This window comes from Carcharodon carcharias, chromosome 13 (genome assembly GCF_017639515.1).
Source record: "Carcharodon carcharias isolate sCarCar2 chromosome 13, sCarCar2.pri, whole genome shotgun sequence".
Lineage (NCBI taxonomy): Eukaryota > Metazoa > Chordata > Chondrichthyes > Lamniformes > Lamnidae > Carcharodon > Carcharodon carcharias.
In genome coordinates, this window is record NC_054479.1 from 140941914 (window position 1) to 141086092 (window position 144179).

General features: G+C 42.5%; 3 protein-coding genes across 8 annotated transcripts in view; 1 reads left to right on the forward strand and 2 right to left on the reverse strand.

The window, feature by feature from the left end:
• Nucleotides 1–15642: 15642 nt before the first annotated feature.
• bend7 (BEN domain containing 7) lies at nt 15643–66519 on the reverse strand. 3 transcript variants are annotated; one of them, XM_041202334.1, is made up of 10 exons: nt 66279–66519; nt 60001–60073; nt 58210–58284; nt 45105–45446; nt 41758–41874; nt 39865–40154; nt 27694–27919; nt 24742–24861; nt 20848–20904; nt 15643–17099 (listed from the first exon to the last, which is right to left on the reverse strand). In XM_041202334.1, exons 2-10 carry the CDS (start codon nt 60059–60061, stop codon nt 17026–17028), a joined length of 1362 nt encoding a protein of 453 aa, XP_041058268.1. In that variant the 5' UTR covers nt 60062–60073; nt 66279–66519; the 3' UTR covers nt 15643–17025. The 3 variants fall into 3 exon arrangements, with proteins under 3 accessions (XP_041058268.1, XP_041058270.1, XP_041058269.1); XM_041202336.1 differs by lacking the exons at nt 60001–60073; nt 66279–66519 and adding an exon at nt 45718–45830 and having other exon boundaries at nt 58210–58283; XM_041202335.1 differs by lacking the exons at nt 58210–58284; nt 66279–66519 and having other exon boundaries at nt 60001–60313.
• Nucleotides 66520–66523: 4 nt separating this feature from the next.
• On the forward strand, nt 66524–94120 carry prpf18 (PRP18 pre-mRNA processing factor 18 homolog (yeast)). 2 transcript variants are annotated; one of them, XM_041202341.1, is made up of 10 exons: nt 66524–66657; nt 70616–70693; nt 74102–74203; nt 76133–76246; nt 77397–77543; nt 80935–81003; nt 84945–85085; nt 86723–86794; nt 91784–91939; nt 93069–94120. In XM_041202341.1, the coding sequence occupies exons 1-10, from the start codon at nt 66577–66579 to the stop codon at nt 93147–93149; spliced, it is 1041 nt and encodes a 346-aa protein (XP_041058275.1). In that variant the 5' UTR covers nt 66524–66576; the 3' UTR covers nt 93150–94120. The 2 variants fall into 2 exon arrangements, with proteins under 2 accessions (XP_041058275.1, XP_041058274.1); XM_041202340.1 differs by lacking the exon at nt 66524–66657 and adding an exon at nt 68982–69070.
• A 19320-nt stretch (nt 94121–113440) lies between these two features.
• frmd4a (FERM domain containing 4A) overlaps nt 113441–144179 on the reverse strand; it is a 559644-nt gene continuing 528905 nt past the window's right edge. For all 3 annotated transcript variants that reach the window (XM_041203005.1, XM_041203004.1, XM_041203006.1), the window contains 5 exons: nt 142672–142909; nt 139471–139647; nt 135785–136647; nt 119707–119806; nt 113441–114616 (listed from right to left, as the gene is read on the reverse strand). In XM_041203005.1, the coding sequence (XP_041058939.1) occupies nt 114514–114616; nt 119707–119806; nt 135785–136647; nt 139471–139647; nt 142672–142909 (1481 nt within the window). In that variant the 3' untranslated portion in view covers nt 113441–114513. The remainder of the gene's footprint in view (nt 114617–119706; nt 119807–135784; nt 136648–139470; nt 139648–142671; nt 142910–144179) is intronic.

A 144179-nucleotide genomic window follows, 5' to 3' on the forward strand; every position in this document is an offset into this window, starting at 1 on the left:
TGGGAGTCGGTAGGCTTGTAATGAATATTGGTGGACAGTCTATCACCAGAAATTGAGACAGAGAGGTCAAGGAAGGGAAGGGAAGTGTCAGAGATGGACCATGTGAAAATGATGGATGGGTGGAAATTGGAAGCAAAATTAATAAATTTTTCCAGGTCCAGACGAGAGCATGAAGCAGCACCGAAGCAATCATTGATGTACCGGAGAAAGAGTTGTAGAAGGGGGCCAGAGTAGGACTAGAACAAGGAATGTTCCACATACCCCATAAAGAGACAGGCATAACTGGGGCCCATGCAGGTACCCATAGCCACACCTTTTATTTGGAGGAAGTGAGAGGAAATAAAGCAGAAATTGTTCATTGTGAGAACAAGTTCAGCCACACGGAGGAGAGTCATGGTGGATGGGGATTGTTCGGGCCTCTGTTGGAGGAAGAAGCGGAGAGCAATCAGACCATCCCGGTGGGGGATGGAGGTGTAGAGGGATTGGACGTCCATGGTGAAGAGGAGGCCGTTGGGGCCAGGGAACTGGAAATTGTTGATTTGTGTCAGAGGAATCACGGATGTAGTTGGGAAGGGACTGGACAAGGGGAGAGAGAATGGAGTTAAGATAGCAAGAAATGAGTTCTGTGGGGCACGAACAGGCTGACATGATCAGTCTGCCAGGAGAGTCCTGTTTGTGGATTTTGGGTAGAAGGTAGAAGCGAGGTTGGGAGACTGAGGTTGGAAGCTGTAGGATGAAGATCTCCAGAGGAGATGAGGTCAGTAACAGTCCTGGAAACAATGGCTTGATGTTCAGTGGTGGGGTCATGGTCCGGGGAGATAGGAGGAAGTGTCTGCGAGTTGACGTTCAGCCTCTGCGAGGTAGAGGTCAGTGCGCCAGACAGCAACAGCACCACCCTTGTCAGCAGGTTTGATGACAGTGTCAGGGTTGGACCTGAGAGAACTATGATTCTTTCTTGATTGAAAGATTTTGTGTGGGTTGGGGTGTGGTTGGTGGGGTGGGATTTCCTCTCATTGTGACATGGTCAGTGACACCACACAGTGGAAAGATTTTGTCCGATTATTTCTCCCACTAGAAACTTCATGCCCCACACACTAATTCTAACTCCCTCTCCCGCTGGTCACAAACTTAACCTGACGTTTGCAAATCTCAGGTGTTGTTAGCTCTGTTTTCACCAAGACCAAATCATCCAGAACTCTGCAGCCTGTATTTAACTCTCAAGGTTTAGCACACCCATCATCTCTGTCCTTGTTAATCTCCACCAACCCCCTGTCCCCCAAAACATCAATTTAAAACTTATTGTCCTCACCTTTCTGCCCATTGCCTTGATGGTGGATGTGGTATGCAAATTGCCATATTTCCCTTCATGGTGATTAAAATCTTTGAAGCGCTTTGTAATTTCCTGACCTTAGAAAGGTGTACATTTGTTCTTCTAAATGATTTTGCAGTGCTAGCTGGGAACGAGGGTAGTTGGAACCTTGCCTGTCAATGCTTACAAGTATCCTTGGAGAGGATGTCAATGTTGCTTACCCAGAGAAATAAGTTGTCTTGGAAGGTAGGTGTGCCTAAGTTGAAAGGGGTGGTTGGACAATTGTAATTATTTTGGCTTGTGAATTTCAAATCTGCAAGGCTGCTCATTGCAATTAATGTTCACGATCACTGGTCATCTTAAAGCCATTTACAGCCAATGAAGTACTTTTTTGACGTGTTGTAATGATGGAAACACTGCACCCAATTTGCACACAGCAAACTCCTATATTCAATGGTGCCATTAAAACCAACAAGCCTGTCCTTAGGAGGTCAATATAGTTTAGGAAATCCAGTGCCATGTTATTGATCTTCTGCAAAAATCACTCCATTTCAACACGTAGCATTCAAAACAGAACACATGAACTGATAACGCAAATAGAAATAAATAAGTACGATCTGATAGACATTACAGAGACATAGCTACAGGATGACATTGATTGGGACCTGAATATTGACAGGTATGTGACATTTAGGAAAAGGTGGAGGGGTGGCTCTGTTAATTAATGATGGTGTTAGCACATTACAGAGGGATGACCTAAGTTCAGGAAAGCAGAAGTTGTTTGGGTTGAGATGAGGAATGATAAAGGCAAGAAGTCACTTGTGGGAGTGGTGTACAAGCCCCCTAATTGTAATTACATGATCAGACAGAGTATAAATGAGATAATGGGAGCTTGCGAGGAAGGTACTGCAATAATCATGGGGGATTTTAACCTACATATAGATTGGAAGAATCAGATGGGCAAAGGTAGTGTAGATGAGTTCATAGAAGTTTTCAGGATAGTTTCTTAGAACAGCACATTCTGGAGCCAATCAGAGAGCAGGCTACACTAGACCTCTAATTAAGCAACGAGATTGGATTAATTGATAACTTCCTGGTGAAGGCACACTAGGTAGCAGTGATGGTAATATGATTGAATTTTACATTCATTTTGAGAGAGAAAAGAATGTGTCCAAGACTAGTATTTTAAACTTATATAAGGGCAATTATGAGGGCATGAAAACAAAGCTAGCTAAAATGAACTGGCAAATGAGGTTAAAGTATATGTCAATATATCACTGTCGCTGGGTCAAAATCCTGGAACTCCCTTCCTAACAGCACTGTGGGTGTACCTACACCACATGGACTGCAAGAAGTCAGCTCACCACCACCTTCTCATGGGCAACTAGGGATAAGCAACAAATGCTGGCCCAGCCAAGGAAGCCCACATTCCATGAATGAATAAAAAAAAAGTTCAGTGGGAGACATTTAAAGGTATATTTCAGAATATACAGAATAGATACATTCCAATGAGAAAAATCCCAGGGGCAGGGCCCATCATCTGGTTAACTAAAAAATTTAAAGACAATATCAACCCTAAAGAAAAAGCATATAATTACGCAAAGATGGGTGGCAGGTCAGAAGATTGGAAAGAATATAAAGAACAGCAAAGAATGACAAAAAGATTAATGAGGAAAAATTAGACTATGGGAGAAAGCTAGATTGTAATATAAAGACAGATAATAAGAGTTGCTATAGATATTTAAATAAAAGAGTTAACAAAGTGAGTGTTGATCCTATAGAAAGTGCACCTGGGGAATTGGTAATGGAAAGGTAGGGAGACGGCAGATGAATTAAACAGGTATTTTGCTTTGGTCTTCACTATAGAGGACACAAGTAACCTCCAGGATATAGCTGTATATCAGGAAATGGAAGGGAGGGAGGAACTTGGGAAAATTACAATCACCAAGGAAGTGGTATTGAGCAAATTGTTGGGGCTGTGGGCTGACAAATCAGATGGAATTCACCCTAAGGTCTTGAAAGAAGTGGTTAGTGAGATGGTTGATACGCTGGTTTTAATTTTCCAAAATTCCCTAGATTCAGGGAAGCTTCCATTAGATTGGAAAATAGAAAACATAACTCCTTTATTCAAAAAGGGAGGGAGACAGAAAGCAGGAAACTATAGGCCAGTTAGCCTAACATCTATCATAGGGAAAATATTAGAAGATATTATTAAAGTTGTTATAGCAGGGCACTTAGAAAAATTCAAGGCAATCAGACAGAATCAACATGGTTTTGTAAAAGGGAAATCATGTTTAACCAATTTATTGAAGTTCTTTGAAGGAGGAAATTGATAAGGAGGAAGTGTTGGATAAACTGTCAGTACTTAAGGTTGACAAGGCACTGGGACCAGATGAAATGCATCCAAGGATCTTGAAGGAAGTAAGAGTGGAAATTTCAGGGGCACTGTCCATAATCTTTTAGTCTTCCCTAGGCTTGGTTGGGGGGGGGGGGGGGGGAGAGGGGCAGGGGTGTGGCGGGGGAGAGAGGGGGAGGGGAGTGGGGTGGGGAGGGGATGGGGGGCGGTGTGCCAGAGATCTGGAGAATTGCAAACATTACGCCCTTGTTCAAGAAAGGTTGTAAGGATAAGCCCAGCAATTTAGACCAGTCAGTTTAACTTCAGTGTTGGGGAAGCTTCTAGAGAAAATTATTCGGGATAGAATTAGTAGTCACATGGTAAAATGTGGGTTGACTAGGAAGAGCCAGCATGATTTTATAAGAGGGAAATTGTGTTCAACTAACTTGCTGGAGTTTTTTGAGGCGGTAACAGATGAGGGTAATGTTGTTGATGTGTCATTTATAGGACTTTCAAAAGGCATTTGACAGTGTCACGCAGACTTGTGAGAAAATTTATAGCTCACGGAATAAAAGAGACAGTAGCAACGTGGATACAAAATTGGCTGAGTAATAGGAAACAGAGGGTAATGGTCAATGGATTTTTTTAGGCTGGAGGAAGATTTGTAGTGGAGTTCCCCAGGGGTCGGTATTAGGACCCATATTTTCCTGATATATATTGATGATCTTGATCTTGCTGTCTAGGGGACAATTTCAAAGTTTGTGTATGATACAAAGCTTGGAACCACTGCAAACTTGGGAGGACAGTATAGAAATTCAAAAGACAAGTTGGTGGAGTGGGCAGAGAGGTGGCAGATGAAGTTCGATGCAGAGAAGTGTAAGGCGATTCATTTTGGTAGGAAGAACATGGAGAGACAATATAAAATAAAGAGTACAATAGTTAAGGATGTGCAGGAGCAGAAAGCCCTGGGTGTATATGTGCATAGATCATTGAAGATGGCAGGACAGGTGGAGAGAGCAGTTAGTAAAGCATATAGTATCCTGGGCTTTATTAATAGGGGCATGGAGTAAAAGAGCAGGGAGGTTATGCTGAGCTTGTATAAGACACTAGTTAGACCTGAGCTGGAATATTGTGTACAGTTCTGGGCACTGTTTAAAAAAAAAATAGGAAGGATGTGATTGCGTTGGAGAGAGTGCTTTACAAGAAATGTTCCAGGGATGAGAAACTTGAGTTATGAAGATAGATTGGAGAGGTTGGAACTGTTTCCTTGGAAGGGGGGGAGGCTAAAAGGAGATTTGATAGATGTGTTCGGGGAATGTGGGCTTCCCTGGCTGGGCCAACATTTATTGCCCATCCCTAGTTGCCTTTGAGAAGGTGATGGTGAACTCCTTGAACCGCTGCAGTCTATGTGGTGTAGGTAGGTAGGTTAGGAAGGGAGTTCCAGGATTTTGACCCAGTGACAGTAAAGGAATGCCGATATGTTTCCATTGGTGAACCACATCTGGAATATTGTGTACAGAACTGGTTTCCTTATTTAAAGAAAGTACATGTGTTAGAAACAGTTCAGAGAAGGTTTACCAGACTAATACCAGGAATGGGTGGGCTGCCTTATGAGGAAAGGTTGGACAGGTTAGGTTTCTATCCACTGGAATTTAGAAGAGTAAGAGGCCTGAATTGAAACCTTTAAGAACTCAGCAGATCTGGCAGCATCTGCAGAGAGGAACACAGTTAATGTTTCGAGTCCGTATGACTGTTCAACAGAACTAAGTAAAAATAGAAAAGAGGTGAAATATAAGCTGGTTTAAGGGGGGTGGTGGGACAGGTAGAGCCTTCCCTCACCATCCCCCCCCACCCCCCGGCTTTAAACCAGTTTATATTTCACCTCTTTTCTATTTTTACTTAGTTCTGTTGAAGAGTCATACGGACTCGAAACGTCACCTGTGTTCCTCTCTGCAGATGCTGCCAGATCTGCTGAGTTTTTCCAGGTATTTTTATTTTTGTTTTGGATTTCCGGCTGAAACCTTTAAGATCCTGAGTGGTCTTGACAGGGTGGATGTGGAGAGGATGTTTCCTCTTGTGGGAGAGTCTAGAATTAGGGGTCACTGTTTAAAAATAAGGGGTCACTCACTTAAGACAGAGATGAGGAGAAATTTTTTCTCTGAGGGTATTGAGTCTTTGGAACTCTCTTCCTCAAAAAGTGGTGGAAGCAGAGTCTTTGAATATTCTTAAGGCAGCGCTAGATAGATTCTTGATTAACAAGGGGGTTATTGGGGATAGGCAGGAATGTGGGGTTGAGGTTACATTCAGATCAGCCATGATCTTATTGAATGGCTTAGCAGGCTTGAGGGGCCAAGGGGCCTACTCCTGCTCCTATTTCGTACGTGCCTATGTATCTATTGGTGGTCTCACAATACCCTTAATTCTCTTTCCAAGAGCACAAATGAATTAACCATAGAAATCATTTATACTGTCCATTTCAAATGGTTTCCTGTTAGTTTATTTCGTTCATGTTTTACCCTTTAGGTGAAAAAGTTCTGCCGAACTTCACTTCTTACTCCCAACGTAGTTATTGTCCTTCTAGCATTTGAGTCCTCTGTCAGGATCAGCTTCATCAGTTCTCTTCCTAAGATGGAAAACTTCATAAGCTCCCACTTCTTCTCCAAAAGAAAATGTCAACTTCCTTTATCCTTCCAAAAAACTTGAGTTTTTGATTTGAAATAATCTTGATTGGCACTCTGTCTACCCTCTCAAGGAAAGGCCATTCTTTAACCATTGTCAATTACCTTTAATCAACATCCTGTTTATCATCTCAGCTTGATTTCTTTTTTGGTCAGGCTAATATCAACAATGAAATAAGCTCCAACAACAACAACAGAAAATGCTGGAAATTCTCAGCAGGGCATGCTGCACCTGTGGTGAGAAAAACATTTAACATTTCAGGTCTTTCAGATTTCCAGCATTGCAGTTTCTCACTTTTGTACAAAGTAAGTTCATCCTGTTAATAACACACCTCAAAGGCTAAAGGTATGTGAAGTAATTTTTGATTATTTTATTCTGCCTTTTTGGCACAGATAGAAATACTTTTTTTTCAATAATGATTCTAAGGTAACTTTATTTTTTTTTTTTGCTGCTCAATAATTGTTTTCTAGGAAGTACACCAGAAGAGCTCAAGTTGTTTTCTTCCTACCTTCAGAGGATGGTAGGAAGGGAACAACTGGCTTGATTTGTCAGTGCTTGGCCTTCCCTTAGCAGCTCCTCATAATGACACTCCTGAGACTGGTGCGGTTCCCACGTGAAGCTCATCTGGCACAAATCCCATGACCTAGCTCTTAGACCATAAGACATAGGAGCAGAAATTAGGCCATTCAGCCCATCGAGTCTGCTCCACCATTCAATCATGGCTGATAAGTTTCTCAACCCCATTCTCCCTGTAACCTTTGATCCCCTTACCAATCAAGAACCTATCTATCTCGGTCTTAAATACACTCAATGACCTGGGCTCCACAGCCTTCTGTGGCAATGAATTCAATAGATTCACCACCCTCTGGCTAAAGAAGTTTCTCCTCATCTCTGTTCTAAAAGGTCTTCCCTTTACTCTGAGGCTGTGCCCTTGGGTCCTAGTCTCTCCTACTAATGAAAACATCTTCCCCAGGTCCACTCTATCCAGGCCTTTCTGTATATTTCAATCAGATCCCCCCTCATCCTTCTAAACTCCATTGAGTGTAGACCTAGAGTCCTCAAACATTCCTCATATGTTAAGCCTTTCATTCCTGGGATCGTTCTTGTGAACCTCTCCAGGGCCAGAACATCCTTCCTGAGATACGGGGCCCAAAATTGCTCACAATATTCTAAATGTGGGCTGACCAGAGCCTTATAAAGCCTCAGCAGCACATCCCTGCTTTTATATTCTAGTCCTCTCAAAATAAATGCCAACATTGCATTTGCCTTCCTAACTACCGACTCAACTTGCAAGTTAACCTTAGGAGAATCCTGGACTAGGACTCCCAAGTCCCTTTGCACTCCAGATTTCTGAATTATCTCCCCATTTAGAAAATAGTCTATGCCTCTATTCTTCCTACCAAAGTGCATGACCTCACACTTCCCCACATTGTATTCCATCTGCCACTTCTTTGCCCATTCTCCTAACCTGTCCAAATCCTTCTGCAGCCTCCCCGCCTTCTCAATACTACCTGTCCTTCTACCTATCCTTGTATCATCTGCAAACTTAGCCAGGATGCCCTCAGTTCCTTCATCTAGATCATTAATATATAAAGTGAAAAGTTGTGGTCCCAACACTGACCCCTGCGGAACTCCACTAGTCACTGGCCACCATCCTGAGAGGGACCCCCTTATCCTCACTCTCTCCCTCCTGCCAGACAGCCAATCTTCTATCCATGCTAGTACCTTGCCTCTAACACCATGGGCTCTTAACTTACTGAGCAGCCTCCTGTGCGGCACCTTGTCAAAGGCCTTCTGGAAGTCCAAGTAGATAACATCCATTGGCTCTCCTTTGTCTAACCTACTCGTTACCTCCTCAAAGAATTCTAACAGATTTGTCTTGCTTCCATCACACCCCATTATTATTAATCAGGAAACACAGCGTGCAGGGGTGGGGAGAAATAAACATTCACCCATCAAACACAATCCTACTGAAACACTGGTTTTTTTAAAAATCATCTACTTTTCATTACAGCCTTCAAACTCTTTCAGAACCATGGGGGAATAAAAGTTATAATAATGAGGGAAAACAACCAGAGTAAAATTTGGTAATAATACATGACAGAACGCAAGTTGTTGTCATGCAGTATTACGTAAAAATACATTTGCATCTTGAGCTGTGCCTGTAAGCTTTGACTCAGTATTAATTTATTATATTTAGGCAAGAGGTATGAGATCAGCTGCATGATGGAATCTTACACTCTTTGCGCCTCGCAGCTAGTGTGCAGCCCAGTGTAAAGTTACATTTAAAAAGTTCCCAGGTGGTTCTTTTAAAAACATCATTGTAGTTGACACTAACCATCACTTTTAACCACCAGTTGCTGGTGGTGACAAGTGATCGTATCCAAATTACACACGGTTTGCATCAATGCAAAGCCAAAAGCGTTTTGCCTGAATGGAAACTAGTATAAATGGCCTATAGCCATCAATTATAATGGTGACACTCACTCTTGTGGCAGCAATTGTCACGCAAAATATGATACTCATTTCATGTTGCAGCAAAATAGTCAGGCATCATGTAGTCAAAGACTAGATAAGCAGGTCCTCTCAGATAGTTAAAAAGATAAGTTTGGTTATGAGCTCCTCTCCATTAAGTGATATCTCAAAACTATTTGTTGAAGGACAGAAGCCAACTGCAAATTTAAATAAGAGTCCAAATTCAATAATAAGGGCCTTCAATAATATCTTCAACATTGTGTATTGCTGAAAAAAAGAGACATGTCTAAGCTTTTTGTCTTGCACTCATCAGGACACTTCGCAAGAATACCAACATGGGGGAAAACAACAATTTATACTGTACGAGTAGAGAGTGCTGATTGTTTGGCAAGTGGGCTCTGATTGGTAGAGGCATTCCCATGGAAAATGCACCAGTGATGGTGAATGACAGTTAACTGGCAAGCATTGTTTGAAATTTAAACCAGGCAGCTTGACCCTGATTGATCAAGGCATTGCTCTGAGGAATGAGTCAGTGAATGGCTGTCAATTATTTTGTTTAGCTGATACAGGCACAAGGAATGAGGCACTGAGTGGGAACCTAATTAATAAATACAATCCAGGTTCCATGATTTGCAAAGGCTGCCAGTTGTCATTCAACTCACTCTGGAGAGGGGCACCTGTCAAGAAGTCAGTTACAAAAGACTTTCCTTAGTAGCCTCAGAAGGAATGGGAGTGCTCTTCTGGAAAAGCCTGTGCCTCTGCTGTCCCAGGCACAACACATTGTCCCACGACCCCCATTCTACCCAACCCCAAGACTCTTGGAGCACCTTAGCTCTCCAATGTACTTTAGTCAGCCGCCTACTGATGCTGCTGGGCAGTCCTTGGGCTGCACAATTTTCATCTCCCTGCCTAGGCAGCTGCCATCCTCTACTAGAAATGGGTGAGCAGCTGATTGATGGAATTCAAATGAGGTCCAGGAGTTAAAATCTGCAAGGCCTGTAATTCTGCCAGTTCCCTCAGACTCTTGGTAATGGAATCTATTAGGGCACAGGTTTCTCCCATCTGAATCCCCCACCTTGGCTGCGGTGCTTGGGAAGACTTTGACCAAGGAACAAAGTTGACAAGTGAAGTAGTAACTCTTGTTATATTTAGCTTGATATAACATGTCCTGCCATTCCAATGTCCTGGTTATGTACAGGGCTGTGTCATGTACACTTGCTGTGGAGTGTGGGTCATTTTCATGCCGGGGCGCACACTCCTCACATTCCAGCTTCCAAGCTGAAAGGTTATTTTTGTTTCTATGCTGCATGGTCTAGGCATGATTTTAGGAGGTGCAGACTTATCTAGCATCTGCACCCTGCTCTCGGCTTATATCCAGAGGAAAGATGAAAGCCTACATGTATGGGGCCTAGTCGGTTGCAGGAGTTGCTGGGAAGTGCTAACTTGAGGGAAACACCAACTGCCTAATGGGACTCCACTCCAGATTGTGTCAGGTTTATTCCCTTAGCCAAGTTAAGAAAAAGCAACAAGATGACAATGGGAATAAAAACTGGAGAGAGATGTAAAATAGACTGCTGATTCAGTATCACATGTTTTAGATTATCATGATCAAAATCTACCCCTCCTACTCCACATCCACTTCGCTAATTCCCTTTATATTTTAGCAAAAGAAATTCCATATTTGTCTTTCTTCGGTCTTTTTTCAATGAGAACAACATTGAATCCCTTGTTCTCTCTTCATGTGCTGTTTGTTGACATCCTTGGCTCCCTTTGTTAAACCAGCTCCACAAAAATATTATGATTTTATATGCACATTACAGCAAATCATTGACTTTTCTTGATAACGAATGAAACAAGATGAAGGGCAATGAATGTGAAGAACAATTACAATTCTTTGGAATAACAGTGGGAGTAATTAACTTTTTGAAACTTATACAAAAAAACTTCAGAGAAACTCATTGTTGCTGGAAACATCGTCAAATGCTGAATGGAAAACTGATTTGGAATTTAAAAACATACATGTAAAATTGAATTATCCTTCTGAGACAACCATTATCTATGCAGTTAAAAGCTGTAAAAATCTAATCCTTTCAAAATCAAATATTTTATGCAAGTATCTAGGCCAACTGAGTAATGAGGGAGTGCTACACTGTGTGAAGTACCGTCTCTCAGTTGGGATGCTTGATGGAAGTAAAAAATCCCGAGGCACTATTTTGAAGAAGAGCAGAGGAGTTATGCCCAATGTCCTGTTGAATATTTATCCCTCAATCAACATCACAAAGACAGATTGTTTGGTTTATTATCACAATGCTGTGGAGGGAGCTTGCTTTGTGCATATTTGCTGCCCTGTTTCCTACATTACAACAGTGACTACATTAAAAGTACTCCTTATATAAAAGACAAAAACTGCAGATGCTGGAAATCCAAAACAAAAATAAAAATACCTGGAAAAACTCAGCAGGTCTGGCAGCATCTGAGGAGAGGAACACAGTTAATGTTTCGAGTCCGTATGACTCTTCAACAGAAAAAGTACTTCTTAGTTGTAAAGTGCTTTGGAACATCCGGTTGGTCATGAAAAGCACTACATAAATTGTGTTTTTTTTAAATGATCAAGATAATGGCTGGTACAAAAGCTTAGGCATCTTTAGCAACTTTTGAGAAGGTTCTTTTAGAACTTGGTGCTAGTTTGGCTTTTTGTACTTGAACCATAAAACATAAAAGTAACATAGATCGTCATTTCATGAATACCACCTACTTGCAAGCACAAAGGTGACTCCTCAGGTGCTTCAGAACTATGGAGCAGGGTGAAAATACATGGCAGGATGGAGAAGGGACTGACTGATAAAATTGTAGAACATCAAAATGACTAGTTGCTAATCCAAGCAATCAGTGCATCTGAAATTAGTAACTTTCAAAGGAGATCTGCACAAACTAAATTACTGAATGCTAAATGGTATTTTATATCAAAAATAGTAAAGATAAATATGATCACAATGGACAGGCAGCAAAAAAGATGGCTAAGGAAAAAGACTTGGGTCAATTAGGGTGGGGGTGGGTTGGGCGGGGTGGGGTATGGTATGGGGGTCCACCACAGAATGTCAGAAACACCCTTCTGCTTAAGGCTCCTTTTAATAAATAAAGCGAGACCCCGTGACATGCACAGGGCCTGACCCCAATTGTCATTTTAGGACAGAATTGGTTCGAGTGTGCACCATGCACTTTCAGACCAGACTCACTTTCAATTGAGCCAACAGGGCCTGAAAAGCTAAGTCTGGCCTCACAAAACAATTAGCTGGATCACTGCTCCACTGGGCACCCCACCCTGCAGCCGGTCACTGACAAAATTTGCAAAGATAAGTCTCAAACAGGTTATAGGCTACTTATTTGCAAATGGCAGGAGGTACCCCTCTAGCATAGACTGAGTGCACGCACAACCTCTGCCATATTGGAAGCTTGGGTAAAAATAAAAAAACTGCGGATGCTGGAAATCCAAAACAAAAACAAAAACAGAATTACCTGGAAAAACTCAGCAGGTCTGGCAGCATCGGCGGAGAAGAAAAGAGTTGACGTTTCAAGTCCTCATGACCCTTCGACACTCTCTGTCGAAGGGTCATGAGGACTCAAAACGTCAACTCTTTTCTTCTCCGCCGATGCTGCCAGACCTGCTGAGTTTTTCCAGGTAATTCTGTTTTTGTTTTTGTTTTGGAAGCTTGGGTGTCTGTTTTACGTAAAATAGGCAAAAATGAGTGCGATAGTGCCAAATTTCTAGCCCATTGTGTCACATCTGAAGTATGACAAACCAAATGTTTACATAAATAAGCCAGATAATTGACCAGAATTTGTTGTCAATACAACAGTGAGGCTAATGGTACAATTTCCAGGTGTTGGGCAAACACACAGTTAAACACAGATATTCAAGAGTTGCTGTCTCAGTTGTGCCACTACACCATTAGGGTAGCAAAAATGGCATCTCGCTGACCACCTCACCATCGAAAGGCATTGATTGGTGTGAAGATGCTGTACTTGTGCTGTGGATATGAACTAAACTCAGCACAGAAAACCCAGTCCCCTTGTTTTAAGCAAAAGTCCCCTTTTAACATCATGATAAATGTTAATTATTGTTAATAAACCTCTCTAGCACTGAAAATTAACTATTACAAATGTGGAGTTCCATTCTTTCGTGTTTTAACTGATAGTGGAGATTTTAAAAATGTCAAAATTAAAATTAATTTTTTTCCTTTTTACTTGTCCTTTAGGTTTCTCTCAATCCAAATTTTCTTTCTCTCCCTATATTTCTCTTTCTGTACCTGAATTAACATTTAATTCACCCACTCTAATTTACACTTCCTCCTTTGTTCTTATTTCATAATCCCTTAAACTGATTAGCAAAAGATATACAAAGTTGTTTACGCTGGTCTCACTCAAGTTGCAGGTGCCTAGTTCTATTGCTGTGATGTTAGCAGCTCATACTTTCAGCAACTTACGACACAAATTTAAAAAATAATCTAAATGTGTAAGGGCAAGTCCAAGAGCAGACAATGTTAGGTGCCCTGCTACAGCAAACTATGACCCTATATTTGGTTTCTGAAGTCCATATATCCAAAGCTTTGCTTTTTTGCATTCTGATTAGGTGAAAGTAATGCTACAAGTGTCACATTTGTTTGCTCTCCGAACATGTAAGCATGCAAATTTCACTGCCTGTGAAACAAGTAATTAATAAAACACAAACTACGTGTAGGAAATAGCCAACAGTTTCCTGACCTAAATTCCCGGTGGAGACTCCACACCAGGACCACACATTCAGAAGATTGACCCTAACATCTCAACTCAGATAGAAATTCACTTCAAAAATAAAAATACCTGGAAAAACTCAGCAGGTCTGACAGCATCTGCGGAGAGGAACACACTTAATGTTTCGAGTCTGTATGACTCTTCAACAGAACGGAGTGTGTTCCTCTTCGCAGATGCTGTCAGACCTGCTGAGTTTTTCCAGGTATTTTTATTTTTGTTTTGGATTTCCAGCATCCGTAGTTTTTTTGCTTTTATCTTAGAAATTCACTTATCTGCGCTCATTAGTTTTAGCGATACAATCTCTTGTACACTCACTGTTGTACTGGATGACATCAGCTATCTTAGCAGATGGGCGAATCTTGGGATTTTCTCCATCAGTGTTGTGCAGCACCACACCAGGCAGTGTAGACAACTTCTGAATCATTTGGGGGCTCTACTTATTTTTGAATGGTCTTAGGGTTATCTGCCACTAGTCACCTTGGAGATATGTGGGCTGGAGGAAGCTTTAAAAGTTGGCCTTTGCTTCACCTTTGGCCCAGGTCCAACCCACTCTGCCATGAGTATGAATTCAGAGGGCTCCCTCGGCTCTGCACAAGTCCCCTTTTAACATCATGATAAATGTTAATTATTGTTAATAAACCTCTCTAGCACTGAAGTTCCGGGGAGAAGTTTTTATAAAAATTAAACGTTTTAGTTTTGAAAGAAGTGAATCAGTTTTTAGTTTTCATTTGGTTGTTAAGAGCAAGTACTATTTTCAACTTCGGGCTCCCTATTACACAAAGGACATTAAACTCACAGAAAGTGCTCAACAGAGATTCATGATGATGATGCTAGGGATGAGAAACTATAGTTATGACTAGAGACTGGAGATACTGGCACTATTTCCACTGGAGCAGAGCAGATTTAATCAAAAATTTTTAAATTATGAATGGCTTTAACAGAGCAAATAGGGAAAAACTATTTCTTCTTGGTTTGCTGCTGAGAATCTCATTCCTGCTTTATTTGTCTACTCCAATGCTCACCTGGCTGACCTCCCCTCTTCCATCCATCATAAGCTCATCCTAAACTCTGTTGCCTGTATTGTATCTGATTATGCTTCTATGAAGTGCCTTGGGATGTTTCACTGTCAAAAATGCCAAATAAATGCAAGTTGTTAGGAAGCCACTTACAAGCTGTTGTCAATTCAAAGCTAAGAAAGTGAGGAGAGAAATGAGAAATTTCTTTGTGTAGGGTTGTAGAAATATGGAATGCTTTTCTACAGTAAGCGATTGAAGCAGATACCATTTTGAAGAAAACTGAATACATTTCTTAGCAGAGAAAGAAAGAGCACCATGGCAAGAAGGTAATGGGATTTGCTTTGGATTGCTCTAGCAAAGACCAGCATTGACACAAAGGGACAAATGGCCTCCCTCTGTTCTGTAAACTACTGAGTTCCAGGTGAGCTGGAGAACAAAAATAGGCATCAATCTTCACTTTCAGAAGTGTATGACCTACCATAGAAAACACTGACAGTAGTCAGAAGATGCAAGTGTTCCCAGGCAACTCCATTTTGTTTATCAAGTAGTGGGAGCAGGTGTAGTGTGAGGAAAGGGAGGGAAAGGAAAAGTATACATCATTAAAAAGATTAAAGCTTTTTAAAACTTCAAAGGCCACCTAAAGTTATTTCCTGAGAATGGACCAGTACCAAATCCAATTGGTTTGCTGTGTTCCAGTGAAAACAGTGCCCTTTCCAAAGGTCAGGAACCAATAGGGTCAAAGCTACTGCAAAATTGTAGTGTCATGTATAGAGATACTTATTTTTACTGGTGTTATCATTTTGTGTAGGCAACTGTGCTTATAGTGTGAGGCCACTGGAAGAGACAGTACTTACACTCACTAAGCTCCAACATCAGCATTTGTAAGACATTCTTCTGTCTGTTATTTAAATAGTGGCATTAAAATGAATTAAAATTTCTGTTAAAGTAGCTGACAAAGCATATTACAAATACGTTATGGTAAATAATCATTTCTAGGCAATAGCAGTTCATCAAGAAGCTGACACAACATGTAGTTATTAACAGTTACAGTATATTCATCTTTATAATATAAATTGCTACAAGTATTACATATTAAAACTGTAACTGACAATATATTACAATAATTTTTGCTCCAGTTTTCAACGTTTCACAATTTCTAATAAAAATCCAAATTATTTACATTCCTCAGTGATCTTATAAAATGAGGTTTTTTTTAAAAAAGATTTAATTTGAAAGAATTCAGTTTTAAAATCATACAGCTTAATAAATGAGCCTCCAAAAAAACAAAATACCATTGTAAATTATTTCTGAATGAAGTTATTGTAATTAATAGATACATTTTTCCTGATTAGCCGGTAAAATCAATCAGTGTAAAGCAAGCACTTTCTATTAACTGCTTTTTCATCACAATTAGTATCAGAGCACCCGAACGTGGTCGGTACTGAACAGCATCTTCAAAGAAGTGTACCCATTTTGTTTTTAGTGCTGCTGATAATTAAGAGGAGCTGGATTAAATACTAATTTCCATCAGTAGTAATTGCGTCATACTGGTTCTGCTATTTAAAATTCACAGTTATCACAGATTTCTCACTTTAAATCTACTGAACAATTTACAAACATGACAAGTAAAAGAAATTAAAACCATTCTGGAAGAGGCATCCTTATCTTATTATGATTGTTAGTGAAGGTATAGAGGTATAAATTGCCTTGTGCGACTTGAAAATAAAAATACACACATGTTCTTGGGATGAGAGCATTGCTGGAAAGGCGAGTATTTACTACCCATCCCAAGTTATGTTTGAGAAGGTGGCGATGGATTTTCCACTTGCACCGGTGGAGTTGGTAGTACATAGGTACTTTCCACAATGCTCTTTAGGTAGGGAGTTTGAGGATTTTGACTCTACATCACATCAACAAAAAATAAAAATCAGGCTGAGTGCAAAACAGGCTGCCAATTTTCTTGCCTCCATTTTACAATACCACGCAAGGCAAACTTATGCTCCATAATTTTATTTTAGGGAAACTACTGAATTTCAAACTCAATTTGAATTATTTGTAAGGAAGAAAAGTTGCTTTGGTGCATTTTGTACAATTTTCCAGTTAAAAATGTTTTGATGTTACTGGTTGAAAATTCAGTGCACGTTTTGTAATCTTCCAGAAGCAACTTCTTTACAGTACTCTTTACAGTACTCTTTACAGCAGCACAGAATAGTTATTTCAAATAAAAAGCACAGATTTGTAAGAAAAATATTACAGTCAACTTTGAATGTTAAAAGAATGAAAGATTTGTAAAGGATAGCACAGGTGCCTTGAGAGGCAAGAGAGAGAAAGAAAGAAAATGAATATGAATGAGTAAAGGACTGTCTTTGATCCAACCACCACAAGGATCATGTTCCATCAGAAAAACAGCTGTCCAAACATCACATCTGAACTGTACAGACTGGTTCTGAAGCATCCCATATGTCACTTGAACTGACTGCATTAGTGCTCCCTCCTAAAGCAAAACATACATTTCAGGGTTATTAGTTACTGTTTGGGTAAAGAAAAGTCAGCTCAGCGAACTAAGCAAGCTAGTCAACACAAAATTTCAAAAATGTTTTCTGACCAGAAAACGCTATGAATTTCCATTATTTTCAAATGCTGTTCAACTGGGAGACAAGTTAAAGGAAAAAGCAACTCAAAGAGCAAGTACGATACAGGATACCACACGTAATTATGAATGAATGAATAGACGTCATGGAGCTTTTTCATATGCTAATAAATTCAGCTAATGTTTTCCTATCAGTTAAGTGCCATTCATACAAATCTCCAGGTCGAGAAGAGGACTCCAACGTAAGGTGAATGGCAAAAGAATCAATGGCAACATGAGGAAAACTTTTTTTTACATTGTGCATTGTTAGGATCTGGAATGCACTGCCTGAGTGTGTGGTGGAGGCAGATTCAATTGTGATTTTCAAAGCGGAGTTGGAAAAACATCTGAACACAAAATATTTCCATGGCTACGGGGAAGAGTGTGTGGGTGGGACCAGCTTTGACTGAGTATCAGTGCAGAACAAATGGTCTCCTTCTGGGCTGTAACCATTCTCTGATTCTATGAAAACAACTCTATGTGTTTAATAATAAGAAATTTTATGTTGTTCTCTTCATTTCCCTGACACCCTCAACCACCCTATCCTCAACTAATTCCCAGCAACAATCTGAACAAAAGCTCAGAGGCACATGATGCAGCAAGTCTTCTGCATGGCAGTTGTAATCAGCAGTAATCTGTCTTAATTGATGGTCTAATGTGTTTTCTCTTGCGACATCCACACACTTTAGCATGGAAATATTGTTAACTGCAAAACATTCTGCAGAATTTGTTGATTTCTTTTGTTGCAGATTTCTACCAATTTTGGAGATAACCATTGTGCAGTACAAATCAGTTACCTTTGAAAGCACTGCGCCAGAGGTTTACATATGGACAAGCAGAGATCTGGAAAATTGCTTGTCCAGAATATCTATGACTTAAAGGAGGAAATATCTCTTGAATAATTGGCATATCAATATGGCTGTAACCAATGTTGTAACTTGTACAGTATTAGTTAAAAATGGAAAAGGTGATCTTATGTGTTTCTTGCAGATTCACGGGGCAACTTCTTCCTTAAACAGTCACAGTCACACAAATAAGGGCACAAAGGAATGAACCAGCATTCATATAGCTCTTTAATCACATCCGCACTTCATAACCAACTGATTTTTCTTAAAATGCAACCGCTGTGAAGTAGTGTATGAAGCAGCCAATTGGGCACAGCAAAGTCTCAGAAAAAAAAGAATGATCAGAGGACCTTTCCTTCTAAATAATATTGGTTGAGGGGGGGAATTCTGACCAGGACAGCAAGAGAATTTTCTTAAATAAAAACAAAATGCTGGAAAAACTCAGCAGGTCTAGCACCATCTGTGGAGAGAGAAACAGAGTTAACATTTCGAGTCCGTATGACTCTTCTTCAGAGCTAAGAAAATAATTTTCTTGTTCAATTATCGCTAAGCAATCTTATCTGTCTAGCTGGGCTTAAAGTCTTGTGCGACCATACAACATTCTCACAGAACTAACTGAAGTGTTCATTTGGAATATTTGCTGAGGCCTGCAATGGGTATTGAACCCAAATTCTTCTGGTGCAGGGATGAGAACACTACCAACTGAGCCAAGATGACGCTTCAGTAAAAGGGCATGAAAGGTGGAACTGTGATGCAAACACCAAATAGAAAGATGGCCACCTGCAAAAATAAAAGCTCATCTGCAAATCAGACTAATTATTGACATTTATATTGAACAAAATTCTGTAATTCACATTATAGATCACAGGCAATCCACTGAAGTCTCTATATTTCTAAACTCCTTAGCTGTGCATTCATTGTCAGAAGAATATTTATGTGCAATAACACACTTTCTATGGTCGCTTGGTCAGTTCCCCCTCTCCAGTATTGCTATGAGTACAAGAGACTCACTCTGACTACCTGACTTGGAGAAATCTGAGCCCAGCCAGGTGAAGGAGCTCTTCCCTAATTCTTTAAGAAGTACAACAATAACAATTTATATTTACATATATATAAAATGTCCCAAGGCATTTCACAGGAGCAACATGAATCACAATTTGATACTGAGCCACATAAAGCAATATTAAGGCAGATGACCAAAAACTTGGTCAAAGAAGTAGGTTTCAAAGAGTGTCTTAAAGACAGGAGACAGGTGGAGAGGTTTACAGAAGGAATTCCAGAGCTTAGAGTCTAGGCAGCTGAAGGCACGTGAACCAATGATGAAGTGATTAAAATCATGGATGCTCAAGAGGCCTAAATTATATGACTGCAGAGATCGCAGGAGAGTTGTGGGGCTGGAGGAGATTACAGAGATTTGGAGGGATGAAGTCATGGAGGAATTTGAAAATAAGGATGAGAAATTTAAAATGAAGTCGCTGCTTAACAAGGAGCCAGTGTAGGTCAGCAAGCATAGGGGCGATAGAAGGACAGGACATGGTGTGAGTGAGGACATAGCAGCAGAGTTTTGGGTGACCTCATGTTTACGGAGGTTAGAATGTGGGAGACCAGCTGGGAGTGAATGCATTGAAATAGTCAAGTATAGAGGGTATAAAGGCATGAATTGAAAATATTAATGGGACATTAAAATAACACTGAAAAAAATCCTTAAAATATTAAATATAGTACGATGAAAGTAGAACCTCATTAACCTTCTGAATCTTTCGATTTAAAACACCAAATATGCAGAAGCTTTCAGACAGTTTATCTCAAGATGATTTTCCTTCCAGGATACAATGACACATATTACAAGTAAGCAGACTCAAATTTCAAGCCTTAATTCCCTCTGACATGCCACTTTGCATGTCTTTGTCTAATAGAGCATTAAGGAAGTCAGAGGAGAGACCTGAGTACGTCTAATAAGGGCAAGGAGGAGGGGTTGGTGGAATAATTAATGTCCTGTATTCTGTCCTCACTCACAGGTATATACATGAACACAGAGACATCACACACTGGATTTTGCATGCATGTTCTCATTCAAAGTATGTCCTGAATTTAGCATTCCAATGCATGTTAGGCGTATTCTGAATGCAATCCCAGTGTATTGCAAAAAAAAATTTAAATGACCGCACCCTTAAATGTTCCCTTCTTGACAGGCAATAATTGAACATGGGTTCTCAAAGTATTCTCAAAAACTCCTCCAAAACAACCCAACAATTGATTACTTTTGTTACACTTCTAAACTACAAAACCCATTCTAGCTCCATCTGAGGAGGTTTGCTCATCAAGTAATTGGATTGCATCCCCCACACTAGGGTGTTTGAACATGAACTCTATGGTAATATTCCGGGCCAATGTGAAAAGAGTGCTGCGTTGATGGAGCTTCAGGTGAGATATTAAACCAGGGCCTCATCTCCCTGTTCTGCTCATTCATATGGAAAGTAAAGATATCTATGGCATGAGTTGGAGAAAACAGGGAGTTCTTCTGAGCATAAAGAGTCGAAGTACCAGTTTCTGTGCTGCAGACTCGAGGTGTCCTGGCCAACATTCCTTCCTTAACGAACACCATCAAAAACAAATTAACCATTCTGTTATGACCATTCATCATTATATTAATTATAGGGCATTGCTGGTGCAGGATATCTGCTGCTTTTGCATATATAACATTCTGTCTTAGAATGACAAGTCTTCCTGAAACATGTTCAAATAGGATAAATATCACAAAGCATTACCTGTATTTAGGAGAAAATTGTTTCCCATCTTTCCACTAGATTCAAAGGGTTCCAGGACTAGAAACACAACAGTACAAAATCAGTTAGATACATATCTAATTCAGAGATTGCAAATAATCAAATAAATTAGATTTCTCAGTTTACCTATGGAAGCAATTTGATCTTTAAAATTCTTTTCATGAGTTGTGAGCGTTGCTGGCTAGGTCAGCATTTATTGTCCATCCCTAATTGCCCATGAGAAGGTGGTGGTGAGCTGCCCTCTTGAACCGCTGCAGTCTACGTGGTGTAGGTACACCCACAGTACTGTTCGGGAGCGAGTTCCAGCGATAGTGAAGGAACATTGATATAGCTCCAAGTAGGGATGGTGTGTGATTTGGAGGGGATCTTGCAGGTGGTGATGTTCCCATCCATCTGCTGCCCTTGTCCTTCTAGGGGCAGAGATCATGGGTTTGGAAGGTGCTGTCGAAGGAGGCTCGGTGAGTTGTTGCAGTGTATCTTGTAGGTGGTACATATTGCTGCCATTGTGCATCGATGGTGTAAGGAGTGAATGTTTAAGTTGGTGGATATGGTGTCAATCAAGCAGGCTGCTTTGTCCTGGATGTTGTTGAGCTTCTTGAGTGTTTTTGGAGCTGCACTCATCCTGGCAAGTGGTGAGTACTCCATCTCGGCCTCCTCCAGAGGGCCCCAGCATCACAGATACCAATCTTCAACCAATTCGATTCACTCCACATGATATCAAGAAGCAGCTGAAGGCACTGGATACTGCAAAAGCTATGGGCCCTGACAATATTCCGGCAATAGTACTGAAGATTGGGCTCCTGAGCTTACCACACCACTAACCACATTGTTCCAGTACAGCTACAACATTGGCATCTACCCAGGTTCGTGGAAAATTACCCAGGTATGTCCTGTACACAAAAAGCAGGACAAATTCAGCCCACCAATTATCGCCCCATCAATCTACTCTCAATCATCAGTAAAGTAATGGAAGGGGTCACCAACAGTGCTATCATACAGCACTTGCTGAGCAATAACCTGCTCACTAATGCCCAGTTTGGGTTCTACCAGGGCCACTCAGCTCCTGATCTCATTACAGCCTTGGTTCAAACATGGACAAAAAAACTAAACTCCAGAGATGAGGTGAGAGTGACTGCCCTTGACATCAAGGCAGCATTAGTAGCCACAGTATTTATATGACTAGTATGGCATCAAGGAGCCCAAGCAAAACTGGAGTCAATGGGAGTCAGGGGAAACTCTCCACTGGTTGGAGTCATACTAGCAGAAAGGAAGATGGTTATGGTTGTTGGAGGTCAGGCATCTTAGCTCCAGGACATCACTGCAGGAGTTCCTCAGGGTAGTGTCCTCGGCCCAACTATCTTCATCAATGGCCTTCCTTTCATCATAAGGTCAGAAATGGGAATGTTCGCTGATGATAGCACAATGTTCAGCACCATTCCCAACTCCTCAGAAACTGAAGCAGTCCATGTCCAAATGCAGCAAGACCTGGACAATATCCAAGCTTGGGCTGACAAGTGGCAAGTAACATTTGTGCCACACAAGTACCAGGCAATGACCACTTCTAATGAGAGAATCTAATCATCTCCCCTTGACATTCACTACTATCAACAGCCTGGGCGTTACCGTTGACCAGAAACTGAACTGGACTAGTCATATAAATACTGTGGCTACAAGAACAGGTCAGAGGCTAGGAATCCTGCAGTGAATAACTCACCTCCTGTTCATCATTTATAAGGCACAAGTCAGGAGTGTGATGGAATACTCCCCACCTGCCTGGATGAGTGCAGCTCCCACAACACTCTAAAGCTTGACACTGTCCAGGACAAAGCTGTCCACTTGACTGGCACCACATCCACAAACATTCGGTCCCTCCACCACCGACGCACAGTAGCTGCAGTGTGTACCATCTGCAAGATGCACTGCAGGAATTCACCAAGGCTCCTTCGACAACACCTTCCAAACCCACGGCTACTGCCATCTAGAAGGACAAGGGCAGCAGACAGATGGGAACACCACCACCTGGAAGTTCCCCTCCAAGTCACTCACCATCCTGACTTGGAAATATATCGTTATTCCTTCACTGTCACTGGGTCAAAATCCTGAACTCCCTCCCTAACAGCACTGTGTGTGTGCCTACACCACATGGACTGCAGCAGTTCAAGAAGACAGCTCACCACCACCTTCTCAAGGGCAATTAGGGATGGACAATAAATGCAGGCCCAGCAGGCGAAGCCTACATCCCATGAATGAATAATAAAAAAAAACTTGTGCCTTATAAATGGTGAACAGGCTTTGAGAGTCAGGTGGTGAGTTACTCGCCACAGAATTCCCAGTCTCTGACCTGCTCTTGTAGCCACAGTATTTATATGGCTGAATAGTTAACAATGTAAGGCGAGCAAAAATTTATGGCTAGCATGTTATTCAACATTATAACTAAGCCTCGCTCCACATAAGAAATAGGAGGAGGAGTAGTTCGCACAGCCTCAGTCGGTTCCATAGCTCAGCAAGTTCATGGCTGATCTTCCACCTCAGCTACACCTTCCTGCACTATTCCTATATCCCTTAGATTAGAAAAATCTATCGATCTTAGACCTGAGTGTACCCAACAACTGAGCATCCACAGCTCTCTGGGGTAGAGAATTCTAAAAATTTACAACCTCTGAGTAAAGAGATTTTTCTTTATCTCATTCCTAAATATCTGACTCCTTATCCAGGGACCATGACTCCGAGTTTCGAGTCTCTCCAACCCGGGAAACAAGTTCTCAGTATCTACCCTGTCAAGGCCTCTCAGAATCCTATATATTTCAAATAGATTGCCTCTTATTCTTCTCAACTCCAGGGAGTATAGGCCCAATCCATCCTTAACTGAGACTCATATATGCAGCTCAGCCACCTGAATGTTAAAGGCCTGAACCAATTGAAAATCTACCAGTCTCAGGTGGATGGTTGGTGAAGCCATTTTTTTGGAGGTTTTGGGAGTTCTTGTGTGGGATCTCCATTATTTTTGCTCCTTCTTCGCTCCATCACAAACAATGCACATATCCAACAGAAAGTTCTGGAATTTTGTGCAATCTCTGAAGTGCCCAGGACTATCTATTTTTCCTTCTTGGGCAGGCCCTTGGGATTTCGGATGACTCTGGTTCTGAAATAGCCGATAATGACGTCCCCTCTAGCTTTTAATCTGGACCTCTACAATATTTGTAGCATCTCCCTAAAATCCAAATCCTGTCCATTTCCAACTCTGGTCACCCTGCCCTCCTCTTTGTTAAAAATCACACATCTGCGCCCCAGACTCTGCTCCTCCATAAGCTTCACCATTGTTCCACTGAGTTTATACTCACACTTCTTGGCTTCATCTGGAAACGCATTACCTCTCACTTCTTTGCACCTCCGCCTTTCTGCTAACCTGTCTGAGTCCTGATGAAGTATTTTAGTGATTCTTGCCCCTTGTTTTGTGCCAACAGTAAATTTTAGTATCATGTTCCCATGCAAATCACCTAACAAAGGCGGACATAGTATTTAACGGAATGGAAGCTTAAAAGAATCAAGTCTGACAATTAAAATTTTACTGCTACTGCACTAGAAGTGAAAGGAAAATGTAAGATGAATGTGATGGCATGACCATCTCAAGTTTTATTTCTTCCTCCAAGAATAGATCTTTATTTTTCTGATGCAGAATCTTTTTTTTTCCCCTGTAGAATTTTGGGGATTTTGTAGTAACCGGGTAACATTACTCCTACTTTGATGTAGAGCATGGAATTTCACAATATTTGGAAGCGAACACAAACATAGTTTCATTTAAAATGTAGCAGATTTTTAGTCTTTCTATTAAACCCACTTTTTCAGTTATATATGAGATCATAGAATATTACTTACCGGAACCTCTTTTTAAACGTTTTCTTGCTAGCTTAATTTGATCTTGGAGAATCTGTATCCAATCCTTTGGTCCAGGAAGTCTGTCAATCTGATTTAATCTGCAATATTTTTCTGTGAAAACTGAAATTATTTCATTCTGGTTAACTGAATGCTTCAAATTTATGTTAGCGAGAATGTGGGAAGTGCTGTTGGATCTAGGCAATGTAAAAAATGTTAAAATATAAAAATACAGCCATAAAACACACTGAAGAGACAACTTTCAAAACAAACAAGAACATTTGCTTGTCTCTTCACTATGGGTAAATAATGCCAGTTGTTCTTAATCAACCATCTTCAACTCCAGTAGTTTCTTTCTACCGGGTAAATGGATATGAAATTAATCTTAAAGACACACCAGCATTATCATTTAAACCTGTCAATTATTGTATTGTGAAAACAAACAACTGCCTGATGTTTATTCAGGAACATCCATGCTAGACTAATCCCTCAGTACGGACAGAAATTGAATATAAAGCTTGATTGACTATCTAAATTCATGGTTATAAACAACTCTGTTAAATCTCATAGCCATCCTGGCTCTAAGTGATGGCTTCAGTCTTATCGATGTTGGAAGAAGTGATTGCTAATGTCAAACAGGTAGCCTGACCACTGAGCTGATCGTGGGTGAAGAAAAGTGCTGAGAGGTAGACCTGGGTATACATTTGGAAGTTGATCCCATGCCTTGTAACTGAAAGATATACATTCCCTCAGTACTGCACTGGAATGTCAGCCTAGATTTTTGTGCTCAAATCCTGGAGTAGGACATAAGCCCTTCTGATTCAGAGGCATGAGTGCTACCCACTGGACCACAGCAGGCATGATAAAAAAGTGTGTCTCCTGCCAACGCAAGATGGTGGTCTGCTCATGCATGGAAATCTACTGTCATCATTCAGTGGTGCCCAGAATGCCAGTATCAGTCTATGCATACACAATTAAAAGTTGCATGGCATGGCGATGTCAGAAGGATCACGCCTGCTTGAATTTCAAAATTAGGTGGTTCCCGGGGAATGTGTCAGGAGGCACAGGACGTCCATAGGGTGTGTTGGGCAGTTCTTATGGGGGTCCCCATCCGCTCCTCCTCATCCCCATCCCCTCCCTCCTCTCCCTGGGCAAACGCTCACAGGGAATCCCATGTCAATGCTTGCTTACGCAATGGCTATTGTGATCAAGCACATGCTCCCATACGCTTTCTCCAGGCTTTATGGATGGCTGACAGAGTACAGTTTTCACAGCGAAACCCAATGATTTATCATCCCTCCTTGTTCCACAGGCAACTCTGCAATTATTCCTTACAAAAATACACGTTTTTCAAGGTTCTGATTACTAGCAGCTGTGATTCATTCCAGCATGCTGGTACCCATGACGGAGAGTGCGCAGTGCCTTGCCTTAAATCTGTGTCTTTCCTTTATGTATGTTCCAATTTAAATAACCCACAACGGATGAGTACAAATTCATACGGTTTCACATTTCTTTTTGCCTGTCCGTTAAAAGGACACCGCTGCCCAGCTGTGATGATTCCAGCAGCGCCATCTTTGGTCCTGGCCGCTGCCTACTCAAGTGCTCTAAATGATGTCATGGAGCGACACGCCCTAATGCACATGCTCCGAGCATGCACAGCGTTGGCAGGAAGCACAGCCGACAAAAAATATACATTCAGCAGCCAGTGGACTTTATCCCCCATAATGAGAAAAACGTGCCCCATGTTCTGCATCATATAGCTGAGTAGAGTAAAAACTTTGACTGAATTGGGGTAAAAAAAGAATTGTATATAAACCAATTGAGCATTCTTACACCAATATTCACACAGATAAGTGTGCCAAGTAAATTGCAGCTCAATGATAGAACTCTTGCCTCTGAATCAAAAGGTTGTGGATTCCAGAGATTTAAGTACATAATCGAAGCTAACAGTCCAGTGAGGACTGAGAGTCCGCTGCACTGATGGAGGTGCTGTCTAAGGGGACAGTAGCATGATGGTAATGATACTAGACTAGTAATCCAAAGGTTTACTAATGCTCTGGAGGTATGAGTTCAAATTGCACCAAGGCAACTGGGGGAATTTAAATTAATTTCGGAATAAAATGCCAGTCTCATTAACAATGATCATGAAACTTCTAGATTGTTGGTGATTAATATCCCACAGAGGAGGAAATCTCTCATCCCTACCTGGTTTGGCCCACACGTGACTCCAGACTCTTAACTGCCCTCTCCAATGGACTAGCAAAGTCACTCAGTTGTATCAAACCTCTACAGAGAAAAGCACTGTAGATGTACCTACACGACATGGACTGCAGCAGTTCAAAAAAATGGCTCACCACCATCTTCTCAAGGACAATTAGGATTGGGTGATAAATGCTGGCCTAGCCAGTGACGTCCACATCCCAAGCACAAACATCAAAACGTGAGAAGCAAATGATTAATTAAGAATCGCCTCAGAAATCCAAAGAACTCCACATTTGCACATTTATTACTAAGCACAGAGTCAAAACAAAGCAGGCTTAGTGATCTTCAACTCAGATATGTAGTGCACAATTTCTCTAAATTTGCAATTGCACGAGGAAAAATGTCAGGGTAAATAATTATAATTTAAAACTATTTTCTATTAATGTGAGCTGAATGAATAATGTAATCTTGGATGCAGATGAACTGTTGTGGACAGTCTAAGGCAACTACTGCCCACAACACTTTAAGAAACAGAAAGTTGTTGGTGACGCTCAATGTCTTCATGATAATATAGCACTATTCAGTGCTCTATGTATATTCGCAGGACTAGACATGATGGCATATACAAGAAGTAGTTCTGAAGCTTGATCTGACTATTAAAATTATTCCTTTCAATGCCTATCTTGGCAATCTGGACCTTTGTATTCAAGGAAGGATGCACCTTTTGATCAAAATATATCCTTTTAAAATTACCTTTTATTGCTCCCACAATGTTTTGATCAAGACCCTTTCTATTGTCATTGGCTCCTCTTTTTCTCTTTCCATTTGGAAGAGAGTTGGCCAGCGTCCGGTCATCAAAGAAAGCAGAGACAAGTTTCCGAAAAAGTAGGCTTCCCGAACGGGAGTAGTTTAGTAATATGGACTCCAGTTGAGACTTGGGGATAAAGACGTCATATCCTTCTGCAAGCCGGACCTCTGGCTACAGAAAAATAACAGGAAATAAAGTGAAAGTTTCTCTTTGGTTTCACCGTGCCTCCCTCCATCGCCCCAAAACCCCTAGCACATAACCTCAAAAAACGCAAGTTAAAAATCTGTATTAACTTGAAGCATTGTTGTATTCTGCCATTATAAGAAAACCTTCCAGTTAAATTTCAAAAGACTTGTTTAAAAAAACAAATAGGCTTGCAATCTTTCTTTTCCACCCATTTTAAATCTGCTTTCAAACTTTCCCTTTAAACTGAAAACATGGCAATTGTCACTAGCAAGATCTCTCTACAACAAGTTGTTCGGTGTATTTTTATAAGCCAATAATACGGAGAAAGATTAGCTATTCTTCCGCACTATCATTACACCAGGGTCGTCGTTTTATGAGACAGGTTTTCTTCTGTTGTTGTTTCAAAACTCCAGATACTCTGTCCTTCATGCTGCCCACTTTACTCTGCTGAACACAAGCTCCATCTTACTCAGAATGAGACATCACTGAAAACAGTACCTGTGACTTCACTGTGTTCAATCCAAGATACATTACACTCACACTCCTAACTCTTTCTTTCTCAGGCTCTCAGTTTTCCCTTTCTGAAACAGTCTTTGTGGCTTTAAAACTCAAACCAATCTTGGTCATGCCCTTCACTATCATCATAGACCTTTCTCGTTTTTTTTTATTCATTCTATCATGGGATGTGGGCCTCAATGGCATTTATTTCCCATCCCTAGTTGCCCCTTGAGAAGGTGGTGGTGAGCTGTCTTCTTGACCCACTGCAGTCCATGTGGTGCAGGTACACCCACGGTGCTGTTAGGGAGGGAGTTCCAGGATTTTGACCCAGCGACACTGAAGGAACGGTGTTATAGTTCCAAGTCAGGATGGGGTGTGGCTTGGGTGGGAACTTGTAAGTGGTGGTGTTCCCACGTATTGGCTGTCCTTGTCCTTCTAGCTGGTGGAGGTTGTGGATTTGGAAAGTACTGTCGAAGGAGGCTAAATAAGTTAGTCATAGAGTTATACAGCACAGAAACAGGCCCTTCAGCCCATCGTGTATGTGACAGCCATCAAGCACCTATCCCACTTTCCAGCACTTGGCCCATTATCCTGTATGCTATGGCATTTCAAATGCTCATCTAAATAATTCTTAATTGTGAGGGTTTCTGCCTCTATCACCCCCTCAGGCAGCGTGTTCCAGATTCCAACCACCCTCTGGGGGAAAAAATCTTTCCTCAAATCCCCTCTAAACCTCCTGCCCCTTACCTTAAACCTATGCCCCTGGTTATTGACGACTCCGCTAAGGGGAATAGTTTCTTCCTATCTACCTTATCTATGCCCCTCATAATTTTGTATACCTCTATCAGGTCCCCCCTCAGCCTTCTCTGATCTAAGGAAAACAACCCTAGTAAAAAGCAATTAACACTATCTTTTTGTTTTCAAGAGGACTGAAACAGTGCCAAAATATTTGGTTAAGAATGGGTTACAAAGTTTGAATACACTATAGAACATAATAACTTCTTTGCCACTGAACCATGGAAAGTCAGCTGTGCTGCTGATGACTGAATAGCAAGGCACATATCACTAGATCATTATCCTGGAGTTTTCCCACATTACTTTCAAGAATTGAAAAGCATTTCATGGACTTTTATGTATAGTTATTTATCACTCGAGATTAAATTAGCTTTTCCCCATTTTGGATCAAATTTCAGATCATCTGAGAAAGGGGCAGACTTGAATTGGGCAGAATGGCCTGACCTTGTTCCATGTTTCATGATAAACTGGTCCTGCAAGTTTGAGCCCAGCCTCTGTATTCCACCAGTAACCATGATGAGAAGCAGTAAACATGTAAGTCTAAGAAACATCTGAAGCTCAGGATCAAATTCAGCACTGTCTCTAGGGCAGAATCTAAAGTTACTCCATCCCACTCATCACCTCCCCACTCCAAAACCCCAAAGAAATACTGAAATTGTGAGATGCTATTGTGAAAAAAGATTTCCATAATCAACTGGATATATTTCAACCATGTTCTGAAAGAGGAAAGCTCCATCACAGATCTGATCCTGTAAGCAAATTGATCAGAGACGTTTCCATTCATTGATGTATGATCTCCTGCTACCCATGTGCAGACAGATTCACATACAGCACTGCACAACAAGCAGCTGCTATCAGTTGAATTTCATCCTTTCTTACCTCTTCTGGAGGTTTTAACTCTGCTTGGTGTTCACAGTTCCATGGATGCTAACTGTCGTTTATTACCTTGCTCAGCCTGTTAATCTTTAAAAATGCACCCTAGACAATTTTACCAATTTGCATTCTTAATTGGTCCAATTTGATTAGAAATCATGTTTCCGTAATGAATGTTATAATCAGTCTCTTGTTTCCAAGCGATAGCAACAACTGGGAAAGGCTATCGCACCCACCAACTAGCCAGAACCAAGCACATTAGAACTAAACTCTTTTAAGTAAATCAATAGGATCTCAAGTATTATACTCATTTCAAAAAACACATTTGCTGTTTTGTATTTAAACATTTTTCTGATATTAACATTTACATTTTTGCCACGGGGTACTTTATCCTCGCTGTTATTTAACGATGAGGGACAAAGAGGGAGTATGAAAACAGGTTACCAGCTAACCTTAAAAAGAAATTCAAAAGTCTTTTGTAAACACCAACAGTAAAAAGGTAGCCAAACGAAGGATAAGATCAATTTGGGACCAAAAAGATATTCTTGTGGATGTAAAAGGGGCTAAGGAAATAGACGAGTGCTATACGCCAGGCTTCACTCATGCTAAGAAGATGGATGCCGTTCTGAATGCAGCTGCCGACTTATCACAGGTTGTCTAAAACCAAAAAACACCAACTGCCTATATATCCTGGCGGGTATCGCTCCCCCTGATATAAGAAGAACGGTAGCCAGCAAGAAAGAGCGACTCCATCAAACATCAGATGAGAGGCACCCTCTACATGGTCATACACCTACACCCAGCCGCCTAAAGTCAAGGAAGAGCTTCATGAACAGTGTTGTTCCATTACAATCAACCCCATCTGAAGCCCGCTTCGCCTTGTGGAAAGACCGGCTCGCCAGTCTCGAACAACCCCCAGTGATGGAAATTCTACCGGATGAAACCTCCCCCCAGGACCTAATTGCACCTGGGCAACCTGGAAGTGCCTTAACAGACTTAGAACTGGTGTAGGTCATTCAAAGGTGTCACTAAGCAAATGGGGATATATAACCTGCCCGACAACTTGTGAATGTGGAACTGAGCCACAGACTATGCAACATTTCCTGCAATGTCTATTGCTAGAGTAACCCTGCATTGTTGCAGATCTTGCCGAATTCAACAACAAGGCACAAAAATGTGTCCAGTTCTGGCTGGGCCATGTATAGACTGTCCGTGGACACGATAAGAAGACTAGAGAAGAGGGTACTGCCAATGTAGCAGTAAAGGAGAAGGCCAAAGTGATACTGGATAGAATAAAAATGAATAGGTATTTAAAAGTTTGGCAGACTTCAAAGTAGAAGAGCCATTCAGATATATCCCATGTTACTTAGACAAGTAAGAGTGGAAATTGTGGAGGTTTTGGCCACAATGCCCCAATCCTCCTTAGATATGTTCCAAGTGGTGGATGAAATGGCTTCTGCTCTCAAGCCTTTATACACAAAGGATAATATCAGAGATCATATGAACATAGCAAGCCTCTGGCAAGCCACAGTGCACAAAGACACTTCTCCAAACATCCCCCTTCTGATTAAAGAGAAAACAACCTGCATACATCATCATTTGCAGTTGTAAGTCAGGCACACACATTGTCTACAATGAAAATCATCATGCGTGTATAGAAAACTTTGTTCATTCTAGGCTGTCAGAGCACTGGAGGAATGCTAATGTTCCACCACTGTTTAAAGTAGGGAAGAGAGATAAACCTTCCAACTACAGGTCAGTCAGCATAAAGGTGGTGGTGGGGAAACTTTGAGAGACAATAAGCTGGGACAAAATAAGTCAGCACTTGGAGAACAGCTGATAAATGAAATCAGTGTGGATTTCTTTGGGGTAAATCATGTTTGACTAACATGATCAAGCACTGATGAAGAACAGGCTGAGGATGGTAGTGCAGTTGATGTTGTGTACACGGGCTTTCAAAACACAATTCTAAAGTACCACATAATAGACCGGTTACAAAGATTAAAGCACATGGGATTAAAAGGACAGTGTCGGTTTGGAGTCAAACTTGGGTAAGGGACAGAGAGTAGAGTTGAACAATTATTTTTCACACTGGAGGGATGTACACCGTGGTGTTTCCCAGCAGTTGGTAATAGGGCCACTGCTCTTTTTAATATATTAGTGACCTGGATTTGGGTGTACAGGTTATAATTTCAAATCTGAAGTTGGAATGAAACTCAGAAATGTAGTAAGTATTGAGGATGATATCAGACTTCAGGAGAACATAGATTGGTAAAACGGGCGGTCGTATAGTAGGTGAAATTTCACACAGAAGTAGGAAGTGATACTTGGTAGGAAGAATGAGAAGAGGCAATGTAAGCTAAATTGTATAATTTTAAACAGAATGTGGGAACCTGGGGATCTATGTACTCAAATCTTGGAGGTGGCTGGACAAGTTGAGAAGGCTGTTAATAAAATCTTTAGTATTAGAGGCATAAAGTAGCAAGGAAGTTATGCTAAACTTTTATAAAACACTGGTTAGGGCTCAGCTGGAGTATTCTGTTCAATTCTGAAAATCACACTATAGGAAGATGTCAAGGCCTTAGAGGGGGTGCAGAAGGGATTTATTAGAATGGTACCAGTGATGAGGGACTTCAGTTCTGCGGAGAGATTGGAGAAGCTGGGTCTGTTCTCCTCAGAACAAAGAAGCTTAAGAGGAGATTTGGTAGGTGCTCAGAATCATGAAAAGGTTTCAATAGAGTAAATAAGGAGAAACTGTTTCCAGCGGCAGAAGGTTCAGTAACCCGTGGACACAGATTTAAGATGACTAGCAAAAGATTCAGAGGCGAGATGAGAAAACCTTTTTTTAAAAAACATGGCGAGTTGTTGTGATTTGGAATGCACTGCCCGAAAAGGCGGCGGAAGAAGATTCAATAGAGGTACACTATCGCAAAACCAACAACCTTGGCACCGAGGCCGTGTTGGATTTCAGATCTTGCTGGATTTCGGGTCGGGTGGTCTGGGCCATGGGCAGTTCAGATCAAGCTGGGTCTGGATGGGATCATGGTTTGCCCGGAGCGTGGGAATAGACTGGTGCGCAAGTGACGAAGGGAATAACTAGTCCGATAACACACCGAGACAATGCAGCACCTAGCTGCATTGTCCAGGTTAAGTTTTTTTTTTACTTTTACCCAAGTAAAATTGATGCATGGAACATTCAAAAGATGTCTAGTTTTCGGACAACTCCAGTTTTTGGACAGCCGGATTTGAGACACTACTGTAGTAACTTTCTAAAGAGAATTGGATGAATACTTGTAGAGAGAAAAATTCATAGGGCTATATGTAAAGATCAGGGGGTGGAATTAGATAGCTCCACCTAAGAGCTGGCACAGGCACAATAATCTGAATGGCTTCCCCCTGTGCTGTATCATTCAATGATCCTAACACTTGACTTTGCTTTCGAGAAAAACTAAATTCTGTCAGGATTTATATTACATTGTGATGCTACATATTTTGCATTTTTGCTCCCAGGAGCTACAATTACAAATTAACAATGCGGCACAATAAATAGATATCTTCTAAAGTGCAAAACAGGCCTTTGAGCGAAGTATAATGGGAAAAAATTCAAAGCAAATGGAATTGAATATAAATTCCACACTGTGTAGATAATGTACTTATGTGCATACACTGATTATTAACAGAACCTTTCCAGCACTTCATTTGTAGTTAATCAGTGTGGCAATCTCATTATGAAGAACCTGAATAATTTATTAAACACCTGATGTGTGCTTTAAAAATCCCTATTCAGTTTGTACATATCTAATCGTTTATTATGTAAGGTAGATCATGTCTAACCATCATCTGAAATATCTCCATTCCTCTAATTTTGGGTTCTTGAGTACCCCCGATTTCAATCACTCCACTATTGGTGGCTGTGCCTTCCGTTACCTGAGCCCTAAGTTCTGGAATTCCCTCCCTTTACCTGTCCCACTCTCTAGTTCTCTTTCCTCCTTTAAGATGTTCCTTAAACCTACCCACCTCTTTGACCAGGCTTTTGGTAATCGGCCCTAATTTTAACATGGTCAGTGTCAAATTTTATTTTATAATCCTCCTGTGAAGCACTGTGGGATGTTTTATTCTGCTAAAGGTGCTATATAAATACAGGTTGTTGTAACTAATCCAGTTGAGTTTTTGAGATCACCAGCATGGTGAATAGAAGACTTTCTGTGGGCGCTGCATTTGTGTAATTCAACTTATTTAGGAGTTGATGTTGGGTAACCCTTCTTCATGGAGTGTGGAATATTGGGCCTGAACTTCCGATGAGTGGCAATCAGAGGAGTCAGATTGCCAATCTCTTCCTACCTTGAACTTTTATCGATCCTGTCTTGCCCAACCTTCTGACACAGGCTGGGCGAGAACAGTGCAGGACATTGCGCTCCTGAGGCCTCCTGTCGAGCGCTGCTGAATTGGATCGAAGGAGGCCATGCCCCCCCCCCCCTTTTTATTTTTACAGCACCTAGTGAGTTGAAAAGCTCCAGCCACTTTCAAACCAGGGAGAAAGTAGGTTTGTCAGGTAAGCGGTGAGGATTTAGGGTGGTGAGGTCGACCAGTCAGGTAGATTGGGAGATTCTGTCAGTCAGGGTGGGATAGGGGGTTCGGCCAGTTTTGTTGGGGGGGGGGGGGGTGGCGGGTGCGAGGGCTGGGCACTCAATGGGGGTGGAATGTCTGCCAGTCAGGGGGTGGGGGTTGCTGGCCAGTCGGGGAATGGGGTGGTCATGTTGATTGTGGGGCAGGGGTTGCTCGGGTTGGATTGGGCCGGGCCTGGATGGGGGGGGGGGGAGATTGTCCTGTGGGGGAGGTGGGGTGGTGTGTGGAATCCTGTGGTTGGGGGGTCTGGTGGAGGGGGAAATCCCATGGCGGGGGGTGGTGTAGTCAGGAGGGTAGGGTGAGTCCCCTGGGGGTTCAGAGGTGTGGGGGAGCCCTTGGGGGGGTGGGGGGTCTGTGCAATAGTTATCCAAAAGTTAGAAGTGGTTTTAATTTGTCCAACATTTTCTGGGTAACTATTGATGTAACGCATTCGGACCCATCCAAGGTTCGTGATTTAAATTGCAATTTTTGGATGGTCCCCAGTGTAGGACAATTGCCATGCACACCGTACCTGGGAATATCTGGTTCCCCAGTGCATCTTTTGGGTACCTCCCCGCCCCCCCCCCCCCCAATATGATACCCCGGAGCTTGAATGTTACGACCCATCCACAAACACTGGATGCTAGCTCAATAATTTTAAATCCAAGATCGATAGATTTTTGCTAACCAAGGGTATTAAGGGGTTTTGGAGTCAAGGTTGGTGGACCATGTTAAGATCCAGGTCAGCCTCAATCTCATTAAATGGTGGAACAGGCTCATGGGGTGAATAGCCTACTTCCGATGTACACTTCCAAAAGGCATTTAATAAGGCTCTGTACAGTTATTGCAGAAGTGAAAGCATTCAGAATTGGATGTAATCTTGTGCCATGGGTTTGTAATTGGCGAACAAGCAGGAGCCAAAGAGATGATATCTCTTTCACTGATGAGTGGCACATGACAAATGGAACTTCTCTCGAGATCAGTTCAAGGGCAATAGATAGGTTGATAAATAAGTGACCTGAATGAAAGAAGAGAGAATAGTATGTTTTTAGATGACACCAAGTTAGGTGGCCTAGTAAGTTGTGTAGATGGGAGAAGGAAGTTATAAAGGACCATTGGCAGATCAATGAATGGGCAAAACTAGGGAAGAAAGAGTTCAACATGGAAAAATGTGAGGTCATCCATTTTGGATCAGCGAAAGAGACATCAGAATACATTCTTAATGATGAGAAAGGTGGGACTGTAGAGGAGTAGAGGAGCAAGGAGATTTAGATGTTCATGTACACAGACCATTAAAAGCTAAACACACAATTACAAAAAGTAATCAGAATGGCAAAAGGAACGTTGGCCTTTAAGTACAAAAGTGAGGAAGTGATGCTTCAGTTGTACAAAACCCCATCTGGTGTAGTGCATTCAGTACTTGGCATCAAACTTCAGGAAACATATACCCACCTTAAAGCGGGGGACAGCACAGATGCACCAGAATGATACCAACTTTTAAAAGGCTAAATTAGGGGGATAACTAGCAGAAACTTGGCTTTCCCTTGCATTTGGAAAGTTTAGGGCTGATCTAATCAAGATATTTAAAATTATAAAGCAATTCAATAGGCTAAATACAGAGAAACAATTAACTCTGGTGGTACAGTCTAGAACAAAATGCATACTTTTAAAATTACCAGTGGGCAAATTAGGAATAAAATCAGGATTTTTTTTTAAACACAAAGGGCAGTGGAAATCTGGAATTCATTTCCCAAGAGGCTGTGGACCCCGTGTCAATTGAAATTTGTCATCTTGTTTGCAATTGGTATTTCCTAAGTTCCTTGATGCCAAACATCAAATCGCCTTCTAATCCTCAACGGTGGCTACTAGTTTCTCCAGCAATGATTAGTGTACCTATGACAAGCATTGCGAGATCTCTGAAGATATCTTCTTACCTTTGTGGTGAATATCATGTTTAATGTTTCAAAGGCCATACCAATGTCTTCTACTGTTTTCTTTTTCCAACTTCTATCACACAAGCAATTAGATTATTTAAAAACTGCAGGCCATTAATTTGTTTGATTCTTCCCCAAACTTATTCTCAAAGGTAAAAGGCAAACCCCATGATTATAAGTTATTTAGTAAGTGATTTCTGTCATTTTAACATCTAGTTGCAATGGTTGCCTGTTTGCATTTTTTCCTTGTTTCATTAGGGACAAGGTACAACTTCTTAAGAATGTGTTTTGGAACCAAATTGACATTTGATTTTAAACAAAGTGCTTCACTTTCAATCGATACCTCAAATTTAAGAAGCTGTAGTAATACATTCCTACACAATTCAATTCAGGCTCCAAACCCAAAAAGCTCTGCATGCATTCATTTTAATGTTCGACATACAAATATTGTTTCAGTTTCCTTTGTTGCAATAATCACATAATCTATTCTGCTGTGGTGTTCCAAAGTGCTGAGTGGAATGTACATTTCATAATGACAGGGTTTAGCAAACACTGGATATTGGGAAGGCGATATCCTGCGTTAATTTCCTCAAACCACTTTAGTTTATTGACATTGTTCTGTAACCTATGAAGTTATCCAGAATTGAAATTAGGTTCTGTTTGCCTGTCTCTTCTCCATCTGTGCCAGTCTAGTGGCTGCTTCACCATAGATTGATGGAACATTTCTCACTGGAGGTGTAAATCATGGACCTCTTCTTTCTCTCCCACTCCTTTCCTATCACAGAACTAAGTCATGGATTTCCCTTCATTGTTCGTTGTTGCCTGAATCACTTGGAATGATGACTGTTTCTATACCAAGTTTTTACTTGAGTTACACTCAGACATGAATACTTGTTCTTCCCACTGCCTATGCAGAAATCCACATCTCTTCCCTGTGAGCAAGTGCTTTGTAATTGAACAGTTTCACTCTGAAATGCTTGTAAATCTGTCAACTTTTACACATCTTATGGAAATGCTCAACCCCACACATTCCATGGCATTACCTTATGGAAAAGCTTGCTATTGGCTATTTGTGTTAATGGTTGTGTCCAAGTTTTATATTATAAAATAGGTTACCGAAAACAGAATACTTTTATAGATAAAACAAAAGTCAGGCCTCATTAATTACGTTAAAGACAAGTGGAAAGTTCTGTTTTAATTTTGAAGTTATTGTTCTCTCTTTTTATGTCTTAAAAAAATCAGGTTTAATGAAACAATTAATAGGTAATAAACTTGTTATGTAAACTCGAAACAGCAAATTACCACAGTTAGGTAGAAAGTCACTGTTACACGGACTGTCTGGTAGGACGTAAATTAGGATAAAAGCAAAATACTGCGGATGCTAGAAATCTGAAACAAAAACAAAAATAGCTGGAAGAACTCAGGTCTGACAGCATCTGCAGAGAGGAACACAGTTAACGTTTCGAGTCCGTATGACTCTTCATCAGAACTAAGAAATACAGAAATGAAGTGAAATATAAGCTGGTTGAAGGGGGTGGGACAGGTAGAGCTGGATAGAGGGCCAGTGATAGGTGGAGGCAAAGAAGAGATTGCCAAAGATGTCATAGAAAAAAGGACAAAGGGGTGTTGACGGTGGTGATATTAGCTGAGGAATGTGCTAATGATGACATTAAGGGTAGAAAGCAGGACGAGCAAGTGACAGATTAAAGTGATTGGACGGACAACCCCTCCAAATATTTTCTCTGGGTTGGGAAGTAGAGATCAAGAACTTAACATGCATAGAAAATAATATGCACAAACCTTCAACCTCTGACTCCGATTTACAATATTTCAAACACTGTTTAACTCTACAGCCTAATTAGTCAAGACACAGAGACCCATTTCTCCAAAGTGATGTCCCAATCATTAGGAGAATGCACTTTACAGTAAAGATAAACAGTAGCATGTGAGTTTTCACTTGCAATTCTTGCACACTGACTACCAGTCCTAGGTGTGCTACTTAAGGAAGGATAGAACAGAGGACAATTATTTCACTATGGGAGAGCGGGAAAAACATTGAGAAAGTCATTTCAGTCTGATTTGGTAATTCCAACTGGCCAGTTTCAAAATGTCATTGGCAGAGGGCTGGGAACACATTAACAGTATATCCTTATGATAGGAATGGTGCAGAGTAAAGAGAAACTAAAGAGGGAGGAGGGATGAAAAATAAAAAAATACCCTTAAAAAAATAAAGATGCATTTGAAAAGTCTATTCAGACCACTGAGGGAATTCTATCAGTAAAGCCTGAGTGTTGCCATAAAGTTAATTAATCTTCTGTGAATAACTCTAGATAGAGACAACTCTGAAATGTCTGTCCGACCACAAAGACAACTGAAGCAAAACATTCAAAATACCAAACATTTTTCAACCCCAACAAGCTTATTTCATAAATCATAAACCAACAATTCTGTACAGAATATCTAAGTATCTACACCTATATTTTTTCTCAATAACCTTCCAAACCTTTCAAAACCAGATATTGACCAAGCTTCCCTCGAAGGAAGTTAAACCAATGCAGCATGACATTTTTCATCTCCTGATTCCTTCCAGATTGGATATATGTCAGTTATCCTCTGGTACCGCTACCAGTCAGCCATTATCCTTGGCCATGGGTATTGTCCAGCCTTCTTAACACAGAGACAACATCATGGTTTGACACATTCATTTCCAGCAAGAGTCACTGAGAGTTATCAGGAACATAGGAGCAGGAGTAGGCCATTCAGCCCCTCGAGCCTACTCCACCATTTAATTGGAACATGGCTGATCCTCTATCTTCCTGCACTATCCCCGTATACCTTAATGTCACTGGTATCTAGAAATCTATCAATCTCTACTTTGAACACACTCAATGACTGAACCTTCACATTAGGGACCCTGGCTAATTTGTTCACTGTAATCCAGGGGGCTACTGAGACCATAAGAACCCTACAGCACAGCTGAGATCAGCTAACTCAGCACAGACCACTGATCAAACAAAAAATATTTATTGGCCTATTTACTCAGCTACTCACCAGCTAAACTCACTAAGCCAATGCGAAGCAATAAAAGATAAAGCTCCTCTTATTGGAAATACCCAGTTGATATAGACTAACCAATAACTTTCTCTTGGGAAATTAAACCTCCGTCTCCCATGTCCCAGGTAGTGAGCTTCTACACTGTAACAAGTATAACATACTCGCACTTACCTCTAAAAGATCATTGTTTTGTAGGCTATCCAGTTCAGAAATATAACCCTCTACCCGATTTGGTGGGGCTTGCCTTGGATTAATTTCTGTGGTCAATCTCTCTGTTGATATTGAGTGGTTCCTCTCGGTCTGTGGTAGGCTGATGTTCTGATTGTGAATCTTTGGATTTGGTTGAGCTGGGGCAGGCTTGCCCCTGTGGATCAGCCTTTTTTTAATGATTTTGTTCCGTAGTAAACTTGAACGAAAGGTAGTAATGTGGGACGATGGGACGTGCACAATATTCTGAGGGCCTGTAAAGAAACAAGCAGTTTTATTGTAACTCCATGTAACGTTCTGATGTGTGCAATGGTTATAAACACTTTTCATTTTGATGGAAAAAGCTATTTATTTAACAAATAAATACTTCCAGCAAAAAAAAACTGTGCTCATTTTGAAAGTGTCTCTTCGTGCTTCCCTTTTTTGCTGTTTCTGCCTTGAAGATACCAACTCATGTTGGGTATATTCGTGTGCTTGAGAGGTTGTTCTTCACGTATGACACTTGGCAGTAGATGTCACTGGGCTATTTCATTTTATGTCGCATCACAAGTCCAACCTTGCCCTCACCTAACCTTCTCGCACACAAAAGAGAAATGATTAAGGGTAGGAACCCTGTCTGGCAGGTTCCTTACTTAGCCCAGGGCATTAAGGTTAATCACACACCTCACACTAGTTCACCACCTTAACAACTGAGATCAACTACATTTTTGTTTCTGATTCGTTCATAGGATGATGTAATCCCTAGTAAGGCCAGTATTTATTGCCCATCCCTAACTGCCCTTGAGAAGGTGGTGGTAAGCCACTCTCTTGAACTGTTGCCGTTCATGTGGTGTAGGTACACCCACAATGCTGTTAGACAGAAAGTCCTAGGGTTTTGACCCAGTCACAGTGAAGGAACGTTGATATAGTTCCAAGTCAGGATGGTGTGTGGCTTGGAGGGGAACTTGCAGGCGGTGGTATTCTCATGTGTCTGCTGCCCTTGTCCTTCTAGGTGGTAGAGCTCTCAGGTTTGGAAGGTGCTGTCGAAGGAGCCTTGGTGAGTTGCTGCAGTGCATCTTGTAGGTGGTACACACTGCTGCCACTGTGCACTGGTGGTGGAGGGAGTGTTGAAGGTGGTGGATGGAGTGCAGAACAAACCGGGGATTAAATCTGGGGGAGATTTCTGATTTGTACAGTTCAGTATTATACCGAGTAGTGTTGCTATCCACAAAACGGAGAAAAATACCAAGTGTACAATTATCACGAAAATAGTTCCTTACAAGATTACATTATCTTTAAATGAAATAGTTCACCTTAATAGAAACTAAGGTATAAATTATAAAATAGCGGATTAAGAGAAATTCAAGAATAAGCATAGGGTATTGCAGTGTTTCATAGTTCTAAAAAACCGTGGGTGGGGGGGAAGATACAGAGAGAGGGAGAGGGAGAGAGACAAAGAGAGAGAGAGAGGCACCAAGACAGAGAGAGACAGATGGATAGATAGAGAGAGAGAGAGAGAAAGAGAAACTCTGTTTCTCTCTCCACGGGAGTTTAAGAATGCTGTTTTGGAAGTGGAGGCACACGCACACCTACAAAAGACACACAGCTCCACTGGAGACTGGAATTTGGTGAATGTAACAAAGGGAAAGGTTTAGGTTTAGAGATGGGGGAGGAGAAAAGAAGGGAAATGTAGAAGGGGTAACTCAAGATTTAAATCGGTCATGCTCAGTTTCACAAATAGCAGACACACCACTGATTCACCTGTTACCACTGCAGAAGTTTATTGATGTAATCCATGCTGCTTGAAGCCTTGCTTTCTTTTAAACCATAAACAGGAACAAAATGTACATCAGTCAATACAATAAAATCAGACCTCACCAGCTTGACCTTGCATCAACTCCCGCAGAGTTCGAAGTTCCTGCAGTATGGCTAGTAATGTTGGCTGACAACTACACATACAACAGTTAGAATCCAATGTAGAATATGGCATTGTTCCTGCAAAACAACACAACGCTCTAAATTAATTCTGTGTTGGCAAAAGAAGCAGTAACACTGCATCTCTGATAAAACGGCTAACACTTTAGGAGTAAAAAGGAACAAAAATCTTAAAAGTTTAGACCATTTGAAATGAAGTGGTAAGCATGTGGTGGCTGCTTTGCCAATTCTTCTGAATTTACAATATTACAATTTGCTTTTGGGGGGTCTTACCCATACCAAATCATCTGCACCTATCACCCACGTGCTCACTAACCTACATTGTCTCCCCAATAAGCAATGCCTCAATTTTAAAATTCTCATCCTTGTTTTCAAATTACCCCATAGCCATGCCCCTCCCCATCTCTGTGATCTCCTGCAGCCCCACAATCCTCCAAGATCTCTGTCTTTTGTGCAATTAGAATCCCCGATTCTAATTGCTTCACCATTGACACCCGTGTCTTCAGCTGCCAGGTGCTCCTTAATTCCTACCTCTTTGATTAAGCTTTTGGCCATATGCCCTAATATCTCCTTATGTGGATCAATGTCAAATCTTGCTTTAAAGCATTCCAGTGAAGCACCTTAGGACATTTTGTTACGTTTAAGGCCCTATATAAATAAAAATTATTGTTGTTGAGGTACTTGCAGCCTGCATCCTCAGAACACTTGCCACTTTGCCCATCACATGAATATGGTTTCTGGATCATTGGCTGTCCCTCGATTGAAAGATGAGGTCTACTTGGTTGTGAGTTTCTGCCGTGTGTCTTCACGTGACTGAACAGGCTAATTCTCGACCCGCAGATCTTTGGGCACATGGGACAGCACGTGCCATGAGGTAGTGGGATCCAGAGTGCAGGATTTGCTGCTTTTCTTTCCTGCTCTATCGCTGCCCTGCATCTGGAATCAAACTGTGATGCAGCTTGATGGATATATTGCCACTATTTTGAATGAATGGTAGCAAGCTCCTCCTTGTCATTAATGTCAATACTGCCGCATTTCAAGGAGAGCTTCAGAGTGTCTTTGCAATGTTTCCTTTGTCCTCCTGTAACGCTGGCCATTTGAGATTTGAGAAATCAGGACTTGGTTGGGGGAAACATCTTTTGGTCATCTGTACACAGTCCATCGTAGTTGATTTTGCAGGAGATTTTCCTGAATGCTTGTGGAGCTAGTTTCAAGAAGGACACGAAAGTTTGTTCAACGGTCCTCCCACTGAATCAGGAGGATGCTGATGGAATTTCTCTAACTCTCTTATGTGTCATTGAAACAATCCAGGTCTGACTGCAGACAATTGCTCTGTATCTTTGGACTTTTGTTGACTTGTGGAGGTCCTTGTTGTCAAACACTCGCTGCTGTAGTTTGCAGAAGGCTCAGCTAAGGCAGCTGATCAGGTGTTGCCTCTCCTCATCAATGGCCTCTTGAGACAGTTGGTTACAAAGTTTGGGAACTGCTCAACATATTCCAAAGTCTTTTCTTCAACACATAGGTGAGGTGAAATATTTGACTGACCCGGATGACTCATTGTATAAGGCAAGTATGACCATCCTAGAATTCCAGGATAACAGAGACATTTTTCTACAATTTTTAAACCTTGAATATCCAGTATACAAACAGGTATTTCAAACAGTATAAAAAATAAAATCAAAAGGATCTAAAATTCTTAAAAATAACTTTACTATCCAAACAATCCAAGCTTCACCAATTCCATTTTGGAAAACAAGTTCATTAGCCACTTGGTTGAAATAAGAATAAAGCAACTATGAGTTGGAGTAGGTTATAGGGCTCCTCAAGCCTGCTCTGCTATTCAATAGGATCATGTCTGATCCTCTACCTCAACTTCACCTTTCTGCATTGTCCCCAGATTCCTTGATTCTCTTGCTGTCCTAAAATGTACAAATCACGTTCTTGAATATATTCAACGACTGAGCATCCACAGTTCTCTGGGGTAGAGAATTCCAAAGATTCACAACACTCTGAGTAAAGTAATTTCTCCTCATCTCCGCCCCTTATCCTGAGACTTTAACCCTACTGTTCTGGATTCCCCCAGCCGGGGGAAACAAGCTCTCAGCATTTATTCTCAAGCCTTCTAAGAATCTTGTATGGTTCAATGAGATCACCTCTCATTCTTCTAAATTCCAGAGAGTAAAGATTCAACTACTCAATCTCCCTCACAGAACAACCCTCTCTGCCCAAGATTTCAGTTGTCCAGTCAGAACATTCAATTATTGCTTGGGATTTCCTATGACTCAGGACATTTTAGAACTTGCTCTATATTCGCTGTAAATTTTTTAAAAGTCTGAATACTAGAAATTTGAAAACCACAAAAAATTCGGGAGATATATGTGAAAAGGCATAAACAAATTGACATTCCAGACAAGATCCTACATTAGAACTCAGAAAGGCTCCCGAAGAAAACCTGTCTTTTCTTTAAATTTTGCACATGTAAACTTAACATGTACCAACATTTTCTGTTTTTATTTCAGATACCTAGAGACTTGAACTCTTTTATATTGTCATACCAAGCTAATTGCATTAAGCATACCTATAAAACAAAAGGACTCAGTTACAGAAAAAAGCAGGCATGGACTCGATAGGCTGAATGGTCTCCTTCTGACTCCATGACCCTCTATTTCCTCAATTACAGTACTACCCTATGCTGTCAGACAGAACATGGCACTTGCACAGCTTCCAACACTAAAAAAAATTACACACTTACACTTGTATACATTACGTTTCTTATTGACCAGATACACTTATAACTGAAATGTCCTACATATTTCCTCTTACTGGGCAGAACAGCGACAGGAAAGCATGATGAAACCACAAGATTTGTTATATTTATTTTTTCTCCTTCATAAAGTTCACACTTCTAAAGATATGAAGTTAGACCCTATTTTGCAACCTGATGTGGGATGAGAGTCAATAACAAAGCAGAGTCAGCATGGCTTCATGAAGGGGAAATCATGTCTAACCTGGCATACAGGGCTATGGGCCTAGTGCTGGAAAATGGGATTAGAATAGTTAGGTACTTGTTTGACCGGCGCAGACTTGATGGGCTGAAGGGCCTTTTTCTGTGCTGTAGCCCTCCATGACTCTTAACAATATGCTGCTCAGTACATCTTTTGGATAGATATTGGTTGAATGTTCTGTTACCTCAAAAAACGCACTTGGTGCACAGCTGCTTTTATTCCTTCTGAAAGAAACTGGATTAATCAAAATTCACGTCCTCACAAAAAAAAATAAAATTAACGTACCATTGCTTTCTGGCAGGCCTTGGAGTCTTTCAGTATTTGCATCTATTACTGGTTTAGATGGTCTGGAGCCTTGGCCACTGTATCCTCCTGAAACACTGGAATTCTGTGTTTGAACCTGGATATCTTTCCAGACAATAGTCTGGGATGAATGAGGTTCATCAGGACGGGCACTGGACTGGTTTGGATTGTGTTGGAGCCATGTTAAATCTGAAGCCTCTGGTTCCTCCTTCAGTTTTTCTCTACCAGGCATTAATGGCTGATGGATCCTTGTGCTATTAACCTTGTTATTTAATAAGCGCCTCATTCCTGACACTTGCTTCTTCAACCCCTCAAATACGTCACCTAGCAAACAACATAAACAGTTATTCAAAAAAAAAGCATGGTTTATTTATACATGAATGTAACAAAGAACATTGTGCCAATTCAGGATTGAAAGTGTTGAAGAATAAAGCTGTTCTGTTACGGCACCCACCCTAGGCTGTTGAAAGAAGCCAGTGAAGAGCTAGCAGAAATTTTGACCACCATTTTATAAATTGCAGCCGAGGTCTGGAGCAAGCCAGGGTGACACTTCTGTCGAGAGGGAAATAGAAAGATAAACTACAAACAAACTAACCTATCAGTTGAAGGTAAACTCAGATTCCATAATTAAAGAACATTGTAGAAATGTGAATCAAGAACAGCCAGCACAGTTAAAGGCAAAGGCAAAATACAGCGGATGCTGAAAATCTGAAATGGAAACAGAAAATGCTGTAAATACACAGCAGGTCAGGCAGGGTCTGTGGAGAGAGAAACACAGTTTACGTTTCAGGTCAATGACCTTTCATCAGGACATTTATAACTGTTAAAAGCAAGTTGTGTTTGATTAATTTAAGAGAGCGTTTTGAAAAAAAATATCAATTGGATAGCTACAGGGAATGCAGCAGGTGCAGCATATCTGGATTTTCAGAAGGTGTTCAATGAGAAGTCTTATGGAAGGACTTTTACAAACATTCAAGCATTAGAGTATTAGAAGAAATGTAATAGCATAGATAGGTTGACAGACATGAAATAAAGGATTTTACTGCTAATATTGATGGCCTCTATATATGGTCATCCCCCTATCTACCAGTCCTCTGGCACTACACCATTTTCTAATGAATTATTAAATATCTGTAGTAATGCCTCTGCTACCTCTTCCCTAGATTCTTCTAAGATATGTGGATGCAATCCTCTTTGAGTTTGTTTAGTTTATTCAACGCATGCCTTTTTATTTTAAATGCATTTATCTCATGACTCATTTCACCATTCAATGTTATATCTTCCTTGTAAATAGCAAAGCAAAATAAATAATATTTCTGCCATTTCTCTATCATTGCCTGCGGTACTATTATGTCTATCCCATAATGGTCCTATTTCCATCACAGCCTTTTTTTTTTATTGATGGTGCTGTAAAATATTTCACTATTTTATGTTCCTTGGTAATTTAATTTCATAGTTCCTCTTTACCTTCCTAATTTTTTTTTTTTACTTCTCACCTAATCTTTTTGTATTCTCTCTTGTCCTGCACTCCACTGCATCCACTTAATGGATGCCTCTTTCCCATCCCACCATTGTTCCCTTATGTGTTTATTCATCCATGGAGTCCCACTAGTGTTTAATTTGTTCTTTTCTTTTCACAGAATATATTTTTCCTGCACTCTGTTGAATACCGTTTTAAGTGTTTCCAGTGTTGTTCTATATAATTGTTTGCCAAATTTATTGCCTATTTTATTTGCCTAAAATCCATTCTCAGTCCCTCAAAATCAACGTTTTTCCAAACTTGTAACTTGGTTTTCATCATACTTATGCCCTTCCCTATCATTATCTTAAAGTGTATTTATTATGGTCACTATTGTCCAGATGTTCCCCAATTTTACTTCTCTTACCTGCTCTGTTCATTCCCCATTACTAGATCCAACTGTGAATCTTACCTTGTTGGGCATTTACGATATTGGGTTAGAAAGAAGTCAAGGAACTCAAATCCCTTAACCTTTTTACCTACCTCTAGGTGATGCTAAGTATGTAAAAAATATTTGAAAACTGTTTGGATACCATATGTAGTTTTAGGAATCAGCATTGTTGCAAGGTCACTAAAACCTCTGTAGATCTCACAAGATGATGTTGGGGAAGACAAATTACACTGACACTGGAATTGTTTCTACTGAAGCAGAGAATGAATTTAGATTTAATAAAGATCTTAAAAATATTTTGGAAGCATTTTGATGGAACAAATAGGAAAATACCAGTTCTTCTGGTTACAGAGTCAACAATGAGGAGTCATCAATTTATAATTACTAATAGGAGAGTGAGAGAAGCAGTGTGGGAAAACTTTCTTTACACAGAGATTTGCTGGAGCCTGGAAAACATTACCACGTGGAGCACTGAAGCAGAGACTTACATCTTTCTCAGGGTAAAGTAGAACATATTTGAAGCAGAGGAAGATATTAGGGCTTTGAAGAGGCAGCAGATGTGGGATTAGTTTTGGATTGTTCTAATGGAACAGACGCTTTAAACACAATGGACGAAAAGGTCTCTTCCTACCCTGTAAAGGTCCATGGTTCCACTTTGATTTACTGACACTAAGAAGCATTCATAGGTTGGTCAGCTAAAATATAGGGCTTCTGCAGTCAGTGTCAATCACGTTGGCACCATTCTCACCTCAATTAGAAGATGGTGGGTTTAAATCCCTTCCAGGGCTTCAGCACATAACCTAGATTAACAGTCCAGTGCAATATTGAGAGACTACTGTCCCAAGGGTTTATTTGGCTGGTCAATTAGATGTTAAAGATCCCACTATACCATCTTGAAAGAATTCCTCCATCATCCTGACCTAAGTTCCTCTCTCACTTGGCATGACTAATAAAATATAATGGTATTATTCATCCCATTGCCCTTTGTAGTAACTTCTAAACAGCAACAACTTAAATTTAACATTGTGAAACGTCCCAAGGCATGGAACACGAGCGATGTCAATAAAATTAAATGCTTAAGTCCATGACGAGATATTAAGGCAGATAAGCAAAAGCTCGATCAAAGAGGTAGGTTTGAAGGAGCATCTTAGAGGAAGAGAGAGCAGTAGAGAGGTTGAGAAGTTTAGGGAGAAAATTCCTGATTAATTACTTAATGTGCCTTAATTTTGCTTGAATTTAGTTGTTTTTTGGTGAATGTTGGGAAAAAGACCACTTTTGTACTCACATACAGGACGCAACAAAAAATGGATGCAACAAGGGCAAACATCTCATGAATTTGCTCACAGTGCTTGCTGAGTACTGGGGGGGTAAATTAAATTTACCATTGTTGTAGCTCATCCTCAAACAAGCCCAGCTAAGCAAATGATGATTAACTTTGAATTTGCATTGCAAGGAACAAAGTTCCAGGTGGTGACTTTATGATGGGTGGAATTTTCTGTGAAAACGTTTTGGTTTCTGGTATCAAAGTCATATCTTGGAACTAATTCGGACTCTTTAGGATATTGTGAAAAAAGAGAACATTGACCCCATCCCTCCAGGTTGAATTTTAAACTTGGTCCCAGAAACGAAAGGTATAGTCACTGCAACTTTCAAGCTCCAGTATGGATTGACCTCCACAGAAAACTGAATGGAGTTTGGTTGAGCTAATTTCAATTCTGTGGATTTAAAAATAAATGCTCCTTCAAATTCGTATGTCCTGAATGGGATTAGGAGAGCTGTGCTTACTAACTGACACTATTAGTAGTAGAATCCTATTATGATCCCATCTGATGTTACAACCGGGCAAGGCTGATCCTAGGGTGGAACCCAGCTTGATAGATCCTAACTTATATTTTTGTTTTATTTAGATACGTGGAGAGGGGCTACTGAACAGAGTCACCAGAGTCAGCTAATGAACTTTTAACAAAAACGTAAAACATTTATTAAACCAGAAAAGGTGAACTATATTATAATACTCCTTCACCCACAACTATACCTTTTACAGATATATACAGATTTGTTAGGATAACCCATGTTACAAAAGCTATCTTATACTCCAATGTTCACAGTAAGTACATGGTCGACGTAAACCAACAGGCACCCTGTGGTCAGACACACCACATTCTGAAACCAAGTGACAGCTGCCACCCCAAACAGATGCTATGGATCTCTCATCAATTCCCCCCAGACGCTTGTCCACCATGAGCCAACCGTCTCACTGAACTCTGTCTTTCACACAAGGGTTTTCAATCTCCATTCTTCAAGGACCCACTTTGGAATCTTCTCCCAAACCAAAGCTTTCTCCCAGGCGCCTTCCACAAGGGTTCACCTCCAGGGTTTCGAACCCTCCCTCCAATGTTCCTCTTCCCTTGGTCACCACTTTCATTTAAGCTTTCTTCCACGCACTCTCTCTCACCGACTCAGCCATCAACAGTACACCACTGCTTCACATGCCCATTGCAAAGAGTTACAGACCTTCAGCCATTTCTTTGGACCTTCTTGCCTCTTGCAAGCTGTTCTCGCTCTAAAGCTGCTTTCTTCAGGTTTAATCTCTTTAAATCTGAAGCTTGGAGCCTTACTCTCTGCCCCTCATTCTTAACTTCATTAACAGGACCTTTTCCAGGTTCCTGTCCTTTCTTTGACTAGAAGATTGGCTTGGGACTTTCTCCTGTTCCACTCCCCTGGATATTGCAGTCTTTTCCTTAGATTTGGACTTGCTGTCTGTCCCTTTTACTCTAGTCTCTCTCTGGGAACTGCTTTCAACCTAATTTAGCTTGGGACTGGCTATCTGTCTCTTCTAGGTGGCTGCTGCTTAGAAGCTGTCTTCAAGCTGAACTCAAAAATGCTGTTGCTTTAGTTTTTGTGTGTGTGACTGGGAGGGACCTGCCACTCTGGACCCCTGTTGCTAGGCAACAGCCCAGTTTCTGTACACTCGTTTGTCTAACTTAGCTGCAATAGTTGTAAACCTTTCATTAAAATGCAGGAACCTTTTAAAGTGGAACTAAAACTCCACTTGACCTCTCTTAACACACAGATACAGGAATACAAATCAAACTTGAACTTTAAAGCTAAAACCCATTCTTAACACCTACAAATACAAATATAACTTACTTAAACTATCTCTATTTCCTAACAACCCTTATTGAAACTCTACTGTAATAACATCTACCACATCATTATTTTTAAAACTACAATTACGTTTCAGGAAAAGCACCAGGTATTTTCATTGTGGTTGGGCTGAGCAGACTGCAGCTCCACATAGGGGAGGATTTTTCCCTCGTCGGGCGGGTTCGGTGGGGCAGTCAGGATTGGGGCCGGACCGCGATTTCACGCTGGCTGGCCAACTAAGGCCCGCCCAGCATGAAACACGAAGTGCAGCATTCTGTGCATGCGGGGTGAGTGGGGAAGGAGGACAAGTGTGAACTTCACGCAGGTGTGCACTGGAAAAGCTCCTTGAGGCATAGAGCTGCCTCAGGGAGCTGAACAATGTAAAACATTAAAAATTAAGATTTTAGAACTGTAATAAAACAGGTCCCCTCATGTGACTCTGTCACATGAGCACGGACATGTTATAAATTTAATTTAAAAACTTTTATTTTTACTTGCTGTTGTAAACCTCATCCCGCCTGTGGATGAGGTTTCCTAAAAAATGCAAAGCCCGCTTGGCCTTTTCACCTGCCCGCCAGCCATAAAGTTGGAATGGCAGCAAAAAAGGTCTTTCAATTATCTTTTAATGGCCTTAAGAGGCCTTTTAATTGTTGGAGGGCACACTGCCGACTCCGGCGTGCGCCCCTTGAACGAAATATCGCGCCAGTGCCCGATGACACCAGGACGCTCGCCCGTCGTCATTTTACACTTGGTCAGGTCGGGTGTATGCCCATCCAACTAGCTGAAAATTCTGGCTATAGTCTCCAGGACAGCTTGTGAAACTGCAGACACAACTGGCTTATTATTGGGCCAGAACTTCTGAGGAGCAGCAATCACAGTCAGATTGTCACTCCGCTCCTTCTTACTCACCTTAGTCAGAAGCTGCACCTTCCCTGGCCGACCTTCCCATGCAGGGCGGGTAGGAAGAGTGCAGCGCAGCTGTTCAGAGGTCTCACAGTCGAGTTGGGGAAAAGGAAGCCATGCCCCTTTTGCTTTTTTTTAATTCATTCATGGGATGTGGGCTTCCCTGGCTGGGCCAGAATTTATTGCCCATCCCTAATTGCCCTTGAGAAGATGGTGCTGAGCTGCCTTCTTGAACGACTGCAGTCTATGTGGTGTAGGTACACCCGCAGTGCTGTCAGGAAGGGAGTTCCAGGATTTTGACACAGCGACAGTGAAGGAATGGCGATATAATTCCAGGTCAGGATGGTGAATGACTTGGAAGGGAACTTCCAGGTGGTGGTGTTTCCATCTATCAGCTACCCTTGTCCTTCCAAATGGTAGTGGTCGTGGGTTTGGAAGGTGCTGTCGAAGGAGCCTTGGTGAATTCCTGCATTGCATCTTGTAGATGGTACGCACTGCTGCTACTGTGCTTCAGTGGCAGAGGGAGTGAATGTTTGTGGATGTGGTGCCAATCAAGCGGGCTGCTTTGTCCTGGACGGTGTCAAGCTTCTTGAGCATTGTGGGAGCTGCACTCATCCAGGCAAGTGGGGAGTATTCCATCACATTTCTGACCCGTGCTTTGTAGATGGTGGACAGGCTTTGGGGAGTCAGGAGGTGAGTTACTCGTCTTACGATTCCTAGCCTCTGACCTGATCATGTAGCCATCATATTTATATGGCTAGTCCAGTCCAGTTTCTGGTCAATGGTATCCCCCAGGATGTTGATAGCCGGGGGGGGGGGGGGGGGGGGGGGGGGTTCAGTGATGGTAATGCCATTGAACATCATGGGGCGTGGTAGGATTTTCTCTTACTGGTGATGGTCATTGCCTGGCACTTGTGTGGCGCAAATGTTGCTTGCCACTTGTCAGCCCAAGCCTGGATATTGTCCAGGTCTCACTGAAGCAGTCCTTGTCAAGTGCAGCATCTGAGGAGTCGCAAATGATGCTCAACATTGTGTAATCATCAGCGAACATCCCCACTTCTGGCCTTATGTTAGAAGGAAGGTCATTGATGAAGCAGCTGAAGACTGTTGAGCCTTGGACACTATCCTGAGGAACTCCTGCAGTGATGTCCTGGAGCTGAGATGACTAACCTCCAACAACCAGAATTATCTTCCTTTGTGCTAGGTATGACTCCAACCAGTGGAGAGTTTCCCCCTCCGATTCCCATTGACTCCAGTTTTGCCAGAGCTCCTTGATGCCACAGTCGGTCAAATGCTGCCTTGATGTCAAGGGGAGTCACTCTCACCTCACCTCGGCAGTTCAGCTCTTTTGTCCATGTTTGAACCAAGGCTGTAATGAGGTCAGGAACTGAGTGGCCCTGGCGGAACCCAAACTAGGCGTCAATGAGCAGGTTATTGCCAAGCAAGTGTCCCTTGATAGCACTGTTGATGACCCCTTCCCTTACTTTACTGATAATCGAGAGTAGACTGACGTAATTGGCTGGATTGGATCTGTCCTGCTCTTTGTGTACAGGAAATACCTGGGCAATTTTCCACATAGCCAGGTAGATGCCAGTGTTGTAGCTGTACTGGAACAGCTTGGCTAGGGGTGCAGCAAGTAATGGAGTACAAGTCTTCAGTACTATTGCTGGAATGTTGTCAGGCCCCATAGCCTTTGCAGTATCCAGTGCCTTCAGCCTTTTCTTGACATCATGTGGAGTGAATCAAATTGGCTGAAGACTGGCATCTGTGATGCTGGGGACCTCCGGAGCAGGCCGAGATGGATCATCGACATGGCACTTCTGGCTGATGATTGTAGCAAGTGCTTCAGCCTTATCTTTTGCACTGATATGCTGGGATCCTCCATCATTGAGGATGGTGATATTTGTGGAGCCGCCTCTTCCAGTGAGTTGTTTAACTGTCCATCACCATTCACGACTAGATGTGGCAGAACTGCAGAGCTTAGATCTGATCCTTTGGTTGTGGGATCACTTAGCTCTGTCTCTCACTTGTTGCTTATGCTGTTTGGCATGCAAAAAGTCGTGTGTTATTGCTTCACCAGGCTGACACCTCATTATTAGGTCCGTCTGGTGTTGCTTCCTAGCATGTCCTCCTGCGCTCTTCATTGAGCCAGGGTTGATCCCCTGGCTTGATGGTAATGGTACAGTGGGGGACATGCTGGGCCATGAGGTTGCAGATTGTGTTTGTGTAGAATTCTGCTGCTGCTGATGGCCCAGAGCCCTTCGTGGGTGCCCAGTCTTGAGTTGCTAGATCTGTTCGAAAAGTGTCCCATTTAGCACAGTCGTCATGTCACACAACACGACAGAGGGTATCCTTAATATGAAGGTGGGACAATGAGTGGTGGTCACTCCTACCGATACTGTCATGGAAAGCTGCATCTGCGGCAGGCAGGTTGGTGAGGATAAGGTTAAGTATGTTTTTCCCTCTTGTTGGTTCCGTCACCACCTTGTGCAGGCCCAGTCTAGCAGCTATGTCTTTTAGTATTAGGCCAGCTCAGTCTGTAGTGGTGCTACCGAGCCACTCTTGGTGATGGACATTGAAGTCCTCCTTGGTACATTTTGAGCCCTTGCCACCCTCAATGCTTCCTCCAAGTGGTATTCAACATGGAGGAGCACTGATTCATCAGCTGAAGGAGGGTGGTACAAGGTAATCAGCAGGAGGTTTCACTGCCCACGTTTTACCTGATGCCATGAGACTGCGATGTTGAGGACTCCCAGGGCAACTCCCTCCCGACTGTATACCACTGTGCCACCACCTCTGCTGGGTCTGTCCTGCCGGTGGGACAGGACATACCCAGGGATGGTGATGGTGGTGTCTGGGACATTATGTATAAGATATGATTCCGTGAGGATGACTATGTCAGGCTGTTGCTTGACTAGTCTGTGAGACAGCTCTCCCAATTTTGGCACTAGCTCCCAGGTGTTCGTCAGGAGGACTTTGCAGGGTCGACAGGGCTGGGTTTGCTGTTGTTGTTTCCGGTGCCTAGGTCGATGCCGGGTGGCCTGTCCGGTTTCATTCCTTTTTTGAGACTTTGTAGTGGTTTGTTGCAACTGAGTAGCTTGCTCGGCCATTTCAGAGGGCATTTAAGAATGGCCAGACCAAGAAAGGACGATAGATTTCCTTCCCTAAAGGATACTAGTGAACCAGATGGGTTTTTACACCAATCGACAATGGTTCCATGGTCATCATTAGACTTTTAATTCCAGATTTTTATTGAATTCAAGTTCCACCATCTGCCTTGGTGGGATTCAAATCTGAGTCCCCAGAGCATTACCCTTGGTCTCTGGATTACTAATCCAGCGACAATATCACTACACCACCCATTGTTATAGTACTAGCTGCTGAAAAGCAGGTAGGTTTAAAGGTCCAGCCATTTTGAGACCTGGGAAAAGGTACACATGTAAGGTAGGTGCCAGATGGACCAAATCCACTAGGGAAACTTCGTCATGCTATCACAATGGTTTTGCAATTTGTATTTATTACAAGATGTGTGCACTGAATTCAGAAGTAATAAGTCAACCAAGGCCTTTAGAGATTTAAAAAATTAAATTAAAATATTTAACAAAATATCAAAGATTCCAAGCACATACATAAGACTACAAATTACTCACTACTATAATAATTCCTAAAATCCCTAATTAACCTAACCCCAGTTACACCCTTTTTAAGGTAACAGTCCAAAACAGATTTTAGATTTAAAACAGAACTAGCAAGTTAACACAATACCAACTTGACAGTGGAATTCCAAATGGCTTTTTCCCCAACTTCAGTTTCATTATTTAGCAGACTTATGTACCAATAGCTGGAGGTTTCATTGAGGCTATTCCACACACTCCTGTCAGAGCTTACATGGCCTTTCTCTCTTTTTAATGTGTAAATTATATTGTTCCACATTTCTTTGAAACCGTGTCTTCCTCATAATATAAAAAACTTTCATGTTGCCAATATTGTCAGTAACCTTTGGGAAAAATAAACACACACCTTAGTCCTACTTATCTGGCTAGTTGTAAACAGACTAAGATTCCTTTGAAATCCAAATAATCCCTTCATTTATCTAAAATTGCAAATTCTTTTCACACCTTACATGCTAAGCTAGCATCCATGTTTACTCATTAGCATGTCAAGCACCTAACTTCCTTTGATGATTTCAACCTTGCAGTCTACTTGACTCCAAATGTAATTAAATCACCTAGGCAGACCCAACTATATTTACCCCATAAACCAACTTCACAATAAATCAGAAAAATATTATGAAAATTATATATTTTCATCACAGTGCCTTCTTTCCCTTTTATTCTATGACCTAGAATTTTGATACAAGTCTGTTGTGTGGCACTCTATCAAATGCCTTTTGAAAATCCAAATACACCGCATCAACAGCATTGCCCTCATCAGCCTTCTCTGTTACCTCCTCAAAAAAACTCCAGCAAGTTAGTTAAACATGATTTCCCTTCATGAATCCATGCTGGCTTTCCATAATTATCCTGCACTTGTCTAAGTGACTACTGATTTTGTCCTGAACTATAGTTTCCAGAAGTCAAGGCCTACCACTGAAGTCAAACTGACTTTTATTACAAAATTCTTTTATCAACTTCCTGCTATTTGCAATCGAAGGAAGGAACGAGGTGGTACAATTGCACAGCACACTTTAATACCAACAACCTGTGCCATGGACACCAGGCTGCACCCCACAGAGTGAGTTTCTTAGTCCAGCTGATTCATCATGAGGTGGGGGGGGGGGGGGGGGGTGTAAATTGGATACAAGACACTTTGCTATGGGAAGGGCAACATTTTTTTAAAAGAAAGATACTTGTAAAATGCACAGTGGCAGAGCAAGTCACCCCAGGCTGCTTGAACGCACCTTCTAATGACTGACACTTTGAAATAGATAGGTCGCATGGACACCTTTCTGACAAGATTGTTCATGGCTGGCAGATGGACTAGACAAAGCAAGCTAGTGGGATAAGAAAATATTTTAAAATTGCGTACAGGTGGTGTAAGAGTGTGGAGCAGTAAGATGTTTCCCGAGAAGTAAGAAGTCCACAGGAAATTTGTCTCTGTATCCTAAAACGTTAAGTTGAGACAGTATTATTGCAAATAATTAATTAATGTAAAAGGGCTGGGGGCATTAACACAGAACAGGAGACATGAAATCTGTAATAAATAGCAAACTAAAACAGGTTAAATTAATGGATGTGCTGTTATGAACTGTTACACATACTTTCTTTCGAGGTTGTATTCTAAGTGGTCATATAGTCCTTACAAGGCATCACAAAACTATCATATTTTCATTATAATATTTTGGGTATTGTAAGGTAGGCTTATGTGTGTGTGGCTGATTTAATTGAATTAGAGTCGGATAGACTGCAAGGTTGAAATGACCAAAAGAGCTGGGTGTAAAAAGGGTATTTGAAATGCTAATGAGTGAGCTAGGGTATCCTCAGCAGATAGGGTGTGAATGAAATTTGCCTGTTAAGATAAGTAAGCAGTTGTTTGGTTTTCAAAGAGATAGCGTAGGTTGTTTACAACTAACAAGATAAATAGAGCAAGGTTATTAAATTTATTTTTCCCAAACAAAGGCCATATTGACATCATGAAACTTTTTTATGTGAAAAGTAAATTCCAAAGACATGTGGAAAAAATGGGATTTACAGATTAGAGAGGAAGAAATATATTTAAAGAAGGATGGAAGGTTTTATCAGGGTAAGATCTGAAAGATACACCATGTGAAACAGACTTGGGAAACAGTCTCAAGCCACTTTGCAGAAGTCTGCTGTTCCAGTAATCAAAGTTGTGTTAAAAGCCTTTGGAATTCCACTGTCAAGTGGGTGCCTGTGGTAACCTTGGATTGCCTATCTAAATGTAAATCTGTTTTTGGACTGTTGCCTTAAAGGGGGTGTGTAACCAGGAGTCAGGTTAATTAGGAATTTTGGGATTTGTTATAATATTAAGTAATGGTGTAACTGTAACCTTGTGCATGGTTTAATTCTTTTCTTTTGTTAATAAATGTTTTAGTTTAGTTTTTTTAATCTCTTAAGGTATTAGTGAGCTCATTACTTCTGAATTCAGTGTACAAATCTTCTCGTAATAAATATAAATTGCAAAACCGTTGTGATGGCTTGGCCAAGTTTCCCTTGTGGATTTGGTCTGCCTGGCGAATACCACTTGCTGTATCATAACAAGAGACATTGACATAAAGTGCTACATAATATACATGCTACCAAAATTAAACCCCACAGAGTTAAAGGGCACTGCATAGATATAAAATTGGCTAAGAAACATAGAGCAGAGAGTGGTGGTGAAGTTATTCTTCAGACAGGAGCAAAGTACAGTGGTGTACGCCAAGGCTCAGTAATCAGCTCACTGTTCTTTACGATTATATATTAATAACCTGGACTTGGGTGTACAGGAAACACTTTCAAAGTGTGCAAATGACATAAAATCCTTAGTAATATAAATAGTGGGAAGGGTGTCTTCAGGAAGACATAAACAGACTAGCAAAAAGGACAGATACTTGGCAGATGACACTTAATGCAGATAGAAATGTCGTCACTCCAGTAACATCACCAATATGAGGTGTCATGTAGTGGTTTGTTAATGCCAAGATGCATGGCAGCTCTAACTCACCCAAGAGCTGCTCCAGAGTTGTCCAACAACATGAAACAACAGCTATAGCTTGTCACATGGTTCCTAAGAGTTCAGCAATTCTTAAGTTGCTTTGAAGCCATCACACTTGCTGTTTACTATAGAGCAGCTTCAAGATATATGAGGTGCTCACATGGAGGGAGGCATACCTCAAAAGCCTCTATGCCAGTAAAATTGGCAACATTTCCCAAAGTGTAATATTTTCTTCTAAACCAAGAACTTAAAAACAAACAAAATAAAAGGTTCACTAAACTTTCCAAATTGTAGAGACAGATATTTTGTTCAAACTATGTTTTGGCTAATGTTGTAAAATGGGGAAATGCATTGAAAGTTAATTCCCCAGCTTTTCATTCCCTTTAGACTCATTAACGATGTTTCGCATTGAAATATTTTGCTGGTGATTGTAACTATACAAAGTATACAGTAGTGAAACAAAGACATACCTGTGACAAACAGCGCATCATGTGCCCTTCCTATGTTTTCATTGCTGCTGTCAGAATGGTTATCATCCTGATAATCTGCAACAAATACCTTCGCTTAGTACACGTTTACAATCTTGGTATTACTGCCCAAAACCAATCATTATATCTGTTAGAAATACTCCTGTGGCATGTTGAAGAAAGAAACGTGAATCAGATTTCGATAGAAGCTAACTGACTTCAAAAGAATACCATTTTCTTAATAGGTTACTTAGACAAAAGTGCAAGGTCGATCCAACAGTGCAATAAATATTAATGAGTAAAATCAGGGAACAGCAAAGTCATAAAGTTCACTAAGTCCATCTCTTTGAAAACGCTGCCTCTCCCATCACTGTAGCAGATTGTATATTAAATAGCTCCAATGATTTTGCCTTTGTCTTGGTCAATTATTAAAAACATTTATCAGAGTAAATGTGTTTTCTCCAATTATGAATCCTAAAAATTAGAATATTTATAAATGCACTTTCAAATATGCTGCTTTTACTTATTTAAAATGGGTAATAATAAACTCATAGCATCATACAATATTTATGAATAAATATTTTGAAATTTAGAATCATGGAATAATATAGCACAGGAGGTGGTCATTCAGCCCATCAGCCAGCTCTTTCAAAGAGCAACACAGTTAGTTCCACTTCTCTGCTCTTTCCTCACATCTCTGCAACTTTTCCTCCTACAGGTATTGATCCAATTCCCTTTTGAAGGTGACAATTGAATCTGTATCCACCGCCCCATCAGGCAGTGGATTACAAACCCTAACCAATCAGTGCATAGGAAGGGTTTTTCTCTGGTTCTTTTGCCAGTCACCTTAAATTGGGGGTCCTCTGGCTATCGATTCTTCAGCCATTGGAAATAGTTTCTTTTTGTTTACTCTGTTTTCACTCTTCATGATTTTAAACCCCTCTATCAAATCTCCTCTTAACCTTCTCTGCTCCAAAGAGAACATCCTCAGCTTCTCCAGTCTCTCCGTGTGACTGTAAACCTTCATCCCTGGAACCGTTCTATAAATCTCTTCAACACCTTTAGCTTTCCTAACATTTGATGCTCAGAATTGAACTGAGAGCTCCTGCTGGGCTCGAACTAGTGTTTTATATAGGTTTAGCTTAAGTAAATAGTTGTGTCATTTTGGATTATAGGGTTTAAGCATACAATTTCAATTAGGAACAGAGCTTCAATTTTGATGAAACTGGAGACAGGCACAAATCCTCTTTTGGGGCGAGGTACAGTCTCACAGTTTCGATCCAGCTCAGTCTGTGACTGTGGGCTCAACACTTCAATCTTCAACAAACAACACAGCTTCCATCACATCCACACTGGAAGTTGTGTCAGGTGCAGTGAAGATCAGCGTAGGCAAAGAAGCAGCTTTCAAAAATAAACTCTGCTGAAAAGGTTTGTAAAGTCAGATCAAAACGAATCCCAATTATAACTGGAGAAAAAAAAAACCTTTCCACTATCCACAACAAACACAATTTTAAATTAATAAATGAACAAAGTGACAGATTCCCCCACCCCCAGCAGATATAGGGGATCTTAACCTGCTTTTGCTCGTTAATGGTCGTCGCTGGTTAATGTTACTGGTTAATGATTTTGCTGGCTAATGGGTTTTGCTGGTTAAGGGTTTATGCTGGTTGGAATTTTGCTTGCTGAGGTTTTTGGTCAATGGTTTATGCTGGTTTAGTGTTAATACTGGTTTATGATTTTACTGGTTAATGGGTTATACAGGTTTAATGCTAATCGGGGCCGCCTCTCTCCTACCTTCATTCACTCTCTTGAAGCTCCGCGATTTCCTGCTTCTTTTCCTCTCGGTGAATTCCATTGATCCTCCAGTCTGGGGGCAGCAATCACCAGATTAATGGACACAGTGTTAAAGCAGCGCTGCCTCCGCCGCCCGGGACCGACACTGGGGCCTGTCTGAGCCGCGGCTTCAGGTACCGAGAGACAAGCGGCGGAGAATCACCGGCAGAGGGAGATGGACCGAGCCAGAGACACACACACACACCCACCGGCAGGAGGACAGGAACTCCACCGGCGGTCCCAGAGGCCGGGGGACCCTCCACCAGGGGGACACCACCAGGGGGACCCTCCACCAGGGGGACACCACCAGGAGGACTCTCCACCCGGGGGACACCACCCTCCACCAGGGGGACTGCACTCTCCACCTGGGGGACCCTCCACCTGGGGGACCCTCCACCAGGGGGACACCACCAGGGGGACACCACCCTCCACCAGGGACCCTCCACCAGGGGGACTGCACTCTCCACCTGGGGGACCCTCCACCAGGGGGACACCACACTCCACCAGGGGGACACCACCAGGGGGACACCACACTCCACCAGGGACCCTCCACCAGGGGGACTGCACTCTCCACCTGGGGGACCCTCCACCAGGGGGACACCACACTCCACCAGGGGGACCCTCCACCAGGGGGACACCACACTCCACCAGGGACCCTCCACCAGGGGGACTGCACTCTCCACCTGGGGGACCCTCCACCTGGGGGACCCTCCACCAGGGGGACACCACCAGGGGGACACCACCCTCCACCAGGGACCCTCCACCAGGGGGACTGCACTCTCCACCTGGGGGACCCTCCACCAGGGGGACACCACACTCCACCAGGGGGACCCTCCACCAGGGGGACACCACACTCCACCAGGGACCCTCCACCAGGGGGACTGCACTCTCCACCTGGGGGACCCTCCACCAGGGGGACACCACACTCCACCAGGGGGACCCTCCACCAGGGGGACTGCACTCTCCACCTGGGGGACCCTCCACCAGGTGGACACTGGACCCTCCACCAGGAGGAACATTCCACCTTCCGCCTTCCACCAGGGGAACACTCCACCAGGGAGAGACTCCATCCTCCATGGGGGAGACACTCCACCCTCCGCCAGGGGGATTCTCCGCCTTCTCCAACCTCCACCAAGGGATCACTGCATCAGGAGGACCTCCATCAGGGGGACATCCATGGGGGACTCCATCCTTAACTAGGGGCACTCTATCAAGGAGACACTCCACTAGAGAGATACCCCAACCTCCACCAAAGGGACCTCCACTAGGGGTACACCCCATTCTTTACTAGAGATCCTCCCATCAGGTTGGGGGGTGGATTTTTTAAATTATTCATTCAGGGGACATGGGCTTCGCTGGCTGGCCCAGCATTTATTGCCTATCCCTAGTTGTCCTTAAGAAGGAGGTGGTGAGCTGCCTTCTTGAACCATTGAAGTCCATGTGGTGTAGGTACACCTACAGCGCTATTGGAAGGGAGTTCCAGGATTTTGACCCAGTGACAGTGAAGGAACGCTGATATATTTCAAAGTCAGAAAAAAAAACTAAAAACTGGGAATTTAGCATACTGGTCCGATCCAGTGTTGTATACCTTAAAATGGAACACCAGTAGAAACTGGGAATTTACAATACTGGTCCAAACTGTTCTTTCCTATTTCATCCTCCATCAGGGAACAATTCATCTGGCATCTGGCAGCATCGGCGGAGAAGAAAAGAGTTGACGTTTCGAGTCCTCATGACCCTTCGACAGAACTTGAGTTCGAGTCCAAGAAAGAGTTGAAATATAAGCTGGTTTAAAATGTGTGTGTGGGGGGCGGAGATCCGCCCCCCACACACACACCTTAAACCAGCTTATATTTCAACTCTTTCTTGGACTCGAACTCAAGTTCTGTCGAAGGGTCATGAGGACTCGAAACGTCAACTCTTTTCTTCTCCGCCGATGCTGCCAGACCTGCTGAGTTTTTCCAGGTAATTCTGTTTTTGTTTTTGTTTTGGATTTCCAGCATCCGCAGTTTTTTTGTTTTTAATTCATCTGGCATCTTTATCTTATTGCTGCTTGAAGAAAATGTGGGATTTAAAATGACTAATCTCCAGGATCTGATGGTTTCCATTGCAGGCTATTAAAAGCAATATGCGAGGACATTGCAGATGCATTACTCATAATTTTCCAAAGCTCTTGAGATTTAGGAACTGTGCCTTTTAATTGGGAAATTGCAAATGATACATCATTATTTAAGAATGAAGGAAGGGAGAAACTAGATAACTGGTCAGTTTAATCTCAGTTGCGGAAAAGCTACATGAACCTATCATCAAGCAGAGTGACTGGTGAACACTTGAAGAGTATAATCTGCTCAAAGAGAGTTGAAAACAGTAATTCAGGACAAAATTAATAGTCACTTGGGCAAATGCAGGTTAGTTAAGGAAAGTCAGCATGGATTTCTTAAGCAACTAACCTGTGAGCAAAGTTATAACTCATGGAATAAAAGGGACAGTAGCAATATGGTTACGAAATTGGATAAGTGTCAGGAAACAGAGAGTATTGTTCAGTGGATTTTTTTGGGATGGAGGAAGGTTTGTATTGGAGTTCCCCAGAGGTCAATGCTGGGACCCTTGCTTTTCCTGATCCATATTAATGACGTAGACCTTGGTGTATGGGTCACAATTTCAAAGTTTGTGGAAGATACAAAACTTGGAAGCATTGTGAACTGTGAGGAGAATAGTGTTGAACTTCAAAGGGACACAGACAGGTGGAGTGGGCAGACAGGTAGCAGATGAAGTTCAATGCAGAGAAGTCTGAAGTGATTCACTTTGGTAGGAAGAACGTGGAGAAACAGTATAAAATAAAGGGTACCACTCTAAAAGTGATGCAGGAGCAAAGGGACCTGGGTGTATATGTTTGTAAAGCATTGAAGATGGCAGGACAGGTTGAGTGAGCATTTAATAAAGCATACAGTGCCCTGGGATTTATTAATAGGAGCATTGAGTACAAGAGCAAGAAGGTTATGTTGAACTTGTATAAGACACTGATTCGGCCTCAGCTAGAGTATTGCATCCAGTTCTGGGTGCTGCACTTTAGGAAGGATGTGAAGACACTGGAGAGAAAAAAATCACAAGAATGTTTCCAGGAATGAGGAGCTTCAGTTATGAAGATAGATTGAAGAAATTAGGACTGTTTTCCTTATAGCAAAGAAGCTGAGAGGAGATTTGATGGAGGTCCACCTCATTCCCAAGAACCAGGTCCAGCAGTTCCTCCTTTTCAATGGGCTGGAAGGAAACTGCTATAGAAAATTTCCCTGAACACACGCTAGGAACTCTTGACCCTCTCTGCCCTTTATACTACTACTATCCCAGTCTATATTTGGATAATTAAAGTCCCACGTTATAGGCACTCTATAATTTTTGCACCTCACTGTAATTTCTTTACAACTTTGTTCCTCTACATCGTTCCCACTAGTTGGTGGCCTATAGACTACCCCGAGCAATGTAACTGCACCTTTTTTTGTTCCTGAGCTCTAGCCAAATAGATTCTGTACTTGATCCCTCTGGGACATCCTCTTTCTCCAGTACTACAATGCTCTCCTTCAGCAGTACTGCCACCACACCCCTTTTTCTTCCTTTCCTATCTTTCCTGAACACCTTGTATCCAGGGAACACCCAATCCTGTCCTTCTTTGAGCCAGGTTTCTGTTACAGCCACATCATCATATTTCCACATGGCAATCTGCACCTGTAACTCACCAATCTTATTTACCATACTCTGTGCATTCGCATGGAGGTGGTAACCTAGTGGTAATGTCACTGGGCTAGTAATCCAGAGACCCAGGGTAATGCTCTGGAGACCTGAGTTTGAATCCCACAATGGCAATGGTGAAATATTTCAGTAAAAATCTGGAACTAAAAGTCTAATGACCATGAAACCATTGTCGATGTTATAAAAACCCATCTGGTTCACTAGTGTCCTTTAGGGAAGGAAATCTGCCTTCCTTACCTGGTCTGGCCTACATGTGACTCCAGACTCACAGCAATGTGCTTGACTTTTAAATGCTCTCTGACGTGTCTAGCAAGCTACTCAGTTGTATCAAACGACTAAAAAGTCTAAAAGGAATGGAACTGGACAGCTGGGTCAAAATCCTGGAACTCCCTCCCTAACAACACTGTGGGTGTACCTACACCACATGGACTGTAGTGGTTTGTTAGAAAAATATAGATAATTAATAAGTTATATGTGTATTTGGGTGTGTTAAGAATAAGGTATATCTTTAAGTTTAAGTTGGATTTCTGTACTTGTGTGTTAAGAAAAGAAGTTGCGTTTTAGTTTCACTTTAAAAGTTGCCCGCTTTTAATGAAGATTTTATGACTCTTGAAGGTAAGAAAAAACTGTTGTTGCCGAGCAACAGGGGTGCAGAGAGGGAGCCCCCTCTCCCTATTGGTTTACATGGACTGTACATATTGTGAACATTAGAGAATAAGACAGCTGTTGTAACTTGTGTTTTCCTTACAAATCTGTATATATCTGTAAAAGTATGGTTGTGGGTGAATGAGTTTTGTAATATAGTTCATTTTTTCTTGTTTAATAACTGTTTTATTCTTTTGTTAAAAGTTCATCAGCCTGACTCCTGTGACTCTGTTCAGTAGCCACTTCCTAAACTAAAAATAATAAGGTCTATCAAGCCGGGTTCTATCCTGAAATCTGGCTTGTCCAGTTGTAACATCAGCTGGGATCATAACAGATTCAAGAAGGCAGCTCATTACCACCTTCTCAAGGACAATTAAGGACTGGCAATAAATGTTGCCCTAGCCAGTAATTCTCACACCCCATGAACGAATAAAAAAAAAATACATGCACAGTAACTCTGATTTAGACTCTATTACTTTCTCCTTTACTCTGACCTCACCTATTAACTTATCTTTCCCTACTCTAGTGCTATCTATCTCTCCCAGTATTCTTTGAACCTTGGTACTTCTCTCTAATATTATCTCCTGGTTTCCACAAACCCTGCCAAGTTAGTTTAAAACCACCCCAACAGCACTAGCAAAACCCCCAGGAAGGAACTCCAGACCAGCTCTGTTCAGGTGCGACACATCTGCCTGTACAGGACCCATCTCCCCCAGAGCCAGTCTCAATATCCTAAGAATCTAAAGCCCTCCATCCTGCATCATCTTTCCAGCCACAGCATTCACCTGTCTTATCCTCCTATTTCTGTCCTCACTTGTGTGCAGTACTGGAATTAATCTGGAGATTACTGCTTTTGAGGTTTGCTAATTGTCTACCTAACTCCCTAAATTCAGACTGCAGGGCTACATCCCTCTTTCTACTTATGTCACCGTGGACAATGACAGCTGGCTGTTCCCCCTCACGGTGCTCTGCAGCCACTTACTGACATCCTTGACCCTGGCTCCAGGGAGGTAACACACCACCTTAGATTCATGTCTGTAGCCACAGAAATGCCTATCTACTCCCCTATCAAATGACCTATCACTATTGTTCTTCCAAACTTCCTTGTACCCACCCCACCCCATATAGCTGAGCCACCCGTGGTGCTTTGGACTTGGCTCTGGCTGCACTCCCCAGAACTATCACTCTCATCAGTATTCAGAACTGAATAACGGTTGGAGTGGGATGCATTCAGGGAACTCCTGCTCTACCTGCCCGTTCTTTTCTAACTGTCTGGTGGTTCTCTCTCCGCCCCCCACTTCTCTCCCTGCGTACTTTTCAGCTGTGGGGTGACTACATCTGTAAAAACCTATCCTCACTGATGCTCCCCAGTGACACCAGATGCTGCTCAAGTTCCACAACCTGGAGCTCAAGCTGCGGCAACTGACAAGACTTCCTGCCCAAATGATTATCCAAGCCACTGGGAGCGTCCTGGAGTTCCCACATAGCACAGTATGGGCACTCTTGAGGTTGGAGCAGCCCCTGCCAATTCTGTATTTATTAGCTGATACTACCTTGTTACTTAGATTAAACCTTACTGCTGGTAATACATCTGATCAATATTAATAAAGCTTTACCAATACTAATAAAACTTACTTATACATTAGCAATATTGATAAATCCTACCAACTCTTCCTACACCTTAGTAGTGGTAATGAATCTTACTACCAATAAACCTTACATAAATGTTACTGATTCTTATGATTGCTACTAACACTTAGCACAATTATGAGTAGTAAGAAATCCTACTTTACAACAAAAAATAAGACTCAAGCGTTTATTTCCTAGTTTAGATTGGAGATACTCACCAGCCAATCACCTACTTTGAGAAGCTGATAGCTCAGCACCACCTTCTCAAGGCAATTAGAATGGGCAATGAATGCTGGCCTTGTCACATTCCATGAATAAAACAATAGATATTATTTAAGTGTATTCATCATCGTGGTGAGGTCGGTTATCAGTGGTGCCCCACTTGTGTGTAGATGTTGGGGCTGGTGAATGGGAGAAAGCGGAGGGGAAGCGGCTAGGCCGCGCCGTTGCTACGGTGACGCGGCTGGTTTCCGGCCGGGGCCGTGCCCTCTGACCCGGACGTGACGTGTGCTTGTTATGGCAGCGGTTGGAATGGAGCAGCTGAAGGCCGAGATCGCCAGAAAGCGGAAACTCCTGGAGGAGAGGGTGCTGCCGGGGGTGAGGAGGGGGAGTGGGTGCTGCGGGGGGGGTGAGGAGGAGAGGGTGCTGCGGGGGGTGGGGAGGAGGAGAGGGTGCTGCGGGGGGTGGGGAGGAGGAGAGGGTGCTGCGGGGGGTGGGGAGGAGGAGAGGGTGCTGCGGGGGTGGGGTGGGGAGGAGGAGAGGGTGCTGCGGGGGTGGGGTGGGGAGGAGGAGAGGGTGCTGCGGGGGTGGGGTGGGGGGAGAGGAGGAGAGGGTGCTGCGGGGGGGGGGGAGGAGGAGAGGGTGCTGCGGTGGTGGGGTGGGGAGGAGGAGAGGGTGCTGCGGGGGTGGGGTGGGGGGGAGGAGGAGAGGGTGCTGCGGGTGGGGGGAGAGGAGGAGAGGGTGCTGCGGGTGGGGGGGGAGGAGGAGAGGGTGCTGCGGGGGTGGGGTGGGGAGGAGGAGAGGGTGCTGCGGGGGTGGGGTGGGGGGGGAGGAGGAGAGGGTGCTGCGGGTGGGGTGGGGGAGGAGGAGAGGGTGCTGCGGGGGTGGGGTGGGGGGGAGGAGGAGAGGGTGCTGCGGGGGGTGGGGAGGAGGAGAGGGTGCTGCGGGGGAGGGGTGGGGGGAGGGAGGAGAGGGGTGGGTGGGGGGAGGAGGGGAGAGGGTGCTGCGGGGGGGGGGGGGGAGGAGGAGAGGGTGCTGCGGGGGTGGGGGGGGTGAGGAGGAGAGGGTGCTGCGGGGGTGGGGGGGGGAGGAGGAGAGGGTGCTGCGGGGGTGGGGGGGGGGAGGGAGGAGGAGAGGGTGCTGCGGGGGTGGGGGGGAGGAGGAGAGGGTGCTGCGGGGGGGGGGGGGAGGAGGGAGAGGGTGTGCTGCGGGGGGGGGGTGAGGAGGAGAGGGTGCTGCGGGGGGGGGGGAGGAGGAGAGGGTGCTGCGGTGGTGGGGGGGGGAGGAGGAGAGGGTGCTGCGGGGGGGGGGGGGGGAGGAGGAGAGGGTGCTGCGGGGGTGGGGTGGGGGGAGAGGAGGAGAGGGTGCTGCGGGTGGGGGGAGAGGAGGAGAGGGTGCTGCGGGTGGGGGGGGAGGAGGAGAGGGTGCTGCGGGGGTGGGGTGGGGAGGAGGAGAGGGTGCTGCGGGGGGTGGGGGGGGTGGGGAGGAAGAGAGGGTGCTGCGGGGGGGGAGTGGGTGCTGCGGGGGTGGGGGGGGAGGAGGAGAGGGTGCTGCGGGAGGGGGAGGAGGAGAGGGTGCTGCGGAGGGGGGCAGGAGGAGAGGGTGCTGTGGGGGGGGAGGAGGAGAGGGTGCTGCGGGGGGGGGGAGGAGGAGAGGGTGCTGCGGGGGTGGGGGGGGGAGGAGGAGAGGGTGCTGCGGGGGGGGGGAGGAGGAGAGGGTGCTGCGGGGGGGGGAGGAGGAGAGGGTGCTGCGGAGGGGGGCAGGAGGAGAGGGTGCTGTGGGGGGGGGAGGAGGAGAGGGTGCTGCGGGGGTGGGGTGGGGAGGAGGAGAGGGTGCTGCGGGGGGGGGAGGAGGAGAGGGTGCTGCGGAGGGGGGCAGGAGGAGAGGGTGCTGTGGGGGGGGGAGGAGGAGAGGGTGCTGCGGGGGGGGGGGAGGAGGAGAGGGTGCTGCGGGGGGTGGGGTGGGGAGGAGGAGAGGGTGCTGCGGGGGGTGGGGTGGGGAGGAGGAGAGGGTGCTGCGGGGGTGGGGTGGGGGGGAGGAGGAGAGGGTGCTGCGGGGGTGGGGTGGGGGGGAGGAGGAGAGGGTGCTGCGGGGGGTGGGGAGGAGGAGAGGGTGCTGCGGGGGTGGGGTGGGGAGGAGGAGAGGGTGCTGCGGGGGGTGGGGTGGGGAGGAGGAGAGGGTGCTGCGGGGGGTGGGGAGGAGGAGAGGGTGCTGCGGGGGTGGGGTGGGGAGGAGGAGAGGGTGCTGCGGGGGTGGGGTGGGGAGGAGGAGAGGGTGCTGCGGGGGTGGGGTGGGGAGGAGGAGAGGGTGCTGCGGGGGTGGGGTGGGGAGGAGGAGAGGGTGCTGCGGGGGTGGGGGGGAGGAGGAGAGGGTGCTGCGGGGGTGGGGTGGGGAGGAGGAGAGGGTGCTGCGGGGGTGGGGTGGGGAGGAGGAGAGGGTGCTGCGGGGGTGGGGGGGAGGAGGAGAGGGTGCTGCGGGGGTGGGGGGGAGGAGAGGGAGGAGGAGTGGGTGCTGCTGGGGGTGAGGAGGGAGAGGTAGAGGATGCTGCCTGGGGTGATGAGGAGGAGAGGTTGCTGAGGGGAGAGGGGAAGGAGGAGAGGGTGCTACTGGGAGGTAGGAGAGGAGGAGGAGGAGAAGGAGAGGGGTGGGATGAATGGAGAGAGGAGAGGGGTGGGTGGGACCGAAATGAGCTGTGGCCGATCTCCTGATGTGGGAAATGTTGATATGGGAGCAGCGGCAGATGTTGAACCTTCGGATTGGGGGCTGGACTGTAGAGCACCTTCATCCATGGGTGGGAATTTGTTTGGTTAGTGACCAAGTGACCCACAGTCTAATCCCTCCCCTGACTGGCGGTACATATGATAACATGGGAGTGGAGCTTTCGAATAAAGTTTGAGCGCAGCAATATTGGGCTGGAACCTCCCCAATGTCAGATTTGGGGGGGGCGTTACCCCAAAGATGCGCTGGGAATCCCTCTGGGAAGTTCCCAGATAAGGGTTTGCATGGCAGTTGGCCAGTAGTGCACTCTTCCCCTTGACAATTGTGCAATGCTGGGAACCATCCGAAAATGCGGTTGAAATCTCAAACTCCGGGTGGTTCCACCGGGGTTACTCCAATAGTTACCCAGAAAACATTAGAAGAATTCAAACCTCTTCTAACTTCCAAGTAACTATTGTAAAGACCCAGATTTATTACCCCCCACTGGACTACCCCCACAGTCCTGCTGCCCGCCACCCCACCCCCGGGGAATACCCCACCCCTGTCTAACTACCGCACCCCCCCCCAAACTTCATTCCCCACCTGTTGATCCCCCCCACGGGATTTCACCCACCTGCACAAGACTCCTCACCCGACATTGCCTCTTCCCACCCCCACAACTCCAACGCCTTCTGATGTCATCCATCCACCCCCCCCCCCCAATCCGATATTGGACCCTGTGCCCCCGTCACCTCCCAATGTCAGACCCACCCCTCCGATGTCAGATCCTGCCCACCCCCACCATCTGCTGACGGACACTGCCCCCCATCACCTCCCGATGTCGGACCCTGCCCTCATCCCACCCAACCTCCAAATACCCTCAGCCTCCCAAACCCTTTTCACTTACCTTAGGCACTTACTTTCTCCCTGGCTTGTCATTTTCAATCGGACCTTTAAACTGCTACACAGTAGCTAGTGCTGTTTTTAAAAAAAAAAGGGCATGTCTTCCTTCAATATGACGGTGCTGGACTTGGAGACAGCTGCGCTGCCTGGATCTCACCTGGCCTGTTGGAAGGTTGGGAGAGACAAGTATAGAAGAAACTTGGTGTAGGTAAATGGGCACAGAGTGGCAATCTGAAGCTGATTGCCACTCTGAGAAAGTTACAGCCCATTGTCTATCTACTGACAGAAACTATACAAATAGAAAAAGCTCTGTGTTTAGTGATAGTAGCCGGTGTAATGCAGCTGGTGGAAATATGTCAGCCTAGTATTTTGCAGCTCACTTTCTCTTGAAGTTTGTTAAAGTAGAACTTGAAGTGAACATTTGATCTTTAACATTTCTGTATCCCAATGTTATATGATCAATGGTTAACTACAAATGAGACAGCTATATGCTTTTGATGTATTCATTCTTTGTAGTTCTCTATTCCTATTCCAATGTTTGTAACTGTGTTGGTGTAAGAGTCTGAAAAGCATTATTTACGTTCCTTACTTTATACATCCAATATCTCACTCAGTTTCTTTACTCATGCTTAAAGCTGTTGTAACATTTGTATTCACAGCTGTTTACGACACTTGCCATTATATTCAGGGTGCAGTGACTAAGAAGTGGTGATAACTCATTTTTGTATTCTGACAGGAATCAAAAAAGTTCTTCAAACGTAGTGACCTTGCCAAGAAAGAAGAAGAGGCATATTTAGAAAGATGTGGTTACAAGGTACTCATTTCATATTTTAGATTTGAGATTATTAGAGGTCAATGAGTTGATCCTAATTTCCTAAAACTATTGCAAACAAATGCATTTCACCAGTGAGATTTAACTGTGAGAATTTAACAACAAACCTTTCCTGTGAAACTTGTATCAATAGGTTGTAAATGAGGAGTCAACACCAAAGGTATGGGTAACAAGAACAAATTTTATCTTTTTGTTTTGGGCTGTAGGTAAGCCATGTAGCTGAATGCATGACAGCAAATAGTATGTGAGCCTGTGCCTTGGCTTTTTTTTAAAGTTTGGCATTATTTTATTAGACCTGAATACCCTCTTGTTTTCTGTTAATTAAATAAAAGTGGTTAAATGTTAACTACAAAATTTGTTCTTTCAATCATTAACTGAAATAAGTATTGTAATCAGCTCGAATAATTGTTATACCCATTTACTTCAAGTATGGCTAATTTAAGAAATATTGTATAATTTACATTGAATTACAGTAAAAAAAAACCTTATTACAGAAAACTGGCTTATAAGAATGATATGGCGCATCGGCGCGTTAATCTTTTCCACTCAGTAATAGGGGACAAGCTTGCATCCGCAGTTTTCTTGGTGTCAAGAAGAACAGGCATGTACCTCATTCAGGGTAGGAGAAAAAGAATTGGCAAGAAAATCAATATAGCTACTCATACCTATGTTTGTGTTTGGTTATAAAGTGGTATTGTCAGAGTTGGAGCCTTCTATTTGTAGAATACCATGTAGGATTTTTTAAAGAAGGAATAATTTGGCTATAAATGCATTTAATTTCATAATGGAATAACTTTATAATATTCTTCAATATTATAATTTCAAGACATTTACATGTGTCTTAAAAAGTAAGTAGAAGATTAGTCACTGTTGTAAGTTTCTGCCTACAGAGCTGGTAACCAATACTAAATTAACACCAATAAAACCATATATCATGTTATGCATTTTTTTCTTACATTAGTCCTGTAAAAGAGTAAAATACTGATCAATTAAGCAAAATAGCACTGAGATTCTTATGTGCATGAAATCAGTTGGAAAGCCTGTGCCTGCATCCGGAATGCAGTGTTGGTAGAAAGTACTGTTTAAACCAAGTACCGTGGTTATAGCAGATGTAGCTGTTTGCCTGCATTAATGGTGTTATTGCAAGTCAAACTCCATTTTGTAATGTTGGTTAAGGCATGGGACTGAAGGAGGAACAGCATGGTTGGTAAGCATGGAACGCAAGGCTATTTATTGTAAATATGTATGAACACTTGTGCCATATTTTATTGTGGAAAATGTTTTGGAAATTGTTTTCGGAACCATTAGAGACAGGTACAAAGAATTAGTTTGTGTGAAGTACAGAAACAGGTCATTTGTCCCAACTGGCCTGTGCTAGTGTTCCACATGAACCTCCTTCATCTAACTATATCGGCATGTTCTTCCAATCATACTGGGTCGGTTTCTACATATTATCATTTCTTTATATAATGTAGATTATATTGTGATCATAATCTGAAGATTCCTAACTTTCATAACATGTTTGAATTGTACAATGCTTATTATTTTTTTCTTCAAAAAAATTTAGCTCAGGAATTAGGATGATGGGGCTTGAATAGAACACTTCAAACAATTTTCATTTTATACTGTTGTATTGTAATTAAACATTTATAGGGCACACTGTTCTAATATTTCAAGTATAAACCTGTACTAAACTTTTATAAAAGGATAAAATCAAAATTCATCAGCTTGAACTTTACAACCTGATATATTGTAATTTTTCTTGGAAATATGAATTACAATTTGTATTATATGTTGAGATTGAATATACTGTTGAATTGCATTGCCTGTGAATGATAGCAATGCGTTTGTTCGTCTAGACAGTAGAGTTGGGTGAATAGAAAACAATACATTTGGATGTTGAAAACAAGAACATGTAGAATATGATTCTGTGATCTAAAAGTGTGTAGTAATTGCATTTTAAACTTTTAAAAAGTGCTTTAGTTGTAATCCATTGGCTGTAAAATGTTTTGGGATGTCCCAAAGATGTGGAGGCTCTGTTTAAATATGACTCCTTATGCATCTTCCGCTTTCTTTACCCACCACTGATGGCCATGCCTTCACTGTTTAGGCTCCAGGTTTTAAAATTCCCTCATCGTTATCCTCCTCCTTTAAGGTGCTCCTTAAAATCTAGTACTTTGACTACACTTTTGGTCACATGTTCTCATGTCTCCCTCTTTGGCCCCGTGTCAGTTGTCATCTGATAACTCCCTTGTGAGGCTCTGGTCAATATTTATCCCTCTATCAACATCATTAAAACAGATTATCCTGGTCATTGGTCCATTGGCTGCAAAAATGTTTTGGGGCATCTTGAGGTCATTAAAAGTGGTATATAAATGCAAGTCTTTCCTTTTGCATCTATCTATTTCTAATTTACATGATCACAACTAAGCACTATTCCATTTGCAATCTTGCATTTTATGAAGTGTTTAATATTAATTACTTAATACCTAACATTTTATCCACGCTTGCAATTGATGCCCTAAGCTGGGAGCTTCTATAGCGGTCAGCAATTGCATCCAAATATTTTGTTCTGACTACCTTATTTATTAAGATAAAAGCAAAAAACTGCGGGTGCTGGAAATCCAAAACAAAAATAAAAATACCCGGAAAAACTCAGCAGGCCTGACAGCATCTGCGGACAGGGACACAGTTAACGTTTCGAGTCCATATGACTCTTCAACAGAACTGTTGAAGAGTCATACGGACTCGAAACGTTAACTGTGTTCCTCTCCGCAGATGCTGTCAGACCTGCTGAGTTTTTTCAGGTATTTTTATTTTTGCCTTATTTATCAATATGCCTTTCATTTTGCAATTGAAACTTCATCTCCCTTTCCCATTCTCTCCACCACCACCACCACCACCCCCCACCGCCCCCCAAAACCCGATATAGTTATTAACTCTCATGCACCACATCCCAACTTAATTTTTGTTAAATGTGTGGGTGTGTATGTTAATGTGGTATTCCTGCTGCTCTCCAAATTAAATTCCATTCATATTTAAGTTACTTGGTTACAAATTCTCTTGATTTTTTTTTGTTCTTCCCACAGTTTAGCTAAAAGTGCTTATGATGTGTAATAGTGTGTTTATTCCAAATAAAAGGCAATGTTAACAATTTATTTTGATTTATATCGATAAAATTCTAGTCTTTTTGCAGGAATCTATAAAATGGCAGATGTAAGCTTTTTAAAAAAATATTTACCCTGGAAAAAACTGATTTTTCCCAGCATTTCACAAAACAAGAAATGAGGGGACTTGGAATTTATGATATGTAATTTCTGGTATGATGGTGTAGGTTTACAGGTTAGTTCCTGCACTAAAGCTTTAATGACGAATACTGTTAATGTACAGGTGCAACCAAAAACAAATGAAGAAGATGCTTCTTCTTCAAACCCAGTGCTTGAACTCGAACTTGCAGAAGAGAAATTACCTATGACCCTTTCCAGGCAAGAGGTAATATTTAGTCTTGGTTAACACTGAACCTTGCAAATTGTGAAAATGAACAATTCACTACGAGCGATACATTTTCAAAACCTTAATGTTTAAACAAAATGTACACCCCTTCAATTCAAATATCCAATCAGAATTTGAACCAGAATCTTTGGTCTTTAACATGATACTTTTGATCCATACTGTCACATGGTAATAGCTGTGATTTTTCCTTGGCATATTGTCAAGTTAAACTCCTGAAGAGATCAATTTATAAAGAAGAATACTTTATAAAGAAGAATATGGGTTATGAAACCCTTCTTGTTCCAAGCTGAGTTTTCTGCTGATACCCAGACCACGTGTCATGTTGGCAAAGAAAGTTGCCTTCATTCAGACTTCTGCAAGAGACCATTTTTAAGCTAGTTACTACTGAATGTGCAATGACAACTGCTAAGTCCAACCACTCCTCCTCTAGCAACTTAGTTGAATTCTAGTTGCCCAGTGGCTTGAGCAACCTGTATCTCTCCAGTTAGAGAAATACCATCCTTTGGTGCTTCAAGAGGCTGCCCAATTGTGCTACCCTCCTATAAAATCTATTTGAAACTTTATATTCCTTTGATAAAAGCAAAAAACTGCGGATGCTGGAAATCCAAAACAAAAATACCTGGAAAAACTCAGCAGGTCTGGCAGCATCTGCGGAGAGGAACACAGTTAATGTTTCCAGTCTGAATGACCCTTCGGACATTCGGACTCAACGTTAACTGTGTTCCTCTCTGCAGATGCTGCCAAACCTGCTGAGTTTTTCCAGGTATTTTTGTTTTTGTTTTATATTCCTTTGCTTTAGAACAGATAAATAAATGGGTCCAAAATTTGCTGAGAAAATAGAACTCATGTACAATGCACAACATTTCCAATGTATAAATTGGTAGCAAGGAAGAGAAATCCCATGAATTATGAACCACAAGTTGCTGACCCTGCCATTCGCTTCATGCAAGCAGTATCTTGCCCTTAACCCCGTGAGTTCCATGAAATTTCTAAATCTGCAAATCACTTGCACATTAAACTCACCACGGAAAGTTAAGTCTAGTAATTAATGGTCTTTTGATGACATGATAATTGTTAATGACTGCCAATCAACCTCTCTGGCTCAGAAAGTGAATGATCAAAAGCCTGTAGGCTTATTCCTTCATGTAGTGAATTGTTGTTGGAGATTTTAAAAATGTCTTTTTCTTTAAAAATTCTTTCTTTTCTTTGTCCCTTTTTCCCACATAATTTCTCCTAACCTGTACCTGATTTGGCACTAAATTCACTCTCACGAGTTCACCCCCCTCCTCAGTCCAGCCTCTGTTTATTTCTCAATCCTTTAACTGTCATTGGCCAAGGAGATAAACTGTTGATCCCATTGTTCAGTAAGGCCGCAGATGTCTTGTTGCCCTCAGGATGCAGTTATCATTTTACATTTCTGACAGCTTGCAGGACAAAATGTTTTTGAGTTGATGGGTGCAGGAACAAACTTAAGGGGCCACAAATGAGTCTAATTTTCACACACTCTGTGGTGTTTGGTATGGGGTTACAGTAGATGGTGCTGTTGTACTGTAACCGATAATTTTAAAACATGGCTCAAGTGCATCACCATCTGCTGCTGGAGAATAGTACTACCTCACTTATTTCAGGGGAAGTCCCGACAGGGAAGAGAAAATTCTGGCATGCTCGTGCTTGTGTTTTAAACAGAAAGCTGCTTTGCCCTTTGAGAATTATTTTGGAAGCTACAGCTTTTGTATTCGCTTTCTTTTGTCAAGCAAATGGCTGGTAAATAGATTTGGCATAAATCTTTTACTTTCTGCTCAAGCATAAACTGTTATTTGCGCATCGTCTGAATATGTGAACAGTTATCAGTGGAACAGTATTTCAGCGTAGAATTCTTTTGATAAAATCAAACCTTTTTGTTTCAAGGTTATCCGAAGGCTACGTGAAAGAGGAGAACCAATTCGATTGTTTGCTGAAACAGACTATGAAGCCTTTCAACGTCTTCGAAAAATAGAAATCTTAACTCCTGAAATTAATAAGGTGTTCTTTTTGAAATAATTTATGAAGCTTTTCTTCGGCATTTTATATAGTGATGTCTCCTGTCACTTAGAGGTAGCAGAACTGCTGATACATTCAAGCCTGCACATTTGTGGTGGGGGGACAGTTAAATTGATTCACCTGAATTAAATTCTTAGCATGGAGTTTTACAAACTCTCTCCCCTTTTAAAAGCCCATGATCTGAATAACTAGTGAGCTCAGGAGATAGCCCAGCTGCCTTGTATTTGTTATAGCACAAAGATCACAAGAAAGGGCAGAGTGGCAACCTGTAAGTGTTTAGTTGCTGTTGTGCAACATATTTGTACTGAAATACACCTGTCTAAGTTATTAAAAGAAATTATGTTCCATTTTCTAGTAGCAGCATAAACCACAAACTTTACTTCCATTTTACTTGTGTGTTTTTCCAGCTTTTCATTCCCTGTTTATCTTTCAATTCCTACTTTTCAAATGCCCTTGTTTCGCTGTCTGTTTGTCTATTTTAAGCTTATATTTATTTCCTTCAATTTTCCTTTTTCAGGTCATTGAACCACATGAACAGTGAAACAGCATAACTTACTGCAAGGGGGAGAGGGGTCGCTGTACACATTTCGGCATTTGTCTCCTTTTTAAAAATGGCCTTCCTGGAATTGCATTTAAGAAAAGTTAGATAGAGATAATATGAGGCCCACAAATCTTTAAAAATCGACTCGATGTCATCATCACTCCATCCAAAAGCGAAAACTGGTTATAAGAATGTAATTTGACTCTGATCTATTGAAGTGATCATCTTGTGGGTCCTGGATATCAGACCAGTGAATATCACCAGATCTTTGTCTTCTGTTTCTGATTGACCAGCTCAAATTACATCATTAGAAGCCAATAAGCAGGTCACCCACTATATGACTTGCTGAACCAGGAACTTGACCTGGGGAATTCAATAGGGAAGGAAAGGAATGAAAAGCGAGATAAATATTCTTTTATTAGTATTGAATTTTAATCTGGGATTTTCAAAGCCGGGCTCACAGAATAAATAGCCGATGTCCGACCTCCCCCACCCCCTTTGGGCGATTGCATGATGGTTATTCTGAATGAAATTAGGAATTCTAGCTTTTGGAAAAGCTCTTGCATTTTTGTTCTTTGTGACTTTCCACAGGGTTTGAGAAATGACTTGAAAGCTGCTATGGATAAGATAGACCAGCAGTATTTAAATGAGATTGTCGCCGGTCAGGAGCAAGGTGAAGAGGAGGGACAGAATGACTTGAAAGTTCATGAAGAAAACACAACAATTGAGGAATTGGAGGTAAGAATTAAGGTTTGCTAACCTACTCTTTAGGGTAATCCAGAGGTAAGGTGAACCAAGGCTTTTAAAAATAATTTTAGCAATTGGTTTTATTCATTTAAAACAAAGTGGTATACAGATAGAGATAATTACAGACTTAATTAGAAGTAAAAATTAAAGCTCCCTGGCTGAACACTTCTGCTTTGGGATAATGGGGTTAATTCTCTGTGGAGGTCCTTCTTTGCATTCTTCAGATCTGTCTCGTGGACTGCCTCCTTGATCACTCTGAAATTACTGTCATACTTTGGTGTAAAAAAAAACTGTTGGCATTTTTCTTCCCTCCCTCTCTTTTCCATTGTTCAAACTGGCTGATGCTACAGACACTGCCACTGATGTTTCCGATAGATTTTCACAGACTTTCAGGCCTAGCTAAGCAACTGTTTTATCTTTAATCTTAGCCCTTATGAACCCAAAAGTGCATCATCTCAGTTAGTCTTCTACACAGTCTGAAAGAATGGTAATAATACCTTTTGGACCTGGTCAAGCTTCACAGTATGTCATCTTGAACAGTGAAGATTAATATTTCTGAGTTCTGTGATGTCTTGTTGATATTTTTAACCACATTCTCCCTTTGGGCAATCCAAGGTTTCTAGCCATTCTTTTAGTTTTCTTTAAGACAACTGTTACTTAGCAATGTTGCTTGTTTTTGAACTGTTGGTAACTAGTAACTATAAATTGAAAGTTAAAATGTCCTTTCTGGTGACAAATTTTGTTTCGATGTTTTGATGCAAAGTAGTTGAAATTTATTATGGTCTGGGTTTCAAAGAAGCCATATTGGACTTGAAATGTTAGCTCTATTTCTCTCTCCGCAGATGCTGCCAGACCCGCTGAGTTTTTCCAGCATTTTCTGCTTTTGTTTCAGATTTCCAGCAGCCCATAGTATTTTGCTTTACTGCACAGTGATTGAATGCTTTTGTGGTTTGAGATTATCACTTGTATTCATTAATCTGAAAAGGCCCTAAACAGCCTGTCTTTGAGGAAGGTACACAGTTACTAAAGCCATAGAAAAGAATTAAAGAAGACACCTTGAGTTAACCGAGGGAGCTTCGTAGTGTTGGTTTCAAAATGGGGGGAACAACATGTTGGAAATACAAAACACATCAGTCAGCACCTGAAAGGCAAAAACAGAAATACAGAAAATCTGAAACAAAACCAGCATATTGAAAAATCGATAGCATCTCAGTAGCATCTGACTGGCTAGTATTTGAATGAGGTGCTTCATATTCTGATGAATGTTATATATTCAACATTTCATCTGTCTTCAGAACCTGTCTGACCTGTATTTTTCTAGCATTTTCTTTCTTTGTACAATGTAAGTAGATTTATGTACCAAATAACACATTTTAAAGAATACCTTAAAAGACATTGACAAAAAAAAACATGGCATTTTCATAAGATCTAAATAATTGCAGATGAGATCATGTTATCAGGTGTTAAGAACTAGAGAGATTTTTAAGATTTGTGTGTGTTGGGAATAAGCTGCAGCTTTAAGTTTGTTTAATTTCTATTTTTTCGATTTTGTGGATTAAAAGGGGAAACCTGGGCTGAGTTTCATTTACAGTTTTCTCTGTGAGATGGAGCCAGCAGTTCTGGAGCTGTTTGTGTACCTGTATTTCAATGAAGTTTTATGACTCTTGAAGTGGTTTAGGGAAGTTAAAACAAAGTAGCAACAACTACTGTTGCCAAGCAACAGGGGGCCCACCCACATAGACAGGAAAAAACAGAAAAGCAGTTTGATTTTAGTTGGTAGAAGCATTCCACAGAAACTGCCAGAGAGGCAGGAAGGGAGCTGCAGGGAGCAGATCCCAAAGAAAAAAAAAAGTCCCAAAAACCAGCGAGTTGGGCAGAAGATGTCCCCAGGAAGACAGTGAAGTCAGGGGAAAAGAACAAGAATCTGAACCAGTCCTTTTCAGTGGAAGTGAAAGCAAGGAGCAGAGGGAAAGGCTCCAAATTAAAGACAGAAAGCTGGAGGAAGCAGACTTAAAGCAAAAGGAGACAGCCAAAGATGGGTGACTCCTTACTACAAGCCTGTGAAGCAGTGGTGTTCAGTTGGTATGGCTGAGTAGCAGAGAGAGTGTATGGAAGGCAAAGCCTGAATGCATGTGGTGATCCAGGGGAGAGGAACATCAGAAGCAGGAGTCAAAACTCTGGAGGTGGTTGCTTGTTGAAGATGTCCAAGTGAAAGCATAGCTTGGGAGAAAATTCCAAGGCGAGTTCTTTGAGAGTGGAGATGGGAAACCCTTGTTTGAAAGTGGGAATTCAGTGAGACTGGTTGACTCATGATGTGACAAGTGTCAGGGGGGAGTTGATGAGAAATCCTTGGCATCTGCTTTGGGTGCCACCTGTCACTTGGTTTCAGAGTGTGCTGTGTCCAACCATAAGTCACCTATTGGCCTACATGGACTATACACATACTGTGAACATAAGAGTATAAGATAAATTTTGTAATTTGTGTTATCCTTACAAACCTGTATGTATTTGTAAAGGTATAATTGTGGGTAAAGGTGTAGTGCAATATAGTTCATTTTTTCTTGTTTAATAAATGTTTTATTCTTTTAAAAGTTCATCCGTGGACTTTAGGACTTTGTTCAGTAGCTGCCCTCCATGCTTCAAAACAAAAACTAATGGTTAGGATCCATCAAACCAGGTTCCACCCTGGGATCTGACTTATCTAATAATAGGATCATAACACAGGATATGCTGCAAAAACTGATGTGAGCAATAGTGACTGGTACAGTTAGAGGGACCAAAATGTTAAATGTGCTATCACAGCAGAGGGAGATTTGCAATCATTGGTCTGAGAAAGCCCTGGCTCCTATCAGTGCTATAAACTAAAAATTTTAGTTTTTAAAAACCGCTGAGCAGCAAATGGAACTTTTCCTAATTTTGACACTACGCTGCTTGTGGTAAAGAATCCTTGAGTATTAACAGCTGCAGATCCTCAATTCCGGAGGTAATAGCTTGTCTGTGATAGTGTGGATCAGCTGTTCACCTATCCTGGTGAGAATAACCATGGTCAGGTTTTGTTCGCTCATCGGCAGCTTGTGCCATAATACTCCCCAGTCTAAGTCTCGCACCGGCATCTTCAAAGATGTTGGTTTGTGCAGCAGACCTGCAAAAACCTTCTCGATGTGCTTTGCAGTCTTTTTTTTTATTTTTCCTCTCGCACCAGCTGTACAACGTCACATGACTAGCAACCTAAAAAGTGCTTTTAAAAAGATAGCCAATATAATTTCAGTCATAATGTCACAGCAGCTACAAATAAGTTGTTTTGTATTTTGTGTTAACTGCTGTTAATTGGTTATTCACAATGCTCCCACAAATTGCAACTAACAGTTTACTTCTAATGCAGGCCTTGGGCGAGTCCTTGGGACAGGGTGATGACTATAAAGATATGGATACAATAACCAAAGTTCTAAGGGTAAGGCAGCAAATATTGGTATTATTTTTAAAGAATGCTTCTGTGTGACAGAATGGTGCAGTGAACTACACACATTTAACAAGTTGGTCCAGAAGGCGAACCAGCCAGATCGGTTAGGATGAAACCAACTTCTAAACAAAAACAGAACCACCCGGAAAAACTCAGCAGGTCCAGCAGCATCGGCGGAGGAGAAAAGAGTTGACGTTTCGAGTCCTCATGACGCTTCGACAGAACTGAGTGAATCCAAGAAAGGGGTGAAATATAAGCTGGTTTAAGGTGTGTGTGTGTGTGTGTGGGGGGGGGGGGTGTGGAGGCGGTTTGGGTGGGGGGAGAGAAGTGGAGGGGGTTGATGTGGTTGTAGGGACAAACAAGCAGTGATAGAAGCAGATCATCAAAAGATGTCAACAACAATAGAACAAAAGAACACATAGGTGTTAAAGTTGGTGATATCTAAACGAATGTGCTAATTAAGAATGGATGGTAGGGCACTCATGGTATAGCTCTAGTGGGGGTGGGGGGAGCATAAAAGATTTAAAAATATTTAAAAATAATGGAAATAGGTGGGAAAAGAAAAATCTTTATAATTTATTGGGAAAAAAAAGGAAGGGGGAAGAAACAGCACTTTACAGCCTTCCGGACTGAATATTGAATTCAACAACTTTAGGTCTTGAGCTCCCTCCTCCATCCCCACCCCCTTTCCGTTTCTTGTTTGTCCCTACAACCACACCAACCCCCTCCACTTCTCTCCCCCCACCCAAACCCCCCCCCCCCCCCCCCCCCACACACACACACTCACCTTAAACCAACTTATATTTCACCCCTTTCTTGGATTCACTCAGTTCTGTCGAAGGGTCATGAGGACTCAACGTCAACTCTTCTCTTCTCTTCTCCTCTTTTCTTCTCCGCCGATGCTGCCGGACCTGCTGAGTTTTTCCGGGTGGTTCTGTTTTTGTTTTGGATTTCCAGCATCCGCAGTTTTTTTTGTTTTTATCTTTATGAAACCAACCCCTTTCTGGTGGAAGTAAGCATCCTATGTGATGTACTTGGACATTCATAATCCAATTCCTATTGGACGTGAGCCTAAAGCACAAGACTGCCCAAGTGCCTGCTATTGTGGAATTGAATTGACAGTCCCACTTGCAAAGACCACATAATAGCTGGGTTGGAAAACAAACATTTCACTCTTGTGGAGTTGAAGGCATTCTTTAGACACATGTTGCAAGGGAGAATAGAGGGAAATTTAATCTGCATCTATCATGCTGTACCTGAACTAGACTGCTTGATGCCATCAGTGGGTGTTTGAAATGCAGTGTGTTCCATTCCTGAGCACCAATATTCCTTGCTTTGTTGAGCATAAATTTTTTTCAAAAAGTGTTTGTTCACCTAACCGCCCCCCCCACAACTAGAATTATTGCTCTGAAGAATTTTACGTAGTTTATTATATTCCCAAATATTTGCACCTATGTAAATTTGCACAGTGTAATTATATTCTCTTCTCCACCCCCCAGTGACGGCACTGTAACCCTCTTTGGTGAAGCTCAAGGCAAAAGCTTGCCTGTGGTGGTACATGTCATCTGCGTTGTTGAGAAATTGTACCTAATAGCCACACTCAGGTTTTGTACACTGTCTCCAGGAGAGAAACCCTTTATATTTAGCATATGATGGACCCATCATTGACAGCCTAAGAGAATCTTCTATGTTGCTCCCCTTTATAAAGCCCACCATTGACATTGGTAATTTGGGGAGGGTATGTTTCACAATCTGATATGGTTGTCAGTCATAATAGGCCTAATTGGCATTGAAATTGTCTGATAAGCTTTCTGACCAAAGCTTCATCTTTGCAGAATAGTTAGATTCTTTGATACAATGGAAAGCTGCCTTCCCCTCCTACTGTTCCAGCAATCTCAAGTAATCATTGCAATCTTCTCACAACCCAGTATTCACCTTTAACATCTGGATGAACTTTGCTACTGTTACAAGTTTTGGATCTACCTTAGATAAATCTTCTGTGTGCCTCAGATAAATAAGCAAAGCTGGCCACAACTATAAGCAGTCTCAGCATCATGTGTTCACGAATGTGACTGTACTGTGCATTATCGCATTATACAACAACATAATCCAGGGATCTAGGAGCCAGTACCCCTTTGTTGCCTGTACTTTAATGTTGTCCTTCACTTGTGCTTTCATGTGCTCTTTTCCCGGCTTTCAGAAGGCAGACTAACAAAGGCATTAGTGGCATGAGGCTAAATACAATTCCTTAAGCTACTTTATTTTACTGACAGCAAGTGAAGTTATGGGATAACAGTTGCAGTCAAATCTCACATTGATCTAATTAGCCATCTCCTTAATGAGAAAAATAGTAATACATACTCCATGATAATAATCTCCATCAGCAATCTTGTTTAACTTGATTAGCATTTGATCTCAACAGGCTCCGGAGGTGAGGAGAACATGAACGAGTTTCCCCTTGCTAGACCAAGTTCATTCTCAGACCTAACCAGCTCAATGACTTGATTTTGGCAGCATCTTCTTTTCTACACAGGCTCCAACTATGAAAACTGACCTCCTGCATCTGAGCTTTGAGCCTCTAGCTAAGGCATGTCTCTTTAAAATCCGATGGCCATACCACCAGAGCTTTCTGTTGTACTTTTAGTGCATTCGCTTGAAGTGGAAGGATAGTCCGCCTGACTGCTTTCCCATTAGGAATTCACCAATTAACATTCAAATTAATCCAATTGTCCTGTTCCATAAGAATATGTTCTTAGTAGACATTTCATACTGGGCTCTTGTAAATTGTTTCATCCCCACTCTACTATGTGGGGATGTTTGTTTTAGAATCATAGAATAGTGACAGCACAGAAAGTGGCCATTTGGCCTATCGTGTCTGTGCTGGCCCCCTACTCAGACCATCTTAAATGAATTAACGACTTACACTGATCATTGTGGAAAAGAGAGATGTTCATTTATATAATGCTTTTCATTGCCACTAACGTTTCAAAGTGCTTTGCAACCAGTAAAATATTTTTGAAGTTTAGTCATGTAGAAAACAGATCAGCCAATTTGTGCACAGTAAGCTCCCACAAAAAGCTGTGCCTTAGAAACAGAAGTTCGTGGCTGTTCTAGCACTTTGCAAATTTGCTTTGTTTTAAATAATAACTCATTCCTAAAATATTATGAAGATTTTTTTTAAATGAGCTTTTATGATTTGAAACAAGACAGGTCTCAACAGACATTCTTGTAACAATATTAAGGAATTTGGATAAATTATGTGAAATTGGGATTAAAAAGTAATCTTGCCAGCAAATGCCGTTTTTAAAACAAAGATTGAACAGGTTTGATGGAAATCGGTGACTAGGCTAGCCCAATGGGGGAAAATAATTTGGTGTGTAAAGCTCCCGGAGACATTTCAATGTGATAAACAGTATATAAATGTAACTTTGACTTCACGTGTGCTTTCAGTAATGCATTAATAAAATAAAATAGAATTGGAGACCATTTGTATTTTAATAATAAGAGAAACCCTGAACTGCATTTGAAATATTTCAAGTCCCTATTCAGAAGTGAAGCAAAGATTTTTAAGCAAGCCTTTTGAATATTTTTTGCTGAATCCAAGAAAATTTGCTTGTCATATGAGTTTCTCATAAAGTGGAAATAATCTTCAATCCTTAAATACTGTTTTTTGATCTTCTAATCTTTTTAAGCATAGAACCTGACTTGTGAAACCTGATGCTATTGCACCTCCCTCTGACCTACTATCTTGTTTAGGTTTCCTAATACTTGGTGAAAAAATGCTATTTTTGTCTCAGTTGGGCTTCATATATTCCACACTTTGGTTTATAGATTTGAAATCTTCCAATACTTGAAGATAAAATCATAAATTATTTTAACCTAACTTCTTCCATAAGGCTCTGTAACATATTTTTATTATTTCCCTTCCATAGTTTCTTCTTGATGTTTGGGCAAAAGACCTGAATGCCAGGGAGGATTATTTAAAGTGCAGTGTACAGGGTAAACTTGCTGGAGCCACCCACAAGCAGACTGAATCCTACTTAAAACCCCTCTTCAGGAAACTTCGGAAAAAGGTAAAGGCTACCTGAGTCATTTTCACTTTGTTTTATACTTGGTGCACAGAACCAGCAGATAACCCATGATTTTTTTTAAAATTCATTGATGGGATTTGATCATCACTGGCTAGGCCAGCATTTATTACCCATCCCCAATTGCCCTTGTTCAGAGGGCATTTAAGAGTCAACCACATTACTATGGGTCTGGAGTCACACGTAGGCCAGACCAGGTAAGGACAGCAGATTTCCTTCCCTAAAGGACATTAATGAACCAGGTGGGTTTTTAGAACAATTGATAATGGTTTCATGGTCATCATTAGACTTTTAAGTCCAGATTTTTTAAAATTGAATTCAAATTCCACCACCTGCCGAGGTGGGATTCGAACTCTGGATTACTAGTCCAGCCACCACACCGCTATGCCATCACCTCCCCTCCCCTGGCACACAGGAAAGGAAAGACTTTTGGTAGCAGTCCATGCAGATTGATTTATTGCCACGATAACCGAGAGCAATCCATGTCTAAGTGCAGCAAGACTTGGACAATATCCAGGCTTGGCGACAAGTGGCAAATAACATTCATGCCACACAAGTGCCAGGCAATAACCATCTCCAACAAGACAGAATTTAACCATTGCCCCTTGATATACATTGCCATCGCTGAATCCCCCACTATCAACATCCTGGGTGTTAGCAGTGACCAGAAACTGAATTAGACTAGCTCTATAAATACTGTGGCTACAAGAGCAGGTCAGAGGCTAGGAATCCTGCGACAAGTAACTCACTTCCTAACTCCCCAAAGCCTGTCCACAAGCCAGGAATCTGATGGAATACTCTCCACTTGCCTGGATGAGTGCAGCTCCAACAATACTCAAGAAGCTTTATGCCATCCAGGACAAAGCAGCCCCATCCACAAACATTCACTCCCTCCACCACCGATGCACAGTAGCAGCAGTGTGTACCATCTACAAGATGCACTGCAGGAACTCACCAAGGCTCCTTAGGCAGCACCTTCCAAACCCATGACCAGTACCACTTAGAAGGACCAGGGCAGCAGACACATGGGAGCATCACCATTTGAAAGTTCCCCTCCAAGTCATTCACCATTCTGACTTGGAAGTATATCACCGTTCCTTTGCTGTGCTGGGTCAAAATCTTGGAACTCCCTCCCTAACAGCACTGTGAGTATACCGACACCACATGGACTGCAGCAGTTCAAGAAGGCATCTCCCCACCACCTTCTCGAGGGCAATTAGGGACGGACAATAAATGCTGGCCTAGCCATCAACATTCATATCCAATGAATGAATTTAAAAAATCATTTGGAATTAAATGATGCATTTCCTGCTGAAAATAAATATTTAAACACCCCCCCAACTCTGGAGATATGAATGTAGTTAACTTAAATTTAATGTAAAATTGTTAATGCTCCATGCCCAAATTGGCTTTTGATTGTAACAATTGTAAATAATTACTTATTCTCTGTGATTACTGTCCTTGGTATGTTTTGTAATAACAGTCCATGGACTACTGATGATCGTATGATTTGATTGATAGTATGAGACTTAGATTAGTGTTGCCATTAATTTGCTATAATTTCACTAGATACAATACATTGGCAAATAAGTTGAAATAAAATTCTTTTTTTTTCCCCTCAGACCTTGTCTCAGGACATCAAAGAGTCCATAACTGATATTATCAAATTCATGTTACAAAGAGAATATGTTAAGGTAAATACTGATATTAAACACTAATATCATATTTAGTGTTGAAGATACTTTAAAAATCAGTCATTTTTTTGCTGTCTGAAAAATGTAGGCTTCATTGAATATACTGAACTTTTGCTAACAAAATTACATTTAAAGTGGATTTATGTCTGAAGTTGGAGCCCAAGGGAGCAATGCTTGGATGGAGATCCATAACCTTCAAATGCTACCCTACAGTATACCACATATAATTTCTGCTACAGATAAAAACCAAGGTTGTTTCTGATCCCCTGCAAAGCACATCTTCCTTGTCCCTAATAATTTCCCTCCTCTTTTCTCTTCATTTCTCACTCTTCCTCCTCCTCCTCTTCATTTCCCTTTCTCTGTGCCAGCCATTTCAACCCCTTACCATTTTAACTTTGTCCACTTATTTTCCCCAATCCAATGTTGATCCTCTAAGTCACTCTGCTACTTGAATTGAATCTGGTCTCTGCATACCATAGGCAGGAATTCCTGTTTTCTCAAATATATACCCCTACAATGGCTAACAACTTGAATTACTTTAAGCTAGCAGCACTCTGTTAGGAGTGGCAAGAGCAGAGGGGCTTGGGCATTCTGATTCTTGTCTGCAAAGGCAGATAGTACACAATCTTGAAATAGTCTAGACTGCACAAGATAAAACACAATTAGGTGCAAAGTTTAATACTTCAGCTCCCAGAGTTGGAGTGTCAGTGGAACCTTTTTTTAAACAAAATTCCAGTGAGGGCAATAAAATTGGCTCATGCAAATGCAAGCCATCAATCTAAATAATTGGATAAGCTAGATTAAATTGTCAAAATACCTTATTTCTTATGTAGTTATAGTACAAAACACATATAGATCTTATACATGTGACATTTGCATTGGTCTAAATGATGTATTATACAACTGATATTTGCAATAACTTTCCCTCTGCCTCCTACAAGAATATTTCGGCTAATTGGAACCATGGTTATATCATGTACTAAAATATCTCTGTTTCGTCATTAATACGCTAATCACCTAATGTTTAGTTACACAATTGTGATGTGATTGAAATTGATCAGAGGTGGTCAAATACTGATACTTCGATATGAGTAGTCCTTTAAGTTGAATCTCAGGAACACGTTAAAAGCCCTTTGGCTCCTTATTCACTGCAGGTCTAAATAATCTATGAACCTTTCTTTAAAAGAGGAAATATGCAGGTACTATTTTTCTGCACCACTTGAAAAGCCAAATTGCAGGACTTCTGTTTCATTAAGAAACTAAAGTATATCAATCACTGATTAACTCTTAAAGCAGTAATTGCATCATCACAAGAAGGTCCTAGAAAGAATTCAGTGGCAGGCAGGTCAATGGTGTATTATCTCTGCTGTAGAGAAGATCAAGTCAGTAATTCCATCAGGAAGAATAGGCTGTGATGTTGCCAACCCACCTCTATTCTGTAAAGAATACAAATCATCTTGGTTTTAAAAACTGAGCTCCTTGATGCAATTTCTCATACAATGAGAAACCAGTGATCATGACTGGATAAGCTGGTAGGAAGGGATAAATCTCTAGAAAACCTTGCTTGTCACATTCGGTGAGTTGCGTTCACCCAATAATGTATTGTAACTTTTTTTGGGAAGCTACAGAGAAGCACTCCATCTCTTACCCTATGTCCAATTCAAAACCATGCAATCTAGTGGATTTGGCAGTTTCTATCCTCAACAAACTTTGTGATATCCGACGTCTCAACAAGAAACTTTTTCTCTTTCTCTCAAGTGCTAAGGAACGCAAGCTCCAACAACTCATCGACACCAACACCCATCTAGGACCCTCCACCCCGGCCTGTCCCTCCGTCCCCACCCCATCTTCCAATCCCAACCCCAGCCGTGTATTCACTATACCCCCTGACCTTCCCCTCTCCGATGCTGAACGTTCAGTGCTCGGCAAAGGACTTAGTTTCATACCCTTACGCCCTCACCTCAATGAATTTCGGGCTCGGCATTCTTCGATGCTGAACTCTTCTTCCGCCGTCTTCGTCTCCAGGCTCACTTCTTTGGGCAGGAGTCCTCTCCCAGTTCAACGGATCCTTTTACCCATCTCCAATATTCTCCCTCCACCTGGACCCCTCCCTCTGGATTCTTACCTTCTCTTGATCTTTTCATTGAGAACTGTCGGCGCGACATTAGTCGTCTCAATTTCTCTGCTCCTCTCACCCATTCTAATCTGTCTCTCTCTGAACTTACTGCACTCCATTCTCTCAGGTCCAACCCTGACATTGTCATCAAACCCGCTGACAAGGGTGGTGCTGTTGTTGTCTGGCGCACTGACCTCTACCTCGTGGAGGCTGAGCATCAACTCGCAGACACTTCTTCCTACCTCTCCCTGGACCATGACCCCACCACTGAACATCAAGCCATTGTTTCCAGGACTGTCACTGACCTCATCTCCTCTGGGGATCTCCCTCCCACAGCTTCCAACCTGATAGTCCCCCAACCTCGGACGGCCCGCTTCTATCTCCTACCCAAAATCCACAAACAGAACTGCCCCAGTAGACCGATCGTCTCAGCTTGTTCCTGCCCCACAGAACTCATTTCTCGTTATCTTGACTCCCTTCTCTCTCCCCTTGTCCAGTCCCTTCCCACCTACATCCGTGATTCCTCTGACACCTTACGTCACATCAACAATTTCCAGTTCCCTGGCCCCAACCGCTTCCTCTTCACCATGGACGTCCAATCCCTCTACACCTCCATCCCCCACCAGGATGGTCTGAGGGCCCTTAGCTTCTTCCTCGAACAGAGGCCCGAACAATCCCCATCCACCACTACTGTCCTCCGTCTGGCTGAACTTGTTCTCACGCTGAACAATTTCTCCTTCAACTCCTCTCACTTCCTCCAAATAAAAGGTGTGGCTATGGGTACCCGCATGGGCCCCAGCTATGCCTGTCTCTTTATGGGGTACGTGGAACATTCCTTGTTCCAGTCCTACTCCGGCCCCCTTCCACAACTCTTTCTCCGGTACATCGATGATTACTTCGGTGCCGCTTCATGCTCTTGTCGGGACTTGGAAAAATTTATTAATTTTGCATCCAATCTCCACCCCTCCATCATTTTCACGTGGTCCATCTCTGACACTTCCCTTCCCTTCCTTGACCTCTCTGTCTCAATCTCTGGTGATAGACTGTCCACCAATATCCATTACAAACCCACCGACGCCCACAGCTATCTCGACTACAGCTCCTCACACCCCACTTCCTGTAAGGATTCCATCCCATTCTCTCAGTTCCTTCGCCTCCGTCGCATCTGTTCTGATGATGCTACCTTCAAAAACAGTTCCTCTGACATGTCCTCCTTCTTCCTTAACCGAGGTTTTCCACCCACGGTCGTTGACAGGGCCCTCAACCGTGTCTGGCCCATCTCCCGCGCAACCGCCCTCACGCCTTCTCCTCCCTCCCAGAAACATGATAGGGTCCCCCTTGTCCTCACTTATCACCCCACCAGCCTCCGCATTCAAAGGATCATCCTCCGCCATTTCCGCCAACTCCAGCATGATGCCACCACCAAACACATCTTCCCTTCACCCCCCCATCGGCATTCCGTAGGGATCGCTCCCTCCGGGACACCCTGGTCCACTCCTCCATCACCCCCTACTCCTCAACCCCCTCCTCTGGCACCACCACATGCCCACGCAAAAGATGCAACACCTGCCCCTTCACTTCCTCTCTCCTCACAGTACAAGGACCCAAACACTCCTTTCAAGTGAAGCAGCATTTCACTTGCATTTCCCCCAACTTAGTCTACTGCATTCGTTGCTCCCAATGTGGTCTCCTCTACATTGGAGAGACCAAACGTAAACTGGGCGACCGCTTTGCAGAACACCTGCGGTTTGTCCGCAAGAATGACCCAAACCTCCCTGTCGCTTGCCATTTTAACACTCCACCCTGCTCTCTTGCCCACATGTCTGTCCTTGGCTTGCTGCATTGTTCCAGTGAAGCCCAACGCAAACTGGAGGAACAACACCTCATCTTCCGACTAGGCACTTTACAGCCATCCGGACTGAATATTGAATTCAACAACTTCAGGTCGTGAGCCCCCTCCCCCATCCCCCATCCCCACCCCCTTTCTGTTTCCCCCTTCCTTTTTTTTTTCCAATAAATTATATAGAATTTCCTTTTCCCACCTATTTCCATTATATATAAAAATAAATTTTTTTTTTACATCTTTTATGCTCTCCCCACCCCCACTAGAGCTATATCTAGAGTGCCCTACCATCCATTCTTAATTAGCACATTCATTTAGATAATATCACCAACTTTAACTTTAACACCTATGTGTTCTTTTGTACTATTGTTGTTGACATCTTTTGATGATCTGCTTCTATCACTGCTTGTTTGTCCCTACAACCACACCCCCACTCCACCTCTCTCTCTCTCCGCCCCCCACACACACACCTTAAACCAGCTTATATTTCAACTCTTTCTTGGACTTGAACTCAAGTTCTGTCGAAGGGTCATGAGGACTCGAAACGTCAACTCTTTTCTTCTCCGCCGATGCTGCCAGACCTGCTGAGTTTTTCCAGGTAATTTTGTTTTTGTTTGTGATATGCAGTTGAGCTATTGGCTTTCTACAAGATCTGTCATAGATTATGCTGTAGGTGAAGTTTATTAAGGAAAACCGACAGGAGCATGTAGCAAGCCACACAACATGATTGCATCAACCCAAAAACATTCACTCTCTATAGAAACACAGTCCCAGGCAATGCTGCAAGCTGGAATTCTGTCTCTTGCACACACAAACCTGAAGCACAGAACTAATTGTCACTGTTGAACCAGAGTTAGTACAACATCATTTTGCATCACTTGACCATTTAACCTTTACTGAATACATGAGAGCTTTTGTTTTATTTGAAAAAGTTAATGGACAGTTAACTGGATAACTCTTGCATTACGTTACTGAAATCAGCAAGATTGTTCAGTATCAATTTTATATAAAGTAGCTGTCTTTTCCACAGGCAAATGACGCTTACCTTCAGATGGCCATTGGCAATGCTCCATGGCCTATTGGAGTGACCATGGTTGGTATCCATGCACGTACAGGTCGTGAAAAGATCTTTTCTAAACATGTGGCACATGTTTTGAACGATGAAACACAACGAAAATACATTCAGGTTTGTCTGTTAAATCCTGAATTGAAAGTTTTATACTGAGCTGTAAAAGGTACTTTGTAACCTTTGGGCTTTTATTATGCAGTCGCGATTTAGGCTTCCTCTGCACATTTTATTTTCCTCTTGTGTATATGGCCTTTGGGAAGGAAAAATGTTGGTTAGTTTCTCCTGTAGGCACAACACACTTAAGGTGCGCAATACCTGCTGGGTGTCAATAGAGGAAAATCAACTTTTTATAAATTCATGCTGATTTAGGAGATCAGCTATCGTAGTATGTGTTGCACCCAGTGGCACACCAAAGTGTTGTACTTAGATGCAAAACACCCTTTCTTTTTTTAAAAAAGCAGGCAGGTATTTCATGATGGGGATTTCTTGACTGGAGCCAGTAATTGGCTCAATTGCCTTCAGATTGGCCCCAGCAATTTATAAGCAGCCCCAATTATTTTGATTTGGCTATGGAGAGCATTTAGCAGTGATTTTGGAGGGACGTGCCAGGTTAACTCAATAATTTCACTCTTTAAAGCTTATCCTCCTTGTGAGCAACAGCATCAGAGATCAGCTAATGTTACTTTAAAGAAACCGATACACTATGAAAATAATGATAAGCAGCAAATCTAATATTTCACATAGCATTTGACAGCCTATGATGGAATTAAGTGGAAAGAAATATAGAACATTTAGCTTAATTTTGGGGTATTCAGTTTAATTATGAACAGCTTGTGCAAAGTAGAAGCACATTGTCGGGAACAATTGCTGAGCAATTACAAGTACAATAAGTCCATTGAAAGACCTTATTACAGATTTTTGAAGGGGCACCAGATTACAATTTTCATATGTCTGAAATGAACACTTACCTCAAATTGCATTCATATTTGAGTATTGAATCTCCCCGATGCTATATTTTGCAAAGACATTTATTAAGTAAGATTAAAGCATTGGGTGTTATAAATTGGAATGTGAATTATTTAATAACGAAGTATATACCACCTTTTTTAAAATTGTAAAACATCTCCAAACTCTTCTTTGAGAACTTAAGCCTTTTCATTCAAGACAACACTTAGTCCTTCAGAATATATTCATTTACCAAAAGCCATTGCTCCAATTTTATTTTTCCTCATTGCTGTTCTTCTAGGGGTTGAAGAGGTTGATGACCATCTGCCAAAAGCATTTTTCAACAGACCCGTCAAAGTGTGTTGAGTACAATGCACTCTAACCAGCTAGCTTTTGAATGGAACATTTTCTATATTATTCCTGGACAGGACTGTAAGAATCAGACCTATCGGGAACTGTAAAGAAGAATATGTGTGTCTGTGCAAGTATTTTACACATCAATGAGATTTTCTTCTTCAGAAAAGCACCAAGCACTAAAGCTGCATGACCCCCACAGTTGTGTTTGTTTAGTATTAAATAACTTATAAGCATCTGCATCCAATTGCCTTTAATTACTCTTCTGGTAATTCAAACCCATTTTTTGAGAATTAAGTCTTGCGAACAGAACTATGCTGACACAGTCTTTTGGAAAATACTTTGAATTCAGGATTATATTTACATAACACTTTTTTAGAAAAAGATATATAGTTATTAAATATTTTCCATCGTTGCTCTGTTGGTTTTGACTGAATCACCTGTAAATTATTGAAATCCGAGTTGTGAGCTAAATGTTGTTTCAGCTATTTCTCATTCTAATGCTTTCAGGCCATGAATCCCTGGAAATTGCATCATGTGTTTTGCCCAGATACTTGTCATTCTCATGTGACCAGCAAACGGTTACATTTTCTTTGGCAGTTGAAGCCACTAACGACCTGCAGTTGCTGTGCATCAGTGTTGTCTGCTAGTCCATGTTACAATGAAATAGATTTTGATGCAGACTGTCCACTTTAAGTGTAAATTAGCATTTTTAGAAATGCTTAAAAGTTGCTGGTGTTCCAAATTATCCTGAATGTCTATCTTGGATGCTATAATGTAAATCTTTTTGTTCTTTCCATTTACAAAACTTTTCTTCTCCTTATGTTGCTGAACTATTTTGTTGGCAGTTCCAGAGCAGTTTTGGTTTTGTAAAAATACTGGCCTGCATCTGAATGAAAACTGGTGCTGTAAATATTCTCCAAAGTATCTGCTTCTGATGTCTCATGTGAGCACTGTATATAGCTCAAATTTTTTGACTTGTGATAAAGGCTCTTGTTATTTTTTGGCTCTTTCTCTCCTGGGTTTCACATCACTTGCTGGCATGAAGGAGTCGGCAGCTGACCTCCAGCAACCCTGCACTGATCCTATTGCTATATATGTAGAAGAGTAATCTTCAGCAACAGTCTTAATATATTTCTATTCATAACACATTTCTCTTCCTTTCCTCCGTTTTTACTTTGGAAGGCATGTCTGGTAATTATTCAGTACCTCATCTAATAGCACAGCTGATAGTGGGTGCTCCACATTAATATAGTATGTGTTAGAACATCTAATGCACACCACCTCTAAGGAAATGTTAGTTCAAGCTGGCTGGATCACACAAGGTCAAGCAGTTCCCGCCCCCCAGAATCTTGTGCTGTTTTAGACAGAGGGGGAGAAAACAGCTAACTATCTATTATCTGCTTGTTGGATAATACTGGATGAGCTTCTGCTCTGCAATTAAATTTAACTACAACCAAAATTAGTAAACCATACATAATTTGTATGCAGATCTTTTGACTCATGAAATACCCTGAGTATGGGTGAAATTTTGGTGGATAAATTAGTAAAATGCATTAAGCATTGCTGTGGTACCTTTCACATCCTTAGGATGTCTCAAAGGCCTTCACAGCTAATGAACTGTTTTTTGAGGTATAGTCATTGTTTTGTTGGTACACACTGCAACAAATTTGCATACGTAAGATTTCAAAAATAGAAAAATGAATTGCCATTTAATGTTGTTTGTGGCGGTGCTGAATGAGGGATAAATGTCGGGCAACACAACTTTCCTCTTCTGCTAATATTGCAGGCATGACATGGGTTGAAAGGCAGCACTCCAACAATGCATTACTGAAGTATCAGCTTAGATCATGTGTTCAGCTCCCTGGAGTGAGGATTGAACTGCCAACTTCTTCTGGCTCAGAAGCAAGAGTACTTTTACTGGGTTGGGCTAGCATTAATGGAAGCAAATCTGAGTGGAAATTTTATGGCTTGTGTCCATAGCAATCATTTCACTGGTATACCAGGATCTCTAACCATGCACCACAACAAATTCCACCTAGAAATGGGGGAGGTGATGGCGTAGTGGTATTGTCACTGGACTAGTAACCCAGAGACCCAGGGTAAGGCTATGGGAACCTGGGTTCAAATCCCACCAAGGCAGATGGCGGATTTGAATTCAATAAAAATCTGGCATTAAAAGTCCAATGATGACCATGAAACTATTGTCGATTGGCGTAAAAACCCATACGGTTGTTTTTAACATTGGACCTCGTAAACCGGGGTTTGGGAATCGGACCAAGGCCCATTTCAACAAGGGAAAGGATACTAAGGGAAACAAATTAAATTAGAAATTTGAGCTACCGCTGTCATGGGCTGAAGAGGGGAACAGAAATAGTGGGCAGAACTTTGATGTTGGCGTGCAGGGGCAGGCCTGATTTGCCGTTGCCTGAAATGGTACACGATGACCTTGGGCGTGCATCCTGATATGATCGCACGCCTTCGTAATATTTTGGTGGGCAGGTGCGCTATCAGTTCTGAGGTGCGCCCGTCATTAATGAACAGGCCACTTAAGGCCCTTGGGGCAGTAATACACTGCGATTTTTCAGAGACCGTGCGATTTTCAGAGCATTCCACGGGCGCAATGGGCAGCTGGTAGGCCACATATTTTAAAAACCTCAACCACAGGCAGGATAAGAGGGGTGAGTGGGCTTGCGAATGCGAGTTGTTGGGCATTTACTTTAGAAACTTACTGCTACTTGCTTGTGTGAACAGGAGAACTTCAAATCTCTTCAGAGCTGCTTTTACAGGAATAACAGGCTTCAGTTCAGGACTCTGGTGTAATCTCATTGTTGGGGCCTTGCAGGTTTCAGGCAGCCTTCCCATACCAGAGGCACCTCCTCTGAGGAGGAAGAGAGAGAGCCAGAACGGGGAGGAGGCCAGGAGTCCATATTCAACCTCCAGGAGAACTACCTTTGGGAGAATAAGAGCAGTGCCAACAAGAAGTGCAAGGTGGAAGGAGCCACAGAAGATGACATTATCCTGTGCCAGGGTTTATAGGCAGCGATGTAGCTACCTCAATATGTCTGAGGTGCAGTGCCAAAGGATGCTCCGTCTCTCAAGGGAGACAATGACCTCCATCGGTCAGACGATTGGCCCTGAGATCAGCTCCAACTGTGTGGCTGGACGCCCCAAGCCAGTGGCGCTGAAGGTCACGGCTGCCCTCAACTCCTGTGCCTCCCTCTCTTTCCAGGGGTGGGGTGGGTGATCTTTGTGGAGTCTCCCAGCAGCTGTCCGCATTGGGTCAAGCTGTTGACAGACACGCTGTTCAGGTGCGCATTGACTTTCATTCACTACTTCTTGGATGAGGCCAACCAGGCATAACGAGCCAGAGGCTTCGCAGCAATTGTTGGGCTCCCCTGCGCCCAGGGTGTAATTGACTGCACACGTGGCCATCAAGGCGCCAGAGTGGATGAGCTGTGCGCCTTTGTCAACAGGAAGGGATTCTACTCCGTGAGCATGCAGATATTGTGTGACCATAGGATGCAAATTCTGCAAGTCTGTGGAAGGTACGCCCAGGCAGCTCCCATGGTGCCTACATTCTGAGACATTCCCAGGTGCCGGGGCTCTTCAGTGCTCCAGCCCGGCTGGATGGATGTCTGCTGGGTGACAAGGACTATCCCCTCAAAAGGTGGCTCATGACGCCTCTCTGCCATCAAAGAACAGAGGCCGAGCAGCGGTACAACAGGAGTCATGCCTCCATGAGGGCCATGGTAGAGAGAACCATCGGTCTTCTCAAGGTGCGCTTCCGATGCTTGGACTATTCATGGGGCGCACTCCAATAACCCCCCAGATCGTCTGTCACTGATAGTGGTTGCATGCTGCGCTCTACACAATCTGGCACTGGAAAGGGGCGACGCTGTGGAGGAAGAAGATGTAGACGCAGATGCTCTGGCTGCACACGATCAGCCCAATGGTGAGTCCAAGAATGAGCACGCTCAGGAGAACGCTGAGGGGATAGATGCTGACCCGGACAACCTCCAGGGAGGCAGGGACACCAGGGAGGCTTTGATCCAACGCTCCCTCAGCTAGCCTGCCAAAGATGGACCTCCAATACATGCCAGGGCTGCAGGCTCCATACTTGATACCTGAGAGCAACATTGGCCTAGTTAGGAACATGAACTATGCGCCATTTCAATAAAGCTCAATGACAAACAAGTCACTCATAACATCATGGGTTCCCCTTCACCTGCAGAAGTAATGAAGAGGCTTGCTGAGAACTAAGACGTTTAATGATTTCATACTACAGAAAAGAAATGAAAGTGCATTAAAAGGTTTTGAGCTGCACACCGAATGAGAAGCAACTAATACGGGGGCAACAGAAAACCACCAGTGATAAGCCCGTGTTGTGTCTAAGGTGATTTGTTTATGTTTTTGCATGCTACACCTAGGTGCTCCGACCTCGCTGGCACTGGTACTGGAGACAGCCTGCTCATTCTGCAGTCCTGTTGCCCTTGATGACCTTGGCAGGTGTCCACTGATCCGTGGAGCCTGTGCTGGCTCCAACTGGGAGAGAGGGGCCAGTAGCACAGCTAGCAACTTCCCAGTCTCATCGGATGCCATGGTCACTGGCAGAGGGGCAGAGGAGCTGCTGCCTTCATCCGGAGCGCTCTGAGACGAGCCCGCAGAGACAACAGGCAGCTCATGCACCAATGTGAGGTCGCTTTGGACCTCCCTGCTCACCATTGATGGATGGGCACCTAGCTGGGATACTAGGTGCCCAATCCATCTCCCACACTGACACTGACCAGCTGAGGTCATTGCCGCTGTGAGGGCTGCAGGTCCGAGCGCATCCCCAGGAAGCCCTGATTGTTCTCCTGGAGGAGCCTCTCCATGGGAGTCACCACTATCTCCATGGAGGAGGCAGTGCGCCCAGACATGAGGGTCAATGCATTGCTCATGCTCCACATGGACTCCTCCATCACAGAGACCATGGCACACATTCCCTCATGTATCTCCGCCAGATCCTCCCGCACACTCTGCTGGACTTTCAGCATCTGCTGCCTCAGGGGCAACTCCAGAGGCCCATCATCAGCCACCGGCTGAGCAATGTCCTGGTCCCCAGCATTCCTCCAACTGCCGGCGCCCTGGACACACTCTGTCTCAGCCTACACCTCAAGCAAGTGTGAAGTACCCTCACCATTGTGCTCCTGGACACTAGCCAACGACCTTATCCCCACCAAGGTCTGGTGCCTGCCTGGCTGAGATGGTGTGACGCTGGTGCATGTATATCTTCAGGGCCCTCAGGTATCAGTGGTGGTCCCTCTGCCTCCCCAGTCCAGGTGTGCTCCAATGAGGCTGAAAGGAAGAACAAGGACATAAGTAATTACACTGTTGATGTGCATGCCTGGCACCCAGATCAGGATGTGCTCCTCCTTCCATAATCCATAGGAAACCATGTTGGGTGCTGAATTCAACATACAGTCAACAGTGGGATGTTTGCATGACAGATGTTGTAACCTCAGTGCACGGCGCTCTTAACTCCCACTGGCACCCAACTTTTCCCCAAGAGTTAGCATCTTCCTCCAAAATGTGCCCTATTAAACGCCTTCATAACTTTAAAGACCTCTATTAGGCCACCCCTCAGCCTTTTCTAGAGAAAAGAACCCCAGCCTGTTCAGTCCTTCACTCTGACAATTGTATCCCAACAGACACTTAAAACTTTTTGTTTGAAAATAGTCTTTTAATCACTATTTAAGTAGAGTTTGCATTTCTCGCATAATCGGAACTGAATCCTGATTTGCCTAGAAATGTTACGATTGCTCAAGGCTACAGAAAATGCTTCAATAATATCCTGCATAAAAATGTTTGCCTGATTAGATGTGCAGCTGCCCCAGGTGAAATTTGACTGCATTGCCTGGTGCAGAAATAGTAGCGATATCACTGGACTCGCTGACTGCTGTCATTCTTGATTTGTTCCACTCATCAGCTTCAGTGTGCTTCAAACGCTCTCTGGTGCAGGGTTGTTTCATAACTTTATTTAGGAAACATTTTTTGACGCTGTTCTTGTCACTTAATTGCCTCCGCCTTTTGGAAATGGTTATTTGCAGAAGGCTTTCAAATATGAAAAAGTGAGGTGGAAGTGAACGTTTAGAGTAACAGCAAAATGGAGAATAAAAGAAAATCAAGCCAGAAAAAAGGATGGTTGTATGAATTGGTGTCAGTTAATAGGATCAGTTCTAACTTGTGGAATGAAGATCAGAAGATAGGCTTGGATGAATAACATCCGTCAGCTGAAATCTCATCCTTCCAGAATTTTAGCCTTCCCATCTCTCCACTATAATTTTTTGTTTTAGTTATTAGTGTTAATGCAGAATGAAAAACTGAACAGGAAGCTTAAACATATCCTTGGAAGGAAAGTTTCTTTACACTAATGCTACACTGATTTTACTGCCACAGCAGTAACAACTGGTATTTATATAGTGCCTTCAATGTAACAAAACATCTTTAAGCATTTCACAGGAGGATTATTAAACAAAATTCTCCGCGTGTGGGACTAGTGATGTTTGTCGGCAGTTAATTGAATGAGCAATGACATACAGGCGATGAAAGATCATCCAACTGAAACGTTAACTTGGCTTCTCTCTCCACAGATCCTGCCCGACCTGCTGAATATTTCTAGAATTTTCTGTTTTTTATTATTAATAATGATACACATGCCCATGAATGTTGAAAGAAATAGTTGCAAAATAAGCACTACAAAGAAAATATTTTGGCTCAGAAATATAAATTCTGGCTTGTCGTACACAATGAGACATCTAATTAGTTCCTGTGCTCTGACGTCAAAAATGCCAGCACCAATTGACATCATGCAGTGACACCTGTTGTAAAACTTCCATTCACAGTGAAGGGGAATTTCACAAATTACAAGAAAACAATGAACTCCCAAATAAATGCCACTTTTGATTATGGTAAAGGACTACCTATCTAATAGTAAACAATTCCATGTTAAGTATATTAAATGGGCTAGTAAGGTTTGCTTTTTTTTTTAAATGTTTATTCATGGGATGTGGGCATTGCTGGCCATCCCTAATCACCCTTGAGAAGGTAGTGGTGAGCCATCTTGAATACAAATGAATAGCTTCCAGGTTACTTTGGGTCTGGAGTCACAGATAGGCCAGACTAAGGATGGCAGGTTCTCTCTCTCAAAGAATATTGGTGAATTAGATGGGTTTTAGTAATTTCACAATCACCATTACTGATGCTATATTTTTTATTGAATTCCAGATTAATTTAACTGAAGCCTAAGAAGCCTAACTATATGTATATATATATATATATATATATAATATATATACATATAAATATATATATGTATATATAAATGCAAGAGAAAATGTAATTTCAGTCAAAGAGGAAAATAACTTTTTCAATTTATTTCACGTGTTAGCCATGGAAAGTAACTATATGTAGACCTATTTCTTTCTACCCAGGTGTTTACTCATCTTGTCTTGTTTCTTGACAAAAAGGGCAGGTGAGCTGCTCCCACATTTCATCCCAGGTTATTCCTGAGAGTCACTGGGAGATGGATAAAGCTACCTTGGCAGACACAATCATATCTACCTCTAGCTGGTGGAGAAGTGCCTTACTCTCACTGCTTCGTTAATATCATAAACTCAGCATTTGAAATTAACACAGATCCAGTTATCCTAATCTAAGCCAGGATTTATTTTTAATTTTCTTATATATATATGTGTGTATATATATATATATATATATATAATTAGTTTAATTATGTTATATTTAGAATTCTGTGAGAATTCCAAATGCAATACATGCAAAGATTTTTTTTATTGATATTGCAGAAAATAAGTGGTGCAACTAGATTAACCTCTGATAAACGAGTGAATTTATCATTAAAACTGTCCCTAGTGACAATAACACTATACTATAGCAATTCATGGAATGAAGACATTCAGAACAAGTATAGGCTGAAAAAATGTTCTCACAACATTTTTACATAACAATTTCCAGCTGCCTGGTTGTATTTGAAGCCAACAGCAGACTCTAGATTGTCTCCATGTAAACTCTATTATGACAGCCGCTTTTTATCATGAATCCAGTTTCTTCACAAATTTATTGTTCAAACTGACACCTCAATTAAAAGCTAAACAATACTGAACAAGTTCTATTTAATTTCTGCTCATCAGCATAAACATCCCACCTTTCTGTTTCTGAATGTAGAAGGTAGTTGTTTAAAGGGTGAATTAATGTGGTATAAGGAAAAGGCAGTCAGTTTCTTCCTTGTTGAGGTTTAATTACTAGATTTTCTTATGAGTTGTTAAGAAGAAAAATATGTTAGAGAAATAGTTGGAAGTAATGTTTACCTAAGTTTAGCAAGCTTATGTGGACACTTTAATTTCACTTTTTGGCTACAAATAGTTGTTTGTTAGTACAGAACTTAAGTATGGCTGATAAGGATATTGGTATTCTTACAATTGTCCTGAAGAGTGCAAGACAAAAAGCTTTGACAAAATGTCTTTTCTCAACAATACTTTTTGTTTAGGTAAATAAAATGATCTGAATGCCTCGAGGTCATTTCAGATGGGGTGTTGCATGAGTTACAAATTATGGTTGTCATTGAGAGTTTAAGCAGAGGATTGAAAAAGTGATCAGGAATCTGTTACCAAGTTGAAGGTTTATTTTGCCATACTTAGGGTCACTTCTCTAACTCAAGGTAATATTTATTCAGTGTAGACTAAAATAAGAGGCTGGACATGCCTTGTATTGTTCTCTGGCCATTGTGATACCACCTGTGGTCACCAAATGCTTCATTATAAAGCAAATTGATAATAGTGTTTTTTTCCAATGCCAAAATAGCGAAGAAATTCTCGCACCCTCACACGGATCAGGTTTCCTCAAACCATTCGCCCAAGTGTTCCCTCATGAGTTTTTATATTAAGAATCAAATAAAGAAAAGTAATTGGTAGTATAATACCAAATTGATAATTTCACTGAATCTATTAGATACTAGTCCATCTAGTGTGGCATTCCACTCAGACAGGTAAGACAGAATATAGGCTTCAAGTGGAATGGGGTTTGTAGGTGGGGAATAATTGCACAAAGGTGCTGAGCCCTATTTTAAAATCATAGATTTTGTTCTTATTTCCATTATAAATTTCTCATGTCCTCATTTTTAATGAAAACTTTCTATGTGAGCTTGTCATAAGAAATAGGCGCAGGAGTTGACCATACTGACCCTCGAGCCTGTTCTACCAGTCACTAAGACCATGGCTGCTCTTGAACCTCAGCTCCACTTTCCTGCTCGATCTCAATATCTCTTGATCCCCTTCGAGTCCGATATACTCAACGGCTGAGCATCCACAACCCTCTGAGGCAGAGAATTGCAAAGATTCACAATTCCGTGATTGAAGAAATTCCTCATCTCAGTCCAAAATGACTGACCCCCTTATCCTGAGACTGAATACGCCCCAATCCTCTAACCCCAGGAAACAATCTAGTGAACCTTCACTGCACCACCTCTCAAGGAAATACACTCTTCCTTACGTATAGAGACCAAAACTGTGCACAGTGCTCCAGGTGATCATGCTGTAACCAGCCCTCTAGCCAGAGTAAGCAGTTTATATAGGCAATTTCCATTATAAATGTGAAGAGGAGTTTATAGTGGAGAGGTTGACAGCAAATATGCACAGATTTTTTATTACAGATATGAGTTTTGGGTCACATTGAAAACAGTCTTGTCTCGCTATTGTAATTAGGTATATAAACTGTTGTCCTAAGGGAAAGCTATCTTGTTTGACTGAGAATGCTAGGTGAAGGCTGAAAGTCTGTAGTGCCAGGGAGTAGAATTACTTCTGCATTGTTCTATCAAAGGGTTGACGGATATAATCGATTGAGTGGCCTCCTGTTATGATCCCTGTAGAGACTGATAACTTTATAAAATAAGGAAATTTAAACTTCCAGTTGATAGCTGAAAGGATGACACAATAAGATTTCATGTTTTATGTCTTTTGCTGTAACAAATAGATTAAAAGCACTATTGACTAAACATTATTTTTGTAGGTAATTTATACTTTTAACCACAGAACAGAATGTTCTCCTTTTACTTTTAACACAACCAAAAAACCCATTTCACAGGTATACCTTACGCTGGCCATTAAATAGTCATTTGATTTTCCCAGACCCAGCCCAAAGTGATTCTTAGTTCCCGAGGGTTTACGCCTGTTCCTTTCTTTTCCTGGTGACTTGTAACCCAGAACTGTCTTCCATGGTGAGGGTTTATCCTGGAGATTCTCCCTCTAGCATAAGCTTGGTGAATCATCCAGCCTCATTTCAAATCCTCACCAATTTGGTCTTTTCAACCTAAGCGTGAGGTCCCACCCACATTCCCACATGGTAGACCATTGAGACCTTCAGCCTCTTGCTGCTCCCCCTCTCCTGAATCCTGGCAGGCTCCCTATGTCTGAGAGTTTCAGGGATATCTGAGAAACCCATCCCCTCTCAAAGCCCATCTCCATGGCAAAGTGAATCACATGGAGACAAGAAATTGGAGCAGGAGTAGACCATGGGGCCCATTGAGCCTGCTCATCCATTCAATATGATCATGGCTGATCTTGGGCTTCAACTCCACTTTCCCGCCTCCTCTCCGTATCCTTTGATTCCTTGAAAGGCCAAAAATCTGTCAATCCCAGCCTTAAATGTTTCCGTAGGTCTTGTATCCAAGCAGAATTGCTGATTAGCTATTCTCTAGAACCCAGCTCTCTTTAACTTGGAAATAAATGGATAGTTTAAAGCATAACTGTTTACAACCTGACATTACCTTCCTAGGATTTTGGAGACTAGCAGTCTAATGACTGTAAATACAGGTGCTGTTGCCATTGTCTCCAAGTGAGAGCACTTTACTCCTTCTTTCCAGCAAAACAACCCAGGCCTCCCTTTAATCTTTAACAGCCACAACACCCAGGCCTGTTGTCAAGCAGATTTCAGAACAGATCACATGATCCCCTTCATTTTTGTCCTAAATTTAAGACATGGACCCAAAACTTAACAACCTTATAAACCTCATATTTGTAACATCCTATGAAGTAAACATCTACGATTGTATAGGTAAAGAGGTTCACCATTTTAAAGAACTCTAAAAGAATGAGTTAGTACAGGCAACTGTGTGACGCATCTTAAGTTCCACACAATATTAGTTTGCAGTTTCTACTTTGGTATGGGGCATTCTTGTCTTTTGCTTAGTTATGTTATTGCATAAATAGCTTTGTAATGTAGAAATATTTTGGGTGATATTGGCTTATAGTGAAAATGCAAACCAGGTGATAGTGAATCAAACTATTTATTTCTCCACCTGATGTACTTTCCATTCATCTTTCATTTAAATATATAACCCCATAGATATAATCATACCCAATTACAGCCTATCTCTATCCTTTGTGTCTCATTTAAATGAAGGCCCTCCCACACTGCTTCTGAATAAACCTTTCCTGGCTTGCTGTTAAAAGAAATGAATGTCAGCAATTAACTATACCTTAAATAGTGTATTACTTTTATGTTCATAATTATCCCAAAATGCTAATTTCCCTTGGTTTAGTTGGAAATGTATAGCCATGGGACTCTAGTATTTTTGAATTTTGACTTAAATTGTGGATTAAAGCCAAGTATTTATCAGGTTTATAAATAATCTTCACTTGAACAGGCACAGCTGTATAATTGGTGATATGATTGCGTTGGTGTAGAAGTAATTAATCCATGGTGGTATTAAGCTGCTTTGGATGTTGTACAGGTCTGATAATTTTTCTGCTTCGACAATCAAAGTAACTTCTCAAGACATTCAAACTAACATGTGACCTAATAAAGATGAGAAAGAAATTTAAATCAAACACTTGTATTCAGTATTTAACATTACTGGCAGAATGAATTGGAAATTGCGTGTGGTGATTATTGATTGTACTATTTTAGGTGGCCTTGCAGAGCAGAATATATGCCATGCAATAACATAATTCAGATTTACTCCTCTGATTCTCCACATGCAAGTTTTTCTATTTTTGATCATGCCATCTGGGGAGACACAAAAGAAAATTGAAGCACTTTTTCCACAAGAAAGGTAAGAGAATCACAGTTCATTCAGCCTAGGATGTGCTCTTGTAGACTTTGCTGGTTTCCGAATGGCTCTGGACAAAGTCTGGATGCAGGTTGTCCATCACATTGTCAGCCAGGGGAAAGACAAATAACACAGTGACGGGAAAATGGGTAATAAGTTGCACTGTTTTTCTCAAAGTGCCTATCAGCCTGTACAACATTGTAGGACTTATGCACTCTAAGGCACCTGTGGTTTGAAACAACGAAACTGATTGTATAATATCTGAAAGCCAGAATACATAACAATCCAGAATTTAATTTAAGCACTAGAGGGAGCTTGTGTTTCAAGATTATTATTGAAAAAAAATGTTTCTTCTCTCATGTTTTCTTGCACTTCCACTGAAGTGTGGGAAGTGTAATTGGCACAAATTATAGAGGGAGGGTGTTCCTACTGCATCAGCCACAGTTACCAAAATTCCAACAAGCATTCCACTTGCTTACTGATCAATGCCGATTTAAGCTCTGCATCATATACCATTTCCATTTCCTTTCTCAATAACTGTCTCCTGAGGTCCCTACCATCACAGCTAATAGTCTTCAGCAAGTGGAAGTCACTCCATGTGATGTCAAGAAACGGCTGAGCACACTAGATGCAGCAAAGATTATGAGTCCTGACAATGTCCTGGCTGTATTGCTGAAGACTTGTCCTGCAGAACTGGTCGTGCCCCTATCCAAGCAGTGCAGTTACAACAATGCATCTGCCTAGCAAAGTGGAAACTTGCCCAGGTATGTCCTATCCACAAAAAGGAGGAAAATGCCAGTCTGCCCAGTTACCACCCCATCAGTCTACTTTCAATCATCAATAAAATAATGGAAAGTGTCAGGAAAGGAAGGTTCACTAGATTGATGCCTTAGATGAGAGGGTTGTCTCATGCGGTGAGATCAAGCAGAGTGGACCTATGTTCTCTGGAGTTTAGAAGAATGAGAAATGACCTCATTGAAATCTATAAAATTCTTTGAGGGATTAACAGAGTAGATGCTGGGAGGATGTTTGCCTTGGCTGGGAAGTCTAGAACTAGGGGTCATATAGTCTCAGGATAAGGGGGGTCAATCATTTAGGACCATGATAAGGAGAAATCTCTTGATTCAGAGAGTTGTGAATCTTTGGAGTCCTCTACCCCAAGAGGTGTACAGAGATTCATCTAATCTGAGATTCTGAAATTGATGGGTTTTTGGGCATTAAAGGAATCAAGGAATAAGGCTGTAGTGCGGGAAAGTGGAACTGATATAACAATTCAACTATGGTCTTATTGAGTGGCACAGCAGACTCAACGATCTGTATAAACTACTCTTGTTCCTATTTCTTATACTGTTATATTTCAGAACAGTTTTGACAGAATTGAAGATCTTAAGTAGCCTGCTTACCATAAAATAATTATTTGTGACTCAGTATTGCAAAAGGAAGAAGGAAATTTGAAAAATCCTCCAGCGTGTGTGCTGGAGCTACCATAGCCGATGACCCTGTCTTACTGCACAATGACTCAACCTTCATTCTTTTGTCGCAGCTAATAATATCACTTCCATTTATGGCACTAATCCTACAATTTCTGTTACACAAAGTCAGTATCATGCCAGTATATTTGTTCTGTTCACATCCGTGATTATCAAGTCTTAGCACTGAAGTTCTGGATTTTAAAAATGCTTTCACCACAGAAAGCTGTTCTCCTTTAATTATGTATAACTGGGGCCAAGTATTAAACAACAAGCACACACTCCACAAGAGGAAGTGAGTTCTATAAAGTAGGGGATTGAGCTGTCTTGCCCTCTACTTGCTCTATATCTTATTTGCCAAATGGTTCTTTTCTCCTTAGTTCCATTGCACATTTGCTTTCATGTAACAAGAAATAGTGGCAATTCGGGGGTAGACTCGAGAGTTTTGCAGTGAAGTTCAGAGAGCGCTTTTTCCACTTTTAAGCAGTTTTATTCTCTGTAATCTCCCTGCATGTGGTAAAGTGGAGTACCATGTACCTTTAAGAGAATGCAAGCGGACTAACCATGTGACAATACTGACCAATCAATGTACAGCATGGGCTATTGGTTAACTATAAGTTGGGAGCTGGAGGTGGCTGTGGGAGTACGCAAGGATTTAGTGCTCTGTTGCAAGAAACAACCACAGTTTGTTCTTATGTCAGTCTCTCTCCGTTATTGTATATGAAGGCGTGCAATCCGAGTTTACTCGACTTGTGAACTCCTAGATCCAAGACATAAAACTGCATGTAAATTTTGTTCCTTTTTCTGTGCCTCTCATTTCTTCGCACCATTGTATTATTTTCTTCTAGCTTTCTCCACTGAACATGTCAACTGCAACTGGAGACATAAAAAGAGACGTAACTGATTCAGGTGAAGTCTGGGAAGGAAGTGCTTCTCCATTGTGTATTTGTGTTCACTCAACAATTTTCTAATCTTGGCTGTGACATCAAGAAGAGACATTAAGGAATATGGCATGACACATGCCAATCTTGGTAGATCAGTTATAGTTTCGAGAACACGGGCAATATCTTTTGGAGCCCATCCAAGATCTCACCAGAAAACCAGAGCCATTTTTAAGTTGAAACCTCATTACCAATGAAAAGCAGGCATCCTACGAGCATGGTTTTCCAGCTTGCTGGTTTGATCTGGCAGGAAACTCACCAGCTTCTGGATGGCCAATAACAATTGGGAGGTGTGGCTCCTGAGGGAGAGGGTAGGTGGGCTGGATTTGGTGGGTGAGAATGGGCAGGCACAAAACCTTAATTTTAAAAAGCAACACAAAACTTCTCTGAGCAACTGCCAGCAGCCTCTTTAAGGACCAGTGGGCTACTCAATATCTGGAGAAGCTGAGACTAGCCTGCAGCCACTGCCAATTTCACCAGGGTTCTGCAACTATAGTCGTTGGAGTTTAGAAGAATGAGAGGTGATCTCATTGAAACATACAAGACTCTGAAGGGAGTTGACGGGGTAGACTCTGGGAGGTTGTTTTCCCCGGCTTGTGGATCTATAACACGGGGGCACAGTCCCAGGATAAGGAACTGGTCATTAGGGACTGAGATGAGGAGAAATTTCTTTACTTGGAGGGTTATAAACCCTTGGGATTCAGTACCCCAGTGGGTTGTGGATGCACCATCGTTGAATATATTTAAGGCTGAGAGAGAATCCAGAGATTGGGAAATGGGTGGGAAAGTGGAGCTAAGGCCAAAGATCAGCCATGATTGTATTGAATGGCAGAGCAGACTTGATGGGCCGAATGAGCTCCTGCTCCTATTTCTTATGTTCCTCTCTCATAGAACTTTAGAACATAGGAAGAGGCCATTCAGCCCTTCAAGTCTCTTCCGTCATCCAATGAGATCATGGCTGATCTGTGACCTCAGTCACCGTTGCCCCATATCCCTTTACACCTTTTTTAACAAAAACCTATCAATCTCAGATTTAAAATTAACAGCTGATATAGCTTCAATTACAGTTGACAGGAGAGGGTTCCAAACTTTTACCGCCCTTTGTTTGGAGAAGTGTTTCTTTGCAACCAGAACTAGCAACCAACAAAAGCTGCCACGATGTCTAATTTTTGGTGCTTTATTTGACTAATTCGATACCAACCCAGCAATGCCCTCTGTTGTGCTTTGAGGAGAAATTTAAGGTTTAATGGGCAACTTGTATACTTCCCATTGAAATTAAGGTATGTTTGTTGTGAGTTTTACCACTTGCTCAGCCCTGGGCTGTTTCTTTGGTTCTGCTCTAGGTTAGAAGTACTGCATGTGAGTATCAAATCCCTGTGCTCAAAGCCTTGGTAGATTCGAAGTGCTAACAATATAGTAAATACAGCATTGCAAAAAAAAAAAATTAGATTTATTGTGTATGCTTAACACTTACAATTTACTCAGGCAGTTATGTATTGTGTAGCCTACAACAATAACAAATTGCATTTATAAAGTGCCTTTAATGCAACAAAATGTCCCGAGGCACATCACTAGAGTCTTAGTTTGACACTGAACTACATAAGGGGATCTTAGGACAAGTGAGCAAAAATTTGTCAGAGGTAGGTTTTAAGGAGTGTCTTAGAAGAAGAGGGAGAGATGGTATTTCAGCGGGGTTCAGGGATGGAATTCCAGAGCTTGGGGCCTCAGCTGCTGGAAGCACAACCGTCAGTGGTGGAGAGGATAAAGATCGCGGATGCTCAAGAGGCCAGGATTGGAGGAGTGCAGATATCATGTAGCTCATATGCCTGACACCAGACTCCCAGAGCAACTGCTCCACTCAGAACTCAGCTATGGCAGGGGACTCCTAGGAGGACAGTGGCAACCTTTTAGGGATGTCCTCAAAGCATTCCTGAAGAGGTCAAACATCCCGCCGACTCATGGGAGACCCTGGCTTGTGACCGAACAAAATGGAGAATGTTCATTCGGAAAGGCACCAAACACACCGAGAGATTTCAGTGGGAACATGCAGAGCAGTCAAGACATCAGAGGGAGCGCATAAACCTCCGAAAAACCTATCTACCCAACCCTTCCCCTCATGGCTGAGTCTGCAGATCGCGCAGTGGGTCTTATCAACCATTTCAGAACCCATCGAACTGGAGCAGAAGCAAGTCATCCTCAAGCAGGAGGGACTGCCTAAGAATAGATAGGAAGGGGCGAGGCCATGGAGGACTTTGAAAACAAGGATAAGACTTTTAAAATAGCAAATGGGTCTTGGTACTCAGACTTTGTATTCCTTGATTAAATTGCATAACATGTAAAAGAAAGGATTGAGCTTCAACCAAGTGGCAGCTACTGCAAATAAATTTCCCCAATGGAAAGTGCGCATTGCTTGTTACAAATTAAACTTGCCTCCAAAAAGGAACAATGCACACCCCCGGGTAAGTAAACAATTTGATAAATCAACAAACAGGAGTCACAATAACAACCATTCCTTATTCAGCAAGCAGGTCTACGCTGCTTAGTGCACTAAGTATTGATTGTCTCGTTCAGGCTTCACTTTAGATTCTATTGTTAGTTTTTAAAAAATACTCTTGGTAATAAAGAGTATATTACTGCTTGCGGTTGAGGTCTTTGTTCCCATTGATAATATTTTATTGGAGTCTAATGTGAGATGCACAGCCTTCTATGTGGAAAGAGTTTGCACAACATACAGATGTCACCAAAACCATGGTAGTGGGGGCCAGGGAATAAAATGCTTACATCTTTGAGAGGCACAATATATGTGGAAAGAGGTTTTATGATGGATCGTTCTTGCCACTTTGCCTGTCCTTTTCTGCCAAGCCAGGAAAATTAAAAGTAAAAAACATGTGAAATAACAGACCTAAGTCCAACAAAGGTACATTTGTCAAAAAGCACCGCACATTGCGGATGGAGAGAGAAATACTCACTGGGAATGCTGGTTCCTTGTCAGACTTGGCTTCTTCTGATGAACACCTGCGAGCAGATAATGCAACCCATTGTTGGCAGTAGTGTGGGCATATGAATGCTTTATGAATTTAGGACTCGATCCTGCTGTCGGGTGAAATGCTTTTAAGCCCACGTTATTTTAACATAGTCTTAGACTCAAGAGCTACTTACTCTGGTGTTTACCAGAAGAGATGATGCTGATCACAGTAGAGACTCTTGTAACTTGAAAAATGTTACATAGACCAAACTCCTGTCTGAAGATATTGCTTCTTGGTTTCTCTACCGCAACTTGCTTTATTTCCATATTTTTAGTCTCATTTTTATGTGTACTTTAATCTATGAAAAAAGAGAGCAATCACCCTGGTCTTTGTATAGCCAACTCAATTCAAAAAACTACTTCAATAGTTATAAAGCGCTTTGAGATGTCTGGTGGTTGTGAAATGTGCGTTATATATGCAAGTCTTTTTATTCAATGTTGCTCTGTTCTTCAGGTTGGATATTTACTGACAGCTTTATTCATCAGTGCAGGGTTCCTTATGTTTCTAGTTTCATACATTTAATAGAATTTAGGTGGGGAGCAAAGGTGAAACATTTACCATAAAACTTATTCATTATATTCTTCCATCACAGCTTTGCACTTTTTATCATCACTGATTTGTCACCACACATATGTTGCTTTCTAGATTGGAAAATAACGCTTACAGAATCCAATGGGAAAGAATCTACCTTGAAAATTGTATCAAGTGACGTTATGTTGACAGCCGAATGCAGCGAAGCTGAGGTATTGGTATGTTATTAATTATATATGACAGATAACTTCCAGAACCAGCGTAGCTGCGGGCCTAAAAACCTTTTATACTTCTCATTTTTGAATTCTTTGTACAGTGAAACCTTGTGTGAAGCTGATTTACTGACAGCACCAGATTAGATTCCCAGCAGCAGAAGTAAAAGCCAAAAATATATATATTACAGACAATTCTTTGACAACTGTCTTTCCAAAATAATGAGATCCAGGTGATGTTTGATCTTCAGATGTAATTTCGTGTGTTTCTTGCACATGACAATGGTTTAACTCTTATTGTTTGAGTGATTCCAAACCGGAACAGTCATATCACAGGAGGTTTAAGGCCCTTCAATCACCTCTGAGGTTTCCAATCTAACTCTCTGTGGACAGTATTTTACTCGTATATCAAAGCTACCCCTCCTTCAAACAAAAACGATAAAAATATGAGAAAGATGTGGTAAATCTTTGCTCGAAATCAGTTATTTTCACAGTAATTAACACACAAGTATTTTTTGTAAAGTACTTTCACCCTCACCCCTGCCTCCTCTTACTATGTATGCACTGTTTACAGATGAGATGCTGCCCGGGCCCCAGAATGCTATGAGTGATGCTTTTAAATCAACCCTAAGAGGCACATAGATCATTCCTCTCAGTCTGCAAAATGACTATCTACCCCATGTCAGCATGACTGAGGAAGAAAGAACTTGTATTTATATAGCGCCTTGCACATCCCGCAAGAGGGCCCAAAGTACTTCTCAGCCAACGATTCATTTTTTGAAGTTTACTCGGAGTTGTGTAGTTCAATACAAGAGCCATTTTTCCCAGAGCAAGTTCCCACAGACAGCCATGAGATAAATGACCCATTAATCTGTCTTGCTGGCGCTTGTTTGAGGGATTAATGTTGGACATGGACATTGGAAGAACCTCCCTGCATTTCTTCAAATGGTGCCGGGGGATATTTTTCTCTCGTCCACCAGAACAGGCCAAGGGAGCTTTCTTTTAGTGTCTCATCAGGAAGATAATGCCTCTGATAAGGCAGCGTTTCACCCAGTGTGGCTTGAACCCCCAACTTTCTGGCTCAGAGGTGAATGGGCTGCCAGGACAAGCTGACACTTGCATCTAACTGCGAGGTGGCTGAGTGTGTTCGACAGGTCTGTTTACCGAGACAAATACCACAGTCAAATTCTTGTAACATTCAGTAATAATTTATTTTGTTAATTTCAAGAACAACCAAATTCATTATCTTGAAAATGCTTCATTTAGGAATTGTTGACAACACTGTTCTGCAAAATGTAAAGGTACTATACAAATTCTTAATACAAAAAGAATAAATTAATAGCAGAATTTCACAATTCTGCATTTTCTACACCATACATGGTCTTCTTTGATTAAAATAGAACAGAAACCAGAGGAGGGGTTGGAGAAGTAAAGACATTTTACATGCTCTTTTAAGATCAACAGCCATTTTCAGGGAGCAATCTACTGAATTCATTGTAACTAACATTGCTTTAATTTACACAACTTGTAATAAAACTATTGACATTTATAGATGTAAAACTCTACAACTATTCTAGTGGTAACTGTTTGTTGGGTAGCACCTGAATCTGGTTTGCTATGTCCAAACTAAAACTAATACTGATTTATAAAACATATTGGAATTTTAACATTTTGCACAATGGTAACTGAAACTGTCATTAGAAAAATCTGCCTCACAACAAATGCATGGTTGCGTCTGTGAATGTTAGCCTCTCTTTTTAACTCAACACGAATCCTTCCTGGTCCTCTCACAAAGACAAACAGTGCTGTCTGGTTTTCTGCCGCTCGCTGAAGCAATCCTTTCTTGTCCATGGACCACACACAATGGTTCTGCTTCAGCTTACTAAGCAGCATTTCTAGGCAGGCATCCTTGTTGCTGTCTCCCTTCCCCCTCTGCACACTCCCCCCACCCCCCTCCCCCCCACCCCCCAACCACCTCCCCCCACCACCCCCCCACCCCCTCACTGCATCCCCCGCCCCCCCCACCCCCAACCCCGATCCCGACTCCAACAGGAAACCATCAAATATTCAGAAGGAGAGAGAAAAAAAAAATGCTCCCTTTAATTTTTTGGCAAGATCAATGTCCTGCTGCAACAGTCACCTTGCTGAGAAATCTGTGCTACAGACTTTGCGAACTTTCCGTGCCAGCCACTAAATTATTTCTGATGAGTACTTCATGGGAAAATATTTTTTAAAAATTTGTGAGGCCTTCTAAGGGCTGACAACTCTCCAAGGTCTTGTCCAATAAATCAGCTAAAGTCCTTGAAGAGAATATACGATCAGCGAGCTAATTCAAAGCTTAAACTAAGACTGGCATTGTACATAATGCAATATTTGTGCAGTCTAGAAATACGCGGATTATGCTAACCGTGTGCTTTTCCGATATAATCAACGTACTAGCTACTAGACCACACGTCTGAGCATCAAGGACAGCTCATCCAGCCTCCATATAAGCCATCCACAAATGTTTCAAAATTGTGTTGCTTTTAATATGGGAAAACAATCTTGCCTACACTCTGGCATTTTTGAAGGTGAAGAATGCATTTTTAATAACTTTCACACATTATTATCTGCCAGAACCATTAATGAAACAAGAGATTGAAAACTTATTTATCAGGTAACCAGCGGACAACGTTCATCCAAATCTCCCTCTTCAGCTTTAAGTTGGTCTTTGGTAATATTCAAGTAAACATAATGCTTGGTTAAATTCTGAAATACTTCATTATTACACTGTCAGTATTACTTTGCACAAGGGAATAAAACAAAATCATACACACAGCCTTCGAGCACAGGAGGTCTGGTGTATACGATTCACAGTTTAAAAGCAGTGTCGCATTTTATTCATAAAGACCTTATTATTGTTGACCAGTGGTTACCTGAGTGACAGCACAGTCTGTGGTACTTTAATTAGGCTTCATTTTGGCTTTGCTGATTGATTTTTTTTCTTTTGTGAAAGTGCTTGGAGCTGCAGTTGCTGGTTAATGACTGTGCGTAGAGTAAGGCAGTGACAAGGGACAGTGAGGTGATCACTGAAGGGTGTCGACGTTTGTACTTTGATCTGAGGTCCGGTGTCAGACAAGAGTTCCAGGCTTGGCATTGTCACTTCCGTACCACTGAACATCTGCCAATTCTGAATAGAGTGGGGAGTCCATGTAGCAAGTGTCCTGGTAGGGCCTACAAAGAGAAAAGACTAAATTCAGGCAATGCTTTGGCTTACTATTCAGTAAATTCTTACTTTCAGTGAAAAGTCATTAAAACATAGTCTGCTTCTTGCGAAGCACCTGAATGAACCAGATCAGGACTATGCTCTAACCATGGCACCACACTGCTTGGACAGTCTTGTATTTTGCTACTTCTGGTTCCGAGAAAACAAAGGAAGAGTTGTTTACTGCAGATTCCTGATGCACAAAGCCATGCTCTACTGAGACAGCCAGGTGGGCCCAAACCAAAGGTCCCATTACTCCAAGATCGCTGCTGCTACTTGCAGGTCAAGCTAGTTCTGAGGGCGAGCTTCAAAATATTCATTCTCACAAGGTGAGATAGCTCAGTCCCGTGTAGGGAACTGACACAATCCATCACAGCTGAGATTGGCAGGCTTAAGTGTCAGAGCAGCCTAAACACTTAACCCCAACCTCTAAGCTGAGTTGACTGGCAGCTTTGAAATCCTATAAGTTCCATCTTATAAAACAGCTGGAACACTGTAAGTCCAGCCAAGTTTTCTGCTGTGCAGCTAGCTCATATCAGTTATCAACTGAGCTTGATGAAAACCAGGGAATCAACTGAAATTCTGTAATTTCAAACACAAAGCCACCTTGTTTGAAGATGTCAAGAAAAAGGAGGGAAACTTTTCCAGGATTGTTTTTTTTCACATCAGGTTGAAATCAAGACCTAAACTTCCCTTTCTCTGAGCAGATGAAGAGTTATAAATTTTAACCAGTAGGTTAGCGGAGAATTTGCAAAATTCCTCTTGTGTATGGCTTGTGGTGGTCAGCTCCACTGTAAACCCCAATGGCACGATGTGAGCGAGCATCCTCAGGCAGTGTCTTTGCACACAAACACACATTTAAAGTGTGCCAACTTTTCATCAGGTTGCCATTGAAAATCCTTCACTTTGTCTCAATAGTTTGACCATCAGTGTTCTGCCAGAATAACAGACACAACCAACTTTCAACAGCAGAACAAGCACTCCATTCAAACTCTCTCAAGGCTGAACCTTTATGGCTTTTTGTATAACACATGAGGCAGGCACAGCAGGTTTTCAATGTTAATGAGAGGGAGAAGATACTCTGTAAAGGCTGTATTTTAACTACATAAACGTCAATCTATAAAATCACCTCAGGAGACTGATAGAAAATAAACTATAGAATTCAGCAGCTCAATATGAAGGTTTGGTGTGAAACTAACAAACTAACGCTTTCCAAAAGGATTAATTCTAACCCTTCATAATCCACTGGGGTTTAATCGAAAGCACCTGATTTATATTTAAGGAAAACAAATCAGTTCAACCCTTTATTCTTTTCAGTGCATTTAAAATAAAAAAAAGTTTCAACTTTCTAGGCATAGACTCTTATGTTTTATTCATTCATGAGATGTGGGCATTTATTATCCATCCCTCGTTAATTTGAGAAGGTTCTGATGAGCAGCCTTCTTCACCCGCTGCCGTGCTTGTGGTGAAGATGCTCCGAGAGTGTTGTACTAAAAATTTTCATAGTGTTCTTGATATATTTTGAGTGTCTTGCTAGGTCGTTGCAGAGGGTAGTCAAGAGTCAACCACAATCCTGTGACTCAGAGTCACATGTAGGCCAGACTGGGGAAGGACAGCAGACTTCTCAAAAGGGAACCAGATGGGTTTTTACAAGAATTCGGGCACTGATTCTAGCTTTTTAGTACAGATTTATTTCATTAACCAAATTTTAATTCTCCAACTGTTGTGGTGGGATTTTAACTCATATCTTCAGATTATTAGTCCAGGCTTCTGGATCACTAGTCCAGTAACATAACCACTATTTTACTGTACTCCCAGGGTATGGGTATGGTTTAAGGTCAGTCACCAGTGCTTTCCCAAGTGGTTTGACAGCATCACAATGGACGTTACCTTTCAGGTCAATATCCACACATGCCCACTTTCAAATATAGAATAATTGGAGAGCAATCAAGAGCATGATAACTCTGAGCAAACCAGAAGACCTCAAATACTAAACAGAAGGCAACAGATGATATAGCACAGGTTAGAAAATGAAGTTGGGATCTTCTGATTCCTATAACCTAATGCTAAACCACAGAATGCATGTACTCGCTAAAGCCATTGGAGGGTCTGGGAAAATAGTTTGTTCCTGAAATAAAACACTGGATTGCTGTCTCAGTTTTATTTCTGTCACAAAGTCACGATTTAAATCGAGCTTTGTTTTTAGTAATGAGAAAGAAGCTAAAAATACCACAACCATAATACAAACAGATAAACAGCACAACGACAGACAGTGAGGGGCGTTATAACCGATTATTACTGTACCTCTATTTTACAGGGCTTTGGTGAGTTGGCGATTGGGTCTGTTCGTCATGAGGTGTGCTTGTTTCTGTTGTACCTCTACAGAAAGGCAGGTGAAAAGAGGAGCAGATAAGACTGAATATTAGTAAAAAGAAGAAAGCGAGGAAAATGTTAGTTAGAATTAGTGGTTAGAAAATTAGTAAGAAACTTATTGTTGGTGATTTAATTTTTTTGTTGTTAAAATGGTAAAGAATTAGGATTGTAACATTTAGCCTTACACTATAGGTAGGCTTTTTACATTCTATTTAGATTTTAACTTCCATGCAAGTTCTGAAGACATTGAACAGTGAATACAGACTACAAGAAGATTACTTGACAAAAGATGCAGTGTGCTGCAACATTTCTCGTACATACTCTTCATTCCTAACTCTGATGTTTATTGATAATTATCACAATTTGATGTTAAAATCGAAATTCCGAGCCTTTTTTTCCATCGACTCACAGAAGGGTTATAGCACAGCAGGAGGCCATTCAGCCCACAGTGTCCATGCTGGCTCTCTACAAGTGTGACTCAGCTAGTCCCACTCCTGTGCCCTTTCACTGTAGCCCTGCAAATTTTCTCTTTTCAGGTGCTTATTCAATTCCCTTTCGAAAGCCATGATTACATTCCCCACCCTCTCAGGCAGTGCATTGAGATCCGAACCACTTGCTGCATAATGTCGCCACTGTTTCTTTTGATGTTGACATTAAATCGGCATTCTCCGGTTCTTGACCCTTCCCCCAATGGAAGTCGCCATCCATATGTGCAGAAAATGCTGGAAAAACTCAGCAGGTCTGGCAGCATCTGTGGAGAGAGAAATGGAGTTAACATTTCGAGTCTGTATGGCTTCTTCAGAACTCTGAGCTCTACGGGCTCGAAACGTTAACTCTGTTTCTCTCTCCACAGATGCTGCCAGACCTGCTGAGTTTTTCCAGCATTTTCTGTTATCATTTCAGACTTCCAGTATCCGCAGTGTTTTGCTTTTATCAATTTTATCTACTCTATCTAGACCCCTAATGACTTTGAATACCTCTATCAAATCTCCTTTTAATCTTCTCTTCTCTGTAGAGAACCACCTCAGTTTGGTGGAAGTTCTTCCCTGGAATAATCATTTTGTATGCAGAATGTAGACAGGAAACAGATAGTCGAATGACACTATTTAACTTAAAGCTCGGTCACTGAAATACAACATCTTCCTTAACTGAGGCACCGACAGTGTGACCTGGTATCACACCATGAGACCAGGATTTAGCATTGTTTCAATAAGAAGGTGATAGTGAATTGGCAGTCTGTTTTACACCAACCCGTATTTGCACTGCAGTCAATAGTGCCACCAGTTTTGCACTATTACTCAAAAATGAAAATAAGCCCAGACGCATTCCCCCAAGAAAAGTGAAGACATTGTTCTGGCGCCTCTTGTGTGCTCTGTACTGACCCACTACAGAACAGCAGAGACAAAAAACCAGAAACACATTGCCCGAGGAATTACTTGGCCTGGAATGGTGTTTATATCGCACGGAGAGAACAAACCAAACATAGTCTCTCCACAATCACGTCGCAACCCAGAAAAGAGTCTGGATTAATCAGTGGCAATTTAACTTGTGAAAAGACAGCACTGTTCATCTGATCCTGTTGAAGGTCTGCTGTAGGAGGTGAAACGCATCAAATGTAATAAATATTTCATTTATAAGGACAGTTTTTCTTCACTGGGATTTAAGAAAATGAATTTTGCAACTTAAAAATATAGGTCGCTTAAACCGTCCCAAAATAAAATTCACGTGCTCTGTGGTCCGGAGTGCACTACTTAAAAAGTTATTTTACTCCTTTCATACAGAGAAAAGATTATTTTTAACGTGCTACTTATTGAAAAAGTTTTAGGAGCTGCAGGATAAAAGAGAAAATGAGAGCAACAGAAGTGGAAAAATGTTTAACTTCTGGAGATGAGAATAACACATATAGTGAAGGCAATGTAAAACCAGAAGATACTGGAAATGTGCAGCAGTTATGTCAGAATTTGAAAGAGGAATGAAGACCAGCCTTTCTGATGAACGGTCCCCTCTCACTTTTTAACCTGCTAAAGATAGGTGGAATGTAAAGATCTGTACCTCATGGTCACTGTGATCTACCAGATCTTAATTGCCTTTTAAGAATCTGAAAGGAATATCCCTGAAACTTTTGCCCCTCTTGGGTTGGTTTAGGGCTTTTAAAAACATCATTTTTCATCTTTCCTAGGAGACTTACTTGCGTAACGACTGAGTCAAGCTCGATGTATCTGACATGCATTTTTTCCGTCACAGACTGCTGAACATGCTGTGCATTTCCAATGTTTTCTGCTTTCACTTTCTAGCATTTAATTCTGTCAACTAGCCCTACGTAAATGTAATGGTTCCAATTTGCACAGAATAGCTAACAATCTGGGAGTTTTACCAGCTCACCGTACAATTGAACCGATGTATTGCAGGAGAGCAGTTACTATGCACCCGTCTGCTCCTCTATCAGCTACTGTTAAGTTTAGCAAACTGTAAAAAAAAAAGTTTGCTAGACCGTTCACCTTTGATGCGATAATTTTTGAAGACGATTTTTTTTGCGATCAAATTGCTCTTCCAACTGTGCTTTAGGAATCCGGGTGTGGACGGTTTCGTGGTCTGTGAGTGGGAGCTTTGATAATGAACAAGGACAATAAGCTTTGTCCCTGCATCATCCCACCCCCCCCCACCCACCCAAGACTGCATGACTCACCCACTCTGCCAGGACACAATGTGGTGTGGACTGCTGGATGGAGAAGAAACTACTGATTCGGCAGACTGCGTTGTGCTCCTTTTACTGCGAGGTGAGGCAGCTGGAAAGGAAAAAGGAGATAATAAAGGTCAGACAGAGATCAAAAGAATGCACCAACGCAAAGAGTAACTTCACTGGAGACAGCAAATGAAGTAAATGGAATATTTTTAGGATTAAAGTATTAGATTCAGCATTAGCCTTACAAAGGAAGATGCAAACTATGCTGTGGTAATGCTTTTCCAAATGCAATGCCATTGTTTTGAGTGAGACCAGATTCAAAGAGTGTTAGGCTGGGGTCAAACTGAGTACCCTACATCCATCTCCTGGAAACTGGTCCTTACCTCTCAGGAACATGTGAAACTATTTCTGCTGCTGAAATGTAATTTCTTCCTGTCTTTTTTATTGTTTTGGCTTCCTGCTCTTGTGTTGCACATTTTTATTCAAAGATTCTAGACATTCGGAAATGTTTGCGATTGTTGTCCAACAACGTGATCCTTATTAATAAAATAATTAAGAATACACTCAGAAACCATTAATTACTGTCATATTATTTGTACAAACACGTTTCCTTCATGGATTATTTTCCACTTCCCATCTTTAAGGTTTTGTGTTCCTGTCACACTCACTAAGAGGACCGACAAGGAAACTAGTCAGGCTGCTCTATAGAGAAAAAAGAAAGACTTGCATTTTTATCACACCTTTCACAACCTCAGTACATCACAACATGCTTTACAGCCAATGGCAGACTTTTCTGAAATACTGTTACTGTTGCATTGTAGGAAACACATCAGCCAATCAGCACTCAGCAAGCTCCCACAAACAGTATTGTGATAATGTGTAATCCATGTACGTGTGGTGGGGAGACGGGTGCAAGAGGGTTCTGGGGCAACTTTCCATTCTTGTCAACGGGTGCTTGGTGACTAACCTGTGACTCCCAACAATAGCACAGGCGAGATTAGTAACACATCCTACTGCTGCACATTGTAACCATTTGGCACTCCGACACATGGTATGAGAGGATCATCCAAATAAATTCAAGCAGATCACAGCCCGGTCACCTACTGGCTGCTACCTCTTAAACCAACCACAGATAATTAGAGACATGGTGCTAAGCACACAACAGCAACTCAACCACCACACCTTAGAACAGTGTAGTTTGAGATCAAACTTCAGAGAGCTTCTTTGCATCTTCAAGGAGAGTAATTCTCCGCCAGACATACGAAGAATACTTTGTTAATTGTTACACAGCAGGCAGGTAAAGTTCTGTATTGTAGGCAGCATCTTGCGATTTTACTAATCTAACACTTACTAATCTTTCGCCTGCATGCAGAACAAATGAAATAAGTACTCCTGTTCCTATAAGTTCTTATGTTCTTTAACTGCCCGACATCACAATTTGAGATAGGTTTGACAATCCTGTTTTCAAAAACGCACACAATCTGTTAATTTGAAATCCGAGGTCCTTAGGTCTTTGTTATCCAAATGTATTAAGGGATAGGGATGAAGGTGAATATATGGATCACAACTTAAAAAAATTCATTCGTGGGATGTGTGTCTCTCTGACAAGGCCAGCATTTGTTGCTAATCCCTTACTGCCCTTGAGAAGGTGGTGGTGAGTCTCCTTCTTGAACCGCTCCCGTCCACCTGCTGTAGGTACGCCCACTGTGCTTTTCTCTGTAGTTGTTTGATGCAACTGAATGGCTTTCTGGGCCGTTACCTAGGGCACTTAAGAGTCAACCACATTGCTGTGGGTCTGGAGTCACACATTGGCTAGACCAGGTCAGGATGGCCTGAAGGACATGAAGCAGATGCCAATTTGTACCATGATCTGACCATGATAATTATTAATGAGACTAACAGTGTATTCCAAAATCAGCCATGAGCCTACTGAATTGTGGATCAGGCTCTAGGGATTAAATGGCCCCTTCCTGTTCCTATGGGTGGAATCGTCAGTGCCCGCTGGCATCGGGTGTGTCCGGTGGCCTGAGTGGAAAATATGGCGAGAAGGCCAAAAATTGGTTTCCATGACATCATGAAGCCAGTTTGTGATTGTCCACACTCCGCCACCGGACGTTGGGAACCTCTTTGTAATACACCTGCATTATAAGCCCAGCCTGCCGGAACCATCCGCTCCAGCTGGATTGTGTGCCCATGTCGGCGTGGTTTCACGCTGACGCCTTTCACAACAGCGCACAACAGGCATGCATTTGGCGGGCTGCACGTTGAGGGGAATTCGGAGGCGAGTACACAGTAACATTGTTGAGGCCTTGCCTGTTGGACTTCAAGGTTGAGGCACTTTGCCGGAGTGGGGGGGGGGGGGGGAGGGTTGGGGAAGGGGGTGGTAAGGGTTGCCCTGTGGTTGAGAACACGTGTGGGGGTAGGGGCAAGGTCTGCCCTGTGGTTGAAGGTAATGCATAAGCACATGCAGGGTTTAGGGGGGTTGGGGGGGTGGTTTGTGGGGAGGTGGGTGAGGGAAGCGGCCACACATTAGGGAAACCCTGTATAAAGTGACCCCATTCCTCTGCAACTGAGACAGTTCAGGTGCAGCCACATTGATATCATTGGAGTCGGGCCTCTAGCTTCTCTGCCCAGTCAAGCAACGCAGAGGCATCAAAGTGCCAACAAGTACTCCAGATCTTTTCACCCCCAGACACAGACAGCAAACTAATGAGCGTTTTAATAGACTGTTGAACAGTTGGACGACTGGGCATGTTGCACAATCTCCTTGCTTAAACTGGCCACGGGGCAGTCACTGCTGGAGGCAATGTCATCATTCCAGCCTGGATCAGCCTCCCCCATGGTTCAAGCTAACAGTGCAGCCTTGCAGTGTGGGTTAGGAGAATGCCTGGGCCTGAGCTGAGAGCACAGCCTGCAGTCCAATGGGCAAAGCTGCTGCCAATCGGTCAGCTGGAGTGGCGTGGAGGTGGTGGGGTTTCAGGCAGCCATGCAGTGCACTAAACTCTGGCCATCCAAGTGGTGGCCAGTGCTTTCCAGTATGCGTTAAGGGGCCTTCAGAGTTAACCACACCCATGCTAACCCACGCGTCTCTCTCTCTTTCATCCTGCAGGAGTATATCAGGAGCATGGATCCTGGTGACCTAGCTGTATGCCTCGTGGCCTACAGAGAGCGAAGGCGACTGAGAAGAGAGTGACAGAGGCTCCTGGCTGCGCAGAGGCAGGAGTAGCACCCTCAGGAAGAAGGGGTGGCTGGGGCTCCCACATATGGTGCCCTAGACCCACAGTGAACCTTCGCAGGCCGGTGCCTAGTGACACCCAGAGTCTATAGACGCGCCTTTCATTCCTGCAGATGACCGCGAACCGGTCTTTCCGAAGACTGTGCATGTCTAGGGAACTGGTCAGTCACATCTGCCACCTGCTGCAGGATTTGGCGCCACAGGGACATGGAGAGCATCCACTGCCAGTGGCTGTGAAAGTGACCGCGGTGCTCAATTTCTACACCAGTGGCTCCTTTCATGGCTCTACAGGTGACCCCTGTGGGATTTCACAATCCGCCACCCACAAATGCATCCACGAGGTCACAGATGCCATCTTCTCGAGGGCACACAACACAGTGCATTTCACCCGGGACCAGGACAGCCAGGATGGAAAGGCCATTGGATTCACCCAGATCTCGGGTTTCCCACAGGTGCAGGGTGCAATCGGCTGCACACATGTGATGCTCAGATCTCCATCGCACCACACGGTCAACTATATTAACCGCAAGGGATTCCAAAACGCATCCTACAGCTGTACGCACAGTTTCCAGGGAGTGTCCAGGACTCCTACATTCTCCGTCGGTCACAGATCCCTGGAGTCTTCAGAGAGGCTGCAGGGTTGGCTTCTTGGGGACAAGGGCTACCTGCAGAGGCCGTGACTGATGACACCCGTGCAGCGGCCTCAGACTGCAGCAGAGCGACGCTATACTGAGGCTCATGCAGCAACTCACAACTTGGTGGAGCAGACCATCGGGATGCTGAAGATGAGGTTCTGGTGCCTGGACTGGTCTGGTGGAGCCCTGCAATACAGTCCGCAGAGGGTGTCACACATCATCATTGTCTGCTGCACCCTTTACAACCTGGTGCTGCAGGGAGACAAGCTGGCTGAGGAGGAGATGGAGGAACTGGAGGTCTGCTCCGATGAGGAGGGCGTTGATGAGGATGAGGGTGAGGGTCAAAGGCGATGATGATGGGGATAAGGTCCTCGCACTAGCCCGACAAGGCAGGCACGCTCGGGAGGCCCTCATAGCTGCTAGATTTGTGAAGGGTGATGACGACATGCAGTGAGGTGACCCCATAGTTCCTCACATCGTATCTGTGAACGTTTGACTCCAGTCTGGCCTACGGCAGTGTGAATACCCTCTGTGAGAATGCTTGTGTCATAGGGATGCAGTGGAGGCCCTAATAGTTGCTCGACTGTTGGAGGATGATGACAACATGCAGTGAGGACACTCCATAAATCTTCACAGCCTCTGAGAATGTCTGACTCCTGTCTGGCCGAGGGCAGCTCGCTTACGCTTTGTGATCAGACTCATATCATAGAGAAGTAGCCATGAAACTTTAAAAGCACCTGATCCTTTGTCCGCCTTCAGCACCTGACCCCTTCAGGAGCCCAGCGTCACTGGTCACAGTTGCTGAAGAGATGGGGGCCAGCCCTACCTCAAAGGTATTTAGAGCGCACAGAGAGAATGAGGGAACTCTGTAACGCCTGCCCACGACATTCTGACAGCAATGACCAGCACCACCGAGGCGCAGGCATCAGTAATGTGTCCAGGGAGTGTGAGGCTGGGCCATCACTTTAGTCTGAAGGCTGCACAAAGCACAGGGAAGAGGCCCTGGGCTGAGACACCTGCCTTTATCTTGTGCAGAAAGGTTTCACATCTGAGTGACACAATTACTGCTCATCAGAACAAGGAGCCAGAGGTGGGAAGACATCCTTGGGAGCTTATTGACAAGAGTGAACAGTATGTACAAGCGATTAAAGTGATCTTTTGAAGGGTGTAGGACTGGGCACCACTGCAACCGCCTCCCAAGCCAGATCAGTGAGGTTGCTGCCCATCCTGTGGCCAGTGCGGGGGTAGAGGACGTCCCAGCGAGCCTCCACTGTGTCCAAAAGGCGCTCAAGGGACACGTCATTGAACCTGGGGGGGGTGGGGGGGGGGGGGGCTGCAGTCTTTTTGCCTTGCAGAGCCAATTCTTTTTTGCAGCAGCCATGGGCTGGAAGCACAGAGAGCTGTGCACACGGCTGGACTGTAAATATAGTGCCTGGCGTGATGAAGCGGCAAGGTGATGATGTGGCAGGCGAATCGGAGCCCGCCCGCCATGGAAATGGCATGTTTCCCGGGAATGCACAATCAATGTGGCGGGTTTGGGATGATACAGCCTGAGAAGCCAACATTGTGGCCGGCAGGAAAAGCACCATTTTACCCGCCCGCTGCTGCACTTAGTGCAAATCTGGGACCATTCTGTCCTATGTTACAGCTAACAGAACAAAAATTACACAGGTTACATTTTTAAAAAAGTGTAAGTAATGCATTCACCATTTTAACTTGACAAGACGGATGGACTTTTCTGCCAAGTTGCTGCCAGTCAACTTTGATAAAATGTCCACCAGCAAGATCGATTAGTAAAAAAACATTATTGCAAGCAGAGTATGTCTACTAGTGCTAGACACAACAGGGCATTCTGTTGATTAATGTTGATTAAAACATTGGTTTCCTTGTTTCATTCTCACAATGATAATTTTGCCAACAATATTCAACAGGAAATAAAATAGTGCTGAATGGAACATTTACAACCCATCTAATAGTGCCGAGTGCAGTGACACAAACAGTACAGGTGCTCAGCTTGGACTCTGTGGCTTGCTATCCTTGGGATTAATTGCCTGATACGCTCTGTAAAAAATGATTGTTGCCTCTTTAACAAAGCTCCGTTAGAGGCATTGTTCTTCATATTTCAAAAAGGAAACATCACTTCAACCTTGTCAAGACTGTGGAATGTCTGGCCTTTTCTTACATTCTTTCCTCACAGCAAACATAAGAGTGCAAAACAATCACTGGGCCATTTATGGCCTCTGGGGTGTTTCACTAATGTTCTCCAGTGCTGACCCCACAGTAAATCAAATGGTCAATTCATTTGCAAACCCACTGCCAATGGTTGAATTTAACTCTCATGTAGTTAAAGAATGAAGCAAAGGATGGTTACAGGGGAGAAGGGGGCCATTGATCATCGTGCCCACAATGGCTCTATACCAGAGCAACTCAGCTAGTCCCACCAACCGCCCCCTCCACTTTGCCCCGTAACCCCACAAATATTTTCTCTGCAGCTAATTATTCAATTCGCTTTAGCAAGTCGACTGGTCGAGCTGTTGCCAACCAATCAGCACCCTTTTCTCATGCAGTATAAATTGTCGCTGCCTTTGAAATTTGGCATTCTTGCATCTGTCCTGATGGGTGCAAGACAAAAAGCTTCAACGGCATATCTCTTTTTTCAGCAATACTGAAATATACTGTTTTACATAATTCATAGCATCTTACTTTATATTAAAATGGCAACATTCAGGTTGCACATGATAATTATAATAAATTAGCATTTTGTACATAAGAGCTAATTTTCCAAGCTGGCAGTGGACCTCATCCAATCAGAGCATGTAACCAAAATGTTGGGTTACAGTGCTCATTGACTTTGTAATTATAATGACAGTCAAAAATATATGGGCAGCAAATGGTGGAGATCTCAGATCTGTACACTCCCCACCAAGAATCTGTGATGTTGAAAAGTTAGCCCTAGGAAGCCTAAAAATCCATTCCATTGTTGAATTGTTCATTCTTTCGAGAAGTACAAAGGTTTATTTTTTTAAGCAAAAGTTGTGATGAGAAGCTGCAGGCCTTGTTCCATTTTATGAAGCTCTGACTCCATAGTATCGGCTTTTCACCTACTCTTGCACTATTACCCAGCCTCTGGCCTGCTCTGATAGCCACAGTATTCATATGGCTAGTCCAGTTCAGTTTCTGGTCAATGGTAATCCCCAGGATGTTGATGGTGGGAGATTCGGCGATGATAATGCTATTGAATGTCAAGGGGAGATGGTTAGATTCTGTCTTGTTGGGACATGGTCATTGTCTGGTACTTGTGCGGTACAAATATCCCATTGATGTGATCAACAAGGGGAAAATGTCATAAACTGTTTCATTTTGTCACTGACTGTTTACATGAAATTCCAGTAGGAGAACGAGAGAACCCCTGTGTAATTATCGGACTTATATACCCAAGAACTAACAAAGAAATACAAAGCAACAGCAACACTGGGAAGAAACATTCAATTTCAGCTTTGAAAAGACAACACTGATTGTTCTACAGATTGCTTGGAACTTTCCATTGTGACATTAGCTTAGCTGCAGTAGTGTCACTTATAGAATACTTTAATTTGGGTTTGAGACAAGTTTCTAAGTTAAGGCGAGTGACATTTCACCATTTAGATCAATTCTGAATCCTGCTAAATGACTACTTCAGACACACTAAAAACAAATTCGCAGAGTATCACTGCTCTAAATCTCCTGCCGAAACGTTTGACTTAATTTTTCGGCCCCCATGCCGCCATGTTTGAAGGTGGGGGGACGGTGCTAGTAAAATTAAGCAGTTGACATTTCCACTCCGTGCCCAACCCCGACCTGTCTCCCATATTACGGCAGGCAGGGAAGGTGTCAGGCAGCCTGACTGCCCTTAGGCCTGAGGCCAATTAATGGGCACTTAAGGGCCTCATTCTGCCTCTGCTGCTATCTTACATGTGGCAGGGGAAGGCACAGGCAAGGTGGTAGCCCAGCAGCTTTCACTGTGCGCGCTGTCCGGCAGGAAGGGGGATACCTCTTTGGGTGGTCTCCATTGGAAGCACGCCCTCCCAAGATGGTATGCCCCGCACCTTTTACCCAACCCTTGGCTTCTTAAGCCCACCTCCCCCCCCCCGGCCTTCCTTGCTATGGTCTCCCAGCTAGGCCTGTCCATAATACCAGATTTACCTCTGGTCCAGATTCCATGACTCTTCTTCCTCAGGGACTGCCTGTAGTCCCAGCACTGGCCACTGCACGACCATGGCACTGTTAAGACCACAGAGCTGCCAGCCAATCAGAGTGGTCAATGGCTCTTTAGGGTGGGACTTCCTCCCAAATGGGGTCGGAAGTCCCAATCTGAAACAATTAAGGCTGCTCTCAGTGTAATATTGCTGTGGGGCAGCCGGGTTTTGAGTGGGTGGGCTGACAGATGACTTTTCAGTCAGTGGGGGTGGGGGGACATGAGGAATACAGCACCCAGTAAAATCCAGCCCCTTGATTCATGTCTTCTAGACCTGACTATTCCACTGCACTCCTGGCTGGTCTCCCACATTCTACCCTCCATAAACTTGAGGTCATCCAAACCTCTGCTGTCCATGCCTTAACTCGCAGCAAGTCCTTTTTCCCTATCACCCTTGCGCTCGTTGACCTACATTGGCTCCTGATTAAACAATGCCTTGATTTTAAATTTCTCATTCATATTTTCAAATCCTTCCATGTAATCGACCCTCTCTATCTCTGTAACCTCCTCCAACCCCACAACCCTCAGAGGTATCTGTGTTCATCTAATTCTGGCCATTTGATAATCCCCAATTTCAATTACTCCACTAATGGTAGCTGCACCTTCAGCTGCCAAGGCTTTAAGCTCTGGAATACCCTCCCTAAACCTCTCCACCTCTCTACCTCACTATTCGCGTATAAGACAGTTCTTAAAGCCTACCTCTTTGACCAAGCTTTTGGTGATCTGCTCTAATATCTCCCTATGTGTCCTGATGTCACACTTTGATTTATAATGTGCCTGTAAATGTTTTATTTCATTGATGATGCTTTATAGGTATAAGTTGCTGTTGTTACAACCCACACTACGGTCTAACACATAAAATATTTGGGACAAAGGAGGATAAGGTACATCAACAACAAATAATTCACAGATTGTTCAATCAAAAGTACCACCTATGGAATGTACCTGACCTGAGCTGTCTAATTTACATTATTAGACTGAGATGTTGTGAGCTTGTTGGATTATCTATGTTGGGCGGGGGGGGGGAGGTTCAGAAAGGAATGCCACCAAATTTTATTTTAATCTTCTTTTAGGAAGTTTTGCCTATTGTAAATCACTTCCCTCAGGAAATTAAATCTGGTGAATAGAGTCTACGAGAGAGGCTGCAGGATATGACTGCAGGAGGAAATGAGTTTTAGTGGATCAAATGATATTTTCTTAAAAATGAAACCAGGAGAAGTTATAATTTTCAAGCTGTGCTTTCATTTCTGCTTCATGCTGAGCATCGACAGTGTCGGTATTTTGGGTTTATTGCATGGACTGGGGAAATGTCAATTTGCTGAGCAGTTCTTCTGTAGTTGCTTTTTATTCTCTATCTCCATTCCTTCAAAAGCCTCTAAAAATGTCTTCATTTCCCTCCTTCTTAAACTGCCTCCTGGTCCCCTTGTGAAACACTTCCTTGAGAGGAGCAGTGTGTAAATTCAGTCTGACTTTACATTACATCCTCTGAGTTTCACTGTTAAGATAGTAAGAGTTCTATAGATATTTAAATAAGAAAAGAGTTAACAAAGTGAGCGTTGGTCCTATAGCGAGTGTGTCTGGGGAATTGATAATGGAAAAGTAGGGAGACGGCAGATGAATTAAACAGGTATTTTGCTTTGGTCTTCACTACAGAGGACACAAGTAACCTCCAGGAAATAGCTGTAAATCAGGAAATGGAAGGGAGGGAGGAACTCGGGAAAATTACAATCACCAGGGAAGTGGTATTGAGCAAATGGTTGGGGCTGTGGGCTGACAAATCCCCTAATCCGGATGGACTTCACCCTAAGGCCTTGAAAGAAATGATGAGCAAGACAGTTGATGCACTGGTTTTAATTTTCCAAAATTCCCTAGATTTGGGGGAGGTTCCATTAGATTGGAAAATAGCAAATATAACTCCTTAATTCAAAAAGGGAGGGAGACAGAAAGCAACAAACTATAGACCAGTTAGCCTAACATCTGTCACAGGGAAAATGTTAGAAGTTATTATTAAAGATGTTATAGCAGAGCACTTAGAAAAATTCAAGGTAATCAGGCACAGTCAACATGGCTCATGTTTAACCGATTCATTGGAGTTCCTTGAAGGAGTCACATGAGCTGCAGATGTACTGTGCTTAGGTTTCCAGAAGGCATTTGATAAAATGCCACATCAAAGGTTATTGCCGAAAATAAAAGCTCATGGTGTAGGGTGTCAGGAAGATCTAATAATTTTCATAATGTTATTTGAAATTTATCGTAAATTAGAGTAAGAGTGGGGTCTGTGTCTATGTGGGGGAGTGGTGTGTGTGTGCGACTATGTGTGTGGGACTTAACTGAATTAAAGACAGCTTGTCTGAAGGCTTTGATGTAAGAAGAGAAGCTAGGTTTGAAATGCTAAATAGGTAAACATGGGTGAAGTTTTAGAATGTGAGGTGTAAAGGGAACATTTGCATTTTTAAATAAACCAGAGTAGCTTGAATTCAAAAGAGGGGGTGAAATGTTACACCTTGCCAGGAGAAGTTAAGAAACAATGTGTTTATTTTTCTCAAATATTACTGGCAAAATTGGTACTATGACAGATTTTTATTATTAGAGAGGTAAAGTCCAAGACATAGTGAAACAATGGGAATTTGCATTCAAAGGGAAAAATATGTATAAAGGAGAGAAGGCTGTGTGTAAGGGCAGGCATTTTAAGATCTAACACAAGTGTGAAAAGCCTCCAGCACCTAAGCCTCAAGCTGCTGTTTACAAGGAACTGAAGTTAAGAAAACTCACCTTGAATTCGACTGTTCAGGGTATGGTGTTACTTTGTCCGGGTCTGTTTAAATCTATGTGTTTTACTGTTGCCTTAATGGAGGTGTAACTAGGAGTTAGATTAATCGGGGAGCTAGGAGTTATCGTAGTAGTAATTTGCAGACCTATGTATGTGCTTAAAATTATTTTTGTCGTTAACAAATGTTTAATTTAGCTTTCTAAAAACCCTCTTAGACTTGGTGGACTTATTACTACTGAATTCAAGGCACGCATCTTGAAATAAATATACAAATTGCAAAACAGTTGTGGCAGTTGTTTCAAGTTTCCCTTTGGGATTCGAACAGCTCAGCATTTACCATCAGCTATGCCATAACAAGGGGGTAACATGCTGGCATGGATAGAAGATTGGCTAGCTAACAGGAAGCTGAGAGTGGGCATAAATGGGTCTTTTTCTGGTTGGCAGGAAGTGATGAGTGGTGTGCCAAAAGGATCAATGCTGGGGCATCAACTTTTTACAATTTATATTAATGACTTGGATGAAGGGACGGAAGGAATGGTGGCTAACTTTGCTGATGACACAAAGGTAGATAGGAAAGTAAATTGTGAAAAGGATGCAAGGAGGCTACAAAGTGACATAGATAGGTTAAGTGAGTGGGCAAAGATCTGGCAAATGGAGTATAATGTGGGCAAATGTGGAATCGTTCATTTTGGCAGGAAGAGTAAAAAGAGAGGCTTATTATCTACATGGGGAGAGGTTGCTGAGCTCTGAGATTCAGAGGGATCTGGGTGTCCTATTGCATGAATCACAAAAGGTTAGTATGCAGGTACAGCAAGTAATTAGGAAAGCTAATAGAATGTTATCATTCATTGTGAGGGCAATTGATTACAAAAATAGGGAGGCTATGCTTCACTTGTACAGGGCATTGGTGAGACCACATCTGGAGTATTGTGTACAGTGCTGGTCTCCTTATTTATAGGAAGATGTAAATGCATTAGAAGCAGTTCAGAGAAGGTTTACGGGATTAATAACAGGAATGGGCGGGTTGTCTTATGAGGGAAGGCTGGGCAGGTTAGGCTTATATCCACCGGAGTTTAGAAGAGTGAGAGGTGACTTAATTGAAACCTTTAAGACCCTGAGGGGTCTTGACAGGGTGGATGTGGAGAGGATGTTTCCTCTTGTGGAAGAATCTAGAACTAGGGGTCACTGTTTAAAAATAAGGGGTCGCTCATTTAAGACAGAGATGAGGAGAATTTTTTTCTCTCAGAGGGTTGTGAGTCTTTGGAACTCTCTTCCTCAAATGGCGGTAGAAGCAGAGTCTTTCAATATTTTTAAGGCAGAGCTGGATAGATTCTTGATTAACAAGGGGGTGAAAGGTTATCGGGTACAGGCAGGAATGTGGGGTTGAGGTTACATTCAGATCAGCCATGATCTTATTGAATGGCGGAGCAGGTTTGAGGGGCTGAGTGGCCTCCTCCTGCTCCTAATTTGTATATCCATATGTTTTCTGCTGATAGGTGAGCAGTCAAACCAGCTCCCAGTTCTCTCGCACACAATGCCTCTCTCAGTGAGAGTATCAGCATGTGTGGGGGAGTGACTCCAGTGACTTGACTTCATCCCTATGGCCATATGCTAGCCCCTATCCTCATAGCTGAAAGCTGGTACTCAGATGGGTGAAAGCATGGCAGCTTAGGTATACTGCATCATCGGACTGCCTTACAGCTATATAACATGTTAACGGTCTTGATCGTAATGTCCTCTAGCTGTCAGTGTCATTTTAATTCCTGCAGATTTCAAGACTATTCCAATACATTCCTATTGGTCGCCTTCTGTGAACCTGAGGTCATCTAAATCTCTGCCGACCAGGTCTTAACTCACATCATGTCCCTTCACCTATCTCCCCTGTGCTTGCTGATTGGTTCATGCTCAAGCAACGTCTTGGTTTCAAAATTCTCATCCTTGTTTTCAAATCCCTCCCTGGCCTCGCCTCTCCCTATCTCTGTAATCTCCTCCAGCCCCAGAACTCTCAGAGCTCTCAGTGCTTCTCTAAGTCTGGTCTTTGAGCAGCCCCCAAGTTTAATTGCTCCATTGGTGGCTGCACCTCCAGCAGTTAGGCCCCAAGCTCTGGAATTCCCTCCCTACACCTCTCCACCTCCCTTCCTCTCTCTCCTCCTTTCAGACTCTCCTTGAAACCTACCTCTTTGAGCAAGCTTTTGGTCATCTGTCCTAATGCCTCCTGATGTGGCTCAGTGTCATACTGTGTTTTATAATGCGCCTGTGAAGTGCCTTGGGACATTTCCTGACAGGAAAGGCACTATATAAATTGTTGTGATAACCACATTCCTTCACAGTTTTCCCATCGTATTTTGTTCATAACAATCTCTATCTCACAAGAGCAATGTCATTGTAATATACAATTTTAAAATGGAGTAAAGGTCATAAAGTGGGGTAAACTGCCTTAACTGCGCTGTCACCCTGATATCCAGGTGGAGCTCTACAGACACAAACTTCTGGCCTTTCTTCTTAATCCTAAGAAGGTATTTCTTATTCGTTATTAGCTTAATATCCTTACTTACACCACAGCATTGGGGGAGGTAGAAGGTGGAGGATGATGATGCTGATCATGAAGAGGCAGAACTACACAAATAGACCTCCTTATAAACTGTGAAAACACTGAGGTGGAGGAGGAAGATGCAAAAGGATCGAGAACGAGGGGGCAAAAGTTTAAAGTGATTTGCAAAAGAAGCAAAAGGAAGAACTTTTTCACACAGCGAGTGGTTTGGGACTGGAATGCACTGCCTGGAAGTGTGGTGGAGGCAGGTTCAATCGAGGCATTCAAGAGCGCATTGGATGATTATTTAAATAGAAACAATGTGCAGGGTTACAGGGAAAAGGCAGGAGAATGGCAGAGTCACAATGCTCGCTCAGAGAGCCGGTGCAGACATGAAGGGCTGAACGTCCTCCTTCTGCACCGTAAGAATTCTGTGATTCTGCGATTCTGAAAGATAATGATAAAAAGAGAGATGGACTGAAAGGCCCCCCACTTCCCCCCCCCCCGAATAATTGCATGCTTCTCTGCCCCAATCCCTTCCAACTCACCTGGTGTCATCGCAATGTTTCTTTGCTCTTATGGCCCAGGCCAATTGTTAATAAGGACATGGCATCAGTTAATTTCTAGGGCACAAGGGTTTTGGAGGAGTGGGAAGCGATGAGAATGTGGCACCTTCCCAGCGCTAGATAATGAGAGGGCTATCTACGATGTAAAGAATCATGGGGATCCAGAACCTACAGGTACCCTCCTGAAAAGATGAATGTTGAAAGGACATTATAGTTAAGGTGCAGACCCTGAGGTCAGACTCTGAGAATGAGGGGCAATTTTCAAAGGATTTCTATTTCCACTATGTTTGGGGTAAATATTGGAAAACTTCATTTTAATAGATGCGCATTTATCAAGTTGGCTGTGACATTTTCAAGAATATCCAATGTTTTAATGAGAATTATTACTGGCATTTTTTTTGATACTCCAATGCAGTACATGAGGGAGTGCTATACTGTCAGAGATGCCATCTTTTGGAGTAATGTTGATTTGAGGCTCTGACTGCTCACTCATGTGGATGTAAAAAGTCCCATGGCACTAGTTTTTGGAAAAGCAGAGGAATTCTCTCCAGTGTTCTGACCAAATATTTATCCCTCAATCTACATCATGAGGAAAATAGATTGTTTGGTCATTAGCACATTGCTGTTTGTGAGAGCTCGCTGTGTGTAAATTGGCTTCTATGTTTCCCACATTACGCTACACTTCAAAAATATTTCATTGGCTATAAAGCACTTTGGGACATCCTGGGGTCATGAAAGGTGCTATTGAAATGCAAGTTTTTCTTTTCTTCTTCGACAAAATGATGAAGCTTAATAGGGACGTAGAATTTAGGAGCAGGAGTAGGCCACTCGGTCCTTAAAGTCTACTCTGCCAATTCAATACGATCATGGCTGATCTGATTGTGTTCTCAATTCCGCTTTCCTGTCTGCACCGCACCACCCCCCATGACCCCTGACTCCCTTGTCCACCAAAAATCTATCTAACTCTCCTCTTGAACCCTCAAATCTTCCTCTCCCCACTTATGAGTGCCTCAAACTGCATTTTTCAATAAATCTCAATAATTGCTGAAAATACACGATAAAACTGCAAAACCTGTCACCTTATGTGACACTGGAATAACCGTTCCCTTTTGACATAAAGGACTGCAAGTTACACTGAAACATATTTTTATACTAACTCCTGACACATTCGCATCCAATAAACACCTTTATCGTGGCTTTACTGGAAGTATTAAAACATTTGTTAAAACGTAAAGAAACAGTTGCATTTGTATAGCTCCTTTCACAATCTCAGAATGTCTCAAATTGACTTACAGCCAATGATGCACTTTGCAAGTGTAGTTACAGGTTGTAATGCAAGAAACAAAATGAGCTTCCACAAACAGTGATGTGATACAAGCCAGTTAATCTGTTTGTGTGATGTGGTTTGAGGGATAAATATTGGCCAAGACAATGGGGAGAACTCCCCTGCTCCTCTTCAAAATAATGCCATGGGATATTTTCCATCCACCTGAGAGAGCAGACAGGCCCTCTGTCTAACATCTCACCCGAAAGATAGCATCCCCAACAGTGCTGCACTCCTTCATTGTCATGTTAACCTTGACTTTTGTGCTCAAGCCCTGGATTGGGACTTCAACACAGAACCTTTTGACTCAGAGTCCAGAGGGCTACAAACTGATCCACATCCAGAACTCATTAAGTCTGTGTTTGTACGATAATATCTGCCAGTTGAGTTTCACACAAACACACATATAACATCTTTGCCAACAGACAAGCAGTAAATCTCGGGGCACCAAGATTTCAATGCCCTTTCTTCGTAATTCCATTTGCTGTCACTTGTGCACAGGAGCACCGGAATATATTTTGAATGATAAAAAATAAGGGTAGTTAGATGTGAAACTTGCTATCACAGGGAGTAATTAAGGCAAATAGCATAGTTACATTCAAGAGGAAGCTACAAATACACATGAAGGAGAAAGCAATAGAAGGATATGCTGGCAGGATGAGATGAAGATGGGTTGGGAAGAGGCTCTTATGGAACATAAACATCGGCATGGACCAGCTGGACTGAATGGCCTGTTTCTGTGCTGTGAATACTTTGTAAAACCATGGATAGAAAACAAACGTTTTACCTGAAACAGCTGACGTTGCTTTGGATGTCTGAGGCATATGGGTTATCCTACTGTGAGCCATGAAGGCGCTCTGAGCTGTGCTGTACGGGGAACTCCTGTCTGATGAGTCAGAGCTTGTATGAGAGAGTCTGTTGTGGTCCTTCAGTGTGGCTGAAGACCTTTCATACCATGACCGCAGTTCATCAGACAATGCAGTTCTGTTTGTGCCCCTCTCAGCATTATCTTTAACAAGGGAAGGAGTCCTAACAATTTGAGAGCGTGATGGCGTCAGCTTTACTGAATCAAGATCATCTCCATGCCAAGTATCCTTATAGATCCCACCTGCGGTATAGGAGTTCGATGTTTTAAATTGTGCTTTCACGCTGTAATGTCCCTCTTGGTCATTTTCCAAACTGCGCACCACCACTGGTGTCGGACTTCCCTCGATGTACAAAGGATATTCCTTAATCCTATACTGGGAGGAAGGCTGGCTCTGGCTGTGAAGGTAAAACCCACTGCCGTTTCCAGTGCCGTTCTTAGCAGCCAGATTGGGCATGCTCCCTGAATTGGAGGAACCGAGATTTCCGGCAGACCGGTGCCTCTGCCGTTCCCTGGCCTTGGATGGCGAGTCCTCAGCCAGCGTGGAGTAGTTGGTATGCATGTGAGCGGGGTAGTAGTGTTCCGAGCTGGAGTGGCTGGTGCAAGAGGAGCAGTCATCTAAAGGGTCAGAGCCATTACTGCTACGAGTCCTTGGGGTGTAGAAATCTGGACTCCCTGTTTCATTCTCTGACACAACCAACTTGCCCTGGGATTCCAAACTGGAGCTCCTGTGTCTAAAGTGCTGTGCTAAACTGTGCAGGCGAGTGGGGCTAATATCAACCGACCTGAAAAAGTGAAAGACAAATTGTTACATTTGGATTGTGTCTCTTAGGGATGTACAGAACCAAAGATACCACCACAGGCAATATGAAAAAGTCCCACCATTTGAAAAACACTATGCACTAGTACATCACTCACGCTCTTTGCACACTTTCAGTCAAATACTGTCTAGTTCCCCTTATTTGCTAACATTCCCAGGCCTGTAATCTCGCAGGCAGTACTGTCCATATATTCGCCAATCTCTCTGTAAAGCAGTTCAACCTAAAATGCGTGTTCGCCTTCTCACTGCTGCGTTTGAATTCATGACACTGTGTGTGTTTATGAGAGCTCAAGTCATCCCCAGCTCTTAGAGTCCTGAACACCTCAAGAAACAAGAGCGAGCTGCTGCTTCTCCAGTGAAAACCTTCCCGGTTTCTGTCATCTTTCCTTAGATGAAGAATTCAAAATATTCATTTCGCTGCTTTTCAGTGTATCCTCTCCAGCAGCATAGTGAGGAGATTTGTACACCAGTTCCTCATGCGGCTCTTTTTAGAAGTTCTTACTGGGAGATGCACTTTATTTTTGACCATACATCCTAAGTTGTTGTTCTGATTATTCACGGCTGTTACAAATTTTGTCAATGGGTTCAGACCACAAGTAACTGCAAACCTATAGACTGTGCTGTAATTTCTATGTTGATGCTAGTAATAGTTCCACTAATTATTCCTCTTTCTTAGTCTCATATCACATTGTATTCATCACATTCATTAACACCAGCTAGCTGCTAGTCCAACTTCCTAATCCATCCAAATATCTCTGTACTGGGACCAGTTGCTCACATTTCAACGAACCCCCTACCAATCCACTGAAAAAAAAACCACTGGGAGCGACAGTTAGAGATTGCTACATAACTTGAAACTGGAAATTAATTTGGCGCATTTTAAAGAATGAAGTTTTAAGTTGGTACAATGGTGCTGGGTGTTGGGAGCACTGATACAGGGAACGACAGAGCCAATCTCATGGTCTTTGACTTGAGAAGGGCCAGGCAGATGTTGGGTGCCCCTTGTTCCTGCCCGAAACTTGTTTGCCATCTCCTGGTAGCTGGTTAAGAGTGACGTTGGCATTGGCGAGGGAAGCCAGGCTGCCCACCCTGGCTCTCTTGTGTACCGAGACTTTGCCCAGGGTGACCAAGGTAAAAAAAAATGTAACTCTCAATGGAAGGTAACATCTGGTTTATTGAGAAGATGGGTGGCCTCATGTGGCATTGCTGGAAAACGCAGGTACCTGAGCTGGAATTGTGAGTTAAAGGTTTCAAGATGGCACAGTCACCCCCACCACCGAGTCGTTCAACCTTAGAATGCACTGCCTGATAGTGTGGTGGATACAGATTCAGCGATGGCCTTCAATAGGGAACAGGGTAAACATTTGAGGCAGGAAAAGTGGCAGTGAAACAGGACTAGAGTAGGGGAGTGGAGGAGTGGGAGTAACTGGATTGCTCTTCGAAGAGCTGGGGCAAATTGAATGGACTGAATGGCCTCCTGTGCTGTACTATCCTTCGATTCCATGATATTTGGCTCTTGCACTCTGCCAATCACTATGGGCAAAGATTTTAACTCACTCAAAACCCACTCTTCTACACAGAATTAAAATTGGGCCTAAAAGGGCAAACTCACTAATCCTACACGGCAAAATGGGAGCTGTGCTCAAATACAGTGCAGGCCTTACTGCTAGTGTGCTAGTGTTGTAGCCTCCCCACGGCCTCCAACTTGCACATCCCTCAATTTGGGATCAATGAATTATCCTTAGGGTTTTTTTCTTGATGATACATGCTTTTGATGTTTGCAACTTCATAAACATGTTAAAAATAATGCAGTTTTGAACAGTTGAAGCCAGCACATTCAGCAAAATACCAACATCTTGATTCTACAGAAATATGCAGAGTGCAGTGTATGGATATATCTTGAGAAAAAAGGTGCGAGAATATGGATACAAGTTCAACTTCCTTTATAAGAGCAAAATAAAATATGCATGTCAGTTGTTAATGGAAATGTACGGATCGGACTGCAGCTGAAAGGGAAAGGTTGTATTCAATCACCCATTAGACTAGGTTAACCCAAAGAGTTAAAAATACAAAAGTAAAATGCGACAGACGCTTAAAATCCAAAATAAAAGCAGAAAATGCTGGAAATGCTCAGCAGGTCTGGCATCATCTGCAGACAGAGAAACAGAGTTAATGATTCAGACTGATGACCTTTTCTCAGGAGTGGAATGTTAGGGACATAACAGACTTTAAGCAAGTGTAGAAGGAGGGAAAGAGGAGACGGGGGAGAACAAAAGGGAAGATCTGTGATAAACTGAAGGCAGGAGAGAGTAAATGATAAAAGGGATGATGGTGCAAGGCAAAAAGGAGATGGCAATGGGACAAGTAAGGAAACAAAAGGTGGGTCTAAGAAGATGTGTAAGTGGAAAAAGCCGAATCATAACCAATAACTGAGGAGTGAAAAATAGAAACTGAGATTATCATCTGAAATTTTTGAACTCAATGTTGATTCTGGAAAGCTGTATAGTGCCTAGTTAAAAAGCTAGCTGTTACTCTTCAAATTCAGGGTGAGCTCCATTAGAATGGTGTAGGAGGCTGAGAATAGAGGGTGCAGAGTGAGAGCAAGGTGGAAAATTAAACGACAGGTGTCATTGTAAGAATTAACTGCCTGAAAGAGTTATCTGTCCTTCACTGATGGAGCTTGCCTATATTTTCACAGTTTCTTGCTTTCAGCTTTCAGATTTACCGGATTGGCATTTCTTCCTCTTACTTCCAAGAGGAAATGTAGGTTATTTTTCAGGTCACTTACCGTGTGGAATGGACATAGGGGGGACTTCGAATCTGTAGATCCGGTGTGGATGGCATGCTGGACTGGGAGCAGTTCCAGTGAGGAGCGCTTCTTATAGGGCTGCTCTGCAGCGATCCACCAGCTCCTGCCTCTGCACAGCTCCCTACACTGGGAAACCGCGTGTGTCCACTCCCCAGGCTAAATAATAACACAGAAACAGAATGTCACTGAAAGGGTTTTAGCTCAATAAATTATTGCAGGTTTCGTTCAAAATTAAGGTGGAGTTATGTCCAGCAAACGTTGGCTAGAAGCGTTACGAGAATTGGTCATAGAGTGTGAGAGACACACTCAAGTGCTTTCTGCAGCAGCTGAATCGCTGAAGTGTTTTGCATTTTTGAATGGGTTTCCAAGGCACGAGATAATTTGTAAAAGTTTATCTGTTGTGGAATTTTCACACTGAAGTTTGTATCGCCATCACCAACAGCATTGTGGCTGTCACGCTGTTCTCAATTTTAAAAACCTGTTCTAGGTATTGGGGGTGAGTCTGACCAGCCACATTTACTGCCCTGAGGACATGACAACAGCTGGCTGGACAGACATAGAAGCTTGTTAGGCTACTGCAGGTGGCATTAAGAGTCAACCAGAGTCATGCACAGGCTGACAAGACTCCCTTTATTGATTAATGACCCTGTTTGGCTTTCTAATGACAATCTGGCAACTATTATGACCATTTCTCAGATGCTAGCCCAAAAATGTACGAGATTTATTCAGTTCAATTTCCTAACTCGTCATGAGAACCCTTGAACTCATGGCCCGTAGGCTGACAGCTCAGGACCATTTCCATTAACACTAGAGTGCACCACATAGCAGGGAAAGCAGCTATGTTGCAAGGTTTGATCCAGAATCTGAATAGGAAAAGAAAAATGTACTGAATTTACCACAATTTACCACCTTCATGAGCTATGTTTGAACATCTTAAATGAATCAGAATCTTATTCATTCATGGGATGAGTGTTGCTGGCTAGACCAGCATTTATTGCTCATCCTTAATTGCCCTTGAGAAGGTGTTGGTGAGCTGCCTTCTTGAACCGCTGCAATCCATGCGGTGTAGGTACACCCACAGTGCTGTTAGGGAGGGAGTCCCAGGATTTTGACCCAGTGACAATGAAGGAACGGCGATATATTTCCAAGTGTGTGGCTTGGAGAGGATTTTGTGGTATTGGGTTTGGAATGTGCTCTCAAAGGAGCCTTGGTGAGTTGCTGCAGTGCATCTTGTAGATGGCACACGCCAGTAACGGAGGGAGTGAATGTTTAGAGTGGTGGATGGGGTGCCGATCAAGCAGGCTGCTTTGTCCTGGATGGTGTAGAGTTTGAGTGATATAGTTGGAGCTGCACTCATCCAGGTAAGTGGGGAGTATTCCATCACACTCCTGACTTGTGCCTTGTAGATGGTGGACAGCCTTTGGGGCGTCAGCTTGTGCCTCGTAGATGGTGGACAGCCTTTGGGGAGTCAGGAGGTGAGTTACTCTCTGCAGAATTCCCAGCCTCCGACCTACTCTTGTAGCCACAGTATTTATGTGGCTAGTCCATATCAGTTTCGGGTCAATGGAAACCCCCAGGATGTTGAAAGTGGTGGATTCAGTGATGGTAATGCTAAAAAATGTCAAGTGGAGATAGTTAGATCCTCTCTTGCTGGAGATGGTCATTGGCTGAACTGCAAGTGTTGACAATGCTGGTTCTGTCAGGCAATCGCCATCAGTGCCTGGATATTAATTTTAACGGCTGTGTAGAAGTTGAGGTCAGATCGATTGCCCTGTCCCATCAGCTGGAAATGATATGCAACATTGGTCACTCTGAGAAGGTGAAATATCCCAGAAGCAAATTTCACCCAGAATTAAAACAAACACTGCACATTTTAGGCTAAATGGAAGTTATTTTGCTGAGCACTGGAAAGGTAATGATTTGGGCCTTTTAAACATGAATCAAAATTCTGTTCTTAAGAAAAAATGCTTGTAGATACACAGCACCTTTCATGACCTCAGGATGTTCAAAGCTCTTTGTAGTCAAGCACTCTTGAACTGTAGTCACTGTTGTCACGTAAGGAAACTCAGCAGCCAATTTTCACACAGCAGGATCCCAAAAGCAGCAATGAGAGAAATGACGGAACTATTTTTTTCTTTATATTATGGCGTTCATTGAGGGACAGATATTGGCCAGAGGGCAAGAACTCCCATGCTCTTTTATATTTATTTCAAGGTGATTATCTAATATAGTTAGGCTGTTGTGTTTTAAAAATGTGTAATTCGAAACTTTTATAACTTGCAGAAAGAAAAAAAAAACGATAGATGAAAAGAAAAATTCACAGCCCCTAGACTCTCTAAAAGTCATGTCAAAAACACAGACTGCGCTGCATGGTCTGACACATTGCTTCACATTGGCTCTTCAACATCTGTGGCAAGTTAATAGGTCTCTGCAAATATTTTCTTTCGAACAGAATCCCTCTCAACATTGGGAGCTATTGGGATATTCAGCCCCAGGGTTCACACGCTGTTCTGCAATCTAACATGACTGTATTTTCACTGATTTTGTGCAGGTGTTAAGTTTATCTGTGGTTGCCTCCCGCTGACATATTGTGCTTAATGAACAAGAGAGGAATAGCTACACGCACCACACCTCCCCCACCTCTTCAACCCCAGTAACGTAAAACACCGTTTTTAATTAATGGAAAAGCCTGGTACAAAGGTTTTAAATGCCTCCCCTGCTCCACACTACCCTGGGGGCAAGAATGTTTCTGACTCTGGGCCAAAATGCGAAAAGTGCTTCGGGTACAAACAGTTAGTTCAAAGTGTAGTCATTGTTGACACGGGCAGCAAGTAAGAATGATCTTACGGTTTTGAGGCCGTTTATTGACCGGGAGACCAGCAGAACTCTCTGCTCTTGCTGAGTGTCAGGGAATTCGATGAAACTTGAACAAAGGGGCCGCACCTGATACTACAGGAGTACACAAGAACCGATGCATTTCTCTCAATACCACTGGAACAGACCCAGGTCATTTCCTCGTGTCGGGTAAGATCCATTTGGTGACGTTAACTGAGCTCCTCGTGATGACGTTAATATCAGCCAAGTAATATCAGCCGGTCATAAACCGAGTCTGGTGCCATTTCGAACAGAAGCGAATTCTGCCCGTAATGGTGCAGTCTCTCTGGTACTGTTGTGACTCACCTGGAGTGGCTGTGGGAGCCACGTTTTTTGACCTTTTCATATGGTTCATCTAAGGATGACTCCTTCCACATTTTTGGTTTGATAGGTGACTTGTCGTAATCACTGCGATGGTAGTGCAGCTGCCGTAGTCCATCCAGTGACTGGGGGGGAGGAGGTCTCTGATGTGAGGGAGGTCGTGGAGGGAGGCCTTTGTGTGGAGACTGTACCGGCGATGAAACACTAGTAACATGACAGTCTTCTGCAAAATAATGAAACATGGGAACCTAAGCACTGGGAGCAGGAGTAGGTCATGCAACTCACTGGCCCGAATTTTCACAGAAACCGACAGGCTTTGCGCCTTAGCCAAGCTGGCGGTGGAGTCGCGATTCCCGAAGTCCCACCCCCCGATCCTGGCTCCCACTATTTTCAACTGGGGGTGGGCTGTAGTCTGCATATCTGTGGTTCACTGAGCCAGCGGCACATATGAAAACGCAGCTGCCTTCAAACAGATGCAATTTTTTGTTAGCAGGATGTCCAAAACATGACATGTGGGCTTTAGATATTTGAGCAAAAGGTCTAAAGCTGCAGGAGTTATTTGGCAAGGTAAAGTGCCCTTTGGGATTGGTAAAATTAGACATGAATGTGCATAAAAAGTGCATAAGCTCAGTGGAACTGTCAAGCTGTCAAGGCATTTAAATCCCCAAGCTCTTTAAATTTTGGGAAAAAAATAGCCTGTTGTGGCTGCTTGCAATTTCACTAGCGGTTTGTTGACATAAGCCTGAGGGCTATCATTATGGGATTAATGCCGCATGATTGATTCTACAACCTATCATTATCACAGTGGGGGGTTGTAAGTTCACAGTTTGATTCACAGCTCCAAGTAATTATAAAGTCTTTGATGTGGGGCTATAAGTACAAACGTTTGTTTTCATAAGGGATTACATACTTCACTGAAATGTTTGTTTTGATTATGGATTAAGTACCTGAAGGAATTTAAAAAGTACTGAAAGTTTTTTTTTTCATTAATAAGAGTGTTTCTTTTAGGAATAGTGAAGTCATCATTAGGTACTTAGAAATTATTTGATTTCATCTCAGCATGGGCTCTGAGGTCTGCTCATGGTGGATACTAGGTGAGTTTGCATGGAAGATGTAAGGGCAAAGGGTGGTGGCTGGGGTCATGGGTTGACATGAATTGGCATGAAGTTGGCAATGGGACTGTAAAGGGCCATGAGGGTGGGTAGAGGGGCAAGAGTGGGATGAGTTGGCATGGTGAGGGCATGGGGAGTGTGAAGATTGAGGGGGTGTGAGGGGTGAGGGCTGCTTTTGGTTTTATTGTTTTTTATAAAGCTGAGGTAAAGTGCTGGAACCACCCAGGTGAGCCTATTAAACAGCCCACCTCCACACCTGGCAGCCCCTGTGGCTGCCTCCCCACTGTTTCCAGGAGCAGCAGGCCCAACTCCCATTAATACCCAGCTCCCCAGAACAAAAATCCGAATATCCAGGGCACATTCTCACAGAATCACACAGTG

Coding starts and splice junctions, on each gene's coding strand:
- bend7 (XM_041202334.1), bottom strand. CDS start 60,061: ATGGAATTCACCGAGAGGAAAAGAAGCAGGAAATCGCGGAGCTTCAAG. Junction 58,285..60,000: donor CTTCAAGAGAGTGAATGAAG/GTAGGAGAGAGG, acceptor TATTTGTTGCAG/ATTATCAGGATGATAACCAT. Junction 45,447..58,209: donor TGATGCGCTGTTTGTCACAG/GTATGTCTTTGT, acceptor GTTGTTTGCTAG/GTGACGTATTTGAGGGGTTG.
- prpf18 (XM_041202340.1), top strand. CDS start 68,987: ATGTGGGAAATGTTGATATGGGAGCAGCGGCAGATGTTGAACCTTCGG. Junction 81,004..84,944: donor CAATAACCAAAGTTCTAAGG/GTAAGGCAGCAA, acceptor TCCCTTCCATAG/TTTCTTCTTGATGTTTGGGC. Junction 85,086..86,722: donor TCAGGAAACTTCGGAAAAAG/GTAAAGGCTACC, acceptor TTTTCCCCTCAG/ACCTTGTCTCAGGACATCAA.